General features: G+C 45.5%; 2 protein-coding genes across 3 annotated transcripts; one reads left to right on the top strand and one right to left on the bottom strand.

Moving 5' to 3' along the window:
- Positions 1–9,985: 9,985 nt before the first annotated feature.
- On the bottom strand, positions 9,986–67,016 carry LOC119384039 (serine/threonine-protein kinase RIO3). 2 transcript variants are annotated; one of them, XM_037652329.2, is made up of 10 exons: positions 66,891–67,016; positions 66,483–66,758; positions 46,746–46,915; positions 38,125–38,365; positions 34,972–35,125; positions 29,658–29,785; positions 16,799–16,981; positions 13,281–13,611; positions 12,133–12,237; positions 9,986–10,264 (listed from the first exon to the last, which is right to left on the bottom strand). In XM_037652329.2, the coding sequence occupies exons 2-10, from the start codon at positions 66,677–66,679 to the stop codon at positions 10,088–10,090; spliced, it is 1,686 nt and encodes a 561-aa protein (XP_037508257.1). In that variant the 5' UTR covers positions 66,680–66,758; positions 66,891–67,016; the 3' UTR covers positions 9,986–10,087. The 2 variants fall into 2 exon arrangements, with proteins under 2 accessions (XP_037508257.1, XP_037508258.1); XM_037652330.2 differs by having other exon boundaries at positions 66,902–66,996.
- A 210-nt stretch (positions 67,017–67,226) lies between these two features.
- LOC119384038 (transmembrane protein 18) lies at positions 67,227–104,288 on the top strand. Its single transcript, XM_037652328.1, has 4 exons — positions 67,227–67,464; positions 75,270–75,387; positions 94,556–94,704; positions 100,403–104,288. Exons 1-4 carry the CDS (start codon positions 67,387–67,389, stop codon positions 100,523–100,525), a joined length of 468 nt encoding a protein of 155 aa, XP_037508256.1. The 5' UTR covers positions 67,227–67,386; the 3' UTR covers positions 100,526–104,288.
- The last annotated feature ends 16,822 nt before the right edge of the window (positions 104,289–121,110 follow it).

The following is a 121,110-nucleotide window of genomic DNA, read 5'->3' as shown; positions in this document are numbered from 1 at the left end:
TATTTGGTACAGTGAAGTCTCCCTTAATTTAATTTATTGCGGGGAACGAACGGCCTTTAATTCAAATAACCATCACCCAAACTACCGTCAATTAATATATCATAGAAGTCATGCCTCAAACGTATCGCTGCACACATGCATTCACTGACAAACTGAGTGAGTGGCTACTTGTATCAGCCTGAGTGTAACAGCCGTCCTTTTCTGCAGCCTTTTCTAAACCTCAATAACACTTCATTTGGCCTAGTCAATTGGTACATATTCCTGAGGTAAAAGTAGCCTGTCCCAGAGGGACAGCTAAATCTGTCCCACGTTAATGCTACACTATTGTCCATTCCATTTTCACAGCTGGACACTAACACTATCGTGTATACACTCTTCTGTGAAACTAAAGTGCCATATCGGTCTTTACCAAGTCATCATCACCACCGTCTTCACGAACACGACCCGAACGTGCACGTTGAAATACCGCCAACCATGAAAAGGTGCAGTACAAGCTTATACTACACAGATTACGACTAGTTGTGGCATTCACTCGCCGTTACCTACACCTTCGGCTGAGCAGACAGTCCGAATTGCGAGGTATGAGGCACTCCTGAGACCACTGAACACCTCTTGTTTGTCTGCCCATGATATACCATGCAAAGAAAATCGATGGCCAATTTCTTGTTGAAATCTGTCAAGCAACAAGCATCGGAAAAAGTTCTGTTAGGACCTCCACCTCGTCATCAACACAATATTCTGAAGGCTCTGAACAATTTTTTGTGTGAGACGGAACTAGAAAAGAGACTGTAAATAGTTTTTGAACATTCAAGGCTTTGTTTCATCACCACCTTCAGCCTCATCATCATCAACACCTTCTCTCTCTCCTCCCCTTTCCTGACGCTGAGTTCAGAAAATTGATTCAGGTCGACCTCTCAGCTTTCCTGTCATAACAAATCTCTCTCTCTGTCCCCAATTTTAATATACAGTTGGCACGGTTTTTCGAATGTGCTAGCTAGCTGTGAAGTGTGGTGGAAAACAGCATGAAAGGAAAGGACTGGGAAGAGCATAGCACAAGGGCAGACTAGAAACTGGTGGTTCATTGGAATAAGCACGCAAAAAAAAAGTCAAAAATAGGGAAAAGGTAGCCAGCGTTACAAGAGCATAAGGCATAACTGAGGAAACTTTTTGGCACAGAGTGAACGAGGACACACAACACAAAGGCCAAGGTAAACCTCGCTAGCATCAAGCGATCAGGACAAGAATAAAGCACCTTTATCCCTCCGCAGTGTGTCTTTTTACCATATCTTTATTCCTCTCCAGAAACGATTATTGAACACTCTTCAACACTAACAAGCATCAAGAACTGAAAACAGTCACAGCAAAGCAATGCTTGTTGATTTTTCTTCTATTTTGTCTCAACATATCCACTTTTTCTTGTTTCACACTCCATGCACAGTAGTGAATAAAAAGGCATCATAATGTTTGTTTGTGTTGAAAATTCATTGCTGATATTTTTAAGTTATTTTTTATACTAATGTCAGGCAGTGTGTGGAATGCTTGAGCCAATCAGAGAGAGACTGGCGCCGTTTTGTTCACCGACTGTGCCATAGAGGTCGACTTTCCAATTTGTTCATTTCAACGTTTCCCCAAATTCAAGTTTGTGTATGAGCGAATGTTCATACACATTTTTGAACAAAAATGATAAAAGCCGCAACAGTGAGCCAAGCCTTTTGCATGGATGCTCTGCAGTTACCACTAAAATTTATCTCGCCAGCATGCACATCTGTACATAACTGCTTATGTATAGCATACAATATATACTTATTGTAACGCACTTTGCAAACACGCAAGTTATGTGCGTTATAACATGCGAGAATTAAAAGAATCAACTTTTATTTTTAGCCACAGATAATGAAGGATGAAAAAGCACAGGTGGAACTACTTGTAGCTTTAATTAAAGTGTAGAAATTATAAGGTAGAAATTATAAGGTATAAGAGAAATGAAAATGCATAAACAAATAACTTGCTGCTGGTGGAAACCGAACTTGCAATCTCCGAATTACATGGCGGCTCATTTACCAGTCAGTATTCAAGGCTAGACCTGGAAAGATTCAGCGGTGTCTTTCCAAACAGTTGTGGTCAGAGGACCGAAAGTGCAAACAACTGTATCGTTTTATTCGCTACCGTACGTAGCGCCTTTTGGCAGCATAAAAATCTTAAAATTGGCCTTTTATAAATTCACAGGGACGTTATTGTTGCAATTCGAACCCCTAGATTGACAGCCTAAAGGTAAAGAACAATTTAGGCAGCTTTGTTAATAATTAACAGAGTACTGTTAGGTCAACATTCTTTCTTTATCCAAGAATGACCTGCATCGCCCTCGGGCGTTACAGCAGGGTGGGGTTACAACACAGATACAAATATTTCTTCATTTTGACAACATACTTGCTCTTCTCACAGCTTGTTCTATTCCACTACACACTTAGGAAAAAAGGAATATTTTAATCATTTTAATCGTTTATCTCAGGTGGCCAGAGAAAATGAGATGCTTGGACCGTGTCCTCAAGACAATCTAGATGAGCGAAGAAACCTTCATTAAACAAGCTCTGGCAAATGATATGTTCACACATGGAGGCTCTCAAAAATCGACATTGATGTAAAGAGTGCCATGATGTCAACATCAGCACCCCTCGCCTTTCCTCATGTTGCCATCATTGCCATGGCCAATGCCACATGAGTCTTGTAGCTTTCAACTTGAAATATTCACTTTCTTTTTCTTGATGGCAAGTTTAATTAATGCTGATACAGCACTGATCACTTGCCATTGTGAAACCTGCTGTGCTGGAGCAGAGACAAATGATGAAATTATGATGTACACTTAGGGCAGCACCGCCATCAGGACCATTACTGAAGAAAAGATGGCGAAGGTGAACCACAAAGGTCGAACAAATGGGGACCATGATGAAATGCAGAGCAGTGTTGTCAGTTAAGCTTCCAGAGGGCCTTCAAAGATGAAATATCTGTTTGCACGCAGCTTGTTTAAGGAAAATACTTCACTCAGATCACTTCAAGGAGTGGCTCCTCATGCTCCTCATTTGCTACGGCCACTAATATGAATAATAAAAAGTTCATGTTACTGATAATTTGCTTAACTTAGTGGAATAGAGCACACTTAGACGAGGTGGAGTAAGCAGGACAACGCAAGCACTTAATTCGTACCTGTCTAAGTGTGTGCTATTCCACTTATGCTATGTACCAACAAGCCCAAGCTTCTATTCTTGATTAACTACTTACAAAGCTGTGAAAATGACTCTTTATTTAGAGGCTGCCAGTCTGTACGTTTGAATGACAACAAAGAGAGAGAGAGAGAAAGAAAAGACAGGGAGGTTAACCAGAGGAGGCCTCCAGTTTGCTACCCTGCACGTGGGAAGGGGATGTAAAAGAATGAAAAAGAAGAAAAAGAGTTTGTGACGACAGCAGGCGACAAAAACAAAGTCATAACCGTAGTCCAAGTACTACACAGTGACATTTTCTGCCAACAGTCACAGTTTGTCATTCGGCCCTGTTGCTTGAAGAAACCACAACAACGCCCTCAGAGCGGCTCGTGTTGAAGACCGGGTAGGCCGGGGCCCTAGGATTTTGTTCTCCGTGAGAGGGCGGTTGTCCAGCTGGCCTAGTGCGGCTGACAGGGCCGCTCTTTCTCGCAGAGAAGGCACGCGACTGTTTCGCTGCACCCGCAGACTTCACACTGACGGGCTCTCAGCCATTCCAATAATAAACGAATAGGCATTTGAGAAGGCCACTCCAAGCCATGGACAGACCAGCAGGGTAGAGTCGCGTCGTGATAGGCTGGACAGGATATGTAGTTCAAGATCAGGGTCCAAGGTATGCAGCCATGCACTTGTAAATGTCACTGACTTCCACAAGTCCAACGTTAGACGACGGGCTAGCACACTGAAGTTATTTTGAGCCGTCCGATCTTGAAAAGAATATGGCGATACTGCTGACACCTCGTGAGCGGATCAGGCAGCTGCGTCCGCTTGGTCATTTCCCTGAATGCCAGTGACTAGGCAGCCACTGGAATATTACTTTGTGCCCTTTTTCCATTGCTTAATGTGGACAAGCCTGATTTCCGCTACAAGCTGCTCATGTGAGCCATGACGCAAAGTGCAGGGTAGACTTTGGAGGGCTGCTTTGCTATCGCAGAGGATAGACCACGAATTAGGTGTCTGCTCCATGACAAACTGAAGAGCAGCACGGAAGGCTACTAGTTCAGCAGCTGTATTTGAGGTTGCATGAAACATTTTGAGCTGTATTGTGATAGATCTTGCCGGAATTATTACGGTGGCGGTTGAGCTTGTAGTCATACCTGAACCACCAGTGTAAATATGGGTGCAAGCATTGTACACCTCATGTAAATACATAGTGCAGCCTGTTTAAGGGCAACGATGACATTCCTCTTTTCTTCGTAACTCCAGGTATCTTAAGGCGTACTTCGGGTCGATGTAGGCACCATAAAGGCGAGCACAGTCTTGCTGCAGGCGTATAGTTCGAGGGCAAAGAAGTACTATGGGCAGCAATAATGTGGCTGAATGTTGCATGCAGCCTTTTTGCAGGTAAAGATGCAAAGGTAGCTGGGCAAGGTGTCAAATATGCGCCCTGAGGGTATCAGTTGTTACGTACGTTGACATAGGATGGTCTCCTACAATGACAGTTGTTGCTGCTGTAGATGTACATTTCGGAAGACCGAGGCTTGTCCTTAGAGCTTGAGCGTGCAGGCCCTGGAGTGCATGCAAATTTGTTTTGCAGGCATTTCCCATCACAGGAAGACTGTATCTCACAAAAACGAGAAATGAGGCATTGCAGAGCTGCAGCATAGACCGTACCCCATGACTTTCCACCCAGAAACTTGAGAAGGTGCGCTATGGTAGCCAGCCATCTAAGTGCAAAACGGGTGGCGTCCATGATAAATCGCGGTCAATGATTACGCCTAAAAAGCGATGTTGACCCGACGAATGGAAAGCATAAAAATTAGGATCCCAGCAGGAATCGAACCCAAGCATTCTGCGTGGCAATCAGGTATTCTACCACAGAGCCATGCCAGGTCTATAAACTGGTTTGGAATAACACCCTATGCAGGCATAACGTTGGCACAATGTCAATTGTGGTTGTGTTGCTGGCTATCTGATTTTACAAGAAAGCAATAAACATTACGACCTATTATTATTAATATTATTATTATTATCTAAAATTCGGCAGATCCCACGTACCATGGAAATCGATGTAATGCAAAGAATGCGGCGGGAAGGTGTAATTTTTGACATTGAGCGAGATGTTACGAAATGTCGATGGGAAAATGGTATACGCATACACATGTTGAAGAGTTGCACACGTGTAATAACGATCAATGGGCAAGCAGTTGATCACGACCGGAATGACAACAAAAACAACACTGATTTATAAAGCTAATACTATTAAAAGCTTGCTGCAAATTAAAAAAAGAAGACACACTGAGTACGTATCTGCATGTATGAACCCACACACATATGTATGCTTTAGGACTGCATAAATATTCAATGTTTTCCAATATTTGTACCAGTATTATAATATCCAATATCCACTTCTGGTCGAATTTTACTATTCTAACTCATCGAAGGTTCGAAATGAACACATATTTGCCCCATGTGCAACATGCCTAAGGTTGCTTCATAGCAGAACAGGACCACTATGCAGAGAAACCACATTTACAGGAGGAATTCGCACTGCCGTAAAGCCATGCTTATTACCTGCACCCTGATTTAAACTTTTTAAAAGCATTAACTACGGCAAACAATAAGCTGTTATGTATTTTACCATGTATAGCTTGCAAACCCAACTACAATAGACTGGAAAAAAATGTGTGCATACAATCCATGCAAATAGCTGTACACAGTGGGCCGCCACGGTGGCACTGTGGTCACGGCGCTTGGCTGCAGACCCGAAAGACGCGAGCTCAACTGCAGCCGCGGAGGTCGCATTACGATGGAGGCGAAAAGCTAGAGACCCGTGTACTGTGCTATTTCAGTGCACATTAAAAAGCCCCCAAACAACCCCTGAATATAAAAAGAACAAGCGCATGGTTCTCTCCTGGCGTATCCCGTCTTATCGGCACAATTTGTGACGCCAGCAGTCCCTTCACGTGATGTCATGAGGATATACGGCTCTCGATTGGTCCATATACAAGGGATATCAATTGTTAATTATCTCCAACCCTGCTTTGCCATACACTTGCACGCCTATTCTGCTCTGTCCCACTGATATCACTGCACAAATGGAGGTAACATTGCACAGCCGATAAGTGCGAAATTCTGAGGGGCTATTTTGTAGGCTAATAGGCCTACAAAATCGGCCTAAATGATAGGCTGACAGGCTCAACGTTTAGTGCTGACATTTACCACATTTCATAAAGAAATAAGAGCCGAGGAGGAGATAGTGCCTGTAGGAAGAGAGAATCCACTCGCTCGTCTTTGAACTCCGAGTGGTTTAAGGGCCCTTTAAAGAGCCCCAGGTGGTCATAATTATACGTAGTCCTCCAGTACGGTGTCATGCATAGCCCGAGATGCTTAGGGATGCCAAACCAGCCACCCAACTCTACTGGCTTGATTTTTTTAACATATCCATGCATATTATCCTTAACACTGGAGAGGATCAACTGTGTAAAAACGCCAGGGAAGAAACATGAGACAGTCGCAGTCTCGTGTGGAAATTATATTGGTCAAGCCAGACGCCGTTTGAATAATCGATTAATGGACCACGGAGCTCTGTTGAAATGGTCACCATCTTCTAATCTGTGCGTTCATTGTACAGAATATACGTGTCACCCCTCTGCTAAATGAAACTAAAGCATTGTCAAGGTCCAGAGATAAGACCGCACGATAAATTGTTAAGCTTTATTTATTCATAAGTATGGCTCCGTGTGTGGCAGGGCCGTCTGTGACATTGCATAAACAAGAAATTGATTATTTAACTGCCAATCTGCAATCCGAACCAGGTGTGTCTGTGCCCATCTCATGTTGCTTCCTCATCCCTGTGTTTATGCACTGCCGACCGTCACAGTGAACCACCAACTTGCCAGCACTCCGTTCTTCTTTAAAACGGCCACTTTGAACATAGCTTCATCGAACTAGATCGTACTCCATACTCTTGCTTCTGCTGGCAAAATGACTTCTTCGTTCCCAAGTTACACAACCACTGTGAACAGATTGGCACTTATGAAACAGTAAGTGGACACTTTGATGGTAGACATGCAGTGAAGAAGCACAGGCCTAACCTGATGGGCACATGGCAGATTGTGTGCCACTTATTGGTGATTGAGTACAAGATCAAGCACGCGAACTAGGCCGAGGATCGTGAGAGTGACCAGCAGGCCTACCAATTTTGTCTGCGTGCTTACAGGTGGGGCAAATTGTTGCATAGTGTTTTCAAGGATCAGGCTGAAAAAATTAAGAAGATAACGGAGACAGAAGATAGAGGAAACTGAAAGGGCTTGTGTGTTGATGGAAACCATGGCAGAACACAGCATAAACTGCTTCAAGTCAATGTTTAACTTTCTGAATTGCGACAACACACAATGGGTGGACACAAAATGCTCGTGCAACCACAACCATCAAGAAATTTAAATTTGTAGCCTTCACCACAACAGTCAGAAGAGCCTGTAAATTGACTGCATGTACTGCTGCAGTTGTAAAAAACATTCAAACTTGCATTTTCGCACAAAAGCACAAGAATAACCATACTTTGAAAGGAAAGAGACTCCAGTGATAAGCTTCTCTTTTAGACAATAATTTTTTTTAGCTTTGTCAACACTTGGCTCTAGTGGCCAGATTTCATGCAATTTCACAATTCGAACTATTCGCTTCAGAATTACTCTATACTAATTACTACTAGTTTCAACTTTGCTTTGAGCATAGGTCGGCAAAAAATTTGGAGCTCACTCAGACTCACTCAATAAATATATTTTGTGCTTAGGGCTCGCTATGACTCACTAAAATTTTTCTCAACCGGACTCATCGGACTCGGACTCACGGCCCGATCTTTGAGCGAGTCTCAGCAAGTCGACTCATGAGTGTGTTACTGTACAATTAGCTTTTTCAATCATGCTGTCGATGCTATTTAATGCCAATATCTCACATAAGTGGTGCTCTATGTGATATCTTTTATCTCGTACCTTCAAATAAGAGGTATCAGTGGTAATCCAGTAAGAACATTTCTATGAAAATTGCGATTCGCATGAGACATTTCATCAAGAACTTCCTGTGAAAGAGCTTGTGAGAGGAAGTCAAAGCCCCCCTCCCCCCTCCGTAACTCACGCCTCTGATCAATAAATACAGATGAAACTCGATTCAATGAAGTGATGACGACGCTCTAATTATTTCGTTAAATTGGCTATTTTGTGAAATTGAGAAAAAGAATTTTCAGTCCTTCGAAATTTTAAATTGTAACGTAGTGACATGCAAAAGCTACCACGCCATTGTTTTCGCCAGTACCCACGCCTGTGTGTCTGAAAAGTCCACGAGGGCTGCTCAGACACAGGAGACATAGGACATAGGAGACATATTATTGTAGCAAAACAGCTACTTGGGCAAGTGGTGCAGGTTCTCTCGCCTATAAAAACAGAATAACAAATCAGAATTGGGAAAGTCGCTCAGTTTTTATAGGCGAGAGAACCTGCACCACACGACCAACTTGTAAGCTTTATATGTGTTGCCTCTTCAATAAACTTCCAGCTGCGGGTGTGCGCCTGTGTGGTCGGTCTCCTCTTTATGTCGCTGTTTAGTATTGCGCCTCCCCTTCTTTACTCTTAAGAGGAGACACCATGTCCAAGCGATGCAGGCCAGGTAGACGGTAATGCAAAGCTCTGACAAGCTACCACTATGGAATGACACAGAGAACGAATGCAGTGATTGTGTGAACAGGCCGAGTGAGAAAGACGCGAGGAGGTGATCTGTTGCCTAAACCGTGAAATACCCAAATCGACCAGCGCCGCCTCTAACACCAGCTGGTATATAAGAGCGCTACTGACTTCCGAGGCCGCTATTCTGCGCATGGGTGCGGCGTGCAGCCTCATCAAAGCGAAGCTAGGACCGTGACTAGGGCACCTAGATGTTTCAGCGTGAGAACATGTATCAGCCAAATTAGAAGGAAGTCACTCACCACTTTTTCACTTAGTTCATTCAGAAAAAACTTCCGAAGTTTGGTGGCGAAATTAGTTCGCTAATTCGGGTTGATGACAACACTGATCCCTATGGGTATTTGCAGGGAATGGAGATTTCTCTGTTAAATTGGGACCTTGGTAAAATCGTGTTTCATTAGATCGAGTTTTAACTGTATTGAGGTAATGTACGAATGCTAGTGCATAAAAATATGTGTGAGTAGACATGAGTATAAACGTGAGCCCGCACATTGCTGGTAGTAATGCTGAAGACAAGCACCGACGGGACCACAGGTAGGCAAGAAATGTGGAGCTCACTCAGACTCAGACTCACTAAGATTTTTCTCAACCAAACTCGCTTGGACTCGGAATTCGGAAAATATTACTCATCCACACTCATTCAGACTCAGACTCATGGCCCTATCCGAGTCTTCCGTAGAGTATCAAATAAATTGCTTATGGCTGATACAGCAAGTCAACCTCAGAGAAATCTCATGAATGGCGGGATATTTCCTGCTATACACAAAGGGTGGATGAGCCCACGAGAGAGACTGGCTGGTGGTGGCCTCACCGCTGATGGCCGACAGGCCTTTACCGACTGGAAACTGCGTCGGAGACACCGACAGGGCATCAGGTGAATCGGTGATGCCCATTGCATCCTGTCTATATGTATAAATAACCTTAAACTGGAGTCACGTTCCATCATTGTTCAAAAACACTCCATGGGCAAGCTCTCAGTACTACAGAACTCGTGATACCAAGAGCATGAAACGTCATGCCCTAATTTAACTCAAACAATGCGGCTCTCAAATGTCACTAGAGTCTACTTTTATTTACACTTTTGTTTGTCACAACTGACATAGTAGTAGTAAAAATCTTCTAAGAAAGAACCGAAGGCCACAGGAGGCTTGGCTGTCAGTCAGACTGTGCCGCTTGACTGACTTGTTCTCTGGCTGCTTCTGGATTGGCAGCAGACTCGTTCCCTATCCTCAATTTCTTCTCCATCGACTTCTCAAAAAGCGTCTCGAAGAGATCTGCTTTCCGCTGATTTTCCTTTGTCAGCAGCTCCTTGTCCTTCTCGTAATTCTGAATCTGCAATCACGAAATGAAAAGTACATCTTTTATTCCGTGTAAAAATAACATGGAAACACTATGGCATAATACTATACTTAACAAACCAAGCAAAGAACACATGTCATCTTTCTTTATAAACTAAAGCTTATTGGTGGGCAAATGTGATTCGTAACAAACATAGTTGGGATTCTTAAAATGTTTGCAAACAACAGGGATTCGTAACAAACACAGTGCAGCATGACTTGAGAGGGAGAGGAAAGATGACACACACACACAGCAATAAATTTCAACATAAAGGTTTTATTTTCGCAAGCACTTGATACACAGGGTGTCCAGGCTAACTAGGGCCAATCTATTACGCAACAATGCAACAAGATATGGACAACGAAATGTTGTTAGCGATTGCCTCACTCATACTGGTAAGCTTTTTTATTGTCACTGTATGGTTAATTAGCACTAATTCTCTAAATCATTATTTACAAGCAAAATTACAGAAATTTGGATGTCTACATCTGCATTGCATGCGAAAACATTGCGATTAACATGAACGCTTGGGGCAAGTTGGTACTTCCTTGCACAATAAAAATTTAGGGCAGCAAAAAAAAAAAAAAAAAACCATATGGAAGGAGGAGGTAACAGAGACGAGCGGAAGTCGGCACTTGTTGCCTCCCTTCGTTCCTTAGTCCATATCCATTAGTGTGCCCCCCTTTTTTCCATCGAGATGAACCCACATCAAGTAGCCCGAACAACTGTTTTGCTTCAGCACCTTTCTTTGAATCTTGCGCCACAAATTTCAAATGCAGAAATAGTAATGAGGAATGGCGTAGCGGCCTGGAAGTTTCTCATTATGATGTTTTCAAATGCGATACAGAATGTAATGTGAAAACTTTGGCAAATAGGCATGTTATTAATTGTTTAGAGAATTAATCTTGACAAATTAACTAGCGATTGACAACAACAAAAATTTACGACTGTGTGCAAGGCAATTACTAATAAACTGCCACTGGTGCCATCGCCATATCATGCAGCACTTTGTTCTTCAATTAGCTTGGTCCGAGTCAGCTAGGACACAATGTGCGTGTGCGCGCGCGTGTGTGTGTGCAAGGAAGGGACGACAAAACTTTCTTGAAAGCAGACTTAACGTTTCCAGTTGGTGGACCAGCCTTCGTCAGAGTAATGCGAGAACATTTGATACATAGCTTTAAAAACACTTTTCAAGAACAAGTCAGTGCCATCTGCCCTGATTAGAACTGCAATGTGCATCACAAACTATCACGTGTTTCAAGAACAGAAAAGAATGCAAACACACACATACACACGTGCACATATATAGGTGAATGAAAACAAAACATGACAGTTAACACAGATAAAAATCAGAGAAACAACACCTGTCCAAGACTAAGTGCAACCTGTTTGGAAAGTTACACAGTGACAATTCTAGAGACCACTTTTTTTTTTTATTTGAGAAAGCCAACGAAGGCATTATTGTGTTAAACATTTGACTGGCATTGGGCGTGTGTCAGACGACCCACAAAGCTCAAATTACATATCTGGCAAAGGCTAATTTTAGGATTGGAACAACAAAAGTTTGGTTCCATAGAAATGTGCAGGCACTGGCAGGGACCTTCAGTCGAGGTTAAGTGAAAAATGGAACAAACCAGAGTGAAATTTGTGGAAGTATACTGCAGTCTATTAAATTGATCTCAATTCACATTACTTGATGCTCTGAAATCACCTTCTGGTCCTAACATGCATACGCGCTGTTTGATGACGCCAAACTCTCATTAACCTGAACTCATTTGTATGCACACTGGTTTAATCAAATGCGTGATAAAGTGTGACGCAAACTGGGCAAAGCAGTATGTGCCACTGTGTGCAGGCATCACCTGGGAAAGCAGTTCAGCCCCTTCACCAGGCAGGTTGAGGCCACAGACGCGCGTGAACAGATCCTTGGGGCTCAGGACGTCAGGTAGGCCTTGTCTTTGGAAGAACTGCACACCACAAACACAATGATTCAGCTTGAAAAGAAGAAAAACCATGCATGCGTGTTCAGGATGTCTAGAAAATTTGGTCTTTTATGGTAATAGTATATAGTATTTGGCATTTCCTTTGGTTTGAATTTTGGCATTTGGAACAAATGAGTGGAAACTACGATTTCTTTTTTTACCTGAGCAAGTCACACTGACGCTACTCTTAGCCAAGACAAGAAACGGACGAATAGTTTGTCCGTTTCTTGTTGGACGAAAGAGTTTTTTAACCTGCTGAGGCATTCTAGCATGACTATGTAAGAAAAGAATTATGCCACAGAGGTGATAGGGAAAACAAAATTACAGCCGCACAAAAGCTTGAACATCCTAAAGGGCTTTAATAATTAGTACTGTAACATCTGTACTACTGCCATAAGGCTGAAAAAATAAAAAAAATTAAAGTTCATTTAAGCCAATAATCTACCTTCTTCTTTGCGTCCTGTTATTTAAGGTCCTAGGTCCATGACTTTTCCTGATATATATTAAGGACTTGCCTAATAACCTTCCTTCCAACATCAGACTTTTTGTAGATGATTGCGTCATTTATCACCCAATAAACAACATATCAGATGTTCATATACTTCAGTCTGACAAAAAAATAGCACTGAATGAACGGGGACACAAGAGGAGGACACACAACACAGGTGCTAACTTCCAACATAATGTTTAATTCCACACTCGCTTACTTATATCCCCCAAGGGAAACATCACATGACATATGATGTGCAGAAAATTAATTTCTTAGAAAAGACAGTTCTTTATCACTTAGGATAAGCGACGGAGTGCTGATACACACGGAACCCAGGGATGAGACAGCCTCAACAATCTCTCTGGTAAGCTTGCGACGTATTCTTTTGATTAATGTACATGCGTTGAAGAGCGATGCGCAGGACTTAAAATGAATGGCTAGCCAAGAGAGACAAATGAAAGCACTCTGCATGTCCACTGTGGACCAAAATCTGACCACTGAGATGCCTGTGACGCAGTCGCACATGCGTGGAGCTCACCCTAGACACGTTGGTGCAGTCTCTCAGGAGGAACTCGAGGGCGTGAGGGTGCATTCGGTCCACGGCCTGGCTCACGTCGATGATCACCACCCGGCCCTGGTGCCACAGCAAGTTGTACTCGCTCAGGTCCGCATGTACCAGCTGGCAACGTTCATACAGGTCGCTGGCCAGCTGCACTGTCTGTGCGTACGCACTCTCGAGTTGCTCACCAACCAGACCTGCCTCTCGCAGCTGTGGGGCCGGCACACCGTCCACGCCCACAAAAGACATCACCAGCAGGTGCTTCTTGAGGAGCACCACCGAGGGACAGGGCAGGCCGGCACGCTCGATCCTGCATATGTGCGCTTAATTTTAAGTTGCACTAAAATCTCGTTAAGTTAATTCAATATCCAACATGACCGAAAGAATTTTTGTGGTCCAGTATTTTATAATGTCAATTCGGCAGCACAATTCAAAGCGATGGCCTGCAGCAGCCCCGTTAATTAGAAGCTTTCAGTTACTATGCAGCAATATTCAATCCTTATTTTGCTGCGAACCCAGTGAAATGATGAGGACCACGAGGAAATGCCCTTAGCAATGTTGATTGATAGCTGAAGTGCCACAGCCACTTGATGCTAATACAAAAACCAATCCAGTGGATGTCTTGCAATTAATGAAATGCATGCATGCAGAGAAGAGATGATCGACTGCAATACACTGGTCATAAGTTGCATGCAGGCAGCATTCCATGTTCACATGCTCTTGTATCCCCTCCACCTACTCCTTGCTGCAAGTATCCTCACAGCATCAGCCATCTGTACCCTGTAATGGACCGTTCGCCCATGCTTCCTACACACCCGCCTAGTATGTGCCGTGGTCTTGTCTATCCCATTATTCAGTATCCCATCGTTCACCAATTAAAGGCAGTGCATTACTGCAAAGAATTTCTCTGCCTGGATCCCATTTTCGTGTGTGTTATTTTTAATATGTTACCAGCTCCAATGACTTAGGTATGACTAGGTCTTAGAATTCCGACTAGTGGCCAACTTGATGGAGACACCATTGTCAATCAATAATTGTGAATTGGGAAAGGGTTGTGTAAATGTCCACATAATAGGGGGCCCAGAATGATGGCTTCACCCGAAAAAAAGTGATGTTATTTCACAAATTGACAAGAAAACTTAATGTCATGCTTTACACCATTACACATGCATATAACTTATACAGTCTGCCTTTTGACCATTGTCACTGCCTATTTGCAAAAGTAAGGTGAACATCGCCAAATCTTTTTCCCCTAGCAACAGAAAAACCAACATCACATTCTGGAGTGCTTTGGGTGAGCAGCGCATTGATCTAGGAGCAGGAGGACGTTTCTGTTCTGTCCTGTGGGGCAAGCATGTCAAACTCGAGGAACATTGCCAATGTCGTCCAGGTGCTCTCGTTACTTTTGCAAGTGCAAGACACAAACGACCTCCTTAAAGCAGTAAGGACTCTGACAGCTGATCACGGTTAGCTTCATCTTCCCCGAGCTGTCGGAATTGCAGCAGAATAAAACTGTTACCCATTGTTCACTACAAGACTGCCACTGACAACAACCTCCAACTGTCGCTAATTAGAAAGCTAATTATTAAATTTTAATTCACCGGCTAACTAACTAGCATGTCCTAGACACTTCCTAACGTCCATGACAGCTAACGATTTCCTTTTGAAGAGGTTTCCTTGTTTTTTTTTTTTTTTTTTGAGGAGCCTATTTTTATCAATTTTTGAAAACGGTCACCTAAATACCCTGTATAACAACCGACATGATTGTTCTTTACGTGCTGGTGAATTCTTTAAGGGCCAGTAAACAGGCTCCAACTTTTTTTTTTACACCCCCCAAACAGGCTCGTTAATTCGTACACTGGACCATGGCGATCACATTTTGCGAATACAGTAGAACCCCGCTGATACGTTTTTGAAGGGACCGTAGGATCTAAACGTAAGAGACGGGAAACGTAAGAGCCGAAAAACAGGAAAAACGGCAAAATATTTAGTGGTACAGAATTTTATTTCAATTCTTACGAGCAGCACGAAAATTGGCGCGCTCAGCCGCGATCTAGTCGATGGATAGAAACGTGGAGCTTAGGACGGCCTCATCCACAGAAATGTTATCAACGTATGTGATTTTTTTAACACCAACAGCTGTAGGCATGAAAGAACTAAGCACACGCAATCACGACCGGCGCGGCGAGTCCGACCGCGAACCGCACGCATGACCATGCGAGCTCCAACCAGCTCGAACTCCTCCCGTTCTCCGACAAATAACGATGATGATGAGTCTACGCCAACGCGATGGCAGAAGTGAATGCCAATCTCGAAGGCCTTGCTTTCGCAAGCAATTACGTCATACACGCCATGTTTGTGCAGTACAAATCTCAAAGGCTATGCTTTTGTCAATAGTAAATGCAAATCTCGAAGGCCTTGCTTTCGCGAGCAGTTACGTCATAGACGCCATCTTTGCAATTTGAATCTCGAAGGCCATGCTTTTGTTTGCATCAATTGAAAGATTCTGTTGCTTGCGCCTCTCATGCGCCTAATATTACGGTCAAACGAGGCCAAGCTGCGTGAAAATGCACCACGGCCGCTCTCTTTGGTAGTCACTCGGTCGGCTCCGAGCGCATTTCGCGACGTATCATACGGGAATGGTCCGACAGTTACGACGTAACAGCGGGGTTCCCAATACATTGCATCCTATGGGAGTTATGCCGGGACCGGCGGAAAACGACGTAACAGCCGGGAAAACGCAGCAGTGAGGAACGTAACAGCGGGGTTCTACTGTATTACAGGGCTGTGGAGTGCAGATCTTCCATTTCGAAAAACAATTTCCACGCTCCTTCCCTACATTTGTCCAATCCTCCTTGTACATGCAGTGATGAAATTTCATACCACTGAGCTTGTCAATTGGTCCTTTGTACTACGAAACGGCGCCTTGGCCGTGCAGCAATGCAGTTTCGGCCATGCGGTCCGCATTGTCATGCCGCTTTGTAGAGCCCGAGGTTACCCATCAGGCAGCACAGTGCAGCGTCCCAGAATGAAAGCCTCCGAGATGAAGAGGCGTCTCGCTACTTTACCGCTAGGGGGGAAGGGTGCATGCCTCGCCAGTGCCTCGTACTCCTCGCACTACGCTTCATCTCCGCGCCACTATGACGTGTGCGCACATGGGGGAAACCTTGCTAGGTCGTTGGCTGCGCACCGATGATGTAGTCACTGACGTCGTGGCGACAAAGGGCTTCGCCTGCCCCTCTCCGCTCAAGAGAAGGGTGGGAAGGACGAGCGAGAAACCGAAACCAGCCAACGCGAACCCTTTCTATACCATGTAACTTCCTTAATGCAGCACTTATTCGCAAGGCTCTTGTGGCAGCATGTTCACATTGTACAAGTGCGCAGTTATTTCTCCATTAGAAATTTTGGACCGCGAGGTTGTTTACTGGCCCTTTAAGACTGTTCTGCGTCTGGTGCAAAATGTGAGGCCACACTGTTCTACTAATAGGGGCACTTACTTCCTCAGGTTGTGCATCTCCTTTTCTGCCCAGAGGTGGATGACTTTCCGTGGGTTTAGCTTGTTGAAGCGTTCTCGAAAACGGAAGTCCTCGCGGATGTACTGTTCCCGGTTCTTGAACTCGTTCAGCGTAGTCTTGAACACCTTCACTGCACACTCCGCGGGCACCGCAAACTCCTCACTCCTGCAGAAACACAATCAGTCCTCTTGCTTTATTATTAACGCAATGCTCGAAGGAATGCCGATGTGAAAGGGCAAATATATGGCAACATAATTTCTTCTGAATTGAGCTTCAATTAAATAGGAGAGGATGCAGCATAGTAAGCGAAAGTTGAAATACCGCACTGACTATAACCACACAGTTCTTTTCAGGCACAGATGTTCCGCATGAAATTGGGACATCAAAGGCGCAGGGCCCTAATCTGATTAAGCCTCCAAACGGCTCTTTGTCCGTGCCCCCAAACACCCTTGCGATGTAAGTAAAGATTTTGATTTGATACACTGCATGTGTGCAATACTGTTAGGAGACGTTTGTGCATGAACATGCCATTAGTACCTTGCAGTGCAAACATGACAAGCGATAAGCATAGCCACTTGAGCTGTTGGTTAGTACTGCTGGTTCTATGGATTGCTAAATAGACTCTCCAGTAATTTTTATGTGTAGTTGATCGCCATTAAACTTTTCTATTTGTTCATGTAGGTAACGCTGTGGCTGCTATCTCAATTGCAGTGATCAAAAGACAACAACAACAACAACAACGACAACAACAACAATAATAATAATAATAATAATAATAATAATAATAATAATAATAATAATAATAATAATAATAATAATAAGTTTATTTGCCATCTTTGTGAGATACAGATGGGGGGATTGTAGAAAAAAAGCTGTCCCCAGAGAGCTTGACTAGCCTACAACCCTTTGTATTTGGCAGTGAGGCAATATTACACAAAAACACACATATATACCCATACACTTTTACATAATTATACAAACACAAAGCCATACACACGCACATATATACAGGGGCATACTAGTGCTTTAACATATTTCAACTCACACTTTCATCTTAAAAGGCAATGAAATCATAGATGTCTAAACATTGCAACATGAATCTATGCAGAAACCGCATACATCCTTTTAAGTTCTTTGACGGAAGCCGTAAAAAGATCAAACTGTATTGATTTATAGCTGTTTAATAGTGTAGGTATTGCGTATTGAAGCATTTGTTTCCCGTAGTTTGAACGCGGTGTTCAAACTACAATACTATCTGGGGTTTCACGTCCCAAAACCATGATATGATCATGAGAGATGTCGTAGGGGAGGGCTCTGGAAATTTTGATCATCCGGTGTTCTTTAACGCGCACTGACGTCGCACAGTAAACGGGCTTCTAGCATTTCGCCTGCATCGAAACGCGACTGCCGCGGCTGGGATCGAACTCACAGCCCTCAGGTCACCAGCCGAGCATCATAACCACTACACCACTGCGGCAGACATCAAAAGACAACATGTACCACTTCATTTTAAAAAGGCCAAACGGCTTGAGTGCTTCGCTTTTAGAAGCTGCATTCTCGGTAAATTTCTTGAGGTTATGATTGTGAGATAATACGGCAACACCTGTGCAAGAGAATTCCAGCAGCAATCATCTTTACAAGTTGCCCCACAATACCATCTGAATCCACCAGCCAAATGTGATGCCCCCAAACATGAACTAGCCAGACAAGTCCAGCAAGTGAGTGAGTAATCAACTGGTATGCAAGCAATAACCTGAAGTTGCGGCGTTTAAAACATGAAATTCGACAGATCCCACATATCGTGGGAATTGACGTAATGCGAAGCATGCGATGGGAAGGTGACTGGGGCGTAATTTTTTACATTGAGCGAAACATTACGCAATGACGCTAAAGATAGCCGTAAATGGTATACATATGTTGAAGAGTCACACATGTGTTATATAACCAGCTGTTAACAGTTGCGTAACGATGCCAACACCAACATAGGTATTATTAACACCAGATGCGGTAAGCCAATTTCTAGTGCTTGTACTTGTCCGTTATGATGGAGAACGCACGCACATTCCAAGAAACCGTGTGCATGTGTGGAAGGGGTTCTTGCAGTTCTCACATAGATGGCGGCGAGCGCAAGGTCTTTGTTATTGTGGCTGATGTGCGCAACGCAGACCTGACCGATTCCACTGCTTGTCTGTGTGTGTTTGGTGTCTGGCAGCCAGCGAAGTGGGATGCGGCCTGCGTTGAAGTTGCGCATCACTGTGTTCTTATATGTTCCCACGCCGCTGCACCTGCAAGGAAGCCGCTTGCTGTGGACGACCTATTGGAATCTCCCATGATTTTCAGTGGGCTCATCACTCCATGTTTCAGAAAGTGCTAACACGGCAATTTCTGTGAGCAGAGAGTCTTTTTCGAGGTCATGCACGTGCGCGTGCACAGACTGTACCTTGAGAGTGGCAAGCGTGAGGTGATTGTTGTGGTTGTGGCACCGAATGAAGGTGCTAGCTAGGCCAAGACAATGTCTAGAGGCCTGTTTGCTAGCCGGGTCATGTCGTGAACAGACTCTGTTGATAGAGCCGTATTGTTGAGGTATAGGCCACTGAGGCTGGCAGCACTGGAAAGTGCTAAGTAAACCAACTTCAGTGGATGGTGCTTGTAGTATACAAAGACTACCTGGGCGTATGTGGCCCTTTGTCACTTATCTATAGTTATGGCGTTTGCTTGCGCAAGGGGAAACTGCGCCCTCTTACACAAGATATTTTTCTGGTGTATGTCGTGGTTGCGGTGGTTCGCAGTCCCACGGGCACTCACTTCAATTCTGTTGAGGCTGAGAGGTAGTGATGTGCTTCGTCCTGGCAGGGACGACAATGCCTACCGTGGATGTTGGAAATTCAAGCCACAGTCGAAAGAGGTTGCTGTGTTCATCACGCTCAATGTACCAAAAGGGACCAAAGTTTTCATTACGAGGCTGTCGCTTACGGTGATGTTGACCGTGATCATGTACGGCTTGCCATGCTCTGGTAAACTGAGGCCGGCAGGCTAACCATGTCACTTGCGTTTATGTGGGCCACCTTGGTCAGGGAATCCCTGTGTACCTGCTTGTTCTTATAGCCAGTTATGTTATCTCATGCAGGATGACGTAACACGTCCGCACCGTCGAAGCAACGTGCGTCATAGCGGTCAACATCCGCATTGCTGTAGTAATAATATCTGGGGTTTAATGTCCCAAAGCCATGATATGATTATGAGGGACCCTGTAGTGGATGGCTGTGGAAATTTCGACCACCTGGGGTTCTTTAACGTGCACCTAAATCTAAGTACACGGGCCTCAAACATTTTCACCTCCACTGAAAATGCAGCCGCCACGGGCATTGCTGTAGTATAGCCGTATGCCGTCAGGGCACTTAGCGGCAGCTTTTTCGTGTGTCATAAAGTGGCTCTTGATCAATCTGACGTCATCCTGGGTCAGCATGAGGCCATTGCCCAGCCTGATATGAAATGAAGAGAACACTGTGTCGTTTTAGCGGACCATGTGGATGAGTGGATGGCGGTCGAGCGTCTTCCAGGTGTGTTCTGTCTTCAGCTCCCTCACTTGCCTTGCGTTTCAATGTGTATGTTCGCCGTTAATGTGTTGACTGAGACTGTGAATCGCCTGTGACACATACCCACATAACATGAACTGTGGTATGCGGGTATGTGCCACACGTGACTAAGGGAAAGGATTTCATGACATACGCGACAGGCGCTTTGCGTTATTCAAGCCATGACCAGTGAATCGTGTTCGTCACACACTGATCCCCTGCTATGCCAATTTTTGTATATTACAAGTTATGAAGATGACCAGGAGAGCACCCAGACATAGGCGGCTAGGTAGATAGATAGATACGTAGATAAAAACGGCCAAAGTGCCTGAGGTTCGCTAAGAAATGCTTCGCATTTAATAGCTTAAGTTCTGTCACAGTAAACACAACCAGCTTTAGTTAGCCCATGGTATTGTGATGTGCTACAAGTGATGCAACTATTGCCCACAGTGGCTGCCTGTAGCTTCCACAGTTAAAGCCCCTTGATCTTGAAAGTAGCAACACTCTCCTCCGCGCGCGCGTTTTCCTCCTCAATTCTCCTCGGATGTCTCCCCTCCCCTGGCCGGTGCGGTGCGCACGGCACGCTGAACCCTCCACTGACTTGCCGCAGCCGCATTATAATCACTGTGCGCGCTTGTTTAATCGGCCCCTTGAAGCATTAAATGAGAATCTGCCCCTGTCGTGACGAAAGTGGGCTTCTGACAGAACATAAGGGACAAATATAATTTTTTAAGAGGCTTCGAAACGATTCCAAAAAAAAATTAGTATACTAACTGGCGGCAGAGCGGTTTAGTTCTCCGTCGCTGCTTCGGCTGTCCGTAACGCGGAGGTGTATTAAGCGCATATAATGTAAGCAGTATAAAGTATAGTCGAGAATTTCGTTCCTAATTGTTGTCTTGATGAGCTCAAAGAAGGTAGCCAAGAAAGAATGTGGTGGTTTACATAAATTAAATTACTCGAAATGAGTGGGCCGGAAGCCTTTTTGTGCCAATGCCGCTGTCGGACACGTACGCATGCACATATATACACGCGCGCATACACACACGATACAGGCACGCGCGCATACACACACGATACAGGCACACACGCATACACACGTGATACACACACACACGCGCACACATGCGATAGACACGCACGCACATAGACACACACGCACGTACACACGCAATACAGACACGCACATAAATACACACACATACATACGCAATAGACACTAACGCACATATACACATGCGCACGCATGCGATGCAGACACGCACGAACGTATACACATGTGCACAGACACGATACACACACGCACATATATACTCACGCACGTACACATGCGATACAGACACGCACATACATACACACAAACACATGCACACGCGACACAGACACGAACACACACACATACACACACGCGCTAAAGACACGCACGCGCATATGCACACGATACACACACGCACACACACACGTACATACATACACACGCTATACATGCACGCACATATACACACACGCGGGTGCAGTGGCGATAGACACGCACGCACATACACACGCGCGAATATATGCACGTGCACACGCAGGCACAAATATACGTGCACACACGCATATACACAGGCGCCAATACAGACATGCACAAACACACGTAGGCGCATACATGACCACATACATACGTGCGCGCACGCACACACAGGTGCAAAGACACATACACAAATGCACGCACACGATGGCACACACACACAAACGTACGCAGACGCAGCGCACACATGCACTCAAACACACACGGAAACACGTGCATGCACGCACATACACATGCAAGCGCACACATGCAAAGCCGCATGCACCCGCACACATGCCTGGAGGGTTCACGCCTGGAGGGTTCATGGCGTGCGCGAGCAACTAAGAGCGCGCGAAGTTTGCTTGCGCACTCTTTTCGTGACGTCAGGGTCAGCTCGGAGGTATCGCGCGTCGCAGCCACTGAGCGTTGCGGATGCGCCGGCTCCGCGAAAGAGAGGGTAAAAAAAGAGGAGGTTGACGGCGCGGCGAGGTTGTAGTGGCATGGATAAAACAGCGCTGCTACTTTCCAAAATCAAGGGGCTTTATCCACAGTGCATTTATTTGTCAAACACCCTCCCTTCAGGGCAGGCCTAGTGCAAATGACATGGTGTGACTAGTGAAGTTTGGCTTTCACAGTTGATCATCACGTGAATCTTTACTTTTTCCAGAAAAACTGGACCCTTATACTGACTAAATATAGCCTGAACTTTATACAGTTGGACCTCACATAGCCTCGTTAGCCTCGACCTCGTTAATTCAAATTCCAAGAGGATAGAACATGTGCTTGAATGAACCGTAGTTTGGACAAGCGGAGGTCCCTTTGAACAGGGATACAGCGCACAAGGCAGTAGAACCCCTATACGTAGCACCTGTTACATTCCCAAGGAAGGGTAACGGGCTCACTGGCATGTAACACATGTCGCTGTCAAGGTCTCCCTTGGGTGCAAGCGTTGCTCACAGACACTACATTGGTCTCGATGGTCGTGACACACGGTGCACAGCTTTGTAAGCACCCTTTGTTCCTTTGCGTCTCCCCTCTAGTGCTGCTGTCCACCAGGCGTCGCGACAGTTGAGATCTATGCAGTGTCTGTGACCACGGGTAAGATCAGCGGCTTCGCCTCTCTCGTTGCCGTGCAGTGGGCCCACTCTTCTAGTTCACTGTATTCCGGGTGCTATGTTTCCCCGGCAGCTACCTTGTTTTCAGCCAGTTACTGTGTAGTTCTCATTGGATCCAATGCAATGGGAATATTTCTGTCACGTCATAACTTTTCCAGTATGATACATCCCAAACTAGCACTCTGAGCTGGCCCAAGTGGCCATGGAGAACGGCCATGTTGACTTTTCATGCAGCTTGACCTGGTTTGACAATGAGATTAGCTGCACAATGTCACCCATGACGTGTTTTCGATTCCTGTCATCAAAAGGATGGACCCCTAGGTGTGATCTGCAAAACGGCAGCTATGACACCACACCATTAGCAAAAGTAAGGCCTCAGAGATTGGCTTTGGTTGGCGCCATCGTGTTGGCGTGGACTGAGTACATGCTTTGGGTGGTCTTGTCGTGCCCTTTTTTTTTATTTTCATCGTGGTGGTCGTGCAAGCGTGCTGCGTGTGCTTAGTTCTTTCATGCCTGCAATTGTTGGTGCCAATGGAATTGCATACAAAGATTACATTTCTGTGGATGATGCCACTCTCGCCTCTGTTATTTTATCTGTCGACCATATCTGCCAATGTATGCAGCAACGACCAAGTTTAGGAGGAGCGGGCCTGTTCGCGCCCATGGGAGAAGGAAAGGCACCGTGTCCCTGGAAGTGTGTGAGACGTCATGTAGCAGCACGTGAAGCATGGCCACCTGATTTTCACCAGCTGGTTCAACCATGGCGCCTTCCAGTGTACAGTACGGTCCACTGTTAAAGGGAACACTCGAATGAGCAACTTTAATTTTGTTGGCCACCTAATGGCTATTGGATGCGCAAATACTGTTCGTGCATGTTACTGGTCTATCATAAGGGTTCGGAACTGCCAACCACCAGTAGTGTTATGCAGATCTAAGCCGCTATGCTTTTGCGGGAGAGGGAAATCCGGACGTACCCGAAACGCAAGCGTTCCCTTTAACAATGGACCCGTCTGTACATGGATTGAGCACACGGTTACGGATTTGCGAAGTTGCGGCAGTCAGTGACACACTGAAATTTGTCATTCGGCTCGCACAAAATGTAGTCTGCGCACGGGCAATCTCATTCAAATTAGCCATGGCATATGTTTCAGGTTTAAACTAAGGAGAATTTTTCAAGATTCAAATACATGTCACTTTGCCAAGACCAACATGCGAGCTCGAATCAACGAGGCTCAAGTGTAATAAAGAATGACACGACACTGATGGGAATCTACATCCAAAAAAGAAAGGCATGTTTGGCAGTTTTGGTACTGGGCATTACCTTTTAAATATGTAAGCATTTGAAAAACAAAAAAAAAACAAATGAGACATGTAGATTTATCGATAGTGCAGAAAAGTCAAGGACAGAGGAAGGAAGTTACACGTGAGAGGTGCTGACTTCAAATTAACATTAATTCAGAAGCACACATGTAATGCAGTAGGACCTCATTGATACGTTCTCGCTTGGTAAGATTTCCCGGCTCCTACACTCGCAATCGCGTAAATAAATAAATAAAAAAATACAACTATGTGTAATACGTTCCGGTTAATACGTTCCCAGAAAATACGATTTGGCAGCAACGTTCAGTAAATAAATAAAAACAACCAATACAACTATGTGTAATACGTTCCGGTTAATACGTTCCCAGAAAATACGATTTGGCAGCAACGTTCAGCACCGAGGGAAACTGCAGTCGTATGATAAGTTTTGTAGCCAGAAACTCATTCAGGCATGCAAAAAGGGCTCTCTCATATACTTGTGAAGAGTGAAGTGGCAGACAGCCTCCACGCGGCGATGGCGGCTTCTCCGCAGTGCCTTTGCCCCCTGTGCGCTTTCTCTGAATTGCTCGATCGTCCCCACTGCGTCTTCTCTAAATTGCTCGATCCTCCTCACATTGTCTTCTCCAAATTGCTCCATCCTCCCCTCCATGTCTTCTCCGAATGGATCGATCCTCCCCTCCATGTCTTCTCCGAATTGCTCGATAGTCCCTTCGGTGTCTTCTCCGAATTGCTCGATCGTCCCCTCGGTGTTTTCTCCGAATTGCTCGATCGTCCCCTCGGTGTTTTCTCCGAATTGCTCGATCGTCCCCTCCGTGTCTTCTCCAAATTGCTCGATCGTGCCCTCCGTGTCTTCTCCGAATTGCTCAATCGTCCCCTCCGTGTCTTTTTCGAATTGCTCGATCGTCCCCTCCGTGTCTGCTCCAAATTGCTTGATACTCCCCTCCGTGTCTTCTCCGAATTGCCCACTCATCCCCTCCGTGTCTTTGAATTGCTTTATCGTCCCCTCCGTGTCTTCTCCGAATTGCTTGATCGTCCCCTCCGTGTCTCCTCCGAATTGCTCGATCCTCCCCTCCGTGCCTTCTCCGAATTGCTCGATCGTCCCCTCCATGCCTTCATCGAATTGCTCGATCGTCCCCTCCATGCCTTCATCGAATTGCTCGATCGTCCCCTCCGTGTCTTCTTCGAATTGCTCGATCGTCCCCTCCGTGTCTTCTCCGAATTGCTCTATACTGCTCTCCGTGTCTTTTCCAAATTGCCCACTCGTCCCCTCCGTGTCTTCGAATTGCTTTATCGTCCCCTCCATGTCTTCGTCGAATTGCTCGATCGTCCCCTCCGTGTCTTCTCCGAATTGCTCTATACTCCTCTCCGTGTCTTCTCCGAATTCCCCACTCGTCCCCTCATTGTCTTCTCCAAATTGCTCCATCCTCCCCTCCATGTCTTCTCCAAATGGATCGATCCTCCCCTCCATGTCTTCTCCGAATTGCTCGATAGTCCCCTCGGTGTCTTCTCCGAATTGCTCGATCGTCCCCTCGGTGTTTTCTCCGAATCGCTCAATCGTTTCCTCGGTGTTTTCTCCGAATTGCTTGATCGTCCCCTCCATCTCTCCTCCGAATTGCTCAATCCTCCCCTCCGTGCCTTCTCCGAATTGCTCGATCGTCCCCTCCATGCCTCCTTCGAATTGCTCGATCGTCCCCTCCGTGTCTTCTTCGAATTGCTCGATCGTCCCCTCCGTGTCTTCTCCGAATTGCTCTATACTCCTCTCCGTGTCTTCTCCGAATTGCCCACTCGTCCCCTCCGTGTCTTCGAATTGCTTTATCGTCCCCTCCGTGTCTTCGTCGAATTGCTCGATCGTCCCCTGCGTGTCTTCTCCGAATTGCTCTATACTAATCTCCGTGTCTTCTCCAATTCCCCACTCGTCCCCTCATTGTCTTCTCCAAATTGCTCCATCCTCCCCTCCATGTCTTCTCCGAATGGATCGATCCTCCCCTCCATGTCTTCTCCGAATTGCTCGATAGTCCCTTCGGTGACTTCTCCGAATTGCTCGATCGTCCCCTCGGTGTTTTCTCCGAATTGCTCGATCGTCCCCTCGGTGTTTTCTCCGAATTGCTTGATCGTCCCCCTCCGTGTCTCCTCCGAATTGCTCGATCCTCCCCTCCGTGCCTTCTCCGAATTGCTCTATACTCCTCTCCGTGTCTTCTCCGAATCGCCCACTCGTCCCCTCCGTGTCTTCGAATTGCTTTATCGTCCCCTCCGTGTCTTCGTCGAATTGCTCGATCGTCCCCTCCGTGTCTTCTCCGAATTGCTCTATACTCCTCTCCGTGTCTTCTCCGAATTCCCCACTCGTCCCCTCATTGTCTTCTCCAAATTGCTCCATCCTCCCCTCCATGTCTTCTCCGAATGGATCGATCCTCCCCTCCATGTCTTCTCCGAATTGCTCGATAGTCCCTTCGGTGTCTTCTCCGAATTGCTCGATCGTCCCCTCGGTGTTTTCTCCGAATCGCTCGATCGTTTCCTCGGTGTTTTCTCCGAATTGCTCGATCGTCCCCTCCGTGTCTTCTCCAAATAGCTCGATCGTGCCCTCCGTGTCTTCTCCGAATTGCTCAATCGTCCCCTCCGTGTCTTCTTCGAATTGCTCGATCGTCCCCTCCGTGTCTGCTCCGAATTGCTTGATACTCCCCTCCGCGTCTTCTCTGAATTGCTCGATCGTCCCCTCCATGTCTTCTCCAAATTGCCCACTCGTCCCCTCCGTGTCTTTGAATTGCTTGATCGTCCCCTCCGTGTCTCCTCCGAATTGCTCGATCCTTCCCTCCATGCCTTCTTCGAATTGCTCGATCGTCCCCTCCGTGTCTTCTTCGAATTGCTCGATCGTCCCCTCCGTGTCTTCTCCGAATTGCTCTATACTCCTCTCCGTGTCTTCTCCGAATTGCCCACTCGTCCCCTCCGTGTCTTCGAATTGCTTTATCGTCCCCTCCGTGTCTTCATCGAATTGCTCGATCGTCCACTCCGTGTCTTCTCCGAATGGATCGATCCTCCCCTCCGTGTCTTCTCCGAATTGCCCACTCGTCCCCTCTGTGTCTTCGAATTGCTTTATCGTCCCCTCCGTGTCTTCTCCGAACTGCTCGATACTCCCTTCCGTGTCTTCTCCGAATGGCTCGATCCTCCCCTCCGTGCTTTCTCCGAATTGCTCGATACTCCCCTCCGTGCCTTCTCCGAATTGCTCGATCGTCCCCTCCGCGTCTTCTCTGAATTGCTCGATCGTCCCCTTCATGTCTTCTCCAAATTGCCCACTCGTCCCCTCCGTGTCTTCGAATTGCTTGATCGTCCCCTCCGTGTCATCTCCGAATCGCTCGATCCTCCCCTTCGTGTGTTCTCCGAATTGCTCGATACTCCCCTCCGTGTCTTTTCCGAATTGCTCGATCCTCCCCTCCGTGCCCTTCTCCGAATCGCTCGATCGTCCCCTCCATGTCTTCTCTGAATTGCTCGATCGTCCCCTCCGTGTCTTCTCCAAATTGCCCACTCGTCCCCTCCGTGTCTTCAAATTGCTTGATCGTCCCCTCCGTGTCTGCCCCGAAATGCTCGATACTCCCCTCCGTGTCTTCTCTGAATTGATCGATCGTCCCCTCCGTGCCTTCTCCGAATTGCTCGATACTCCCCTCCGTGCCTTCTCCGAATTGCTCGATCGTCCCCTCCGCGTCTTCTCTGAATTGCTCGATCGTCCCCTCCATGTCTTCTCCAAATTGCCCACTCGTCCCCTCCGTGTCTTGGAATTGCTTGATCGTCCCCTCCGTGTCATCTCCGAATCGCTCGATCCTCCCCTCCGTGTCTTCTCCGAATTGCTTGATACTCCCCTCCGTGTCTTTTCCGAATTGCTCGATCCTCCCCTCCGTGCCCTTCTCCGAATCGCTCGATCGTCCCCTCCATGTCTTCTCTGAATTGCTCGATCGTCCCCTCCGTGTCTTCTCCGAATTGCCCACTCGTCCCCTCCGTGTCTTCAAATTGCTCGATCGTCCCCTCCGTGTCTGCCCCGAATTGCTCGATACTCCCCTCCGTGTCTTCTCCGAATTGATCGATCGTCCCCTTGGTGTCTTCTCCGAATTGCTCGATACTCCCCTCCGTGCCTTCTCCGAATTGCTCGATCGTCCCCTCCGCGTCTTCTCTGAATTGCTCGATCGTCCCCTCCATGTCTTCTCTAAATTGCCCACTCGTACCCTCCGAGTCTTCGAATTGCTTGATCGTCCCCTCCATGTCTTCTCCGAATTGCTCTATCATCCCCTCGGTGTCTTCTCCAAATTGCTCGATCCTCCCCTCCGTGTCCCCCCTTCTCCGAATTGCTTGATCGTCCCCTCCAGACGCAGAGTTGAGCCTGTTAAGCCTTTAGCGAGGCGGCAGTTTCCTTCACAGACATGGTGATTCACAAACGCACGTGATCGTATCCACAATTTTTATGCTCAAGAATATCACTTCCGCTCTTCGGCAAACCTAGTCCCATATTTCCAAGCGGCAATGCAGAAAGAACTGACGCTCATGCGGCGCTAAGTTTCGTCTGCTGACACGGCGGTAGCATTTCTTTACGTTTACGCTGGTTGTCCCAGGGTTCGATTTTGCAATATTTGGGTTGTCTTGGGATTTCAACACACGTGACCACAATGTTATTTCCGGTCAGGACTGGAACTAGCTGGCTGACCTCTGGTTGCCAGCGAGATGACAGGAGTTCGAAAATCGAAGAGTCCCTCCACGTTTTTTGAGAAATAAATGTATGTTGCCCTTGCACCTCAATAGGGGCTTGTCAGGCTGTTTTTACTGGATTTGGATTGTACGTTTTGCCGAGTCCTACGTTTATTTTCCACGTTTTTCGGAAATGTATCAACAAGGTTCTATGTATATAGTACTCTTCCAGTCCCAGTTATCTCGCAGATTAGTTATTTAAATTTTATAGATTAGTTGTTTATTGAAGATGATGAGTGTTGTATGATTTCTAACCCTTGAAATAACTAATCTGAGTGATAGCTTGGAGTGAAACAGTGTATATAACATATGTGCTTCTCAATAAATGTTGGTTCAAAGTCTGCGTCTGTCGCTCCTTCTGTCCTTGTCTTTTTTGCTCTATTCAACGAGTACACGCGCAGCTTTACCAACCCACCCAACTCGACGCTCTTGCAAGTAATGAGAGAGGAAATAATGGCTTGCGACTTGTTGCTACCATTGCTAACTTGCAATTCTTAGCACATACTTTAAGTACTGCTGCAGGGTCAGAACAGTGTTGCAGAAGGTAAGGTAAAACTTACTTTCCACCAGCAGCGTAGAAGACACAGGACTCCTTGCCTGTGCTGATGCAGCCGTTCATCTCATTGAGAATCTCCCTGTTGAGCAGCTTGTAGAGCACCAGTCGCGTGTTTGGATCCAGCGATTGCTCCTGCATTACAGACACACACACCAGCTTTACAGCTCTACTACAGCACAGCCAACTAGCAACTTAGCACAGAAGAGGCAAGCGCTGGCACGCCACAGGGCCCCTTTGCTGTACAGACGGAGTCTTGATTAGACCAGTGTACCCGCTTTTTAGTTGTTCTAGATGGCTCTCTACAGGCTGAAGAGTGAAAACAGGAATGATCTGTGGAGCTCTGCACAAAACAAATTTGAGCCTGTTGGTTGGTCTCTGACACCCACACAAATTGTGCAAAGCTTGTCTTGTCCCTCAATAGCCAAGTGTGGACCAGTGTATGGTGGTTGCAGTGACTTGCAAACTGCATCTGTCCAAAGAAAAACGCGAGTGGCGGTTTGTACGCCCCTCAAGAAAGGCTTGTGTGTTGACTTGTGCTGTGGTGCAACAGCACAAATTGCCTTAAAACAGTCTTGTAAGCGTTTTAGGTAGAATGGAGTATCCAGCTTGTTTCCCTGGGAAGTCCGTTGGCAGACGAACTCAGCAGGCAGTTGTACTGAAGTGCCATAAACTAACTGTGCTGCAGCACACTGAAGGTCTTTAAAGGCACTTCATATACCTACAGTGTTCGATGTCATCATGAGCAATCAGTACCGGTTTCAATTTCCTGTGAAAACACTTCATCATGCCATTTGCTTGTGGATGGTAAGCTATTATGGGGCATTCCTAATAGACGTGAAAGATGGTGTAAGAATGCAGATCTGAATTGTTTGCTTTGGTCAGTAACCGCTTCTTTGGAAACTTCAAACTGTGACACCTAGGTGTTAACAAAAGTGTTAGTGATGCTTGCAGATGTGATATCACTGGCTAGTGTTTCTTCTGGCCACCTGGTGAACCTGTCAGCAATTGTGAGAAGGTAGCTACAGTTAAACCTGGATGTAACGAACCTCTATTTAACGAATTCCTGGATTGAACAAATTTTTTTCATTCTCCAACTCTTCCCCATAGAAGCCCATGTATTTTTGACCTCCATGTAACGAAAGCATTGTGGCAAATGACCTGGGTGTGACGAATTTTCCATGCTCATCATTCATTATTTTGAGCAGTAGATCTGCCGAAAATTCAGATAAATAATGGGTAACTTTTGCAACTGCTAAAGAAAAGGCAAGCGGCGATCGCGAGAGGAACGCATGCGAGCACAGTGAGCCAGAGCAGTCAATCCGGTGTGTCACAATGATGATGTTGAAAGCTGCTAGCTCCCCTAACGCCGCTCTGTGGCATATCTGAGTTTTTTCCCTTTTTTTTCGCCTACGCATGGTGACACCAGGTGTTGCTGTTGTGCGTACCTGCTTTTGTTTGCTTTTTTAGGCTTGGGCATGTTTTGTTGTTGCATCGTGTGTGAGTAGACGCGATGCGAGCCTTAACACGAGCGTCAACGTAAGCAGTGTGTATTGCACGTTTCTCACAGTGATTGTTCACTTTGAAAATGAGTTCGGCGTGAAAAGGTAAAGTTTTGTCTTTTGAGGACAATCTGTCAATCCTCAATGCGGTTGCCGCTGGTGAGAAGAAGAAGGACGTTGCTGCGCGATTCAACATTCCTGCCAGCACCCTGTCGACTATCTTGAGTGCAAAAGACAGCATCCGCAGTGCAGCAGTCAGGCACAAGCTCGAAGAAAAAAACGGATGAGGCTGTCAACGTACGCCGATGTGGACAAAGCCGTGCTTACGTGGTTTTTGGACACACGTGCTCAAAACATGCCCATAAACGGCGCCATCCTACAACAAAAAGCGAAGGATTTTGCTTGCATCCTGGGCCATGACGACTTCGAGGCTAGCAACAGCTGGCTGCAAGGATTTAAAAGCCGAATGGAGTCGTCAGGAAGATCATTAGCGGTGAGTCGGCCTCTGCCGACAGCGATGCTTGTGCATCGTGGGTGGCCGAGGAGCTGCCTGGTGTTCTGAGCCGCTACGAGGCAGCTGACATTCATAACACAGATGAAACGGCTCTGTTTTATCAGATGCTGCCTAATTGCACGCTGGCGCTTAAAGGAGAAGACTGCCACAGAGCCAAGCAAAGCAAACTCTGCGTGACGGTTTTGCTGTGCGCCAACAGCGATGGCAGTGACAAACAGGTCCCGTTGGTTGCTTCAAGGAAACGAAGTGAATTCCGGTAAAGTATGTGGCCAATTCAAAGGCGTGGATGTCACGGGCGATCTTTTCCGATTGGTTGAAAGACCTCAATGAAGACATCAAGCGACAAGGCCGCAAAATCTGTTTGCTCCTGGACAATTGCTCTGTGCACAACGCTTACGGCCTTCAGCTCTCAAACATAGAGTTGATATATTTTCCTCCCAATTGCACATCCCTGATACAGCCACTGGACAAAGGAATAATGAACAGCTTCAAGTGCTGCTAACGCTGTCGTGTGATAGAAAAGATTCTTCTGGACATCCGTTTTGAACGGCAATCAAAGATCAACATCTACCAAGCCGTTGAGATGATTGCCACGTCGTGGCAAGAAGTTGCAGCTCAGACAGTTTCAAATTGCTTCGCCAAGGCCCAAATAAAGGTCACTGAAGCTGGAATCTGCAATGATGAAGAGCAGCCTGCGAATCCAGCGGATGAAACTGAATTGTGGGATGCGCTATGCGCGAATGGGGAGTGCCCGAAGGCGTCGAACTTGGCGTATTTTTGTTTGCTAACAATGGCGCTGCATGCACTGAAGAGATGTCAGATGCGGCGCTTGTTGAAATGGTGCAAGATCGCGGTCACGACTGTTTGCCGCGCCTACCACAAAGGAAGTGATGAATGCGTTGGACGTCTTGCGTCGTGCCGTCGGCATGCAGGATGATGAAGCTGCATTTCCTGAATTAACTTCCTTGGAGGGCCGCTTGATGTCATCATATATGAAGAAAACACAAGCCAAAATCACGCAGTTTTTTTTCTTCTGAATAAATGTGAGAGGTGAGGTCTTTTGAAGTGATGTCAGTCTCGTTTTGGCCGTACATGTACGGTGAAAACCCTCAAAGGGTTAAAGCATCAGAGATGACGTGGTGAGAAATGAAGGGTAGCTCCCACACGTTTTCCATGGCAATCTGCGTGTTGACACTGTAACTTCTAGAGTTAAACAAGACACAGGGGTGAGACGGCTGAAATCGATTTGGGAGCAGTTTTGGGAGCAGCAAAATTTCAATTTAGGAGCAGGAGAACCTTGTTTGGGAGCAGTTAGCGGCATTTATTATGTCGTTTTTGGAGCTTGAAAAAACAAATTTGTAGTAACTTGGAGGAATAAGCACATATTTTAATCGGCTTAGAATACACATAACATTCAAAGAGCCTTTGGAGAAAGCTTTTTTTAACAGATTATTGCCAGGTATGAACTACACTACCTTTTTACAAACCACGCAATTTATATAACCTTGGTAACAACATATGAAATAGATAAAAAAAAGTTTTTCCAAGTAGGTTCACTTTACATTTGAAAATAAGAAAAGAAAAAACATCACACTTCTCAAATAATAAAAAAAGTCACAGTTTCACCGCAAGGGCGAAGCAATGAATGCGATAGCAACAACTTGTAGTGTTACACGAAGTAAGGCTGGCAGCTAACTGTTTTGTATCCGATCTCGCGTAACTATAAAACGATGGTGTAAGAAAATACGGCCGCTCCAGGGAGCCATGTTCTCCGCATAGTCACTTTGCTTTGAGAGCGCAGCACGTACCCGCCCCGCTGTGATGGCTTTAGAGATAGCGCGCGCGACCGCGCAAAGTTCAAAGTTGCTCCTCGTCCTCGCGCGACACTCCCCCCCCCCTCGCGTCTTCGTGTCTTTTAAGGCTTGTTAAAAACGGGCGGGGCGTTTCCTGTCTGCTTCGACGGCAAGCCTTCCGAGCGGGGTGATGTTATCGCATGCAGCCTCCGAGCGACGGCAATGGGCCGGCTCGTTTGCTTCGGCCGCGTACGTCGCCTCTGCTCGCGTGCTTTTACCTGATGTAGAACATACAATTCGCGGGGGGATCTTATCAATTTGGACTTCATACCGGAAGGACATGACGGCGACGGCAAGAACCCCTCGAGACTGTCCATATAATTGCTATCGCAATAAAAACTGATTGCACAAGAATTGTATAGTCACATAGCAGTACGTCTTTGAACGGTCAACGAATGATTCCGACTAGCACGCGATTGCGGCGACGCCTTCGCGCGTAACATCAGGAAAGAACAAAAGCGGTATGGCTAGGTATGGCCACCGACGAACGCGCCAGTATGACCACCCCCATAGGCGTGCGCACGAAGGGGGGGGGGGGGCAAAGTCGATACCGCCCATACTTTGACTTAATCGGAAGAAGGGGCGCTGTGATTAATATTTGCCCTCCCTGAAGGGCGAACCCTCGGGAAGCTTTCGAATAGCGTACGCAAAGCTTTGCGTTGGCTTTTCGCACAACTGCGCATGCGTCGTACGCTAACCGCTTGCGGGCTCCCGTTTAAGTGACGGAAATAGCGGGCCGCAAACGCTAACGCTAACTTAACGTACGCTATTCGAAAACTGCCTAAAATAAAGCGCCTTCAGCTATCTGCTCGGCTGCGCGGGTGGCGTAGCGCCAAGTGTACCGCACGCTTTTAATAGGTGATAACAAAAGCGCGCTGCGCCACCGTTCGCTGCCACCTCGTGAGGGACCGCCTTCAAAAATGCGTCGCGAGCGCCGAGAAACCTTACCCCTCGGACACTACGTCGTTACCGCTCGGACACTACACATATTTACAACCGCTCAGAGGAGATTACCACAGCACTATGGAAGCCTCTATTACAAAGGCGCGTAGAAGGACACGCTTGGGCGCGTTAACGTGTTCTGCGAACGTATACCTGGCGCTGCTTCTAAAGTTACGTTTTCCCACGCTGAAAGTGACGCGGGCTTGAAAATTCTTGATTGTGGGGCCGTTTCGGCGCAGTTCGGCGCAATTTTTGCAATTTTTATGCTTTTGGAGCAGCTTGGCGCAGGAAAACGGAATCGTATCAAAAATGCGCAATATGCGCAGCTGTCTCACCCCTGAAGACAACACAATCTGTAGCTGCAAGGAAGGGGCACTGGCCACACCATTACTTTAGTGACAGCAGCTACAGTTACCGGCTCTAATAAAGGTACCATCATTCTTGAATAATGTTACAAGTGTGTGTGACATCTTCTGTTCCAAGCCACAGGGTAACAAAACCAGAGCTCACCGCAGTGGCCTTCTCTCGCTTGTCGTGTAGCCGGGCGGCCCGGCGCCCTTCCTGGGCCGAGTGCACCTTGAGGGAATTGTACACGTGATTGGACAGCCGCATGTCAAAGCCACCACCGTCCCCCGTCGAGATGCCAGGGGGCAGCTCCATCACCCTGCACAAGATTCCGCACCACTCAGCAGAGGCGGAAACACCTCTGAGGTGTGGAACTGCTTGTGAACAAAGCTGAGAGCTGGGCCAGGCACCAACTCATGGCATAACTGTTGCCACTTCTTGCATAGTGTTGCAGAATTGATGTAAACCAATTTGCTTTACATTAACACTGTGACAGAATGTGTTGCTGGTGCAGTGTTGCCTAGTGCATTTGAGTTGCACACAATCGGCACAAAGCGGTTTTTTAGCATCTGCAGTGCCATAGCTTCTGTAGGCTCCCATGTCCAGCAAGCGATCACTTTTGGCAATATTTTTGCGGTATTGTCGCCCAATGTGTTGGCATCATTGAGCAATAATCAGCAAGCAATCGAGCTCTAAAAGAGACACAGATCTTGAAGGCCTTACTTTTGCTAACTGCATGCACTAAAATAAATTTTTAAAGCACATAATGGCTACCATTTTTAAATTACAAATACAGATCTAGGAGGCCATGCTTTTGCTTGGGGAAGCATGGCCTCCTCATCATTATGTGGAAAAGAAAGAGCATATTCTGATGACAAAAATTCAGGGGTGCAGTCCATAGAATTCCCTACAATAATGCTTAGATCTGGCACCACTGTCTGTGTGAATTTCTCTAAGAGGCGTTGTGCCAACAAAGGAATGATGGTATGTACCGTATTTTCTCAAATATAACCCGCAAAAAAAAAAAAGAAAAATGTGCTTATCCTTTTGCAGTCCGTTGTCGGCCCCTGCCCGACAGCACAACACGGCCGCAGCGGCCCATGGTCGGGCACTGCTCGATAAGTTCTTTTGCGGTTGATTCATGTGCGCGTTTTCTTACTACGTTATGTGCAATCTGTAAAAAAATAAGTCAACTTCTTTTTTGAGTCTTTTACTTTTGGACCAGAATGTATGGAAGGTGGAAAAGGGTTTCAAGACTACCAAGGGTTAAAACGTTGGGGACGCGAGTTATACCTATGTGGGAGTTACAGGCATGTTTTTTTGTTCTTTTTGTAAAGTTAGAGTTAGGGGAGCAATGTGCAGCCCAGGGGCGGGTTATATGCAAGAAAAATACGGTATATGTATGCGAGGCTTGTGTTGGCTGGTGTTGAGCGAAGCTCAAGCTAAAAATTGCATATGGCTGCACAAATAAAGCTTCTCTAAAAGAAAACCTTCATAAACGGTTCTCATTCATGCACATCATGCTCTAGGATAAAATTTCACTCACCTGTACAGCATAACCAAACAGCGAGAGAAAGAAACGGACAACAAACTGTCGCCGAGTGAACGCTGACCTTGTCTTCCAACTTTAGCAGCTGCTTGCTACTTTTTACGTTTCATAAAAGTGTGCATCGAAGCAAATGTTCTCAAAGTAAAATAACGCTTGTTTCTTTGTGATAAGAAAGAACTAGATTACTAAGTGCTGCTTCAGTACGAAATTATAACCATCCTGACACAAGTAACGTTTAAGGCCAGACATGTCTCCCAGGTGTCCGGGCTCTCTGTGAATGATGCCAATCCGAATCCGACACATCCCAGCATTCCCATGCATACAACAGCGTCACAGCACCAGTTTTCCCTCTAGGTAACTGTATGAAACCGTATTGTGCAATCATTACATACGTGTTCGAATATCCACACACTCCTACTATAAACAGTGGCACCTCGATTATACATCCCCCAGTTGTGCAACAACCCGCATTTTACGACGAATCGGTTTGGCCCCCGCAAAACTCCCATAGAAATAATGTGTTCAAAACCTCGGTTATACGCCGCAATTTTACGCCGATCCCACATTATATGACAACTCTCTGGTACCGTCGGACTCTTGGTACCATTGGTTTTCTTTCGAGTAGCTGTTATTTCATTGAACTGCTGTTAGTCCCAGCGTGTGTGCCATCAAAACTTCTCTTCTTATGTACGTGCCTTTAAAAGCTGGGTTCGTCAATTTTTTAAAAAGAATTAGCTATTTTACTTGAATTTAATGCCGAGCAAATATTCGCGGGTGCAAAATACAAACTTACATGCACCTAGGTTAACGATTAGAAAAAAGTAGACTGAGACAGGTACGGTATGTACTCTTAGAATAGAAAATTTATTCATTTGCTTTTGTAATCCGGTTTTCCTTGCTTTAAGATGGCTGGTGGATATTCTTTGATCGCGTGCGTACCCAGGGAGGTTACCTAGACAAGCTCTATTCACACGGAGTAGCTTCCGCTAGTCAGCAAGCTCATCTTTGAGAACTAGATATTTTCACGCTCTCGGTCTGAGGAAACATTTCCTGGTCGACATACAGCTGAAGGTCTTCCTTTGTTTGCTGTACTCGGTCACAGGCCTCGAGCACACAAAAAGGACGTGTCATAGTGATCTTCACCACGCAAAATAACTTTCCCTTGACTTGAGCGTTCATAATAACAGCGGCACATCACCAATTAGACTTCACAAGGGAACAAGAACAACGTGCACAGTTCAGTCATGCACGAAAGCGCCCTATGCGAACTCGCAAGAAAATATTCTCTGTTGCCATTAGGTGATGGCGATAACACTGTATCAGGCTCTATTGACGGGAGGATGTTACCAACGCGATTTCAGTTTCTTCAATATCATTTTTTTGCGCAGGCAATTTTCGGACTCGATTTATCGCGAAGATGCACATTGGATTCCATTTTTTGAAAGTTGAGGATAAAGATTAGCTCACACCTCCTTCAATTAAGTGCTTAACTGTCATTTAAAAAAATAAATGAATCTACCTTCCTCGGAGAAGTGCAGAGTTGTGCCGTGGGCTTATTCAGGCAGTCTGTGCCCTTTTTACTGGCAAGGCCGAGTGTTACTGCCTATGTTCTTAGTCTTTCAGTTGTACGACTGTTTTGCGTGGTCCCCTCAAAGTTGTATAATTGGGGTTCCACTGTACTCTAGACTCATGTGCAAGTAAGAGGCAAAGCATACTCAAATGAGCAAATAATCCAGGACAGCTCATTCCCTGTTTATAGCAGCACTAACCGGCACGCATTTCGGCGTCCACAGACAGTGGCATCGTGCTTGGTGGTGAAGCCTCCGCCAGGCTGACGGGCCACACCGGAGCGGCCAATTGCCTGTGCAGTACGTTGGTCTCGCTCAAACGAGTCCCAGTGTCGGGCACCCCCGAATCCCAAGCCACCGTCGAGCCCATCCTCGTCTTCATCCTCGGAGTCCGACAGCACTGGCTCCCGTGCTCGTCGGTAGTTGTCAAATGAAACACTCACTGCGCAAAGGATCCAGTCATCAGTCAGCTGCAGCCACAAAAAGATGGCTGACGCTATTGTCAAGTGGCTATTTCAGAAGTGATGCACCCACAATTTCAATGCAGGCACTTGTAAGCATGTACGAGAAAAGTGCACATCAAGACATAGCTTTGCAACAAAAATGAAAAACTGCAAAATGAACAGAGGAAGATAATTATCTATACAATTACTACAAATGTACCTCCCACCCTAATAAAAGGCAATGAAGTCGCTTACATCGGGAGATGAAAACAGAGCTTTAGCAGCTTTGAATGATAAATAATGCGAGTGGCCTTCAGTCAAAATGTTTAAAATGACAGCTAGGATCAGTTCGTAGAAACATGACAACAAAGACTTCAGAAAAAGTACGCTCCCTCCTTTCTAAGTCTTTGTTCTTTTTTGCACATGTCCAGTGGGTATCACGTGTCGTTCTTTTGCAGCAACATCATACTTGGTTTGGGTTCACACTCCAGTCACCCCTAACCAAAAGGTTTCAAATATAGTTGTAGGCCTGAAGTGCAAAGATTTTGCATAGCCTGCCCTAAACGAGATTGTGCAGACACTTTATGTCAATGTCTCTTCTGCCTTTTCAACAATAATTTTCTGAAGGCTGAAATCTTAAATTCGTAACAGGGCTAGATTATCGGCATTCATTATTAAAACTGATCAGGCACAACAAAAGATGGTACAACTGTCACGTGGTCATGACATTGGTGAAGGCAGAGTCGGCATGTTTAAGACTAAACTTTTTATTTGGGCGAACTTGTGCCAGGAAAATGAAAAGACAAGGTCAGTGGTATTACTGAGGACTTGTGATTTGGAGAAATTTTGTTTTCATTTTCGAGCACTTTGGAGCAGCAAGAATTTCCATTTGGAGCACTTTGGAGCAGGTAATTTTGCATCTGGGAGCACTCTAGAGCAGCTAATTTCACACGTTGGAGCACACTGGAGAAGCAAGTTGCATTTAAGTTCAAGCACATCAGTAATTATTATGGGGCTCTTATGAAGAGCTAGAAATAATTCGATTCATCGCAAATCTCATGGAGAAATTTCAGGAACACTCCCTATTTCACTCGATATTGCAAAGATAAGGGCATCATGCAGTTGAGTGTTCTGGAATAAACTCTGCAGCTCTTATTTTTGACACTAGCAAATAAACAGAATACTGGAGAAATAAAATTGTACTTTATGAAATCAGACTCTAAATACATCTGTGGTTATCAGCAGACTTGGTAGACAAACGCCACGAAGCCTCAAGGCTAAAGAGTCCCACTGTCCCTAATACGTTCCACTAAGACGACTCCAAGGCGAGAGCCAGGTTCTTTTTCTTCTCGATAGATTGTACTGCTGGGTGCAACATGATGTCACTTAGCTAGCCTCAAAAAGCCAACCTCCTCCGACACTCCCTTCCCTCTTTCTGAATCCTCTTTGTGCTGTAGCAAGAGCATTCTCGCAGTGCTTCCAGTTTGTGCATGCGGCAGGGTGCCTGGGAGATGGAGATCGGCTTCAAGTCGAGCTTCCGCAAAAGTGTCCGAAAATGTGTTCAACGGGGGACTACATGATTTAACAAACTTCATTTTCATTTTACAGCGAAGCTGTTTATGGCTAGGACATTCGCTTTGCACGTCCAAAACCCCCTGGTGCCCTCTAGGGTGCAGTGCAAAAAAAAAAAAAAAAGAACCCCTCTTAGGGTCCCTTATGCATCTGCCTAAGATGACTCAAAGGCGAAAGCCATCTCTTTTTTTTTCTCACGCGATAATTTGATCCTCCCCTGCTCCCTCCCCCCCTCCGAAAGCTTTCTGCACCTATGTGGGTTGCACCGCCTACATGATCAACGCACCAATCACGGAGGCAGTGCAAAGCGACAATGTCATGTGATGACGTCATCACGTGACGTCACGGTGTATGACTTCATGATGACGTCACAAGTTATGGCAATGCAAAGATAAAGTGAGGCGGTCGTCTCTGTTGCACGGAAGGTGTATGCGATAACATCACCCCGCGTGCAACGCCTGCCGTCGATTGCTCATCAAACAGAGAAGAAACATCCCGCCTGTCTTTCGTAAGGAGTAGGCAGGGACGCCAGGGGAGGCGGGGGGCTGCGATGCTCGAAGGGCGCAGTCGCTGGCGCGCACGCTATCTCGAGGCATCAGGAGACAGCTCGTAAACTTGCTGTGCTCTCGGCGCTTTCTTCATGTTAAGAGAACTGACAGCACGAAAAAATGCTTTGGTCCCTAGAGCGGCCATGTTCCCTTAAACCAGCGTTTTGTTGAGTTACACGAGATCGGATCCAAGAGTTAGCTGCTAGCCTTACTTCATATAACAATTCAATTTTTTGGTATCGCATTCACTGCTTCGCAAACTGCGATTTTTTTTTAACCATCGGCTATTGACCCTGGAAAGCGAAGGGCGGACGAGTAACACGGCGTAGCCACTGTGTGTGCTACACCGTGTTGCAAGAGTTCCCAGATCTGTTGCAAGCATTCCCAGATTTCATTCCATGATATCCCGAAACATAACACGTGTAGTTATTACTGAACAAACACTGCTTTAATTACGTGCTGTGCCACGCTTGAGGCAAGCTAGCAGCAGCATTTCTGGAACAGACGTTGTCTGCCGATGAATCAACACCACTCTTTCTCGCTACCGATAGGCCTAGACGCCACGAGCCTCTGCAGAGAACACGTTTTGCCGTCGAGCCAGCTTGCACAACAGAAGCTGCGTCAGCACGGTACATGGCATTGTGGCTTACTCGGTTAGCACGCGTGAACGCTGTTTATTCAGCGGAATAAATCTTGCTCCGTGGTTGTAACTTTGGCAGCCCCATATCAAGCTGCATGCACATATTTTCACGTGCTGGCAGTGCGATTGCCGTTGATGGACGCCCCCAAGCCCGAGCCTCTGGCACAGTTTGGCACAATTTCCGTCGATATTATCAGGATGGCGCAGTAAATCCAATTTGGCGCACTTTGGCACAGTTGGCGAAGGAGTGGAATCACTGCAAGGTACAAGCAATTCACGCTGCACACTGATAGTGGCGTACAGAGCGTTGGCCATCGGTAACCTTATCTGCAGTAAGGTGCGTCTGTATTTATACATGCAGCATCGAACATTCGAGCCCTATTGCCGGTGGCCGCGTTAGTTCTAGAATGAAACTCAACTGTTCACGCTTGCATGCTCAAGCCTATCAGAAGATTCTGAAATAATTTGGAAGGTGCGATGAAGAACTCCCCCTTGGTAGTGGTTAAAAGAGCTGTGGTTGATTTCAAAGCGCATGTATATTTTGCTTGCTGTGTTGTGACTTTCTCCCCACCTTTCTTTCTCTCACTGTAACTTTCCCTCATCTATTCTATTGGTCTGCAGGGGTCCTTGAAAATTCATCGCTGGTTGAGAAACACTGCAATAGACAGTCTTTCCATTAGTAGGGTTATTTAAATTTGTGTTCTGAACGGCTGCCTATCGCTTTAAGTTTTGAAAATGTAACAAGTGCACCAGTAGGAATCTTTGACAGGATGCCATTCTTACGTCCATTGCACTTTATGAGGTTCAGTATTTGAGGAGAAGAATCTGCCAGGCCAACGCGGCGTGCGAGGGTGGCCCGACAGCGTCACGGAAAAAATGCGGTTTTCGCTGCAGCCCAACAAATGACGCTTCCAGCGTGTTGCAATCGTTTACATGTTCTTCTATAGATGAGACACAAGAAAGTCGCGATGGTGTCTTGTATATTGTAAAATTTCCCAGATTTCCGTCCGTAACATCAATGATAAAAGGTTACAGACAATTTATGTGCATTTATTAATAGGTACTGTCCCATTTATAAGCAGTACAGCCCTTGAAATGAGCAACTTGAAGTGGTCCTTGAGCAGACGATGTCTGCCGCATCCACAAGTCCCTTGCTCGCATGTTGTGCGCATGCGTGAGTAGGTGGCCTTGGGAGGGCAAGCTTTCACGATCTGCACCCTTTCTGTCCCTCTTTGGCACTCTAGCAGGCTTTGTGTAGTGCTGGCTGTGCTGGCTTCTTGCTCTGTGCACACTTTTCACACCTCAACAAAGGCGAGAGCTTTCCAGGCTTTCTATCAATGCTTCTGTAAGATGGGGCGCAAATGTGTTGAGCAGAACTGCAACAGTGGCTACGCATCTTGCAAGGAGAAGGTTCAAAGGTTTCCACCTTCGAAGTTTCGAGTGACCCAGTGAGGTTCGAAGTGTAGGCCCGCGCAATACCAAGAAAAGATAGAGAGCTCACGACTCCAGACTACGTTTGCAGGAAGCACTTATCGGAGAGTGACATAGAGAAACGGTGGTATTATGGTGAGCTCAAGAGCTGACCCATAGGATGCAGAAATAGGCCATTCAAGGCATTTCGTTATTTAGCAGCGTCCCATTTATTGTCATGTGGTAGTGACGTTGACGAAGGCAGCAGCAGATGTGTTTGAGACTAAACTTTTTATTTGGGCGAACCTGTGCCTAGAAAATGAAAGGACAAAATACAAGCGATTCCGGCTGTACATTGAGAGCGGTGAACAGAGCGTCGGCCATCGATAATCTGATCTGCGGTGAGGCGTGTCGGAATTTATACATGCGGCATCGAACATTTGAGCCTTATCGCTGGTGGCCACATTAGTTCCAGAATGAACTCAACTGTTCGCATTTGCGCACTCAAGCCTACCAGAGAATTCTGAAATAATCTGGAAGGTTCCCAGACATTCGGGCACGGTTTGCGCAAGACGGTGATTATACGTGTAACGGATCAGCTACATAAAAATAGCAAAAGAAGCGCGCGTGGCAGTATCGTCAAACACCTGAAGTGATACTATCGCAGGAACTAGCGCTTCCCTTCAGTGGCCATTTATACAAGGCACGAAGAGAAAGCAGTAATAAGAACAACTTAAATATGAACTGATGGCACGTAGAAGTCCCACCATTCATTCGAACAAATGATACCTAAGCTACTGAGTTCATGCTATAAAAAAATAATAGTTTTGTGTGCTACAAAATAATTCACGCAGGTAATTTTCCTGTATGTGAGGCCTTTATTCTGGTTATGTCACCAAATTTGGAGCCGGCGAGGAGACCCAAGATTCACAGCCATTTGTGCGTAACGTGCAAGAGGTGTATCGGTACCAAATGGCCTTCAATTGACGAGCTTTATCAGAGAGCACGACGAGCGCTTTTTTCCTTCTCCGCTAGCGGACTCTCACAACAGAGCGTCGTGCAAGTCAATGCCGTGCCCGATTCCGTGACTATTGGGACGCCCCAGCCAGTGCTGTTTTGCCTCCTCAAGAATTCTTGCTCCGTGGATTCAGCTGTCCCACAAGAGACAAATTTGATGGTTGGAGATCATGTCATGAGACATGCAGGTGAGAGATGGGGCAAGTGTTCCGATGCTAGCGCTACCCGACAGCAGCGATAACCTGGATGTGGAAGCTTAACAATGTCACCCATGCGTTGACAATAGCTTTGGATGGCCTTCCTATCCAACAAGGCATGGCCACTACAAACAGAGAAACATTTCGATGGCAGAAGAGCTCGGGCATGGCAAAGCTACGAGATGGCTTCGTACCAACGTGTCCACCATTCATGGGTGGCATGCACCAGCGGGCACCTGATCTCTTGACGAAGGTGATCGTGCTGCTCAAAAAGTGCACTTCATTGGCTGTGATGCCTCATAAACAACAATACTGTTTTTCTGCCGTAAGGCCTCGTGTTACATTCCAGTTTTATTTTTATCTCGTGAACAGACTGAACAGTCACCCCTTGTCTTAGAATTGCAGTTGCGTTAAAGCCGAGTAAACACAGCAGTCCACGATTTTTGTTATTGGGCATTATTTTTATAATTTCCTTCTGCAGTCAAAAGCGTGCTGCAAGTGTGCAATGCTAAGCACAGCTAGGAACCCTATAGCAAAAGGCATCAAGGCTAGGAAACGCATGTCATGAACCTAAATCTTGGAGATGCTAAAGAAAAAAAAAAATGAGAAGCCATTCCACTCTGTGAAGGTGGATGAGAAGCGAAGCTGTTTATCACACAACACATAGATAACACAGAATGCCTCCGGACAACTTTTTCATTTTTAGTGGAACAGTGGTGTGCAGTCTGTTTTGTCCAATTTCTGTTATATATAGCCTGCGCTAGAGTTTTTGCACACACACAGACACAGCCTAGCCACAGCCTTCACAGTAGAAATTTTCCTCTTACATTGGGAAAAACAAGCAATAGTGATCCACTAAACCACAGTGACTGTCTCATTCTTCAGGCTAACAAGGGACTGCAAAATTGAAAAATCAGCTCCGAGTGCCTGCAAGTATACTTACCGTATTTACCCGCATTATTTGCACCCTTGCATAATTTACGCACCCCTAATATTTAGACAGCTTCACTAAAAAAAAAAAAATATTTACTCGCATATTCGCGCCCCGTCCAAGCCAGCTCGCCGGCTCGAACGGGGACAGAGAAACTGTGGATGGCCGCGCCCTCGCGCCCCTCGCCGAGCAGGCGAGCGCAGTCATACACAAGACAGGCTGCAAGTGCAAAGTCCCTTCTTCCGATTACTTCGTTCTATTCTCTGGAAACCCCGGAACAGCGGTCCCTAGAATATTGTATTCTAGTAGTATATTTGCCATGAGGATATTATATTCTCACAGCGTTCTCCCACCGTGAGAATGCACGCACGCGACGCGGCATGAACTATTTTCTGCATCGGAGGCGTGCGAGGGCCAATCGCACCAACTTTTCCTCTCGCTGCCCCTCCGTATCTGCGTCCATGCCATGTCAGCGCTGCAAGGCAGCCTCGATTGATTTCGGAAGTTTAGGTTTTGCCATCACCCAGTCGCGTTTTCACTGTTCTGTTGCACTGGGCTACAATAAATATTCAGCGAAATTCAAGCTGTTGAACATATTGGGTGGATTCAGCGCGATACGAGGACAGAGATGAAGAAGGGACCCGAACATCAGTGCTGGTGTTCGTGTCCCTTCTTCATCTCTGTCCTCGTATCCAGCTGAACCCACCCAATATGTTCAACAGAATCTAACTCGCCCAAATGTCAGTTCTTCTAAAATTCAAGCTCACTGTTGTAGAGTTTGTCGAAGAAAATGGGAACTGTGCCGCTGCCAAGCGCTTCAGTGTGAATGAGAGTCACGTTCGGTACTGGATAAAGCAGATTTCACTTTTTATTACTCGACCAGGAAGAAGAGCGTTCCGAGGACCGAAGCATGGGAAGTTTCCTGCTGTTGAAGAACACCTTTTCAAATATGAGCGAGAGCTTAGGTCCACCGGTATCGGCGTGCCGTGGGACCTCGTTTCTCCCAGCATTGTCGAGAAAAGCTTCAAGATGACGGGGCTGTTGAGCGCCTTCGATGAAACCAAGGACGATGCACTTTGGGAGTGCAGTGACAGTGGCCGCGGTGTTGGATTCACAGTTCGACTTCTTAACCAGTGATTCTGACTAGACCGTGCATGACCGGATCTGGCTGGTTAAAGTACGTGCCAATTCTGTTAAATAAACAAGTACCCTTCGTTTGCGCTGTAATTTATTTTCTTTTTTAGTGTATTATATCGCGCGCTTTAGGACTATAGATTGCACATTATTTCGAATGTGTTCGCGAAATCTACACGTAATTTGCACCCCCCCACCTCTACGGAGCTCCAAATTCGCAGAAAAAAAGTGTGCGAATTATGCGAGTAAATACGGTATTAGGCGTCTCAATGTTCATACTGTGACAGGATATGGCAGCTGCATGCGTGTAGCATGAAGGAGCACATGTATACTACTCGTATGTCCAGAGACAGTGGCCTCCTTCCTATCTTTATATGCTACACCACAATACATTGCATATGCTTGACCACGTAGCCCCTCTGCACTGTGGCAAAGCTGACTTTTGCGAACTGCTACAGCTGCACAATAATTAAGATAGTAACATCTTTAGATAATGGCATCTTTTACCTTCTAGTGGAGAAAGTGAAAATCAGGCAGTTTTAGAACCGAAAATTTAAGATGCACTTACAGATTAGCCCCATAATGCACCCACAATCCGCCATAGCTGTGCGTTGCGAAGCCTGATAATTAGGTGCCACAAAGGCATCCGAATTATCAGGCATATCCAAAAAATTGTGCAACAGAAAAATCAGCTGCTGACTTCATGCACTCTCAAAAAATGCATTCTCTTACATGAAATTCTAAAGTTAATAAAACAGTAGTTTCACACGACGAGTTATTTATACCTGGCTTCCTTGTTTTTGTAACACCTTGTATTTTTTTATGCTATAACTGAAGCAGGACACTATTATAATGGTTCACCCCAAGCCTAGTATGCATTGGTGCCTAGAAAACTACTAGGCATGATGCAACTCTGGTCCCCTAGCTTACCTTTGCTCTTGCCATTGAATTTTCTTTCTTCAACACCCAGCACGGTGTCATGCTCACGGTCGTACTCGGCTTGCAACAAGAGCGCCAGAGCATGGTCGTCACTGCAGTCCTCAGGCGATGCAAAGACCTCCGCTGCTGCCACTGCTTCGTAAGGCACTGCAGGGTGGTCCCTACAAGAACAGGTATGCAATTGCCAGGAGGAAAAAGCCCCACAAACAGCTGGTGCACACCGTACAAGATTCGCAAGGGCACCTTTCAGTACACATCGAATTTGGAATACATGTTGTAATAAGTGGGAAGAAGGAGCTCATATGAGAGGCCCTGGAACTGTGGAGGCCTTGTGGTTTGCACAGTGTTCTCTCAATGTCAGTATGTCATTACATAGAGACTGTGCTTTTTTCATTCTGAAAAGTGAACCTGCTGTGTTTGCTATTCTATTCTTCAGTCTGTGTTTCTGTGTTGGGCTCTTTTCCAAGATGAAACCATACCAATTATCTGCATTTTCTGCTTCCATGGCTTCTTCCATGGTTTGTCACGTTTTTCAGCAGGCACATTATTCAAGTGACTGGAATGGCGCTCTCCACAAATGCTAGTCACTGAATCGTTGATGCTCTCTCATTTTGTTCCTCTTGAGAATTATTGCATGAAATCCACATTCTGTAAAGTTTACAATGCTAATTGAAAACTCTTAGTCCACAGAAAAGCTCTATGCTTGTAAGTGACATTTTTACAATTCTGAAGATGCAGAAAATGTGGTGTGACTAAAACTTCAATTCAAAATAAATGCCTAGCTATGCCCCCGAAGTGTTGCGTCACAATACATACGTTGGAGACACTTATGCCACACAAGCTCAACACACCCGATGTTAAGTAGCTTGTGAGTGCAATAAAAAGTCTTCTTTACAGAGAAGTCAATCAAAGTACTCAACAGATGGAATGCAGAGTTGAGGATACTGCACAGCCATCGAGGACTGAGCACACCGGAATGTTTTAGCACACCCTAGGCAGGGCACACAAGGTCTGCTCGACCAAGTGAACCACTTCATGAGGTGCTGCCCCATTTGTTTCAGACGTTCAACAATCTTTTTTTATTTATTGATACTGCAGGCCAATATGCTGGCCCATGCAGAAGGGGCAATACAATGACAAAAGAAAAAGAAAATATAAACATTACAAGAAAATGGCATCCGCTAGGCCACCCCGTTCATTTAAAAAGGTGCAGAGCTATAGTCGGATACAACTTTAGAAGTCCGTGGCATTTCCTTTTCAAAGGTGGATGCACACATGCCTGCACCAATGGGTGAGCCCACCTTCGCAGAACGTTGCCGAGTGCCTGAGCGGGACTATTTCTTTAAAGGCCAACTCCGGCGATTTTTGGAGGTCTATGGATCTCAATGAAATTCGCTGGGTATGTTCCTTTGAAAGTTTCCATCATTTATGCCAAATTACAGGCTTGAGACACGCGCAGATTGTTTGCAAATGAATTTTAAAGATTGTCTGCAAACACCCTCCCAGTTTCCCACAATTATTGGCAACATTGTGTCTGTGACGTCAATATTGTTAAGGCGACGGAAGTGACACAGCCGAGGGCACCGCTAACTGTCAGTATCAGACGCGGCACTGTCAGTCTCAGACATTACAGCTAATGCGCGGCGTGCTCACCTCTCCACTGCGCGCCTGCTCGTCCCGGCTGTCACAGTTTTCATACTCCGCGCCGGCGTGACCGGCATGCCTTGCACGACTTCTGGTTCGTAACAAATACTACGTCATACATAGACAGTACAGTCGGTTGGATTTCGGTTTCGGTATTGCGCCTTTTTGCTTATTAAAAATTATTTTCGAATTTGCTGAGCATTTCTGCTATCCCCATGCCACACAAGCTCAACACACCCGATGTTAAGTAGCTTGTGAGTGCAATAAAAAGTCTTCTTTACAGAGAAGTAAGTGACATTTTTACAGAGAAGTGACTTTTATGTTCCTGAGACAAGATTGTCTCAGGAACATAAAAGCACGATTACCCTGATATGGTGAAAAAATCGCCGGAGTTGGCCTTTAATCAAGGAGGCTGCCGCGCTTTGGTGATCTGGGTGGGGCCTCTCCAGACCTCTTAAGTTGTATCTGACTACAGTTCAGTAATTTCCTGCACCCTCTCTGCTGACGGTGAAGGCGCGGTGAAAATGTGTGGGCACGAAGCAGCAAATGGTGCAGCAAATTCAGCACTTCTTGGACCACATTTATGTGAGTGCTGTGCCTATGCAACGTAGAATGCGTTTACAGGTCAGCAACTGACCTATGTGCACTTTTCGACCATTCAAATTTGTGTGGACGGAGCACATTAAGCGCAACGTGCGCTTCTTTTTCTATTTTCGTGTGACCGGCTTTTCACACGTGTAACCACTAGGAGTGTGCGAATATCTGAAACTTCGAATACAGTGGATTCTTGTTGATACGTTTTTCACGGGAACTGAAAAATAAAACGTATTATGCGAAAATTGTAATAAACAAAGACGTTAAAAAAGGGAGGAAAACATACATACTCTGTCGGCAACGCACATTTATTGAGCAACATTGAAGTAGCTGGACAATTTGCGCTGCACTTTGTTCTTTTCGCGGCGGCCTCAGCGGCTCTGCAACATGCAGATCATGGCTTGCTGGAATGCGGTTTGAGCTAGTATAACGAAGAATAAACCCAGGATTTCTCGAGATATCGATCAAGATCCACTTTCACGGTCGTACGATCCAATCATGGGCAAAAATGTGATTGTATTAAAAGTAGAGGTGTGCGAATATTCGAAATTTCGAATATTTTTCGAATAGTGTTTGCTATTCGATTCGATTCGCACTGAAATTTTACTATTCGAACTATTCGAACTTCCCAAAGACAAATGCAGTCAACGTCCGGTTGAAAGTGACCCCTTCAGATTTTCAATATGCTTCACCTCATTACACTCTCCTATTGCGGCAAAGCTGCCTTTAAAGGTCCGTTACGGTCGAACTTAGCCAAGAGACAAAGTCCGGTTGGAAGTGGTCCCTAGATTTTCAAAGTGCTTCACCTCATCACACCCCCGTATTGCGGCAAAGCTGCCTTTCAAGTTCCGTTACGGTCGAACTTGGGCAAGAGTCAACGTCTGATTGGAAGTGGTCCCTAGATTTTCAATATGCTTCACCTACTCACACTCCCGTATTGCGGCAAAGCTGCCTTTCAAGGTCCGTTACGGTCGAACTTGGCCAAGAGACGGTCAACGTCCGTTTGGAAGTGGTCCCTAGATTTTCAATATGCTTCACCTCATCACACCCCGGTATTGCGGCAAAGCTGCCTTTGAAGCGCTGCTATGGTCGCAAATGTACTAACTCAAAAAAAAAAACGCTGGTTCCAACATGGAGATGAAAGATGTGGCAGAGTTGGGGGCTCAATTAATGCTGTTTTGGACCTGAAATTTGGGCAGGAAGTCTGAAAAATCGGACGCCGAAGCTTTTTAGCATCCAAAATTTCAGATGTTCTTATATAGAGACGTCTACGAGGCAGATTTGGAACTCCGGACTTGAAGGGAGCACACCCCTGTCCGCCACATCAGTTGGGCTTCCACAGAAGTTGAAAGAGGAGGAGAGGCTGAGGAAATGGCATTTCTGCCTATCACGTGTAAAGTGTTGTCGGCAACACTTTGGTTGCACCAAATCATGTACATAAATACAATTCGGCCTCTACATTGCCTCATTCTTGATAAAAAAGACAACTATGAAATATGACCCCACCAGCGCTTCATCAACATCGCGAAAAGAAACACTTTCATGTTGCTATCTCACAAGAACATACTTAAGGATTCTCTGCAACTTTTTCTGTAATTTCACTTCGAATTATTCGAAAAATGTTTGAGAAATATTCGAAAATTATTCGAAATTATTCGATTCGATTCGCACTCAATCTTTATTATTCGAATTCGCTTCGCACCCAAAATTTTGCTATTCGCACAGCTCTAATTAAAAGCATGAAAATGCATTATTTCCAAGGGATGTTGGCCAGGAATAAAAAGAAAAACCTTATAGGCTGAAAAATGTATTATGCAGAATCGTATCAAGAAGATTCCACAGTATTCTATTTGAATAGTTTGGTATTCCCTTCAATTCAGCACACACTTTCACTGTTCAAAATATTTGAACAACCCAAATTTACAAAACATGCTTAAAATGTGTTTTTAGAGTACATAAGTGACATTAAAAATGTTTTTTCAGAAGAGCTTGTGAATAATTTTGCGGAAATGACAAGAAAAGCTTTTCTCTCTTCTTTTTTTTTGTTATTTCTTCCATAGCAGCCTTGCTGAGCTCTTCCCCCGCTGCCATGGCCAGAAAGCACATTTCTCCATCTTCAAACCTTCTACTTTGGCTAGGCCTGCGCGACCGAAACAAACATGCACGAAGCAAAAGCTTGAAAGGTCGTCCCAAAGTATCCGGTTGACTGCGTCCACGACGTCGCTACAGCGTATTTCCAGATTGGTACGGTGCCTTCATTCTTGGAGCCTTACCAGTAATTTTTCAAGCACACCAACAATTAATTTGGGAGCCAGCTTACTGAGCTTGTTCTTTTTTTGTGTGGTTTTTTTCATTCATGCCTCTCATTTCCCAAGAAATCGGGACAGAAGGTCTATGGTTGTCGCATGTCAGTCACGGGGTATTCAGGTGTGCTGAATATAGGGATTGATTTTTGTTTTAAACATTTCTGCAATTCACAATTTTCGAAAAACTGCTTGCATGTTAATGTAATGACAAGCTTTTCACACTTTTTTTTTCTAGTGCACAGTGGGGAAGAAAACAATAATGCAATAGTGCAATAATGCAATGTACAAGAGAGGCCTATGGAATGCAGTAGACTAAACGTCTGGTGAAATATGACTGAATACTCTAAGTGCCGTCACCAAAAAACTGTAACAAGTGATCTGAAATCTGCCAAGGAATCACACAACTGTGCTGAATTTCATAAAATTTGAAGCACAAGTAAACAAATCAGTTTTGTTTGCCACATACACCCTTTGTGCACCTTTGAGAATGCTGGACCAGGGTTCCAAGGTAGCTGACAAAGCGTGGTAATGTATACGAGGCGTAGCACTTGGAGTGCCGAACTTATACTGAAGGAAACCAATGAAACAAATAGGCAGGTATGGCAAAATGAAAAAGAAATGCCTAAAAATAAGGAAACCCAGCATTATTCTGGGTTAACCTATGATGAAGTACCCGCACCGAACATCACGCTAAACAGTTCTCCCAATTGAGATGGCATGCTTAGAGGATTAAACTAGAACTGATTTCCAGAACTGATTTGCAATAAGATTAAACTATGTATGATGAGCGAACATTTTTGTTGTCTAGAGGAATTATGACATCCTTCCTTCGTGACAACATTATATAAGTGCAGACATAGGTCGGCGAACTCACTCATGAGTCGACTCACTCAGACTCACTCAGACTCATATCAAGACGTGAGTCTGAGTCTGAGTGAGTCTGGGTGAGTAAAGTTTTTGTGCATGTGAGTCCGAGTGAGTTCGGTTGGGAAAAATTTTGGTGAGTCTGAGTCCGGGTGAGTCCGGTTGAGGAAAATTTTGGTGAGTGTGAGTCCGAGTGAGCCCCAAGGGTAAAATATATTGCATGAGTGAGTCTGAGTGAGCTCCACATTTTTTGCCTACCTATGGTCTTATCTACTCAAGTTCAGCATCACTATCAGCCTTATGTCGGCACACGTTTATACTCACGTATACTCCCACATAATCCAACGCGCTACCGTTCATACGTCAGCTCAATATTTATTGATCAGAGGCATGAGTTGAGGAGGGAGAAGGGGAGGAGGTGCCTTGACCTCCCCCCGCAATCTTTTTCACTAGAAGTTACTAATCAAAATATCACGTGTGAGTCATCTCTCTCAATAAAAAGGTCCTTATTGAACTGCAAACTCGGATAACTCGTCTTTGAAGGTACGAGATCAAAATGCGCTAAGTAGCGCACCGATTATGCGAGATATTGGCGTTAAAGAGAATTGACATTACAGTCAAACCTTGTTAATACGTACCCGCTTTAAATGTACTAACGGTTAAAATGTAGTTGCGACGAATCCCCGACCGAGTCTCATAGAGTTTAATGCATTCGCTGACCGCTTAAGCCGTAGTGGTTCGTCCTATGCCTACCGGTTAGTGCGTACCTGCGCGTACCGTGATAACTTTTTCTGCAATAAATGTCTACAGCGCCGCTGAACTTGCCGACGCCAAAATGTGCCGCAAAATGTCTTCTATATTTTCTAGAATCGCAGAGATCGGTCGATCAATGATTCCAACTTCCGCGCGATTGCGGCGACGCCTTTGCGGATAAGCATCGGGAAAGAAAGGCGTGATTGTGCCCGCCGACGATTGCTCCATGTATGACTTATCGCCGGCAACCTTATCACCTTCAGCTATCTGCTCGGGCACGCGTGTGGCGTATAGCGCTACTTTAAGTCTACTGCATGATTTTGATGGGCGACAACGTGAGCGCGCTGGGCCGCCGGTCGATCACTGTTGCCTCGTTTGCGGGATGGCGTTGAAGTGCGCGCCGCTTTGTAGAAACGAAATCAGCTTACTGTTGCTGAGTTGAGCGTCGCGGGCGCCGGGAAACCTCGCTGCATTGACAATTTCACGCCAAGTGTGCGTACGGTACAGTTCTGTAGCGCTGTTGTAACCATACTGCACGCCAGTAGCGCACCCAGGAATTCTCTCAGGGGGGGGTTGAAATTCTGAGAAGCCTACAGGAGTGTGGGATGGGGGGGGGGGTGCGGGCACATTGCATAATACGCCATTTCGTTGCTTAGGCTGGAGGATTGCAACGACAAAGAAAATATGAGATACCAAATAGTAATAACAATACTACTACTACTGCTAATAATAATAATAATAATAATAATAATAATAATATCAAATGTGATGATGATGATGATGATGATGATCTTTCAGCATTTTACAGCAAGATCTTGAAAAACTTGAGAGGGCCAAGAAACTGTTCAATGAAGCAGAGCACGGAGAAAATAAATGGCAAATTGAATAAACCAACGCGTAATATAGTTCCAACAAAGATGCCTGGCAAATACTTATTTTTGCTAGTTTTTCAGCTCCAGGTAGTGATAAGGGTGCTGACGTGCCGGCCTGCTGGCGGTCGCGCATTGCTGTTAAAAAAATTATTACTATGTTAGCGCAAACAAATGGGACGCAAGAAAGGCACACGAGGACACCCAGCGCCGTGTGCCTTTCTTGTGTCCCATTTATTGTGTCTTGTGCCTGATTACCACAGTAATCAGGAAATGTCATACAACAAGCCCCATTGGCAACTTAGCAGTTAAAGAACTCTGCAACTGAGAATTTTGTGCAGAATGTGAGCAGAACATCCTATATTATACTTCCTTCAGGCCTCGCCAAACTACAAATCTGGAAGTACATCGTAAATATTTACTATAAGCTTTGTGACATTGATTGTAAACATTATATACGTACAGCTCAATGCAGCACACGTACAGTACAATTCTCAGCTCACGGATAAACTGCACTATAGCCACGCTTACCGATTTGCCATGTCATTCGGGTGCACAGGTTCGGCGACTGAAGTATCCTCAGTGATAAGTGACTGATCGATTGACGCATCTGAAGGCGATAAGTGCTGAGTCATCGCTTCCTTTTTGGCCGCAATCGGGCATTCCGGTGCTGTCGCTGCATCTCTTGAATCTGAACACGGAATCTTTTTCGGGAAGTAGTTGAGGATCGTGTTCGACTGGCGCTTCAGCTAAATCCCTGTGATGTGGTAGCTCATTCGACGCAGATTCGCGCAGCAGACACAGAAGCAAGTACTAGCGAGCGAACTGAACGTGTGCATGGGGGCACATCAAACTTCGTAGCTTCCGTCCGATGTAGAACATACAAAAAAGAAGTGGTGAAAAGAGAGAGAACGAGAGTTGTCTGAAAAAAAGAGAAAGAAAACGTGGCACCCCAATATAACTCTCGCACTTTCCAAAGCCCTTTTTTCTTGTCACGTGTCCTTGAAAACAATTACTCATTCTGCCCCGTCGTCTTACTCCTCCCTTCTTCGCAACGTATGGATTTTCGCATAGCATTCGTGCTTGCTTGGTGTCCCTGCGTGCGCGCGGGGCGGTACTGCGGCATGGCTGTCGACGCACACACTAGTTGCGCCAAGGCTTGCTCATAAATGCAGGAACCACAGTGTATGTGCTTAAACGAATATCGCCATGTGCTCGAGCTGTACGGCCTCCCGGGTTTGCTGTCGCTTTGACGAACGAGCCGCGTACGAGGTCGCCTTTCTTCTCGCCGCTCCAATACAGCTCGTCCGTCCTCTGTCAACAAAGTTAAAAAAAAAAGTGCGCGGCCACCCCGCTGGCGACACCATTTGCCTGTAGAAAACGCAAGCCCCGAAAAAAACAAAAAACACTATTTTCGAAGCGCCGCCGACGCCCTCTTATCTTTGGAACTTTGAGTGAACATTTTTCCCTACTTTTCGGAATACATACGGTTCCTTCTTGAGCGGTTGAGGGAGGGATGAACAGGGCTTCTTTTCTTGTTTGGTGGGTATGAAAGGGTGAGGTAGGCGGCGGCAGTGCTCTTCGGTCAAAGAACAGAGGAGTGCGAGGGATTGACCGGTGGGAATGAGTTGAAGAGTAAAAAAGTGGTGGGGAGCACCTTTGCCGTGTGGATGCGTCGAGGTGCACTGTTAGATGAGAGACAGGGAAAGGGGGATACTTGGAGTGCCGGACTGTGAGGCTGTACGCGTACATCTTTTTTTCCTTTTCTTTTTCTTGCGCTTTGCTCGGGGAAAAGCGAAGTCCTGCCAGCATTCATTTCCGGTAATTGGCTTCAGCTGCGATGGATTGGGGACGTCTTTTCCGTCTCTCTCAGTTCCGCTGATGCAGCTCGCGTCGCAGCCAGTACAATCAGTTCAGAAGACTGAGGCGCGAAATACATTTCTTGAAAAAGGGAGAAGCAGAAGAGAAGACAGAGAACTGCACCATGCACCAACTAGCACCATGCACCAACTAGCCCAGAAGCATGTCCTTTTGCAGTACAATCAGTTTTGTTGAAGATGGCTTGGGTACGCTCTTCCGGTGGCCGGTTTTTGGGAGAAGGCATAGAACGCGCTATTGTGTTCGTAATGCTGCAAACATTTTCACGAACCGCCGGTCCCCATCGTCGGCTATGGGCCACGCGCTCGGAGGAGTGGGGTGTCAACAAGACCGTTTTTTTTTTCTTCTTTTTTCGGCAGCCTAGTACGCCGGCGGCTTTTCGAACATGTGGTTTCGCTTTGAAGTCGCGCGCGCCACCGTCAGCGGTTTCGAACTGGCTTCGGTCAGGTCTTTATCCCTCCCGTTTCGGACTGCACGTGTGTATGGCACAAAGGCGGCAAAGCGCAAGAGCCGACGGGCCATTCGCGTTCTTACTGTCACGTTACTCAGCCGGCCGCGGAAACTGGCGATGGTTTTGCTGGCGCCACGGATAGCGGAGATATGTATTTCTGTCGTGATGTTGATTGGGAGACACCTGTTACTGGATTTCTCAGCTTGCGTCATTGTGTTTTTGGAAGCGAAATGCTTCCTGAATAAAAGATTTTGGGTAGCCGTTCCTGGCGCGTTTCCTGAATATATCGCGTTTTTCTTGTTTTTCTTTCTAAAGTTGTGTGCTGCAGTGCGTTCCGGCTCTTCTTTACTACTGATGTATTGCGGATTTTTGTGGGGTTCTAAAGTGAACTGAAAATATCGACTTGTGTAGGTGTGCTTGCACAGTTTCATTTGCAAGTTACAAGGGCATCTAAAAACGACAGGGAGTCTTCTGTTTCAAGGGTGAACTGAATACTCGTTGGATAAATTTAGATGAGAGAATAATTGTGACTTATGACCTCTTGACGCTCGAATGACAGTCGTTGAGACGTATCTGTGAAAGATTTTTGACTGCGGCTGCAATGAATTAAGAGCTTGTTCCTCGATGTGTTTCATTGTTATATTTGCTATGGCGACAGACATGGGCACAGGGTTCCAAATAGTGAAACGTTTATGAGAAAGTTTGCATATTTAGCAAAATTAATGCATTGTGATAAGGCAGAAAAAGAAGATTCGCACCATATGTCTCTGGAAGGGCCCAAGTGCTTCAAATGCTTTTCTCCTTTTTTTTTTCGTTTTGGAGGATCGATAGTTACCTTGGTTCGGTTCTGCCAATTAGAATTACGTTAGAGCTCGTCTGCACGTAAAAAGTGGCGCTAATTGGTAACACCGTGAATATAAAGGGCATTTTAGCGGTGACACGTGGCTATATACTTTAGAGCTTGCCGTTGAATGAGTGCCTTCATTTTCATTTTGTGTTTTGTCACGGCCGCTAGATGAAAAAGCTTCATCCAGAGGGCGTGGTTTTGTAGAGCCCATCTATATGATGAAAAAAGAATGTTTGTCGGGAAGGAGAGCGTACATTATTGACTATTTAAAGGAAAACAAAGGTGCTCCGTGACGGACACAATTCGTGTTCACTATAATATCAAGGATTTAAGAAAAAGTAACGAGAATGCCACCGGCATCGCAACAGGAAATGTTCATCACGCTTAAGCGAGTTTCGTTTCCATGGCGAGTAAGGCATTGAATGTACATGAAAGCGCTTGTTATTTCTATAAAATGAGTTTTATGACGTAGAATTTGAAAGAAGTTGCACATTCAAGACAAAACCAGCATATATTCATTGCGCAATTTCGTCGTCGCGCCATTAGTGCCAATAAATCAAGCCATGTGACACCGACAATTTAATGGTATTTAGGCACTTGATATCTTAATCTCTAATTACATTAGAAGCGTCCCAGTGAACCAGGTATAATTTGCATGTGCGCAGGTAAGTGCATTAGATTTGCCCGTGTGAACCGGATAATAACGTTACAAACGGTAAACAACACTGCGAACTCTTGTTCTGGACAAACATGTATGTAGCACTGCGTACACAGCTGGATGAGCTGCTATACGTAATATTTTTCATGTCACATGCACTGTGCACCGACGTCTGTGGTCAAGTCACGCGGCGCATTGTCATTGTACACAGCCCCTTTTAGACTTCCCCCGAGAATCAAACAAATAAAAAAAACAATAGCTTGTTTTGAAGATTCCGAAATATCTCCTTGCTCTATATTGCAATAATCAGAGGGGGCAAGAAAAGAAGAGGGGTCAAACTGACGACCCGTGAAAGCATCTTTTCTTTCGTCCAAAGCCGCTTCACTGGAAGTGAACGCAGAGCCACAGAGCACGCGGTTTGCGCTCTTTCAATTTAGGAGTAGATGGGTGAATACCACGTATTTCTGGAGTAAATGAGAGAAAATCGACCTCAGACCACCTCTTGAATTGAAATAACAACGTCTGAAAGGCCCGTGAACGTGTACGCTGGATTCTCGGCGACAATGACCGTGAAGCAGTTAGGGGGGGGGGGGTCAGGTCGGCCTCAGGGGGGGGGTTACAACCCCCAAAACCCCCCCGTCGGTGCGCCACTGAACGCTTCTGTTAGACGGCCGCCTAAACACGCCTCCGTCCGCTACCAGGAGCGCAAGGGCATGTGGAGATGCGGTGTGCACATCGCTTGCAGAAACCTCGTCGTCGCTGCGATAACCCAACTAGCTAATCGCCGCATCTGTGCGCGGTCTGGAGCGGAGTGGGTGCGAAGAACATTCACACGGCAAGCGCGCGCGTACGGTACAGCAAGCGGCCCCGCACCGCAGCGACAGCGTGAGCCGAGTAGGCGTCGCGCTGCACGCAACTAGCCACGGACGATGGGCATCACGCGGCCGTACCGTGTTTCAATGAAACGCGTCAGTTTTCGCTTAGTGGCAGATCGTGATGCAGACGCGTACACATGTATTGCGGAGAGCCGATACTGCCCGCTCTGTCGCTATGTCAGCCGCTGCATATCGCGGACTCTGCAATAGTTTCGAAATGTGCCTTGGCATCTCCACCGCGCGCTAGAGGACGGTCGTGCGAGATAGCCAGAATCTTTTCTGCACAAAAATAAAGAAAAGGCGTTGTTGTGGGTACTTGTGCTGTGGTACTGTGTTTATTTCTATGTTGGCGGTGATGGTGCACGTCAGGAGATGCAAATTTGCACTTGCTGGTTAATGCGTACTACCGTTTAGTACGTAGTTATGCCGCGATCCCGTGAGGTACATATTAACGAGGTTTCACTGTATGGTCGAAAAAGGCTAATTATAGGCTAGCGGACTCATGAGTCGACTCACTCACTCAGACTCAGATCGAGCTGTGAGTCTGAGTCTGAGTGAGTCCGGGTGAAATATATTTTGGTGAGTCTGAGTCCGAGTGAGTCCTGTTGAGAAAAATTATAGTGAGTCCGAGTCCGAGTGAGTCCGGATGAGGAAAAGTATGGCGAGTTTGAGTCTGAGTGAGCCCTAAGGGTAAGATGTGTTTCGTGAGTGAGTCTGAGTGAGCTCCACATTTTTTGCCGACCTATGAGTGCAGATGTGGTACTGTCAAGCAATAATGCTGTACAGCGCACCAGTTTTCTGTATGTGGTTTTCTGTACAACAAACTTGCTTTTTCATTTCTGCTTGGTGATTTTTTTTTTTTTTTGCAGCCATCACTATAGTAGCATTATTCGTATTCGAAAATATTAGAAAAATATTCGATTCAATCAGAACTAGGAAATAGCTGGGAACTTCCCGATTGTTTCAGACTCTTAAGATACGATTGCACACACAGCGCAAGTTCAATTTATTTTGGAACCGACGCGGGCGCCAACGATAATGCTGGAATCTTTGATCCTGTATCTATAAGGACCGATGAGTTGCACCAATGATCAGATTATAGACGACCGACGACTGTGCTGCCTTTATCGTATCGCAAGTGTTATTTGCTTGTACAGCGAGTGTTACTTCATTTTCACAGCATAAGTTTGCCCAATAAAGAGCTTCGTCTTCATCATTTGAACTGCTGTCTTCTTTAATGTCATAACCATGTGACGATGTCACCTGCACCATGTCGACACCTTACCATTGGTTTTTAGCGTCACGTTGCGGCTGCACCCTGGACTCAAGCAGCACCACTTTTTAACTTCCCGTGCACCCTTCAACCAGTTCAGGGCGTTGCAGGCGAATTGAACGCAACTGTTCAGAGGTGCACTATACTTGATCTCAGTAGTACCTTGCAGCACTGTGGAAGCTGCAAGACTTGTTAGCCAATAGGAATAATGAATGCCCCTCAAGACGTGTTCATGCGCGTCGCGTCGTCTGCTCGGAATCTCTTTGGCGACGGCTCACCTGCTTTGTCAGCCGCCACGCAAAAATCTTTTCAGGAACGCCATCTCGCCATTTCTTTATATGATTTCATTGTTTCTTGTAACCCCTGTACCAGTGGGTTACAAGCAGTATTGGGCAGTAACTAGTTACTAGTAACACATTATCGGTAACTAGTTACTTTTTTCAGTAACTTGTAACTATAAACTAGTTACTTCTAACTTAGAGGAACTTTTAACTGCACCACTGTTATTTTTTACACAGTAACTGTAATGGGAAATACCGCTACAGTTACTTTCCCATACTCTCCAGACCTTTCACCGGTCCAAGTTTAGGAGAGGAGGTCTCTAAGACGATCACCTTGCCTACAGAAGACTGAGGTCAGCGGTCAGTCTTTAACGCAACTTCAAGTTTACTTGTAAACTACATGTAAATAAATCATGTTGCAACTGAACAGCTTGCTAAGTTCACGTCTGTGTTTTTCTTTTTTTTCGACGTATATAACCTTTCTGTCACTTGAGGTTCTAGTTCTGGTTTTGGTGTACTGGTACAGCACTAGAACGCCAAGTTTATAGTCTCCTTCGTTCGAGGCTCCGAGCTAATGGTGTTTGACAGGTGGCTAGAAAGCAGCAGAGCGCGAAACGGTTCAGAGCTAGAAATACTGTGAACTGGCGAAGCGAATTTTTTAAACCACTTTGGAACTGATTGCCTCCGTTGTAAGACAACAATTATTAACAAAATGACATCGAGCTGGTGAAGTCCCCCAAGATCAAGAAGACCTTTTTTATCCAACGAAATTCGGAAATTCCGTCCAGCGCGCCAGCTGAACGTCTGTTCAGTAAAGCATGCAACGTATTCTTCATCAAGAGAGGGAAGCTCTCAGATGCCAACTTTGAGAAACAACAAATTTCAAGGTGTAATGAGTTTTGCAAATAAATTCCCTTTTAACAAAGGTGCATGACCAAAAAACATTGCGAAGCTTGAACTAAGTCACGCGAGGCTTGCAACAGCGAAGCTGGACGATTCTGAAGTCTAATTTGTTTGCTTCTAGGTTGTTGCTAGGCTTTAGCTATAGGTGATGCTAGGTTGTTTCTAGGTTGCTTCTCAGCACAGAGAGGTTCGAGTTAAACCACACACAGTCATAGACACTACGCGGATCTCCAAGCTGAAGAGACAGAAACTCGCGCTGAAACCGAGCGTTCGCACATCCCCTAGATCTACGGGCACGTCGTCGTTAGCGTAGGGCTTCCATCGCTTCGTGGCCTTCTCGCAGCCGCCGCTGCCTTACACGTTCCCTAGTATTCTCTCGTTGGTATGTACCGCCGAAGCACTCCGTACAGATGCTTCAGCGAAGCTGAAGCGTGCAGTCACCGTGTTCATCACTGGGTTAATCCCGACGGTTAATTTAAGATTTTCTCAATTATTGGTTACGTTTGTCTAGAAATCCTAATTGGTGTTTTCTGCTCATCTGTTTCCTTCTTCATTTTTAGTGGACCAGCGGTGAGTAGTGGGATTTGCCAAATTTCAGTGGCACATACCCGTTCATGGTGATGATGGCTTTTTGCACAAATTTGTACACACCAATGTTTTTATGGCCGGCTTAAACAGCTTCGCCGTTAAATATTGGTGCTACAAAATGAGGCTTACCCAATGAATGCTTGTGTTGGGCCCACATTTTAGGTTTGCTTCGTCTAGGGTTTTACCATGAGGAATTCTGGCTACCCGCATGCCTTTGTACGTTTTTATGAAATAAATGCTATCATTTGGTTTGTGATCGATTACTTACTTTATACAGTAACGGAAAAGTAACAACGTTACTTTGTCACAGTAACTGTAACAGGTTACTTTTGGAAACTTTGTAACTGTAACTGCCCCGCCACGGTGGTCTAGTGGTTACGGCACTCGACTGCTGACCCGAAGGTCGCGGAATCAAATCCCGGCCGCGGCGGCTGCATTTTCAGTGGAGGCGAAAATGCTTGAGGCCCATGTACTTAGATTTAGGCGCACGTTAAAGAACCCCAGGTGGTCAAAATTTCCGGAGCCCTCCACTACGGCGTCTCTCATAATCATATGGTAGTTTTGGGACGTTAAACCCCAGATATTATTATTATTGTAACTGTAACAGTTACTTTTTTTGGCTTAGGGTATTGTAACTGTAACACTGTTACTTTTTACTGGTAACATGCCCATGACTGGTTACAAGAAACCCACTTGTACAGGGAGCGTTTGTTGGCGTTTATGAGGAATGCAGTTCTTCTACAACAGCGTTCGTACTGGAACTTTCACAGAGTTTTTTTTTTAACTGCATCAAACACATGTAATGCTACTAACCTCGCTTCTATCGAAAAATAGCGGTTCTTTGACCTATTGCGCTCTGGAGATTCAATCGATGCACTTTCAGCAGCCATCACGTACCATTCTTGAGCGGAACAGCAAATTATTGGTGCAGTAAACAATTATAGCAGTGATGCTACCGAGGACTTCTGATCTGGAGCAATTTTTGGAGCAGCAATATTTTCATTTTGGAGCATTTTGGAGAAGCAAGAAATTCCATTATGGAGCACTTTGGAGAAGGTAATTATGCATCCGGCAGCATCCTGGAGTAGGTAATTTTGTTCTTATTTTGTTCCAGCCTTGAAGAAGACAAGTCCACTTGTCGAAACGTCGGCTCGAGCACCCACCACATACGGGTTTTCATCAGACAAGAAGTGACAGATATTTCAGCGGCAAGCGTGTAGTAATATTATTACTAAACACTGCCCTAATTACATGCCATGCGCTGCTTGAAATGAGCTAGGAGTAGCGTTTCTAGAAAAGACGACGTCAACCAATGAATCGCCGCCACATTTGATCGTCACCGATTGGCCTAGAAGTCGCGAGGCTCTGCTGAGAGCACGTTTTGCTGTCGAGCCGACTTGCGTAACAGAAGCTGCATCGGCACTGTGGATGGACGCACGTGCAAGCCCTGTTTCGTTTGTGGAATAATTTTTGGTCCGCGGTTGTAAATTTGGTGGCCTCAAGATCTTGCTTCAAATATTTTGACGCACCGGCAGAGCAATTGCGGTGATAGACACAGCCAAGCCCGAGGCTCTGGCACAGTTTGGCGCAATTTAAGTTGATTTTATCAGGATGGCGCAGTAAATCCAATTTTGCGCACTCTGGCGCATTTGGCGCAGGAGTGGAATCACTAAATTGTAGGCGTTCAGGGCGTTTCACACCATCAATGCATCACCGGCACTAATGTTGTAGTGCCATCTGTTCAGTTGACATTAAACCGCTTTTACGGTTCGGCACCACTACAGCAGTCCCAGCAGCATCAAAACAATCAATTGATCTAAATAACAGCGACAAAAGATACCTCATGACAGATTATACCACTTAGTTTTTGCTGTCTGGGTAGAGAGCCAGTAAAAAAGCATGAATTCGGATGGAAGCGGACGGTCTGGGCTGTATGGGGGCTGCCATGTTACTGTAGGTCATCACGGTTAAAGTGGCTATTAAGGTTACCAGCTGGTAATCACCACAATAATTCAGAAAATGCGAAGTACATGAGCGGAGGGCCTAACGTACCACATATCGCTGTAACACGTCATGCAAAAAACACAGTTATAATCCTTGTATCTCGTTAATAACGAAACAGTTACAACCGGAACTATATTACAAGGGGTGTTCAAATGAAAAGGTACGAAACGTCGTAACAACATGACCGCTTACATAGATGCCTATGTCGCTATGGGAGAATGTAGCGAGACATCTAGGGATGCGATTGGAGTCTGTGCCGTGGATTGGAGCATGCGGGGGAGCCCGCATGCGCAGTAGAGAGCAGAGGCTCTTATAAAGAGCGCCGTCCTATTGACGCGGCAGTGCGTGTGAGGACAGGATGGCATTCCCATTGCAAAATTCAGCGATTGAGGAGCACGGGGGCATTAAACGATTTCTGACAGCGGAAGGAAAACCGGCCACCATTCATCGCCTGGGATTTCCATGTGTGTGGTCCCCTGAATAAACACCTGAAAGGGGAGTGCTTCAACTAGGACGACGAACTCAAGGACGCTGTGAGGGACTGGGTCTCGCCACCGGCCACAGGAATTCTGGGAACAAGGAATTTTTCGGCTCGTTCAACAATTGGATCATGTGATCAGGCACATAGTGTATACTTTGAATAAATTCTTCATTTATACTGACAGTGTCGTTTCGTACCTTTTCATTTGAACAGCCCTTGCAGATGCTGTGCAAGGGTACTGCCTGTGTACTCCTTGTAGCTTCGGCAGTGCTGCAAGGTAGTTGTGAGATGGAGTATGGAAGAGAAACTCAAGCGAGCTGGTGCTAATTCGGAATTTTCAAAATGACGAGGATCCTTTTTCCCCTGTCCTCGTTTTTTTAGCACTTTACAAGGTGACTGCCTCAACAACGTCACTGCTTCAAGGACTAAAGCAATTAACAGCAGCCGTTCCGAGCCTTCCCTTCATCCAACTGTCACGAATGAGCGTTCAAAATGAAGCAAATACGCAAAGTAATGCCAAGTTAAAGAAAAAAAAAGAATACCCCATTTACTGCCTATCTGCTAAATACGGTCGCAGCCAAAATGTTGGAGACCACGGGAGCCTGTGGCAAACAGCACCGCGGCGCCTTCTGACGGCTGCTTGCGAAGCTCGAGAATGCACACTGTACGCGCGCCCTCTTCTACCTGCCAGCCTGCACGTTCACTGGCTTCAGGTGTGCACGCACCGGAATGGCGGAGAAAGCGCAAAGTGCCACTACTGCACTCGCCGCAGAAGCACCGAACGATGACATCGCAATGAAAATACACAACTTGTACTTGCAATGCTCGCTGTGTGCCGCTCTCTACGCCTTGTTCCCAGACACTCCACAGCGTGGGAAACATGCTTTTGCATCAGTTTTTCTCAATTAAAGTTTTTCTCTGATAAGATTACCCAGCAGCTTTAATTCGCAGAACTCATGCATGCTGCAATTTCTTGTAGTGCTTGGTGCAACAATCCTGCGCCCACTTACATGCGCTATGAAAGAAGAGAACGGCAGCATGGGCTAGTTGGCGATTTACAATAGACATATTTGCACAGCGTTACGTGAACCAGGACGTATGTTGCGAACAAGGACGTGTGTTGCGTCCTTTCATACGTCCTCGTTCACGTAGCGCTGTGCAAATATGTCGATGAAAGAAGGAACTTGGCATCCACCGGTTTGTAGCACAAGGCTGTAAGGAAATACACATGAATTTCAAGAAAACAAGATCTTGGAATCCGACTAACTTCACCGACCCCGACCTAGAACGAAGTTTTCGTCAAATAGAAAACTGTTCTTTGAGGCTCGGTGGTTCTGCGGCGACTACAGAAGTGGCACCTTGCGCTTTCTCTGGCGTTCCAGTGTGCACGCACTTGAAGCCAGAGAACGAGCAGGCTGGCAGGTAAAAAAGGATGCGCGTGCGTAGTGCGAAATCTTGAGCTTCGCAAGCAGCCATCAGAAGGCACCGTAGTGCTGTTTGTCACGATGCGCCTGATGCAGCCACACTGCTGGGCACGGTGAATCTTTATGTACACTGCAACGGCATCCGCACCAGATGGTCGAATGACTGCAGCACCTCAGCAGGCAACATGGCTTCTACGCAAGCCCTGTGCAGGAGGACACTGAGTGTAAGTGGTCCAAAGCAACTAAGACCCAGGTACAACTGACCAAGGCTCACACTTGGCGGCGAGACATGGAGGAGAAGAATTGAAGATCTACAGCGAATACAAACAAGAGATCCGCGTCGAACCTCTCTTCGACAATAGTGTAGCCAGCAGCCTCCTCTTACAAGCACGAGCCCAGAACTCTGGCATCACATTGATGACAGCGTGGGTGATGCAATGTGCCGGACAATCGAACACTTGGTCGCAAACTGCGAGGGCCTCACAACAGCGCCTACAGATGGCACCACCTTACAGCAGGCGCTTGGCTTCTCGCCCAACGACGCTCCTGATGGTGGCGGAGTGGCTACGACCAAGAAGCGACTCAGTGAGTGGTGGACAAAGGTGCGCGCACATTGACACGTCGAAGCTCTCCTCGTTGAACATGTAGTACATAGAGGGTGGTGGTCAGTTAGTGTATGTGTAGCCACTTCTGTGTACGTTTTATTATTTGTTTTCTTTTTTTGCTTTAAGTCCTTAAGGCCAGGGCATCGGTTGATGCCCGCCCGTTAGGGTGACCTAACCTAACTTAACCTAACCACGCGCTCCCGTGGTCTCCAAAATTTTGACCAAGACTGTACGTAAACGTCACCTCTCACGTCAAGAGAAGCGTGCTGGTGCTGCCGTCCATCACGCGCTATGGTGAAAACACAACCCATACTGTTGTTGCGGGTGGGAAGCGGTCCATAGAAGACTTTTACAGCGCTATGTCACACGCGAACGGTGGATGGCCAAAGGATCACTGAGCAGAAACTACGATTCCGAAAGTATTACCCACCCCTGCGCTGAGGTGACCAACTCTTCGTTCTCCAAGGCACGGGCGAGCTGTTCGCTCATGACGTCCGCGAGAGAGACGTTCTCTTGCGGTCTCGAAGACGCATTGCCCCACGGACAGGTGCGTCTACCAGCGTCCAATGGTCCCGTCGGGGGAGTAGTCGGAGGAGCCACGGGAACGAGCACCTCTGCGCCCTCCATTGCCTCGTCGCCGATGTTGCTATGATTTGGCTCGCTGTCCTTTATCGAGTGACGGCTTCGAATGACGATGTTTTATTCCCTGAAACCACGAAACAAACAAACGAACAGTATAGCTCGCCTGAGGATGACACGCGACGGCGACACCGAGTTCGTCTACTTTGGCGTCACTCAGGCCGTCTCAGAATATGCTGCTACGGGAAAGAGGACTTACTCGCTACTAACTTTTAGTTGGCACTGATGGTCAGTTTAGTTTACAGCGTGAATTTAATTACTTTCGGTACAGGTCACACTCTTACGGCAAGCCTCCTCGAGGAAGGAGGCTTACTTTTCGAGTACAGTGTTCTATTTTCGAGCCTTCTTGGCCCTCTAGCGTAAGAACATTAAAAATAGACCTAACAATGTTCTATTGCAGTAAAAATTGTATTTTTAAAAAATATTAATTTACCAAAAACCGCGACTACTTAGACAAAGGCTGCAAGCTAGAACTTAATTTTTTTTTCGCGTGTTGTTAGCGCTCTTAATGCAGCGACGGCCGCTTCTTGGTATCTCCTCGTGCGGCGGTGAGTGAGAGAAGGGTGAAAGTTACGACGAGTGGTTTCGCCGTCGGTGTGGTTATTCTGCGGGGGTTGTTGTTGCTGTTGCGGTGTTGGAAGCTGCAATCTGTGTGCGTGTGACATGTGATAAACCATTTGCCAAGCAACACCTGCATGGCCCGTGTAGAAAGGTTCTCAGACACGATGGTCTCTCCCGGCGACACCCTCAACATCGGCAGTGTTCTTTTCCAAGTGAGTGCCGCGCTGTGGTACTTTTCGAGTCACTTTTTGCAATCTATAGATTGCCGCTGGTGCAGAATTTGTAGCGACAGTTGTCGCCGTGCGTGCTCCCGCGTTCGTCGTCGCCCTCCGTTTGGCGATAGGCCGAAGCTCGTGCGCTGCCTCTTGAAACGTACTACGGGGCGTTGAAGATGCGCCTCGCTCATCCGAGCGTGGAGAGACAAACAGCCTCGCGAGGAAAGGATTCACCGAGACGGAAAGCGATACCGTGTTTTCCTAATGACCGGCATGCGCCTGCATTTAGACACTTCCCGCATCGCCGAAGGCCGTGTTGGCCTTCGAAACCCGGAGGGTGACTTCACCGCAAGGCGATTTCGTTTTGGAGATCAGCGTTCTACCGCACTTGTTTTGGCTGCAGTGTAGGCCGACGTGCTGCTTGCTTTGAGGTTGTGTCACGCGGGCAGCTTGTGTACGATGATCGCGCTGCGGTGCCGTCATCAGAACCAAAGCCGAACCCGTGGCGTCGTCGCCGCGCTGCGGTGCCGTCATCAGAACCAAAGCTGAACCCGTGGCGGCGTCGAGTGTCGCTTTGGCGTCCGCCACCTTATCTGCGAACGGCACGTTTCGTGGATGTTGCCAAAGAAGTCTGAGCGGGGGGTGCTTGAACCGTACGATAAGGGAAGACGACGCGTTTTTCGAATCATGATTAGCGTGGCAGCATCTTGCGCACTGTTTCTATAGATGGCTTGCACCGACGTCACGGAAATCTCGTATGATGGAGCATCAGCATGTGGAGACGCGACGCTAGCGATGCCACATTAATGCTATCAAAACATCACATGTAGGTTATTTCATTACGCACGCGCAGAGACGCTCCTGCCACGTCGTTTTCACATTGTCGCAATTTGTCATCAAAACCACCATCGTAGAGTACCAGTACATTCAGAAGCGGCGTCAATGACGTCACGTGCAAGCCATCTATTACCACGAACTATAGGGGGTGCGCCGTGCGATTCAAGATCGATAATGATCAGATATTGCTGCGGTGTGAAAGGTTATATTTCAGCTCCGTTACCTTGCATCAACGATGCTTTGCGAAATCCTGTGCATGCTACAGAAAACTGCATGAACTAGAATTGGCGTACGGACTGAACGGCACTACGAGGTAGTACGTACTGAGCCTGGCTGACGGATTTGCCGCAGTAGTAGGCCGCCAGCGACTAGCGCCATCGCTGCTGCACATGTTTTAACGTACATGGTGGTGGTTTGCAAACATATTACGCCGTCGTCATTACTTGTGCAGTCAGGAACTTCAACGAAACACAAGCATTTAACTTCCCATTCAGTAACGCTTGTGTCGCAGCCATGCTGAGACTCCAGCCGTGTGCACTTCACTCATATGTTGCAGGTTCGATCAGCACGACCAAAACATGAATATCAAAAAGAATGCACACGTATGCTTTTCGCAACGTCGAATTCTTCGACAATATATCGGACAACAATGCCGTTCGAAAGGTACCGGTGAAGTACAGGAGAAGTTAGCCGAGAGGCGTGGGTTGTGGCCATGACTGAACGTTTCATCGCACTAACCATTTCGCTTCACTGGTCGAGCTCGAGCGTGTTGGTGGCATGTGGTGCTCCATAATATCCACAATAATTGCGCTACATGCAATGCACAAGAACAGCTATGCTTTTATTTTGATCTCGCTCAAGGATATTATACATTTAATACAATCAAAGTGACTACGAGCGTGAAAGAACATTAAAGGGGATGTGAAGCGCAACTCTCTCCTCGTGAGTTAGCAGCTTATCATTCTTCGCTGTCACTCGGTGCTTTGACAGCCTTCTACGTCCAGTAAAAAATCCTCGTCGTCAAGATGGTTTCTTTCAACATCACTGCTGAAAGCAATCTGAAGAATTTCCTCCGCCGAACGACTTCGACCACTCCCTGTCACCATGTTTACAATTAGAGAGACGTCTGCGGGCGGAGAACATTTTGCTCTTAAACCTGTCAACAACCAAATAGCAAATCGCTTGCAGTGTGCTGCCACCTATCAACAAACATACAAAAACAAGCAGTGCAGCGCTGGCTGTGAAACCAACACAACGCTGGTGAAGGACAGCGTTGAGAGTGTTTGCTCCACAAAAGGTGTGGAGCAGACACATCAAATGACTGAAACGTCGCTCGCATGATTCATAACAGCGCTTTCCTGACAAGAGGATAGAGGCCCTATTTTAATGTATCGCCAACTTTAGATGAGCACAATGTGAGCCCACACGACCTCCCATGTACAATGTTATGAGATTCATGCACTACAATAAACACTGACGAATGCTATATGCAAGTAAAACAGGGTGAGTTTAAACTGAAAATGTTAGACAGTAACATTTAACTAACCTACATGGCTAGAGAAAACCTCGCGAAGCTGATATGTGTACACTGTGGGCTATCATAGAAAGCGCGAGTTACCATGTATTTTCACGAAAACTTGGCGTCTCGCAAGGACGAATCAAATTTCTCGTGTCATGGAGGGCCCAGTTTGTTCACTGATGCAGGGAACATGCAAAGTTGTAGTGTCCCTTTCTTGCCAAAGCATTAACGCTGAGGCTAGCACGGCTGAACAAGGGAACGACTGCATAGTGCTGCCATTTTGTCGTCTACTAACCCTCCTCGAGAGGATGCTCCTGAATTCCGCTTGACGGAGCGACAGTCTATGGGCATTGACAACTCGTGGGCTGCTGTTTCAAATCGGACATGCAGCGCCATTGCGGTGGCTGCTGGCAAAATGTCCCTGTTCCCTCCGCGCTTGGTTGCAGCAGGCTGGCAATGGCCTCTAGCAGCGCAAGCGTGTGTCGCTTGCGCTGCTGTGTCGAAAGCGTGTGTCAAAAAAAGTCGCTTCTGTCTGCTCTTGCGAGTTTACATGTCATAACAGCCACAAGAACATAGCCGGAAAAACTGCCGAAGGCACAATTTTATCATATTTCATGGAAGTCGTACAAGGCTCATTGGCGAAAACGTTGGAACGCAGCCATTTGGTGCTCCCGATAAGTAAACGTGTCCTGTCTTCGCACGGTTTCTTTTGCTTTCTATCCAACTCACTGACGTAACCAGGGGGATTCAAACCCCTTCCCTCCGAATTTTTAAAATTTTGCATGTTATGCATATACACACACATACAAATTCAAGAACGAACGTACATAAAGTATGGTTGAACCCCCCACCCCCTGAAAAAAAAAAAATTTGTGGCTATGCTACAGCTCCAGGTAATATTGACACATTGTTGGTTTCCTTGTTCCTTTTATTATTATTAGCCCAAACGGAGATTTGTGGCAACCATTGCAATGCAAAACAGTCCTCTGCAGTGCCCACTGTGTCGGCTGTGCACGACTGTCACGCTGAGGGGCCTCAGGATCGGCTTTATGTTCGGAAGACCTAGTTGTACATATTCAAAAATATGATTATATTTGACATACTAACAGCGCTAGAAAACTAAGATACGGGCACTTCATGCGGTCTCTATCTTTTTATCGTTGCTAATATGTCATTTCAACTGTCCCAGCTTTCTGGGCATATCGATGCGCGAGGCTGCCGATAAAAAATATTTTCTATCGTATGCCAAGAAAAAAGTTTACTTGCTCCTGAACGCACGTCGTACTCCAAGCTCTTTATTTGTGCGACGCATTTTCCTAATATTTCCGACGGACCGACTGCACTGTGCAGTTCTTATCTCACGCAGTAAACGTGATTAGCGGCATACAAGTCGCCATGCCGAAGCAAACAACTTCGTTTGAAATATTCCTGAAAGTTTGCTATTCGTCTGTAGCCGAAAAAAAGCAAGAGGGGCTTGTTTTGCGTTGACATTTTCACGCATCCACGTTCACCGCACAAAACTGTGAGCTACGCGCTGGGAAGGGAGCAGGGACAAAATGAGCGAAGTGGCCGCATTGGTGCTGTGCACTAGGAGAGCGGTGGCGCCATCAACTGAGCGCACGAGGCCTACAGCGCCAGCTGCACAGGGTGTGTGTGTGATGTACCGGAGCCTTCTTTTTTTTGTTCTGTTAAAAAAAAATCTAGTTTGCCTACACGGTGCATGGTTTACTTGCACGTCAGTTTCAGATTCGGGAAAAGATAGAGCCGTGGGTCTATTGATCACACGGCCTCAACTGATTTTGCGCGTAAGCCAACTATTTTGAGCTTATATATGCATATATATTTTGCTGCACCATCGAAAGTCATTTGGAATACGTTGTTCCGGTATCTACATGATATTAGGCAGTCTTAGAATAGCGTATGCTAAGGTAGCGTTAGTGCTTGCGGCCCGCTATTCCAGTCTCTAACGAAAGCCCGCAAGCGGTTAGCGTACAATGCATATGCAGTTGTGTGAAAAGTTAACGCAAAGCTTTGCGTACACTATTCTAAAACTCCCTAATGCTGTGCGAGCGTACCGTTGTCGATTTACGAAAGGGTTTACTAGAGTTGGGCAGGTTGGCTTAATCCTTGCACTGTGAATTAAGAACGTAATGACAACATATGCATGATTGATAATTAAGTATGATTGACCAGAGGACAGAGATGTGAATTCAAGGGTCTAAATAATCCTGAGGCCGATGCTTTAATCTCAATTTCTCTGCCAATTAACCGTCCCATTTTTTATCATCTGCACTTTCTTCAAATGAAGTTGAGGGACTTTCAGTACATTATGGAATGTCTTTTCAAAAAAATATTTGGCGAAGCTTGCACTGTGTCGCGCAAGGCTTGAAGCAGTTAAACTAGACAATTCTGAAGTCTGATCTGGCTGCTTCTAGGTTGTTGCTAGCCTTTAGCTAGGTTATTCGTGACACGGATGTCCTAACTCCAGAACCGAGCGCTGGCACCTCTCATAGATCTACGGGCACGTCGTCGTTGTCATAGGGCTTCCATCGCTTCGGGCTCTTCTCGCAGCCGCCATTGTTCCCTAGTATGGCAGCTTTGCACTAGTCGTGCCAAGTATTTGTATCTTTTCATGTCTTTATTCCCATTGTTTCTTCCTCTCTCTTAGGGAACCAGAGGTGAGTATCCTCCTCCTCACGCTCACTACCCTTTCCCACCCCCTTGCTAAGGCTAAGCACGGTAGCAAACCACCCACTCACACAAAGAGTGAGTGGGTGGTTTGCTACCGTGCCTGGATAGCCGAGCGGTTGGGACACTTGCCTTTGGATTGAGGGTTCGAATCCCATCTCGTGAAGAATTTTTTTCTTTCTCTTTCATCGTATCTTTCTTTCTGTCTCTCTCTTTGGTCTCTCTCTCTCTCCCTCTCTTTCTGTACTCGTTCTCAGGGTTATTACAGGCCACGCCGTAGCGGTGAGTAGTGGGATCTGCCCAAATTCTGTGGCGCATACCCGTTCACGATGATGATAGTTTTCCGATAGGCCGCACATTACAGCTAGCTTAAAGTGCTTCGCTGTTCTTTTAAAAACTATTTTACATTAGGAATTTCTTTTACCTGGGTAAGTGCTATGCACCTTCTTGTAAGGAGTGAATAAAAGGCACTTGCAGAAACACTTTGCATTATGAGTCTCACTTAGATTTGAGCACAGATTACATAGCTTTCATTGGTTGCTAGCTTTTCCTCTGGTTTATTTGCTATTAAATGTTCCCAAAATGATGTGTTGTTGGGCATCTCTTATTTTATGGTGCACCGGTGATGGTAGACTGACACAAAATTTACTTTTAGGCTTTAGCTCCAAAACGTCATACGTAGCTTGAGAAACAGTATGATGCAACAGCAAACACTCACAAGCACTCCAAATTATTTTAAAATGTTGCAAAAGCTGTGTATTGTAGTATTTAAAAAAATTGGCTGTTGTTTACATGTCATTTTCGTTGTTTTGGTTAGTGTACCTATTCATTTTATTGATCAGTGCGAAATCTACTTCATTCACTATGTGTTCTTCCATTTTCACTTGCAAGTTTTCTGGTTGCTCTGCTGTATTGCATCGATGTGACAGTCCTTTAAAGGCTTGTCCACATTTACCCGAGAATGTCTCTGTGCCCTTACATGCCACAAGCAAATGAAGAGTGAACTTGGATCAAAACACAGCGTGCTTTTCTAAGTACAATGGCCATTAAGCCTCACATTTTCTGTGAGGTGGCTCTTGCATGCCCTGATAAAGCAGATCTGTGTTTTTTGTCGGGTTGCAACAAATAATCAAAAGCAAAAGAAACCTTAAAAGAGGCTTTGAAGATGATAGAATAAAAGCTGGAAGCCATTCTACTCAAGTCCTTTCAACACTTAAAGGAGTAGTGACACAAAAATTCGGACACAATTTAAATGTTGCATCGCGTTAATGGGTGCATATAGGTGCCATCTATACAATATCAGCCGCAAATATAGCCTAAAAAGTGGTTTAATTGAGTGTTGAAGTTCGTGAAAGTGCCGAATCGGAAATAGAAGCAAAAAGCGATGATGTCATCGAGCGGGGCTATTTTGTAAACAACGAACGTCACGAGTTCTGGAGGGTTACTGGAGGCGTGTACGAGATGGACAACGCTGGTGGCAACACCTGGTGATGCATAGCCTAACCAGAGACCTACAATGTAACATTGCAGCGACTTACCCACTTACTGACTCTGTGGAAAGCATTAGAAGTGAGATAATTAGCAACTCACAGTATTCTCATTGGTTTATTTTGTGACGAGAACAGCAACGCGACGGACAAAACAAAAAAAAAGTATATTGTATTTGGACAAAGTGCCACAAAGTGTCGCTACCGGCTCCGCGGCTGCTGCTACTGCTGCAGCCGTCAACAGCTCCGGTAACCAGGTATCCAGGAAAAAGTTTTCTAATCTGTGTTGACCGAAAGTGCTCTTAAGAAACCCTGGTTTACTTCCTAGTATAAGCTGTTTCGCATTAATAAGTCACCCACAGTTATCAGAGACAACGTGACTTGGCTTGTTTACCACAACACTCGGTCTCACAGACTAGCTTCTCAGTGTTCGTAAAAGGAACAAATAAGCTATTGTTAAAGAATTTTTGTTAACGTTTTGTCTTGCCTCCCTGTTGTTCTCGACGTGCTCCTTGAGTGAGTGGGTGACAGCAAGCAAATGAAAACATCTCTCAATCGATCACAAGCGGCTGTAGTTTCCACAGTGCTACATGGAAAATAGGAGTGTGTTGCTGGGAGGTTTCCGCTCCTCTTGGTGTGCAACCGTTGTGACCGGAAATTGAACCCACATTCTTGAATTCATCAACTGAATGCTGCATCTGTTGTGCTACAGTGATGGACCACGTTTATCAGTAAAAGCTTCACTTGTGCTAGTCATCAAAATTGAGGATGTCCCAAGTTGCTAATGCAGGAATTTCAGTGAACTGAGTCACCACCTTTCTTTCAGTCCTGTGGGTCCCAACACACACTGTGCAATCCACGAGAACATGCGATGTGTGCACACCATGTTGCACAACCTCATTTTCTTACCTTCAGGTGTAGCGAGAATTTACGCAAGCACCACGATCCTTGGCATGAAAGACCTAGGTTTCTGTTTAGATGGCAGTTGATTGCTGTATGGAGGTGTGTTGGGCCCTGTTTACTTTAGATCATTTAATGCCATCTGTCTGTGCTTGAATGCACTCATGGAAATTGTCGTCTTTAACATTTAACCTTGTGAGACATGGAATTGTACTACAAGTTAAGTGCAAGCAATTTCCACAGTCACTTTGGTTGAACAATGTAAATTAATTTGTGAAGCTGGTCTATGCCATTGGTAGCGAGAAAAATGAAGTTGCTCAAGTGGGTGCATGCTAGGACAAGGCCTGTGTTTAAAGTGTGCACAAATGCAGGTGGACTGGACAGAACCATGGCTGATGGGCCTCGTCACCTTCCACATTGTGACGCTCAGCCTGACGCTGCTCACTCGAGACCGGGGCAATGTGCAGGCAGGCTTGTTTGTGATGGCATGTGAGTGGGCTGCTCTTTTGCATGCATGCTTTCGCTGCAGTTACAGTGCTCTCTGTTGAAGGTGGAGTGTTGCACCAGTATTGGTGCAGTGGATAAGTAACCTTATTGTTTGCCTTATTGAAACCTCGACTGGAATTTCATTTTCCCATTGAGATGATAATTTGTGGAAGCCTTTCAGTTGTAATTTATACACTCAGTGGCAAGTGTGCCATGCGTGAACGGTGCAATATTTATCTCGGCACGTGACCTACTTGCGTGATGTCGTAGATAGATAGTACAGCAAACTGCACACTGAAAAAAAGTGACATATTGCAGATGTGCCATTTTATCACTGAGTTGGGGTAATTGTGTCCATATTTTTGTAACATCGCAGTGTAACATTAGGTCTAAGTGACATACATTCAGAGTGATGCTATAGCTCACGCAGAATGACCTACACTCTGAATTTCACTATAGAAGGTTGTCGCTTGCCCAGTGTGAGACCATGATCTGGTCTGAAAATGAAAAAGAAAAATTGAAGGGGGGGGCTTGATTCAGGTAGACCAGGAAGTGCCAGAGATAGTGCAGTAAGCTAACTTTGGTCATGAAACATTAACTATTGTGCAGGCGTTGAATGAAAGAAAATGTTGAAACCCCAACAGAAATGCTTTGTCAAAAAGCATTTTGGAATCCAATTGATTGATTTTTTCTAGACCCAGTCTTTTGTGGCGCAACAGAAAGCTCCTCCTGCGTAGTTGTGAAACCTGCAACAGTTGATTCCAAAGCACAGGGATATTTTGAAAGCACAATTTTTCAATCTGAGCTGCCTCTAAAAAAGTTAGTTCGTCCTCTGACAACACTGAGAAGGTATAGCGATGCCAATAGCCCTCCTTGCAAACTTTCATTACGCTCAACGTTCTGCTTTGTGGTTAAATGCCTTTGACATTTTGACATTTTCAACTGTTTTTGAAAATAAAGAGCAGTTAGAATAAGTTTTCTGAACGATCGTCATCAGATGAAGTTCCTTTACCGCCTCACGAGCCAAGCTCTCCTGGTACTTCTCCTATTCGTCGGCAGGTGCCACTGGGCACTCGGCTAACAACTGTCACGCTACTGCTCATGAGCATGGGATCATACGTCAAGCGAAGGCAGCGCCACTGTTCTGCTCACTACAAACAAAGGCATATCTGCACATTTTAAGTTATAAAACATTATATTAAAGAAAAGGTGTACTGCATTTCAACACTAATGCAGAGACCTTTAACTGTGTGCACCAATAAAAGGTCACGTGATCGGACACTTCTGGCTCTTAGCTTTTCTGCTGCGTGGGCTTCCAAAAGTCATTTTTCGAGGCTTTCGTTAAGAAATAAAAGTACAAATCCATGGCTAATGGGAAAAACGGGGCTCATTTCAGGCAATCTCAATTTGTGTTCTCAGCGGCTGTCTATGATCTTTTAACCAAGCCCTTTGGTTGACATTTCTCCTGACCAGATGCAATGTCATGAAAGTGTCTGTTTATTGTATGCACGCATCTGGTGCGTAGCAATGTGTGACAAGAGGCGATTAACACATCGTTGTGTTCTTGGTGGCTTCCACTAAGATTGATTTGCAATATCGTTATAGGTTGCAGTCCATGGCTAAAATACCGTAGGTGTTTGGCTGAAGAACAATATTCTTTAATTTAAAAAAATTAGATCACGCACTGTTTTACTTCAAAAGAGGACGACTAAAGAAAATTTTTGCAGCACTGTCGAATGCTGAGCCTGTTGAATGTTGGAGCACTAAATATTTACAAGACCTTTGCTCTGCCTCGTGCTTGCGTTCTCTGTAGTTGCTTTTCATGACATTTGGCAACCTCAGAGCTACTGGTATAGAGCACACACATGGCTAGTGTAGTTAGTGTTGCTAGGCATGTCGTACACATCCTAGCAAAGGATTTTGCCTTGATTGGCAAGTATTTTAGCTCGGCTGTGTGGTTGGGCATGTGCGTTTGTTGCCCAGGTAATCTTTGCAGGATGCTTGGGGTAGCAGACAATGGGCTGTTAACACGGAGCCAGCTTCCTCGTTTTTGAGGAGAGCTGCTGTACGTCCCATTGTGCTGTCATTACCGTTTCTGCTTTTGTCACCATTGCTAGCTTGCTGGAGAGGCAACACTCTTTGGCTGCACATTACTCCAATGACGACTGGGGCTGGGCGTAAAGCTGCCCAATTGAAAGTTTTCCTCGGATGTCCCTAGCATAAGGTCTGCACTTTTATCTGCACACACAAGCCTGTTATTTTTCTTCTAAGGCTTCAAGCACAAAGCCTCCAATTGGGAAAAACCTGGAATTTCCAGAGAATATGACACATCTGTCAAATTAGCCTTTTTTTTAATTGAATCAAAGAAATCGTTTATAGTGAAGCTAGTGTTATGACAGAAAGGAAAAAGTTTTCGGCCAAACTAATGCAATTTGCAAATTTGTTGACTTGGTGTCAGCTCGGCCAAGTGGCAGCAATATTGCAAAAGTGATTCTGTCATCTTTAATAGTGTACGCAAACTTATTTTAGTAATGTCGAAAAGTGCAGGCTGTTGGTAAGAATTACATTACTCTTATCAGGCTTGTTGTGCACGCACCTTGAAGAGGAAACAGTGCCAGACAGTCTGAGGTCGTGAATCATACGAGCTGCGAAACTCCCCAGAGGCCCCATGCATCAAAATCCGGACACACCATTGGCCAAAATCACGGGGGTCTGCCGATTGTCGCGTCATCTGTTGAATAAAAAATAAACTAATAAACACTCGTGACTACGTCAGCACTGCGTGCGGCGTTTATCAGCTTGCGGGGGGGGGGGGGGGGGGGGGGGGCGTGGTGCTTTAGTGTTTTGTATCACTGCTCCCAGATGGCGCGACAATCTGCTGGCCCCCGCGGAATCGGCCACGGGCATGTCCGGGTTTCAGAACTCAGTTTTACAACTGGTATGATTGAAGAACTCTGCCAAAAAATTTAGTGAAAGAAATACACTAGATCTATCCTGGCAGACGATAGGACAACTATGCAAGGAACAAGGTACACATAAGCTACAGGGTAAATGGTTGGCATGAGCCTGCAAAATCTCGTAGTAGAGTGACCAGTGGACCAGACGAAAGGTTGCTAGAGTGTGAGATGACAAGAAAGGATGTGAGGAAGTAGAGCAAGCCTTGGTGTGTGACACTGAAGCAAAGATTGTGCTTGACGGTACATCCAAGCTACAGTGCGCTATGCAGCAACGGTCGTCCAGCCGGGCAAACAGCTTGTGCCTAGGCCACAGTGTGAAGGCTCATTCACACCACCTGCAGCTGTCACTGGTTGCACGACCAAGTCAGCTTCAAAGTGACTGGTCGTGGTTGAAAAGTGACCGCTTTGGCTCAGGTTGCGTTTGCAAACCTCTGAACCTTTCAGATGAGCAAGAACAGGACTTGAGCGTATTGTACGAGAAAGTGACAGTGTGAGCAGATGTGCATTCGGTGTCGCAGTGTGTACAGTTGCACCAGCAGGTGTAAAGTCGGCAATTGCAAATGGTCGTGTGACCGATGCTAGTCACAAGTGTGAATGAGCCTTTAGGTGCGAATGTGGCTATCTAGGCCACAATTGCTGCTAGAATGAAGAGCTGATCTCTGGCGCTTGTGACAGGGCAGTGCACAGTAGGTGAGGCTGTACTGCGAGCTGCAGTACTCGCGCTGTGGAGTACCTCGGCCACAGGCAAGAGGCAGATCCGTACGTGGGCACATTCCTTGGAGCCTCGATTGACATCTGACACTTCGGCCTGCTGTCTTCTGTTTGTCCCCACCACTAAGCATATTGCCGTGTGCTCATCACATGCAGCCCAATTGTCGTTCAGCACATCTCCAGGGTAACAGAGCCATCACTAACTGTATGAAATCACACACACTTGTGGTCAAACTGGGAAGAGCCTCTTCATTGTAATTGGCATTCTCCTTTTCTTTCACTTGTCACAGCTGTCATACTAAGTTTGTTATAAGCCATGAACTTTCTCTGATTCCTGAACTTTCAGTTTCACAGACTATCTTCTCAAAACTTCATAACCTGGAGAAATAGGACAAATTGAATAAGTCCATGTAATAGGCACACTGTCAAAGGCTCTTCAACAGTCTGTCAAATTTAGAGTGTGCCAATCCTGAGGTTCTGTTTTAAGCAGAACTCTGCATATTCTGGGTTTTTTAGCGTAACGAGAAACCAAATTGGACGCAGTGAGCTTTACACACAGCAGACAGCAGACCATGACAGAATGTGCACTGCCCTTCTTTGACAACCTTCGTATGGTCAGCTCAAAAACTTAGACAAGCATTTATAGACTGGCACACCACTTATGTTACGCTTTTTGTCTCATGACAGTTGAGACTGATTAGGAGAGTAAATTGTTTGTGAAAGCCAGACTTACTCGAACTGACGTTAATAATGTACAGGGTTCATAGCAACATTGAGGAAAAAAATTTAAGGGGAGATGTGGGTCGAAGACACTTTTTTTTTTAATATTCATTCTAGAGCAATGAAACTTGAGCTGATTATAGAACTTTCTATGCTGATTTCAAATATGTAATTTGCAAGTTGCATACTTTTAGTTCTGCAACATGACAAAGTGAAAAACTTAAGCCTCTTGCCCCCCCCCCCCTCTTTTCAGACCTAAACTTCAATAATTTTTTACAATTGATAGTTCATAACGTTTCAAATAATGTGTGATGCAAATAACTAATTAGGAAGTCCATACAAAATATTTACTAGATGTGAAAAATTTTAACGTGGGAAGTTCATATTTCTCCTACCTAGTAAAAGTTTACATAACTTTTTTTTTATTATATAATAAGAATATTGAAACTTAAACAAGATAATTGCATTTCTCATACTTTGGAAAAAATTTGGGAAAAATTTCATGCAGATCTGAGCACCAGAAGTACCCGAAAAAGGAGGGGCACATTGACAAAAATGGCAAAATTTGTGTCTTGAGAAAAACGGGTTTTAAAGTCAAAATTGCATGTTTATTTATCAAAGATGTCATTGAATGCGACGAAATTTGTACACAAGAAAGAACAATCCTCCTTGTAGTGGCCACTGCCATTAAAATGCGTCAGCACCATAGGTTTGGCCCTCACGGCTCTTTCGAGCTGACTCCTCGACAAGAGATTTTTTCTTCAGCGCACGCCGACAAGCCCTTGCTTCTCCTGTTAGTTTTTGAGACATTTTTTTCTGGCGTGTGCTGTCCCGTGATGTGCCAAGAGCAACCAGATCATGAGGCGGGAGCACGCCAAGCTGCTCGACGAGACACGGATCCTGCAAGTAGGCTTCACAGCACACACAGGCGCGCAGCGGCCAATGGCGGCTCCCGATCCGTACCACGTGATTTAAAGCCAGTCGCGGCGCTCGAAAAAGGCGGCAAAAGCGTGCTTCTCCTTATTATTTCTTGCGCTGCAGCAGCGCGGGAAACCGTCGTTATTTGAAGAGTGAGGCTCGGCTCTTCGCCTCATGCGGTCGACAATGGCGAGCGGCGGCGCATTATCAGCGGCAAGGTGCTCGAAGATGACACACATTCGGCCTTTTGACAGCCACCTTGTGCTCTGTAGGTGCAATTTTAAAGCATTTCCAGTTGTGTCTCGACATAGATTTTTGTTTTTTCAGAACAGTAGAGGTACTAATCTTAACAAAACAGGTGAAAACAAAAAGTCGATAATTTTTTAGAAAACTCACGTTTTTCGACCCGCATCTCCCCTTAAGGGTTTTTAATTACTTTCAAGCACCTAACGAAGAATTTTCAAGGACCTGAAACAACACTTGTTGAGATAGTAGAAAAAGGAAACACCAGCTTTTACAGCCTGAAGCACATCCTTCATTGCACACGAGCCAAAACAGGCACTTTTTCACAATTAATAGCTAACTAAAGGAATTCTCACAGTTCCTTTTTCACTCATATTTTGTCATATTTTGTTTACACTGTTTTCCACAGGTGTCAGTATTCTTCTGCTAGTCTGCTTAAACTAAACTGATTCACCTCACACTATGGATGTATTGCGTGAGTGCGTGTGCATGCGACAGACACACAAAATGTGCATTGCCAGCCTTAGAATTTTTTAACCTTATATGAATATATAGATGACATTATCACTGCTAATATAACACAAGAAGGCAGGAAAAAACAACATGACAACACGGGCAGCACTTCCAACTTACTTAGTGTCATTTTAGGGGCAATTGTGTCACATACCAAGTACCAACTAGGCGATGAACACGTTCACCTGATGAGCGTATATGCACACACACTGACACAATTGCAAAGGGGTCGGGCACCCTTCCCTCTCCGCTGCCACAAGATAAAATCCTCATTAACCCTCTGATCAAAAGTAGGCTCGTGCGAACATAACTTTCTAGGCTCAAAGTGAATGGCAATTAGTGTCGAATAATTTTTAAGTGAATTAAAAGAGTAGCGAGATTTGAATTGTAGTAGGATGCAATTTATATTTGGAAAAATAATTGAAGTTTTAAAATTTCTCATACTTAGGCAACATAAGATGTTAATAAAAAGAATGACTGAAGTGCAGAAGTGTGGCTTCGTGCTGGGACGGATTTCCCCTGACGAGGTGGTTTCTCGGCACAGCAGTCCTGTGTTGCAGTGAAACCGTCATTAAGGAGGGTTGCATGTGGTAGAATATGTCTATTCGTTCTTTTTAAATACTTTCAAATATTAAATTAATGTCACAGCGAATTGGAACCGTGTAGTATGAGCTCGATTATTCGCACAGAACTATCCAAAATGCAACTGCTAAAAATTGGCTCAACAAAAGTGTATTGACAAAATTGAAGGACATTTAAAGACCTACAAAAATTTAAGGATTTTCAAGGCCTTGAAAATGCTGTTTGAAAATTCCAGGGTTTTCAGGATTTCAAGGACCGCTACGAACCCTGATGTACGAGGGTGATTCAAAAAGTAAAGGCCGTTTGCTAATATTTAAATATTTACACATCAGAATAAATATTTATGTGCACAGCTTCATCTGTTAATTCACCGTGAAGGTACTGAAGTTATTGCTCTGGCCCAGTAGTCGCCTGCTTGACGGGGAATGGAGATGAAAATGTCATCGAGAATCGTTGCTCCCGCCTGTTGTGAAGTGCAACGTCTAATTCAATTTTTGAATGCAAAAGGATCATGAGCTTCTCAGGTTCATGGGGAGTTGTGCCTAGTTTATACAGTGACGAGTGAAGGAAAGGTCGGAAAATGGTGTTGAGACTTCGCAAATGACTGTGCTAAGTGCACAATGACTAGTGGAGTGGCAGGCCTGCGTCAAGACCAATGAAACTGTTCAACAAGGACCGCAAATTGCGCTTAGATCGACGACTAACAGTTAGTGGTCTATTGGATAAACTTCATTTTGTTGGCCGCACTACAACTTACACGATTGTAACTGAAAATCTCGGATTTCACAAAGTACCGACCAACTCAAGGAGCAAAGAATTCCCCGGCGGCGAACTTCCATGCAGAGGGACTAAAGAAACGGGTGCAGCTGTACGAAAAGTGCTTAGCAGTTCACGGTGATTATGTAGAAAAGTGAAGTAGTACTGCACTAAACTTTTACTAACAAATATTTATTTTTTGGGGACGAAACGGCCCTTACTTTTTGAGTTACCCTTGTAGTTGCGTAAAGACTGTCATGCAAACAAGTGTGTTTCTTGTAGTTTGAGTTATTGCTTATTGAAACTACGCAGTGAGGCTACTAGGTGCAGTACCCACTGCAGTGGTCTAGTGGTTATGGTGCTCGACTGCCGACACGAAGGTCGCAGGATCGAATGCCAGCCGCTGCGGCTGCATTTTGATGGAGGCAATATGCTAGAGGCCCGTATGCTTAGATTTGGGTGCACGTTAAAGAACCCCAAGGTGGTCAAATTTTCGGAACCCTCCACTATGGCGTCTCTTACAATCGTATCATGGTTTTGGGACACAAAACCCCAGCAGATATTATTACTATGTGCGGAGATGCAGGTTTCATGGTGGCACAATGTAGTAATGCCAGTGTGCTCAAATTTATATAAACAATATTCAACAGAGCTAGCCCGTTCAAAGCTGACACTGTCCTTGTCTATGTCGTGGTTGAAACATTCTTGTCTGTCCTCTCTCTGTCCCTCGTTTTTAGTTACACTGCTGAAACGAATGTTGGTTCAGATTTAATTGCACGTGAAATATCCTGAGCTGATCAAAATCTGTTTGGAGTCACCTGCTAAGGTGTGATCTCCTAATAATATAGTAGTTATGGCACATAAAACCCCTGAATGTAATTTTTTTTAATTATGCAGGTCGATAAATCCTGTAGGCCCCGGCGAAACTTTTTATTTTTGTATATTTTTTTTCTGTTTTTTTATGTAGGAAAGGCACACAAAGAGGTTCAGTTTGGGTATTCTTCTTCTCAAAGCAAACCATGTGTTTTTGAGTGCTATACAATCTGTCAGCCTGGCTCTATGTTTGCTGCAATCTGTGATGTCAAAGGATGTGCCTTGTGGAACTAAAAATGATATCATTCAACATCGTTCTCTTGTATGCTGTCTCTTGGACAAGTTATTGATACATGTGACCTAAGCCTGTATCCTGTGCTGTGCCAGAAACTTTCCTGGTGTTGGATGCTAGTGCATTTGGTGCTAGTCATATGAAATCTTGCAAAAACGATGCGTGTCCAAAAATGATTGCCCGAAATGTGACCTTTATTCGCAATGTTCTAAAAGTATTGGCTGCCTGTGTTGCTTGACTTAGTGCTGTAGACTTACTGTGTAAGTCTGTGTCAGCTACAGCGCATGCAGTAAGATCACAAGGGCATGTGAAAGCGTCAGTCACGGTTACAAAAACATTAAATGCAAGGGTAGCTCATTGGAGCCATGATAGCAGTCTCCATGAATGCTCCTCTCGATTTGGCGCAGCTGACAAGTAGTGTTTATTTGTGAACTTTGTTAATCTGGAATTATTTATTTTGGACCTTTGGACTCAGTGTGTGTGGCTTTTCATTCGGCTCTTGAGTTCTGCTTGTTTTCTTGGCACAAGCACGGCTAAAGTCTTTGTACGCATTGTGCCAACAGATAGGTTATCATTGTTTGTGTTGTGGAAACACAACATATCAGTCTGTCAGAATGGGCCTACCTCTGTAATCATGCTGTCTCATTTTCTGGATTACTCTTGGCTGACTGGTAGAGTAAACACTCGCCAATGCTAAGGAGTGTCTGATATTTCTTCAAACATTTCAAGCAAACACGTGCATCGTGTGCAGAATGCCGTCACGATCAACGATGCCACACGTGGCAGCGCTACAAGCCACGGGCATGCCACAAATTTTAAGAAACGTTTTTCTCCTCTTCGGGCCCTTCCCATCTGCCTAGTGACATGTGGGACGTCAGCGTATTGAATCTGTGATGCGGTATGCAGGCGAAGCTGCAATTGGTCGAACAAGAACCTACGATTTCCGGTTAGTCTACAAGCAGCTGCTCGCGCCCCTTGCTGTTCTTCGTCGTGTTGCCCACGTGTGCGCGCTTGGCAATCGGCAACTGCGCCCCGTAACACAACTGCCAAATCGCTAGCGTATCAGCACAGTCACGCCTCGCGGTATGATAAGCTGTGCAGACTGAATGCGATGGCTTTCACGCATCACTGCTTGGCTGCAAAAGCGCAGACTGGAAAAACGAAAAGACTCGACACGTGTCACCGTACGGGTTCATCATGTTGGCGATCCTTTGAAGGCATGTGCGCAACACAGGGTCCATACCGGCACAATTTATACGAGCACGGGCTGGCACGACAACAACAAGCGACAACAACAACGGTTAGCCGCGAAGCATGGAGTTCGTGGAGTCGCAGCAACCAGAAGTGCCCGCTGTTTCGAAGAGCGCGTCAGCGATGACGGTATGTCATGTGAGATTGGGAGGGGCACTCGGAGAGGAGGGCAAGCGACTTTGGGAGAGGAGACCAGCAGACGAGTGGAGGGTAGCGAAGGAAAGAGTGAAACGAGCGATCGCAGCGTTTTGATCATCAAACGCATGTAACTCCGCTATTACACCACTGTTTCGAAAAATTCTCATAACTACGTGTTCGTTGTAGACTCGTGCACAACTCTCAGACCACAACTAAATTTCGACCTCTAAGTGGTTTAGGGGCCCTTTAAAGGGACACTAAAGAGAAACAATGAATTGGTTTACATTGATAAAGTGTGCTTGGAGAACTCTTGTGTAGTTTATTTCACCTCCATAGGTTTATTATTAGAGGAGAAAACCAAGTTCAAAGTTTCATTTTTAAATTTCGCGTTGAACTTTGTAATTCGTGACGTAAAAGACTTCAAAGAGCATTTAACGTATTTTGGCGCCACTGGCTCGACGAAATTTCCACAAACTCGTTATGTCAAGACTCTGGCCCCCTCAGAGGACAATGTACTTCGATTTAACCGATTAGGAACTACGTAGGCCCAAGCAGGCGCCGTCAAAAATATGTGACGTCACAGCAAATGGTGCGGGAATTCCAAGGTGGCGTTGCCACCTGTATTTTCTTTTTGCGCGTTTTCTCGCTTATCATGCGTCTTCGCGCAGAAAGCGGGGTGTTTTTGGTATCGTGCAAGACTACTTTATACTAATGCGAGAAAAATCGTTTTGCTCTTTAGTGTCCCTTTAAGGGGATGGGGGGGCAGAGGTTCGTGAAAGAAGTTTATTTATTATCCTATCTTAATGAAAGTCGGCATGCATGTGCATCATATAATAAAGACTTCAAATCTGCAAACAAATTTCAAATATCTCATTTAGGAAGGAAGTAAGGACAAATTTCCGCATTGTAATTATGTAATTTCTTACGGGTTGTTATGGTAATTATAATATAAAAAGTTACTTTTCAGAACTACGTGGTTCTTCTAAAAGGTCCACCTTTCAGGCTAAAGCAAATTAGGTTACAAAACAGCCATTTCTTTGATTAGACATAATTTTCAAACTTGGAAGGTAAGAATTAACTTCCAGTAATTACCTGCTACTTATCAAATAATTTCAATTGCATCAATGTTAAAGAAAAAAAAAAGTTTTAGCCTGTAGGTCAGGTGTTGCTGCAAAGAATGATACCAAGTTTGTTTAAATATGTTCACAGAAACTTCCTCAAAGCTTCAGTAAGGCAGATTCACTTCACAAAAATAACAAAGCTGAGACAATCAAGGTTTAAAAACATTTGTAATTTAATCTAATGAGCCTGTAAGAAAAAGAAAGACTATTTTGCCATAGCATAATATTTTTCCTGAGCATAATTTGGACTATAAATACTTTGAAATTGTGATTTCCAAAAATTGAGATTTTTTGCAATTTTTTGCTATTTTAAGACCTTCATCCCCCCTTCATGGCTCTTTATTAAGCTGCAGCTGTCTTCAAGGGGCAAGCAATTAGTGTGCAGTGACTCTTCACCCAATTAAACAAATAAAAGTTGAAAGGCGACAAGGGGGAATGTTCTTCATTAAGCACTTAAGAGAGCGTGAATAGACCTTTTTCAAGCAATCCCAGAGTGCCCCGCGGGCGCGCGGAGCACTATGGGAAAAGTGTGTACGGCGAGTAAGCCGGCTGTTCGCTCGCCTGCTGCTCGTTGGCACCGTGATATCGGTGGGACCACAAAACGAAAAGAACACGTCGCTGCTTCTTGACTATTCTTACGCTGCAAAATACCGCACACATCCGCACGCATCTGCATGTATCTATACGCATGAAATGCGAAAGGACTAACACAGTGCAGTGTCTGTATCACCGAGCGGATATGCATCGGATGTAGCAGTTGAGCAGCATGTGTATTATCGCATGCCGATATCATCATGATGTATTAAATATGAGCTGGAACACCGAATTCATTCTAAAAGACAGGGCGTGCAAACACGGACACAAGGAAGAAGTAAAGACACCACGGACGCCGACTAACAACTGCAAAGGCGCACAACGGCGGAAAAAGAAACAAACGAACGAAAACTTATCTGCGCATGCCCGTGCAATAGGCAAACCTATCAATCCGGCACGCGTGGGGTTGATAGGTTTCCAGTAGACATGACATGACATGAAGGTCTACATGACAGATAACTGTTAAAGCATTTGATTTCTTCTTCTCCACCAAATAAACTCACACATGCGCTATCACTGCTATCGATATGCCATGCCTCAATCATTGAATGTGTTTCTTCATTCCTGTGCCGGTACAAAACTGCGCATTCATCGAACTTCGACGTGCACTTACATTCTCGGCAATGTAAAGAAAGATTAGGAGGTGAGATACTATTTCGCGCAATCTTTAAATATTAGAGCCTGACCTTGTGCTCGTCAACAGGGTCGATGGGCGTTGATTTCAAGTGGATCCACGATGCACGAATTGTAATGACCGCTCACGGAATTCGTCTAGGAAACCCAGTTGTATCTCTTTAATTTATGCCATAGGGCATGCTGGCTCCAAAAAAATATATAATAATGACGCTTCGAAACCGCTCAGGTGGTCCGACAGTGGCACGCGGGAACACTAGACAGATGGAAATAGTAAAGAGGCCACCGTAGTTAAGCACAAAAGTTCACGACTGATTTACGCAGTAATATGTTACACCTTGTTGCATTCACTTGATCTGACAAGTGCTGGCACGGTGTAAGCGGAAAGCTAAAGCGTGAGACCCGCGCGATCGGTGCGGCGACTGCTGTGGCGTACGCACTTTTCCCATGAGCGCATGCACGCCCATTGGTGGCGCTTGTGTGCTTGAAAAAGGTCTATTCTCCTTGGTGAAGTAGCACATTTGGACAAAAATATGTTCGCACAAACATGAAAGATGGGGACGTACGAGGTGTGTTCAAAAAGAAGCCGAACTTTTGCTCATTAGGGCTTATTGTACAACTTTCTAAGTACTGTCCTTGTCAAGGTGGTCCCCTCTACTCGCCATACACCATTCTCATTGTTTCTTCAATTTTTCTAAAGCCTTCTGGAACACATTTTCTGGAATGGCATAAAGGTACCTCATTGCGGCGTCCTGAGTCTCCACTATGGATTAGTGCGACATCCTTTCTACGTTGTTTTATGTTCGGATCTTGCTGGGGCAAGATCCCTAGAATGCAGTGAATGGGGAACAGTGGGAGTGTGATGTTCTGCTAAATAGCTACGCACAAGGAGTGATACGTGAGCCAGCACATTACCACAATTGCAACATACAAGTCCGGTTTTCACACAATCCAGGTGTAACGACAGTAGGGTTCATCACGTGTGCGTGTGCATAGCTAATGGAATGAACGACAAAAGAAGACGCACGAGTGAGCTTGAAACAGTATTTATCAAGACAAAGGACAAACGATCATGAAATATAAGCGTGCACGGAGCTAAACACACTTAAACTACACCCAAGGTCCTAAAGGCAGAATGTCCAACTTATGGGAAAAACAAGGTCTCACGAGTTCGTAGACTATGACGTCTTCCGGAGGCGGCATATCGTTGCGTGCTGCAACGACCCTTATCGCAGGTGAGCCAAGGCACTCGGGTGGCACACGTCCCACGTGCAGCCTTGGCGTGAAGACAAGGCCTCTGCTGGGCCTCGAACAGAGCACGGCTTTACGCCGTCCCAGGTGGTGGCGGAGATCAGGAACCGGTTGTCCCTGTCCCGCACGCCAACACAGCACGCACCTCGGCTGCAGGGCCTCACCAGAAACAGGCAGGAGGAGCTCCACGAACAGCACACTGGTCCGGCGTATCCTTCGACCTGTCTCGTTCCTCTGTGCATTCCACACGCGCTTCTATTCCTTCTCTATCTGCTCCGCTTTTCCTGTTATCTTCTCATGCCGCTGCCGTGCGTGCCATCTGCCCCTCACTCGTCTTCCTTGTCTTCATAGTGACATCCACACAGAAGTCCTCAAAGTTCACAAACACATGAATTCTGCTAACAAATTTCGTCCATTCACTACACCAGGTCTCATACTGCCCATGGCATCTCTCAAATGCAGTAAAATTTTCCAGTAGACTTCCCTGTTTACTGTCTGACCTTGAGGTACAATGGACGATGCCTTTACATTAAAAAGAAAAAAACACAACTGCCATCACCATGGTGTTTGACCAACTTATTTATGCTCATTTTAAACAAGGGGACCCTTTGCCAGCCCACTGTGATGACAAAGGGTCCCCTTGTTTACACATGGACAATCAGAAGGGAAAAGTACAAGGGCACTAACTTTTTCATTTTGCGGGAGACATGTCACTGGTAAATTTGTGATTGTTGTGCTTGACCAACGTTACTAGATTGGCTTGACATCGGGGCACGCTTTTGGCAGTCGCTTTAACGCGGTGGCGTGATGCTTAACAATAGCGGTTAATTAGTATGATAGTAGGTCTCCGAGTATGAAAGCAACTAAATACAAAATATCGGTTATAGAGAACCACTGTATGCCACGCTAAAGCACGAATTGCAAATAAGTGCTAATTGCGCAAAATAGATTATCGTTCAGCTGCTCAGAAGGCGCCGCTGCCCCTGCGTGCAGCTTGTGACAGCAGGCATGCTTTAAATGCACTCAATGTAGGCGCATTACAATATCCTTGTAAGTGTGGCGTCTGCGTGTGTAACTTTTATATGCTATGGGAGCGCCAGCCGCGAGTACGCCGACGGTAGAAGAGAATGATGGACACGGGCACGCTCGCGGCTCGCGCTCAGTGGCCGTTGACAGTGAGTCGCGGCCGAGTCTTCAGATGATAAAGACGTGTTGCTCAGTGTCTTGTCCTCGTCTTTGAGGGGTTCTGCGCGGCGGCTGGCCCAGACCCCTGCAATGCAAACGCAGGCGGTCTTAGAACAGCTTAGAACACGCTGCTGCCACTGGATGTGTGCAGTTTGAGGCAGCAATTACTAGAATTGCCCCACAGCATGCGCCCATGGGATGCACATACTTTCGGCCAGCTGAAGATACCTTTGTCACGCTGGTATGCACAAATTTCGGGCGAGCGAAGCATTGTCAATATATGGAGAAGCACTCAAGAGAACACACGTTTATCATTTTTATAACGGCACGACACAACGAACGGAAGAATTCGGAGCCGAAGCTGTTGACTTCGGCCTGCATGATGCCCCACAAATTATGTAGTGGTCTTACGTAAGCGTAAACATAGGCTGATGGTTGTGCTTTGAAGATGACTGGAAGCAAAAGTACTCTCAGTGAGCTGACAGTGGAATTCAGGTTGTATTATTTCGACCTTACCGCTGAATCCACCTTCGAGATATTTTTGATGTGACTTGTATCATCCAAAGGTTAAATGATAGTGTGCAGTCTCTGTCAAAAGAATAAGAATAAAAGAAAAGCTATAATCCAACCCTCATGGTTCACGAGGGGCCGCTCTCCGGCCTGTTAATTAAGAACCTGCTTGCAACTCAATCTGTGCACGCACTGATCAAGTCAGCATGAGATCCGTGGCGTTAGAACTCAACGTCACACACAAGTTTTGTAAGATTTGAGGCCAGTTATGACATTTAGTTATGACATTTAAAACTTATCGAAACAAGCGAGGCACAACAGGCTGCTGTACCGAAAAGGCAGTGTGGCCAAATTTAGGTTACGCTCGAAGGTGGGTGGGCGCGCTGAGTTCAGCAGACAGTTGGCCTCTGCTGGAACTGAGTCGTCTTTTTGAAAACTCGCTACAAAGTTTTTTCGTATTTCAGCCTGTTTATTTAACTACAGCAACTATTATACACTCCGTCAACAGGAACAAGTGCATCTGATCCAAACAACGCTCTTGATTTATGTCAGCTATTGGCCAATAAGGATGCTATGTCTCTTGCGACGCGGAGAAGCAGATCCGTAATGTCAACTGACAAGCGCTCCGCCCACCGACAAGAGTGAGAACCGGCCTCTGTTTGAAAAGAGGGCGCCTGAGAAAACAACAACTTCGTGCTCCACTTGTAGCCTTTACGCGGCGCGCACGACTGCAATATTTGGCTGAGCATTTCATAGCCGTGTCAGCTTTCCGCAGGATGTGTTTTTTCAACAAGCCCAAGGGGTGCTTCTGACCCCTTGGGCTTGTTGGACGTAGGTCTTAAAAAATGTTTTTTAAAAGTTGGGTGAATGGTATGAAATTTAATACTTCAGTTTTTTTCTGCAGATTTGAAATCTCTTGGTAGATTTTTAATAGCTGCATTAGAACAAAAGATATGCATTTTCTAACACATATTTAAGCATGTTTCTTACGGGGATTTTTGGCAACTTTGCTTTGTCAAACACAAAAACAAAGTATGTGGCAAGACTGCCAGGAAGCTGGTCTAGCCGGTGATGCTGTTTATCTTCTTAATGTTATTCACCAAATTATAATTCTCAATGATCAGAAAATAGTATGCAGGAAAAAAAATGTCACTCATATTTGTGTCTATTTTATTTTGCATTCAAAGTTTGTTTAACATCATCGCCTAGACCAGCTCTCTGGCAGTCTTGCCACATACTTTGTTTTTGTGTTTGACAAAGCAAAGTTGCCAAAAATGCCCGTAAGAAATATGCTTTTAGAAATTGCACTTCTTTTGTTCTAATGCAGCTGCCAAAAATTAATTATAGATTTGGAATCTGTAGAAAAGAACAAGTTTGTTCAATTTCACTCAGTTTGCCTAACTAATAAAAAGAAATCTAGTGGGGTTTGTGACGGAATTCCCTACGGGCTATTTCAGCAGCATTTCCCCCCTGTTCAATGATAGAAAACACTGCATTTGAAAGCAGTCATGCAATTCAAGGTCTCACTACGGGGCAAGAATAGGAGAGCAGTTCTGTTACTTGTCTTGTCCGTGTTGTGAGACAGACAAGAAGGGAGATTGATTGATATGTAGTTCTTAATTGAAGTGTATTAATTTGGAGGGAACCGAACCAACCTTTGCATTAAGTATGTGTTGTCCTGGCTATTCATGACCCTTGAAAAGTGCCAGCCACATGGGCTGTGGGGGACGTTCTTTTCAACACCCAGTGGTGTCCACGCATAGCACGCAAACTCTTCGTAGCAGGTGGCTGACCAACAAACCTTCGTATGCTACCTAAGGGCACCAGACCTGCTGGGGGCCATGGGAAGGGGAATCGATCGAGGGGCTCGTTTTTGTTACACACAGAGTTGCATCTACTGAATCTAGCTAGCCCCAGTAGCAGCCCTGGTTTCATACCCTGCATGCTTGCTATAATAAAGCTGTTGTTGACGCTGCCTGTCATCTTGTTCCAGTGGCATATCCCCGCACACAATTAGAAGTGCACAGGCAGTAGCTGCCGTTTATGCTATTTCAAAGGTGTATTTTTTGCTCCAGTTTAACTTTGTTGGTACAATGTTTCGAGCAGTATCTGAACAGTAACCTGCATACCTGCCAGGTTTTGCGATTTCCCCATAATGTTTACATACTTGAGTTCACTGTGATTTTACAACCATTTTGTCAAGAATGGATAAGAATAAGCTTTGCAAAACTTTCTATCTAGGGCAATTTTTTTTACTTTATCCTTGAAAGTGGGAGCCTTGCGGTTGTGAAGGGATACCTGCCAGAGCAATTTAAGGAAGCAAAATTGACAACATAAATGTCACTGAAACTGTTGCTTTTATCTTGGCAACACTGTGTTGGTCGCCCCCCTCTGCTGCCTCGGGTGTGCTGCTGTTCGTGCGCTGTGTTTTCCTCTTCACTTCTCGGCCCTGCCGGTGTTGTCTCAGTGGGCTTCAAGAACATTTGCTGGCAGGCTAGTTCGTGATGCATAGTTGGTGATGCAGCACTCTGTCCAGTGTCTTCCTTGTGTTTTGTTTCGTTTGTGCAGTTTTTACCTATGAACTATGTCTCAGTGGAACATTTTTTTTAAATGTCCAGATCATAAGTTATCCGATTACGATGCTAGTTCTGCTGGGTAAAAACACATACAGAAGAGAAGAAATCTTTAGCTTTGATATTTTGGTACGACATCACTAATGTCAGAGACTTGGAAACAGAGATCGGCTTGTATGTTTACAGCATTGAGGGCACCTGAAAGCCCCGAGGTTGTTTGTGACCTTCTTTGTGTGCCCGATTTCCTAATGTGGTCGGCACAGTAATGATCTGATGCTGTCACTGTAGAGGCTGTGCTTGATGGCACACACTCATTTGTTGCCGACTGGTTCTTTGGCTTGCAAAGAAAAATCACACAATAGTTCATGTAGCAAGATTGTCAACAGCCATTGTAGGACAAAGGTGTCTCCCAGTGATCAACTACCCTTGTTTTGCAACAGCCAGCCTACAGATTTCCTAACTCTGTGGCACCACCTAACCTTCCGCTACCCTTTTCTGTCACTGTAGTTGAGCCTTAGCTGTGTGCTCTGTGCATTACGCTTGAACAGAATATCAACAAGGAACATTCACTTTTTTTGGCATAATTTCTTTGTATTCATCTTGTGCTGCAATGTTTGTGCTGTTTGGCTTTGTATCTATATTTATTTTAACGCATATACTTTCATGTTAGATGTACAAATATCAGAAGGATAAAATTGCTGTCCACTCATTCGTAGCATGAAGCTTCAAAGCGAATCCGTACAGATTTCTAAAAAAACAACAACAAAAAAAACTAGTTGACGAAATATTTTTCATTGTCCAGGATTTTTCTTCAACTTGGAAGCTTTCTTTCTGTGACATCCATAAGAATTCTCTTTGCTACAAACAAATGGATGACAGTTTTTTTCATTACATCAACTATCCCACACTTTTCTGACTTGCACAGATTTGACATGTCCAAATATTGTGCTCTGCTAACACCACTTTAGACACTGCATTGTGGTGATGCAAGTAAAGCATAAGTTAGGAATTGAATAATCTATAGTGTAAGTTTTCTGCAAGTCTCTTGACACTGAACCGATTGGGTATCATAGCAGCACGTGCCACTGCTCATTTTACAGGGGCACTGTGACACAGACTTAAGCATGTATTGTTGGTTCACTTTTGGCATGGCATGGCTTGAAGGACCAACTGCATATACGTTGATCCTTTGTGCAGATGTGTACGTGGGTTGGATGCTGCAGTATCGCTTCACCACCAAATTTCCCGGTGGTTGTGCTCTTGTTTTCTGGGAGAGCCCTGTTACAAAACAGATTACCTCTTAGACAACAAGTGATTGGACACAACTTGCCTATGATCGATGTCGAACAGAACTTGAGTGTTGAAGAAAATGCCATGTCATGATCTAATGCCACCAAGCTTTGTGTGCAGTGCTGCTGGTGTACTTCTCGGAGGCGCTCAACGAGCTAGCTGCACGGCATTGGCAGGCCTTCTCCAGCCAACAGTACTTTGACAGCCAGGGCATGTTCATCTCGCTCGTGTTCTCCACGCCCTTGCTGCTCAACTGCATCATCATGGTGGTGAGAACCTTTCTTCACCTACAGTTTGGCTCATCATGGCCACCTTGAAGCTTTTCTTTTCTTTGATGGCTGGTCGGGATGGTCACATTTAGCTAGAGGCAAAATGTAAAGATGCTTTCATACCTACATTGCAGTGCATGTTAGTGTACCCAGGTAGCCCTGGCATCCGCCTTGTCAAAATTAATCCTCAATTCCCCACTGTAGGCAGATCTCATAATTGCATATCATGGTTCTGGCATGTAAAAATTGCAAAGTGCAATTTCTAAACACATATTTGCTAGCTGTTGAAGAAAAGCACGGGCAGTTTTGTTTAACACAGCACCAGTTGTGTGCAGTTTTCCTTTTCAGTAAATTAACTATAACAACTTTCGCAGAACCTGAGTGATAGAAAAAAATCTGCCCCACCTTCTAATTGTAACTCACCATTATGCAGTTACTGCACCTGTTACTCTAATTACTATGGATCCCTGTTAGATTTAATGGCAGCAGGAAGTGTGATATTCATCATATTTGGTCTTTGTCTTTTAAATGTAAATTATGTTTCCATGTCACAAAGTAATGAAAGTTGCCGCATTTATTCTCGACCTATGTCTAATTTCATTACATGTGTTATGGCAAACTAAAAATTTAGGCGGACAAGTTTTAGTTAAATATAATATAGGCCTTCAGGCTTCTGCAAAAATATGAGTGTCGATCATGAACGAAGAGGCAACAAGTTTACAGCTGTAGTAACTCTTCAACAAGAAGTATTGGAACTCTGATGCTGCATACAATACTGAAATGAAAGCAGGCAAAATTCATAATGTCTTATGAGAATTTAGGCGAAGCTGCTTGCTTGGTTATGACAAGTCTTTCAAAGCTCCTGTCTGTGAAGTAGATGCATTTTCTACACTAACACTGCCACTTTTATGTGTTTTAGGTCTTTCTTTCAGTATATGTTTGTGTCCATCATTTGTGATCTCTGTGTACCCTCATTTCGACCTCTCAGCGGCTGCTAATTGACAGGCAGTATTGGTGCAACTAAAACTTCCTACCAATTCAGCCAATCAGGGAGGGCTTGTGGTGAACTGGGGAAAAAAAAAACAAGAAATAGAGTTACAGATAAACCTCAATATAACGAAGTCAGTAAGATCGCCAATTTACCTTTGTTATATCGAAACATTGTTAAATTGAAATTCGACCTTTTAAGCAGAGTACAGTCGTCAAAGGCTTCTTTTTGCACAGGAAGTGTAGTACTGTAAAAAAACTAACTCCAATAATGAGAAAAAAGTTTGGTGAATGCAGCAGCCACGACTTGATGCCGCGCCGGCAAAGTCCTCTTCACAGCAGCCGTACGCCATGCGTAAAGCCCAAAGCAATGCAGGTCCAGTATACTGTAGGGAAATATGTGGCTATGCTATCGTGCCTATTCTGTTGCCACGGCTTGTGATGAAAACCACAAGTGATGCCCAGAGGTGCGACACCGATGGTATCCGGCTTGAACGGAACCACTGTCTCTGCCCTTGCACCAATAAATGCGCAGCATCGAAAGCCGTCGCACGCCACAAAACCAAAAGAGCTGTGGTCTCAGAGTGCATGAAAGCAACCTGAATTATGGCACCTCTGTTTATGATGGCCTCATTTTTTGTTCTGCAACATTGCGCGCGCTTGTGTCCGAAGAATTGAGCAAGACATAGTATGGCATCGTGAATTTGAGTCACCATTATGCATTGGCTCAACAACAGTCTTTTAATTCAGCTTTATCACTGAATATCCACATAATTATATAGAGCTTGTAGTGATGTGGCTGGTAAGAGAAAGTAGCTAAAATAAAAAGTCGGCTGCTTCAGGCATGTGCTTTACCGAGAATACTTTCATTTGTGGTAAAGGCACCTGTTATAGTTCCAATTGCTTTTGCTGGGAAGTTACTTTGTGCCTCACAGTGTCCAGAATAGCTTCTTGCCTAGTTTAGGAAAATGGAAAGGGAGGAACTCGGTGGTATCCCAAAATAACCTTTTTTTTTACTGATTGAGATCTCGACAAGGCAGCAAGGCACGACAAGGATAACAGAAGTACTAAATCGGGTGCTGACACATGGCATCGAATGTAGAACTATGCTCTGTCACACGGTGCACGATTTAAAAAATGCGTTCGCAGAAACAACGTCCAAGTCGGTCATATGGCCACCAGCACCAGCAGAAGTTTCAATTTATTGCCTGGTCAGCAGTGAAACTTCATTATACTAAAATCGTGGATAAACACACTTTGTTATATTGAGCTGTCAATGGTGTTCTATGGACATGAACTTATAAAATCTTTAATATTTCTTTATATCGAGAATTTCATTATATTGAGGTTTAACTGTACATTGTACTGGCCCATCTTTGTTCATTTATGGTATACTGCATGCCCTTTAACTTGTATGAGAAGTTGCCCCGCCAAGGTGCTGCTGACCAAGTCTCAATGAGGGTGGCAATGGGGTCGTGTTGATATTGCATAACACTTGATGGTAGCGCAGGTTAAGAACAAGGACAAAAGAAAGGCTCACTCGGCGCAACACAGTGCTGCGTTGTGTCGAGTGTGCCTTCCTTTGTCCTTGTTCTTAGCCTGAGCTATCATCAAGTATTACCCAATCTCAATCTTTGTTTTACATTGGTGTGTGTATCGGCATGTACACTTCAAACCTACACGGACTGTGCATGCATGTGTGTACATTTATTCTGCATCTGGATGTTAATGGCATCTTAGTCAAAATTCAGAATAAAAAATGGATATGGGCAGGGCACATAATAAGAAGGCAAGATGGTCGTTAGAGGGCACACCAAGAGCTACACAATGGGAGGGATGACAGAGGGACAAACGTCAGCATGACCACTTTCTCTTCTTTTAATGCAATGGCTCACTTTTGTTGTCATCATGAACGTCCCTGTGTCACTACTGTGTAATTCTCGCACATTACAGTGTACAGCATAGTTAATATACTGATTCTAGAGGAAAAGCTGGGCCGCGAGACCGCTAACCACAAGAACGCTGACATCTTGGAACACTGTGATTGTTGCCATCACATTACTTTAAAGATGCGCCAAAATTAGCATTCTACAACACTCACAATACTCGCCATATCAATTCTAAAGAAACATTTGCACAATTAAAAACGTGCGGATATTGTTTCGTGGTTATCTTGAATACTTTCACGAAAGAATACAATAGCTATTTATGCAATTTACTGTGCGCGGAAAGGCACGTTTGCAGGCTGGTTTACTAGATGGCGCCACCATATCAACGTCAACACTCGAGAGTACACGAGAGAGTGCTCGCAGTCGATTGCGCCGGTTTGCGCGTCGTGTTAAAGGGGTACTGACACGAATATTTTCAGTTTCAAATGCAAGGTCAAGCCCTCAAGAGCCTAAAAAAGGTAGTGATAAGCGCGAGTGCACCCTGAAAAAGTAATTACAGTATGTTTTTAAAAGCTAGTTTCCGTTCCTACTGTACCCTGACGTCACAACACGGCATGAGCATCTCGTCACGTGCTCGCACAATATTATAGTGACGTTTCCACGGCCGCTCCGCATCATGGCTCTGTTGGTGACGCACAAGCGGCCATTTTGGAAGTTTTGATGACGCACAAGCGGCCATCTTGGAAGTTTTGGTACCTAACTTCATCACAACTAGCCAGACTGCTGCGTGAAGTCACCAGAATTTGTACTGTAGCCTGACGTCAAGCTAGTGTCGATGTCAGTAGGTGCGCCTTGGAAAAATTGTCTTTAATATCACATTAAAATATCTTATCAGCATTTTCTGAGCTTCACACTTGCTCAGAGCCGTCTCTGCATACAGGAGATTTGTATGGCAGAGTAAACTCGCCTTCAAAAAAAGGTGTCTGTACCCCTTTGAAGCCCCTGAAACTTAGTTCACGTCATGTATATCGTAGTTGTCATATTCTCCCGTCGTGTGCATTTTCTGTGGCCACGTACCAACAACTCGACTTCATGTGACAGCCTTTTTGAAAACTTCAGTGCAAACCAGCACGGATGGCAAAGAAGACATGAAACAAGCACTGAAAGTTATGTACCAACTTAGCGCAACTTAAGTTTTTTTTAGTTTTTTTTAACGGCGGATAAAACTTCGTGTGTCGTGTAACTTTAGTTTTGATCGAAGCTTTCTGGTGACGGCTTCTCACTCACATTCTGCATGCTGCAATTGACATTGTTCTGCTTTATGGCTCTCTGCGCTGAAGTACGGCAGCAATGAACTGAAAAAGAACTGTGGATACGGGTATCTCGTCATTGCAAGTTGAAGCACCGCGCGACCACGGCCTACGTTCTTCACTTTGAGCTGCGAATCCGTCGAGTGACCCTTGTGCCAGCGAACGGAGAAACTCTATTCGTTATGCATTATTGGTAGGGCGTGCTTACTAAAAACCATGCACGAACAGGTGGAAATTTTAACTGTTATCAACCGGGCCAGCTGCACAGACACTGCTACACAGTAACACACAGCTTCATGCATCAAAACACAGCAGATGTACCCTGACATAGCGCCAACAGCGCATAGCTGGCTTAGGTTGGTATATTAAAACTGACTACTACTACCTTCAATAGCGAGCATCTCAGGATCTGGCAACATTCGTTTTGTTCCATCATGGCAGAACCCATGCGGTTATAGGTTTCAATGCATGGGCCCTATGGGGAGCTTTTCCTCTAGAGTCAGTATATCCCCTTCAGGCGCAACGTCCACATATGTGGACGCAACTTTTGTCAAGTTTTTTGGACTAGCCGGAAAGAAAGGGCAAGATACATTGCGCATAGCATCAATTGAACCTTTTGCATGGTCAACGTGCCTTGACTTAACCTCAATGTGCTAAGTATGACCATAACCGATCACTTTGGTGAAGGCACTACGATGTTAGACGGGTTGTTCGACGTGCTGCATTCCAGGACCAACGTCATAAGTATTATTTTTCTCCGCACGAAATGAACGCAACCAAAAACAAATTGCGCATGCATTTTAAACCAACAATTTCCTTATTCTTGTATAAAAATGGAACATGCCTGACTGCTGAGTAATTAAATATTCAATTATCCTCTAATTAGAATTAATTAGCAAAACTCACAAACAACAGCATATTACTTAATTTTCTTTCTTGGAATGTAATATTGAGTGCCTTAGAATTACGTTGTGCAAATTTGAGACATTTGCAGACAGTGCATCATAATTCGCGCCTGAAGGGGATATTAACTCTGTGGTGTGCGGCACCGGCACGTGGTGGCCCCCATAGCGGTTGCGGTAACTGTGAAACACAAGGATTATCAAATTGACCAATAGCTGTGTCCCCTGCTTTCGTTGACGGAGTCAAGCTAGTCGATGACGTAATTTGCCAAGCGAAGAGTGCCTTCGCTTGGCAAATTTCCTGCTGCGTGCAGTGCTGTAATATTTGGCTCACATGTTTGCAGGAGCTGCGACTACTGATAGGCAGCATTTTCCAACCATGTTGAAAAAGGGTTGCAGGGCCCCTATAAGGGTAACACAGGGGATTCCAACAGAGGGCAAGCAAACCAGGGGGACAAAGTTAAGTGGGCAGATATGATTATGAAGCTTTTTTGAGAGTAATGTGGCCGCAGCTATCACAGGACCAGGTTAATTGGAGAAATATGGGGGAGGCCTTTGCCCTGCCATGGGCATAGTCAGGCTGATGATGATGCATATTCCAACTACGCAGGGTCAGTGGATGTGGACATCTGGAACGCTCATGATTAGAATCAAGCAAGCACAGCTCCGGGAAGAGATTCGTCGGCAGCGGTCGGCAAACTCTAGTCATTCCAAGGGGAGCAAGGACGACTGAGTGCAGTCTACACTGCTGGCCTCGTGGTGCTCAGAAAATGGGCTGGTTGCCCGAACTATTTCACAGCTGCACCGTCTTGCACCCACTTTCAGCCTGTCATGTTGAGCGTCTGCAGTGTGCTGCCTCATACAAGCACACGTGCTGTGCAGAAAGTGTGACTCTCGTTGGGACGGTGTTCACCGTTGCTGGCTACTGGATTCGAGCTGCGATTCATGCTGGCATGCCCTGTCAAGCGCAATTCAGTTTCTATATTATTGTGAATCAGATTTTGTTGGTTGGGTTTGTTATTGTGGGACTTTGCTTTTCTTGCGTTTCATTCCCTGAAATCTCATGTGATATAGTACTTGAAAGAATTGAAGCTTCCTCTATCTTTTATCTATTCTGCCATGGATGCTAAGCATAGCAGTGATGTGAACAAGCAGCTCTCCTCGTCTGTTGGAATTCTTGCCATCTGCATAGCAGAACCTAGTTTAGCCACAAATCTCTGTGACAGGCTGATCCAATAAGCAGCCTTTGCTTGCATTGAACACTGTTACATTACTATTAATATAATGAACGTGAAAGACATTATTCTGTTGTTTTCATTGGTTTCCAGCAAGGCTCAAGAGAGCCCTTTCATTCTATTGCTGTCCTATTTAGCACTTAAACCACTTCTGGCATGTGTTGTGGAAATGGGACTGCATAACCTCAACTAATCTGAAACCTTCCTTGTTGGCCCATTGCTGTGTAGTGATAACTCTAGGAACCTACTTGATTGAAAAATGATATTGGAAGGTGTGCCAGCCCGTGAGTACGTTAAGGGTACCTGAACGATTTTTTTTTTTTTTTTTGCTTTGTTGAATGTACATTCCATGGCCAGAACATAGCGATACTGCTGAAAAATATTTTGTGTAGAGCTCATGAATAGAATTGGAATTCATCTCCCTCAGAAAGCTTTTCCTTGCGACCTGCTGTTGTAAATCTCATTTGTAGTCACTCTCCCCTGTCATCACCTGACAGCATCTTATAGTTCCCAGCCATTAAATAATTGTCTTTATGATGCTGGCTTTATGTATAACTGTACAGAATTTCTGTGCGCTTGATTGTTTGAACATCACTTGTAAAATCTGTTTAATCGAATGAAACTGTCTCAAAATAAGCGAAAACACCATTTCAAATTACGTTGAGGATCGTCGACTTCAGGGTGAAGACATGTCATCTGCTCAATCTTACCTCTACATGAACAAAACAAGAGTAGCACTTTTTCATGTTGTATGTTCACATAGAATCGAAATGGTTTTTCTTTCCAGTTCATTGTGCACATGCACTTCTGTTGAGCTTTCCACTTTTGTCATAAGGGGAGGCATAAGTGCAATGTCAGAGATTCACTCATTTACTTCGAGTGAGGTTGGTGGGAGCCATATCCAAACATAGCTGGAATTGCTGGGCCTTGTTTCTTGCATTGTTTTAATTTTGTGTCAGCATGCTGCTGCTAGAAGTAAAACCTGGATGGCATGGTGCACTGATTAGGCGGCCACTGAGAAGCACGGCTTAGTTGATGACAAGGGCTAAAGATCTCCCTTGCGGGTTCTTTTGTTGAATTCTTTCTAGAGTATTTTCTGAGAGGGTCACCATGTTGGTTGGGTCGCCTTGCTGAAAGTGTTGTAACAGCATAGAGGATGAATATGACACGAGTGCTGAACTGCAACTACCATTCATTTGAACATATCTGTAACACACTTTAATTACCGAACAGCACTGATATGCTGATAACATCTGTTGTTGGAGGCACTAAGAGAACGAGTTATCCTCGAGCGAGACACATGATGATGCACCTGAAGGATGTGGATTTCTTCTTTGCTACATACTGGCAATCTTGCACACTCTGTTCTGGCTTTTTATCTTTGTGCTGCTAGAACCAATGGTATTTGAAGACCTCTTTATGGGGATGACAAAAATGGTGCCACTTTATACAGTGAAACGCACAGTGCGAAACTACGACGGGGACACAGGAAGGAAACACACACAGCACTGACTTTCAACCTTTCACTATGCTACACCAACATGCCCAAATTCGCTCTATTGCACTTTATACACTCTGTCATATTTTTTTTTCCACTTGCTTGACACGGTACTTTAATTTTTCTTGTGACCCATATAAAGGAAAAATGGTTTTAAAACCTCACTTCCTGTCTCATGCACAACCCTCGTGCAAAACGAAAATCTGGAATTAGTGAAGCTGTGCACGTTTATGGTGAGTCCTGCTATCAGCAGCGTGTTAGGCTAACCTTTTGATTTGATCTTGCTGCGCCCTGCAATGTACGACGTTGGTTGTGTGAAAATCCCAGCTACTCTTTGCTTTGAATTTGCACATTGTGTTCTGGGTGCTGCTGAATATGGAGGATGCAGAAACAACCCTGGAGTGAATCACGCCCGAATGATGCGTATCAGGAAAGTGTGCAAGACAGTGCTGTGATATGTGACGTGCAGGCTACGAATGAGGGTGCTTAGACTGCGTGTGTGACAAAGGGTGCTTGGCGGCTTCACTTGTTCTGTCCGGCAGTTATCCGGTCGCTTCATGTTCTGCCTTGCTCTGGGGAGAGAGCTCAGCTACCAACCAACACGCTGAGCCTTGTGCTGCTGCATCAGCTGGCAGTGTTGCTGTTACTTGACGTGAAATCATTGGTCCATCATTTGGGATTGGCTATAACCTGCAACAAGTTATTGTAAGTTCATTAAAAATTTTGTGTGACCGACTTTAGCAGCAGAGCAGACATCGTAAACAAGCACCTGTGTGATTAGTTGTAGCACTGTTGAAAATACGGGAAACGTGCAAAATTAGGCGCTCATCCATGTTGAAAGGAGAATGTTTATTGAATACTTTATGCGAGACATAGTGGTCTGAAACTCACTGTTGTCATTTTACTAAAATTTAAGATTTGTTACTCATTCTACTGAAATTTAGTAAGATTTCCCAAGAGTGCTAGAAATGAAAAGAAAACACATCATGAGGACTGTTAAAAATATCGATCTACTGACAGCTTGTTTCTCACTGAAGTGGCCAGAATGTGCCAGACCTAGTAAAATGAGCCAAAGCCTGGTTTGCTGCAAAGCACCAGGTGAAGGTGTTATCATCGGCTACCATCAAAAATGTTGTGTCGGGGGGGAGGGGGGGGGTGGTCTTGGAGCAAGTAAGTGTGCAGAATTTGAGATTAAGTATGTTTCAGATGGTAAGACAAGGTCTAATTGTCTCACATGCTGCTCTGATATGTTGTTGCATGTGTAATCATTGCAGCTAGTGAAGGAGTGCAGTAGTGCTAGAAGCATAGTAGTGCATATTCTCCACATTAAAGGCACATTTTGCAGCTGTGCCTTTTCTAGCAGAGCTACATTTGTGCTCACAATCTCTGCTGCAGTCAACACAGTGTTGTTCCATCCAGCTTGCCCAGTTGGTGCAACCCTCAGTTGAGAGCTGTAGCATTATTTCCTCAACATATTCCATTCCAACTACCTGTTATTAGTTGATACTTTCTCCGATGGACTATCTATGCCATGTGTTCAGGGCAGAAATAAGTGATGCGGTGTGTTTAGATGAATTTGTATTGTCTTTACTGCCTAGCCTCTTTACTCCTATCTTTGGCCAGTCTTGTAGCTGTGATATATCGTGTATATGTAGAGTAGCTTGCACATGCTTCCTCCCTTGTGAAGCACTGAAGCAGCACACTTTTTTTTTGTTGTAGAGTGTGGGTCTTGCCCCAAATATAAATGTATATTTTTTGTGGTATTGTGTGTCTCTTTCATTTAGTAGAAAACACTTCTGCATCACATACGCTTTTAAAGGGACTGACCATCGATTTTTCGCGACCCAGTTTTTTACGGTGCCATAAAAACCTTCCCCTCGGTAGTGGTTCAAGCTGCAGCGGTTAATTCCAAAAGAGAGAGTATATTTTTTAAGCAAAAGTCTTCCATCTGAGAAGCTACTAAAGAAGTTAGTCCCTCCTCCAGCTATGCTGAGAAGCAGTAGTGATGCCGATAGCCCTCCTCGCAAACTGCTCATTACGTGCAACGTTCTGCTTTCACAAGAGTGTGGTTAACCACCTTCATTTTGACATTTCCAGATATAAAAAGCAGGCAGAATAAGTTTTCTGAGCGCTCGTCCTCACGTGAAGTCCCTTTACCACCTCATAAGCCAGGCGCTCCTCGTACTTCTCCATCTCGTCGGCAGGTGCCGCTAGTCCCTCTGCTAACAACTTGCAAGCTGCCGCTCATGAGCATCGGGTCATGCATCAAGCGAAGGCTGCGCCACTGTTCTGCCCAGTACAAACGAAGGTGTACCTGTACATTTTAAGTTTGAAAAGATTCTAATAAAAAAGTCTACTGCATTTCAACACTTATATAGAGACAGTTAACTGCGTACACCAGTAAAAGGTCATGTGATGGGGATCACGCGCACCTTCCCTTTTTTGCGGCGTGGGGCGCAAAGTCGCCCCGCCACGGTGGTCTGGTGGTTATGGCGCTTAACTGCTGACCCGAAGGTTGCGGGATCGAATCCCGGCCGCGGTGGCTGCATTTTCAATGGCGGCGAAAATGTTCGAGGCTCGTGTACTTAGATTTAGGTGCACGTTAAAGAACCCCAGGTGGTCAAAGTTTCCAGAGCCCTCCACTACGGCGTCTCTCATAATCATATTGTGGTTTTGGGACATAAACCCCAGATATTATTATTCATTCATGGAGCCCTCTACTACGGCGTGCCTCATAATCATATCGCGGTTTTGGCATGTAAAACCCCAGATATATGATTAACAAAAGAGACAAATAAACTGCGCAGTGGATCTGCTGCACAGAATGCAAGAATTGGAAACGCTCAATAATGCAATTGGGCATGCAAAAAAAGAATAGCTGCAGATACAGAAAAAGAAACTGCAGATGCAAAAAAAGGGGAAAACGGACAGATACTGCGCGTATACAAAGTTTTATGGCATACCCAATACAAATGCGGCCACAGATTGTGATTTAACAAAACTTGAAATTCGGCGAGATGGTACGTGCATAGCTGATAGGAAAATTTTGTGTGCAAAAACAAGACAAGTGCCTGTCCTGTCTCTCTCATTCTGGTGAATTGTCTTGTTTTCGCGCACAATATTTTCCATCACCACAGATTGCGAGAAAGAAATGTCAGCGATAATAACGGTAAAGAAGATTTCATTTCATTTTAGCAAGATATTTGCACCATATTGCCCCTTGGCCCTTTATCCTGTGTATGTATGATGTCATTTATAATAAACAAGTACAGTCGCGCTCAATATGAATTGTGGCAACACGGGAGCGCCTCTCGGAATGCTCTGCGAGTGCATTGTCATTGTGTGGTCCTTGGCGACGTCGTTCTTGTGCTGCTTCAAACGCCTGCAGAAATTTCCGCTTTCGCCACTGTACACCAATTCGCAGTCAGCGCATGGGATCTTGTAGACCACACCAGGAAAAATGTTGCCGAGGAAGAGGATCCTTCACATTTAGCAAGTCACCCTTAAAGGGGCACCGACATAAAATTTCAAGCTCGAGATGTGTCCTTCATTCGATTGTTCGGTATGCATAAGTATTTTTGACTAAGTTTGAATGGCGTCCGTCACCTGGAAGTTACTTTATTTCGAGGGCAAAGAGCGTACGAAAGCTCAAATGGGCTTTCATCATCCTGCGACATCGACACTACGGTGACGTGTTCGGTGTGGCGCATAATACCTTGCTGAGTGACGATGTACTAGCAGCGATGACGTCGACAATTCGAGTGTTTTTATCGTGGCTCTGGAAACGCTCTCACTCCTTCATGCATGATCCGCTTTGAATGGTGTCATGAAATTACAAGACGCAAACCGCCAAGAAAAGACAGGCGAAAGGAAAGCGTGATTCGACGTGTGGTCAGCATGTCGGGGAATTGTGTTAGAAGCGCGGAAAAAGCGGAATGAGTGTGTCGTTTCATTACACATGAGGTACACGCCGACAAACACGCAGGTAGCGTTAATAGTGAATTTTAGTTCGTCCGTAGACTTCGATGCACTAGCGTAATACCGGGTTACTGCAGCCGTAATTGTGAAAGGCCGGATAGGTGAGGCCATCTGGCGGCGCAAAGAACTTTGCAAGCACAGAATTGATATTGTAGAAACCTAACGCATTCTATTTCTCCGCTGTTTCGTGCATTCTCTATACCGATATTCCATAGACCCCATTGCGTATACCGGAATGCCATGCACGCTAAAATTGAGACACACCAGCGAGCATGGCCCAAGCGTGCGTCCCCGGGCACCTCCTCATTGCTGCTTGGAACGGCGTCCATTTTTGAATCGCTGTTTTGCAAAGGGCGTCAAAGCGAAAATGATTCGCGACGTCGCGAATCGCGGCGATTCCGAGTTCCAGAATGTCGTCTTCAACACTAGTCGTCATTTTTGACAGCGATGCTGGTGACAAGGCATGACTGAACGTGTGCGCCTAGCAGACGAAATGTTAGCTGAGCAGCTGAGCCTCACGTCACTCCTTTCTACAAGTGGTACAGGGTGCGTACAGGTCCTTGAAATCCTTGAAAACCCTTGAATTTGAAAAATCCGTTTTCAAGGCCATTGAAAGTCCTGGAATTTTTTCCGGTCCTTGAAAGTCCTTGAATTTCCTGAGCAATGCGACCTCCGTAATGGGGTAGATTGGCTCCGACCTGACAAACTCCCCTTTTCGGAAACAGTAATTCAGCGCGAGTGCACATCTCTACTGAAAGCGTTCCGTATGCCAGTACCATAATTCCATGTTTCGTACGGAATCCACATGTTTTCCGTATATTTTCCATATGGGCTTTCCAAGCAATGCAGGTTAGTCATTATTAACACCATTAAACATACATTTATTTATCTTTATATGAGTGAAATAATGCTACAGGGAGTATGCACTGAAACTGAGCCGCAATGTGGCGCTGCGGTGCCCCGAGCTGGGCGCCATTTTTGCGGTTCTCGTGCAGCAGCCGACCCATGCTTGCTACTGTGTTTGCTGTGTGTACGCGCTAGGTGTTGTGTGGTGTTTCCTTGCCTTCCGTGTAATCGCGTTTCATTAACGATAGTACGGCGTTGGAACTGTCCCCTACCACTGCGTGTTGCACGGATCTAGTCATTTGCCTGGCAAGCGATCGCCGTGTTGCTGCAGTGAAAAGATGCTGCTCAGCGACTACGCCAAGTCGCTGTCTGATCCCGAGCGCAGGAGATACCACATCGAAGTCGCAAAATGCGGTAGCGACGACCCCTTCGCGCTTTCTGATGACCAGTTCACGAACGATGTTGGTTGCTATCCCAGCGTAGACCGTGCGGATATCAACGATTATCTTGTTCACGGGACAAGTTTCGTGACGCGGGAGCAGCTTAAGAGCTACAAATCCTTGGAGGCTCACAATTATGTCACAAGCGGCCTCGTGGAGCCACCAAGGGTGAAAACTCTTCGTGATGGCAACATCGTCGTTGTTTCAAAGGTAGGCTGTTGCTCGCGCTTCTTTTAGCGTGCGTTGTGGACTTGTAGCCGAGATTGAAGTTCGGCGCACAGTCGGGATTGGCCTCATCCATCGAATAAGCTGGTCTTCCTGAAATGGAACGTACACAGCCTGCAGTGCTGTACGTAAATTATAACGCCGAGGAGACGCATTTTATGCTGCTGCCGCGCTCACCTGTGATGAAATGCGCCCCGCAAACGCGGTAGTGCGTCGCCGATTCGTCCAGGTCTTCGCGACGAATTCTGCTCAGCCATAGAGCTCTCCGCTTTGACGACAGCTCCGTTGTCTTCGCACACTGTCCTGATATAACTTTCGGCACGACATAGAACCCTACCCGTTGAAAGTTCTCGTCGTTGGGGCTGTTTTTGTGCGGTTGGAGCAACCGTAAACAGCGCAGTTCACCATAGCCGATTGACGCAGCTCGACGCGCAACAACGTCCTGCGGCTTGGGCACTTTTACAAGTCCATGCAACACGCAGTGGTAGGGGACAGTTCCAACGCCGTACTATCGTTAATGAAACACGCGAGTACACGGAAGTCAAGGAAACACCACACAACACCTAGCGCGTACACACAGCAAACACAGTAGCAAGCGTGGGTCGGCTGCTGCACAAGAACCGCAAAAATGGCGCCCAGCTCGGGGCACCGCAGCGCCACATTGCGGCTCAGTTTCAGTGCATAACTTGAAGATTATACTGCAAAAACCTCGACCTCTTTTACATTGTAAGCGTCCATTGCATGTCGTGATCTTGAGAAGTTATCAGGACTAGGCATTTTTGTTGTTCTTGTGATACGCATTTATTTATTGTAAGCACAATAAAATTTTTCATTTTGGAAATTTTCCAGTACAAAAATTGTAACTTCGTATGCCGCTTTGAGTCCTTGAAAAACTTGTGAGAGATCCTGGAAAGTCCTTGAAAGTCCTTGAATTTTTCCTTTGGAAACCTGTACGAACCCTGGGTCAGCTGGGGCGCGGTCTGAAGGTGGCGCTGCCGGCGCTAAAAAATGGAGGGCTTGCCGGCCATTTTGTATCGTGCTAGATACCGGGGATCTAAATCGATAAAACAGATAAACAGATTCGTCCCTCAGTGGCATTCTGGGGCGCGAATCGCTACTAGGGGGTCAATAACTACTCGTGGATGCAAAAATCTTGACATGCGTAAATTTGATGTCAGTGCTCCTTTAAGCTTGCTTGCTCGCACATGCGCGATCTCCACACCACGTGTTCTAAACACGCGATCTAGGGCTTCGCTTACACCTTGAATGTACGCGTAATCGCTGCGCGCTGGTGTGTTGACGCTGTATGATCATTGGCTTCACTGTTTTGCTGCTGGTTATGCATGATGAACTCAGTTGTCTTTTTAATAAAATGTTTAGGATATCCATTCCTGATACACATTTGAATGCTGTAGCTCAGTGATACATTTACGTTACGGCAAGGGTATTTACTTATGCAATGTACATGAAAAGTGTCTGTATATGTCCATAGATTGGTGTGTACTAAGAAGCACAGCACTGAATCACTCAACACTCGCAAGCTAGGGATGCCACCTGCTCGGTTTTAGACAAGCCCGGCCGGTTTTTTAGGCAGTGGTAGAGTGACCTAGAATAGGGGGAGTGTCCAAAGCGCCACGCGAATACATGGGAGGAGCGAGGGCCTTTTGCGGTGAACTTCCGCGCCGCGGCGCTGCCGTGCCGGAGCCTTACAAAGGCAAGGGAGAAAAGGATAACATTCGCTCGTATAGACCGCTAACAATTACATCGGTGCTATACAGGTTGGCGATGCAGGCAGTAAAATTAAAAATAGAAGCGTGGGTAGAACAAAATGATATTTTGGGAGAACTTCAGAATGGATTTCGAATCGACAGGCGGTTAGACGATAATCTGTTTGTTCTTACCCAGTGTATAGAAATATCTAAAATAGAAAACAGGCCCTTATACGTAGCTTATCTAGATATCACCGGGGCGTATGACAACGTTAATCAGGAAATTTTGTGGGATATATTGAAGGAAGTGGGCATAGGTGACGACTGTGTACAGCTTTTGAGGGAAATATACCGAGGAAATACAGTTTGTATAGAATGGGAAGGAATAAGTAGCAAGGACAGCGTTGAAATTAGCAAGGGGCTGAGACAGGGATGCCCTTTGTCCCCGCTGTTATTCATGCTGTACATGGCGAGGATGGAAAAAGCGCTAGAAGGTAGCAACATTGGATTTAATTTGTCACACAAACAGGTCGGAGCGATGGTTGAGCAGAAGCTTCCAGGTCTATTTTATGCTGATGATATTGTCTTATTTGCGGACAGTCAAGATGATATACAGCGACTGGCAGATATATGCGGAAGGGAGTGTGAGGCTCTAGGACTAGGATTTAGTGCAACAAAATGTGGATTGATGGTATTCAATGATCACGTAGACCATACGGTATTATTACAGGGCCAAAAAATACCGAGGGTAAGCGAGTACAAGTACCTCGGAGTATGGGTAAATGAGGGGGATAGATATATGGAGGTACAAGAGAAAGCATCGGTAGCAAAGGGAAAGAGGAATGCTGCAATTATGAAGCACAGAGCTTTATGGGGATACAATAGGTACGAGGTGCTTCGAGGGCTGTGGAAGGGTGTGATGGTTCCGGGGCTTACATTTGGGAACTCAGTGGTGTGCATGAAGTCAGAGGTGCAATCAGGAATGGATGTAAATCAAAGGACGGTGGGCCGCCTCGCGTTGGGCGCTCACGGGAAGACGACAAATGAGGCTGTAAAGGGTGATATGGGATGGACAGGCTTTGAAGTGAGGGAAGCGCAGAGCAAAATGAGATTCGAAGAGAGGCTGAGGAAAATGAAGGAGAGTAGATGGGCAGAGAAGGTTTTCAGGTATTTGTATAGAAAAAGCGTTGACACGCAGTGGAGAAAAAGAACTAGGAGGCTCACCAGTAAATATACGGCTGGCAGTGCGGGCGATATGGCAACAAGGAGCATTAAGCGGAAGGTCAGAGAGGCGGAGAGGACTTATTGGATGACAGCGATGGAAAAGAAGCCGGCTCTGAGTAACTACCGAAAAGGAAAAAACGAAATAAGGAGGGAAAGGTTTTATGATAATTCAAGGGGAAGCGCTTTACTGTTTGAAGCAAGGTCGGGCTGCCTTAGAACGCGTAGTTATAAAGCGAGATTTAGTAACGAAGAAGAACAATGTACATGCTGCGGGGGAACTAAGGAAACGATGGAACATGTACTGATTGAATGTGGCGATATTCACCCAGGTATACGTGTGGGCACGAGTCTACATGAAGCCTTGGGTTTTAGGGACAACAATGGAAAGCTGAACACGTCCGCGATAGAAATAAGTAAGAGACGGTTAGAGTATTGGTGGCAGAAAAATAGAGATAAAGAACAAAAATAAATAATGGGGGAAAAATAAGGTCATTCTGCCTTAAGAGGCAGAGAGATGGACCGTGAATTTATATTTTTTGGTATAATAACATAGATTTAATCAATGTAGATAAGGTATTAGGCCAACATGAAACAAGGAAGCTTTTTTTTTGTTTGTTTTTTCGAGCCTGGTGGCAGACATGTCACCGCCCCGTTTTAAAGGGGACGCTCATAGCATCCATCCATCCATCCTGCTACATGTAATACGAAATAGTGAGCTGCTACATGTAATCACGAAAGAAATGGAAATAGAGAAGAAAACTATTTGTTGGAAAGGAAAGAAAAAGCCAAAAAGTTGGTGGAACAAAGAAATCCGGGAAGCGATCGAGATGCGACGTCAGGCATCACGGGAGCACAGACAGGCAAAAAAGGAGAAGCGGCCACAGGACGAAGTTAACCAAATATGGGAAATATATTTAGAGCAAAAATCCATTGTGCAGAAATTAGTCGAGGCAAAAATTAAAGGTGAAAGTGAACGCTGGATGACAGAGATTCGCGAAAAGAAGAAGGCCGCGCCTAGGATATTTTGGAGCCACCTAAAAGCGCTGGGTAGGAAGTCTGTCACAATGCAACAACATATGGTAGATGAAGGAGGAAATAAATTCGAAGGATATGAAGCGCTAGGTTACATTCGAAAGATAACAGCCGATTCGTTTAAAAAGGTCCCCCAGGGGATTCCCCCGGTGAGTAAAAGTACGCAAAGGAGAGCAACCGACGAAGATGTAGTACTAGAGAATTTCAATTGGAAGAAGGCCGAAGGAAAAATTCCTAAGCGCACTACTCCGGGCTTAGATGGGGTTCCCGTCAGTCTCATTAACGAACTCGGACATAACACTAAAGAAGCACTGCTGAAAGCCGTAGAAAAGTGCTAGCAGGAGAGGGAAATACCAGACAGTTGGCGAAAAAGTAGAATGAACTTAATCTATAAAGGCAAGGGAGAAAAAGATAACATTCGCTCGTATAGACCCCTAACAATTACATCGGTGCTATACAGGTTGGCGATGCAGGCAGTAAAATTAAAAATAGAAGCGTGGGTAGAACAAAATGATATTTTGGGAGAACTTCAGAATGGATTTCGAATCGACAGGCGGTTAGACGACAATCTGTTTGTTCTTACCCAGTGTATAGAAATATCTAAAATAGAAAACAGGCCCTTATACGTAGCTTATCTAGATATCACCGGGGCGTATGACAACGTTAATCAGGAAATTTTGTGGGATATATTGAAGGAAGTGGGCATAGGTGACGACTGTGTACAGCTTTTGAGAGAAATATACCGAGAAAATACAGTTTGTATAGAATGGGAAGGAATACCCAGGTGAAAATGTGCAACTGGGAATCCAACTGGTTTCAACTGGTATTAACTGGGATCAAATGGTCCCAGTTGCAGTCCAACTGGCCCCAGTTGGAAACCAATGGGTCCCAGTTGATTCCAGTTGCAACTGGTTCCAGTTAGCAGCTGGTCCCAGTTACAACTCAACTGGTTCCAGTTGATTCCAGTTGCAACTGGTTCCAGTTAGCAGCTGTCCCAGTTACAACTCAACTGGTCCCAGTTGATTCCAGTTGCAACTGGTTCCAGTTAGCAGCTGTCCCAGTTACAACTCAACTGGCCACCAATGGGAACCATGACCAGTTGAATTGGAAGCAGCTGGTTCCAGTTGGAAACTCTAACTAGTTATATTGGAAGCAAGTGGTCCCAATTGTGCGCTGCCTAAGGGGGTGTTTTACCGAAAATAATGAAAATATGTGTTTTTCTCGAATAGTCAGGCCTTCACCAAGTGCCCCCCCCCCCCCAAAAAAAAAGAAAAAAGATTCCTGGCTACGGGCCTGATATCCAGGCTCCAAATAAACAGTGATTCCGCTTCATTAACCGCGGTTGAGCAGAGCACTCGATCGGCTTCTCATGTACTGAAACGAAGATCATGATCGAGCGAGGGTGACGAGACACACGTGGCGCAACGAAAGTGTTTTTCAGCGCCGCTTTACCGTTCGGAAATACTTACCGTCGTGGTTGGCACGTAGCTTTTCTAATCATGCCACTTTGATAATCTAATCACGTTAACGTACGCTGTCAGCAACTCGCGCGGCTATAATGTTATAGAAAAACTGCGTGTCGACCACGACAGTACAGTGTCTCCGTACCTGCCCTGCGGTAAACAGGCACTGGTAAAGCACGCTAAAGAAAAATGTGCAAACGCACGATGCTTGCGAATGAATCGACAACACAGCAGCGCCTAAATAGCGAAGGTGTTGTTAAACACCATAGAATAATAACATAGAAACTGCCATGAGACCACAACTGGCATAGAAACAGCCGATTGACCAAAAAAGTGAACCGGTGCGCGACGTGGCGCCAGACATGCTGCGTGGTAATTGTTATGAACTTTTTTTTTTCACGTTCCTTGCTTCTACAGAATGTCCTAACCTTAAAAAGAAGCTTTGAATAATATTTAAATTTTACAGCAATTTATGCTAAGCAAGACAAGTAGCGCTATAAAAATACAGGCGAAAATAATGTGGTGCAAACCAGGTGCAAACGTCGTGCGTCCGGCGCGCCATCCGCGCTCGCCCGATACGAAGACAAGCCGAGCTTGCGGCCAAGCCAGCCAAGCTAAGCCAAATAGTTAACTCGGCGCACGCTTTGTGTAATCTCGACACGTAAGCCTGCTTACAAGGTGTTTGCTTTAGTGTATTTCCGCGACGAGAACGTGAAGGCTATGTTCAACGTGCACCATAAGAACTCAGCCACAAATGTCTTGGATTATGACTCTACAAAGTGGCACCAGGAATAATGCCAAGACGAGCAACAAGCTTACGTCAAGGCCCATGTGCTCCGATTGTTCGGTGAGTTGAGTGCATGGTGTTTACTCTTATTTAGTCTTTGTTTGATATTGCCCTTATTTTTTGTATTAAAAACGTGGGACGAAGCAGAAAGATCGGGAAAACAAGTCCCTCGTCCTCCGTCTCTGGTATCTGATGACAGCGAGACCAGCGACGCTTCAGTTCAGACGCTTTAATGGAGGTTGAATTATTGCACACATATATCGTTGCAGTTTGTTGTTGTGTTTGACTCTATGCACAAAGAAACATAAGCGTAGATCAGGGCTGAAGGAACGGTGCCCTGCTCGTGAGTGTAGTTGAAGTCTCGCAAACCCTTTGTGTACTTTATGCTCAGCGTGTGTGTTGAGCCAAAAACGCGTTTATCGCCTCTTAATAAAACGCTCTAGTCGATGCGGTGTGTGCGTTGGCGTGCGCACCAATCGGCTTATCAAACTTGTTCAACATATCATCATAAGAACGATATAATTCGTTACAAAATGTGCGTAACATATGTTCATTGGTGCGGTTTATTAATGCTGTTGGCTTAATTGCATAAGCATGTAACGTGCAGCACGTGTTTTAGCCAACTCATTGCAGCCTGACTGCTGTGTTGGGCTTGCAACGATATGGAAACTAGGCTGCCTTGACTACAGTCTGTTATATCTTTCTGACTGCCTCATCGTGAATCTACCATAGCTTAATTTAATTACTTCATGCCATCTTTAAGTTGACATTTAGTGGCATGCTCTATGCATAATAGTCACCACCATCCCGAAAAAGATAACCATACAGAATGTAAGTGATTACTGAAATAGTTTGCAGTAATTCAGTGTTAACCACACAATGTATAAGCTTGGGCGAGTTTGCAGTTCATGCTTGGATGAATCTCAAAGAACACAGGACGCAAGCATGTAGACAGGATAAGGCACCACTCATTTTTTTTCTTTTGCCCTCTCTTCTAATTTCCTTCCTCGATTGCCGCAAAATTTTGCAGATATGCTGTGTTCTTTTACGCAATAAGCCATAGTTGGGTGTGTAATATTTCACTCAGCCTTTCGCAACATTGTGAACATGTGCGGTGAATCACAGGTCTAGATAATTTTTCACTGTACCCCCAACTTTGTACGCATTGCTATCAAAGTGAAAGTTCAATAAAGAAGTGTTACAGTCTTTCTGATATCATGGCTCTGTTTATTTTCAGAATTTTGGAGGCATTTCCTCGAGTGCCGCTGCAGCTGCCCAGAAGAAAGTGACACAAGACATAGTTGTCTTGGCAGAATGGTCGCCGACATCATGAAGGGCCAGCATAAGCATTTGTAGTTTTGATTATGAAAATATATTTGAACGTATGCCTCATTCATCCACTGTGATTATCATTGCATGGGCACTGCTATATTGCAGGCCTTCTGCATGACGACGGGACACCCATGAAACACTTACTCAAGGCTAATTCTAATAGGGCAAAAAAGGACAATAGGACAAGCGGGCAAAAAACAATGACAAGCTGGGACCAGCTGCAGTGGGGAAACAACTGGGACCAGCTGCAGTGGGGAAACAACTGGGACCAGCTGCAGTGGGGAAGCAACTGGGACCAGTTGCAGTGGGGACCCAACTGGGATCAGCTGGGACCAGTTGCAGTGGGGACCCAACTGGTCCCCGCTGGGAATTGTTCCATAAACCATTTGAACTGGGACCAGTTGGAACCAGTTGCATTCCCAGTTGCAAATTTTCACCTGGGTAAGTAGCAAGGACAGCGTTGAAATTAGCAAGGGACTGAGACAGCGATGCCCTTTGTCCCCGCTGTTATTCATGCTGTACATGGCGAGGATGGAAAAAGCGCTAGAAGGTAGCAACATTGGATTTAATTTGTCACACAAACAGGTCGGAGCGATGGTTGAGCAGAAGCTTCCAGGTCTATTTTATGCTGATGATATTGTCTTATTTGCGGACAGTCAAGATGATATACAGCGACTGGCAGATATATGCGGAAGGGAGTGTGAGGCTCTAGGACTAGGATTTAGTGCAACAAAATGTGGATTGATGATATTCAATGATCACGGAGACCATACGGTCTTAATACAGGGCCAAAAAATACCGAGGGTAAGCGAGTACAACCCATGTAACACAAAAGAAGCTATTTCCCGTCTAAAAGACGTCTTGAACGGCTATCAAAAAGGGCTAATAGACGTCTTGGTCAAGACATTCCCGTAGCCGTAGACGTCTATCCGACGTCTGATAGCTGTGCTAATGTCCCGCTAGTTGACGTCTTTAGAAGACGTTTTGAAAAGACCAAGATAAGACGTTTTATAGACGTTCTTTTCTTTTCGCCGTTTTCGAAATTTTGGACTTTCGAAATATAAAATAAACTAATATACCTGTCTTTGCAGATGTTTGGTCGGCAGCCTGACGGCTACAGGAAGATAAAGATTGAAGGGACCGAAAGAGCTCCCGCGAGAGCACTTTCCTGTTTTTCTCACACTTCCTATGTCATTCGTCGAGCAAGTGACCAATCAAGCAAGATCACTAACATACGTACATACCTGTTCACCCACGCGTGTCCCCACTGTTGCATATATAAGTTTTCGACGCTGAGTTTACTCGCGTTTATTGCGGACCGAATCAAGTTGTTGCGGTCGCTCATATATGCCGCGTGAATTATTGGCTACTTCAGCACACCATACATATCCAATTTTCATGTAAAAGACATCGGTTTATAATAAATTTGAACACGTACGCAGGGGATCAACACGTATACTGTACTACATAAATGACGTTTAGCGGATGGCGCGCAAATAAATAATCGCGCTTCTCAGCAACAATAAATTATCCCATGATGTTGTCAAATCGGCTTTATTAATGAATAAAGCACAACCAAATGTGGCGCAAAACACGTCGGAAGGTGACCGCACAAGGTGAAGCTGAGTGGCACGGCAGCGACGTAAATAAAATTCCGCATGAATACACTCCAAGTCTCGTCAAAGAAACTGCACTGGCTTCCGCATTAGCTGGCGTGGTCTCAGGCCCAATATCTTGCACAAACATCAGTGAAGAAAAGCTGCATACAGAGAAAGCAAGTAAGCTACGCAGGATTTACAACAAATAACAGATCAAGTCACTCTAAAGAAACATTTCCAATTACAGATATGATAAAATGCTGTCACGTATTAAGAAACGACAATCAATCATAACCGCACCTACAGGCGAGGCGCCTACGGTAGAATCTTTGCACTTTGTCAGCGACATGCTTGCCTAAACTATGTCGGCCTATCACTAGCGTGCGTGCGTGGAGCCACGAGCTGTAACGCGCAAAACATAATTACTCAAAATAGGGCGAGTCGCACCGGCAAGTATAGTTTCGCGTTCGACCACGCGGTTCAACCTAGCAAAGAACTGTTTACAGTTTAATCACAATGCTAAAACCTTTCAGTAAAAACGACGAAAGGTCAGGTGCACTTACCGAAAAAAGCACTCTATCCGAACGTGCACACGTTCTTAGCTGTTTGTCTGGCTGCAACAAAGGTGGTGAGCAGAACAATCGCTTCTTGAAACGAACGTACCGTCGCAAAAAGCACAGTAAAGCTTGTTTCACCAAACACTGATGGAAAATATGTGACAGACAGTATGATCACCGTTACTTGATGCCAAACAGCCCGTAATCCGTTCATCCGTTCACAAACAAAAGCTGACAACGCTACACAAAACGCAAATCACCGCCGGCCGTCGCCCAGCTCTGCTGCCGATCGAGCCGCCGCGAACTGGCGGCTGGCGCGAACTAGTGGAGGAAGAGGGGAAAGGGGGAGGAAGGAACAAGTATTCTGAAACAAGCCTCACCCTTCACTTGACCGAGCTGAGCACAGCGTCACCATTCAACAGAAAAGACACAACGGTTCTCACAAAATAAGCCCGCCTATTGCTCAATATTTAGTGAACATTCCTGCCAATAGGTGTGTCTGCCATCGATATTGAGTCAAGGTGGAGCGCCGAGTGAAAAGATGTTCTTGAATGCAGGGGTAAACATGCGCGCTTCGACAACACCCGCTGCGAACCTCCGACTGCGTAGCATCAGTATCATGCTTGCCTGGCTTGCCTGCGTTTGCTTCTGTTGTCGTTCGCTGTTGCGCGAGCGTTGCGCGGCCTTAAGGCTGTTTCACATGCCGCGATTGCAGCGATGAAAATCGCTCGGTTCGCTCTATTCGCTCTGTTCGCAACCGCCGCTAATGGCGGTTTCGTTTCACATGGACTGCGAATGGTCTGCGATTTTCGCTCTGCGACTGGCGCGGCGCGCAAAGTTGCTTGCTGCCGTTGTTTGTGGCAGACACTGCATAAATTTCTAATGTAATGCAACAATCTGTGCGTTATGACATTCTTAACTTTTCATCACTGGTAGCGAAGAGCACGCCTGTCTTGTCATTTAAAAACACTTTCCAATCTAAATTCACTTGAGAATACGCAACAACGGCCTCAACCAAAACATACTCGTTGGCGCAATTTCGACGGCTCGGCCAGGTCGGCGCAGTTTCGACGGGTCTCGACTGAAAAATCGCTCCGCCGCTGCGAACAGAGCGAAAAATTTCCAACATATTGGTCGCTCGCCGCTGACCGCTGCGGCGAGAGCGATCGGCCGTTTTTTTTCGCTGCGAGCGAATTCGCAGCCTGAAAATCGCTCTGTTTCGTGTCATGTGAAACGAGCTTTAGCCGCCTTGGCTTGAAAAGAATATACTTACCAAACTGCTGATAGAAACGCGCCTTGCGGAGCGAAACCAATTATTTTGAGGGCTTTGTTTTCTGCGTCTCTTCTTTCACTAAAAGCGACAGTCACCGCTCTTTAGACATGCCGTTTTGGCGTCTTTGCGCTCGTGGACAAAACATTTGAAGAATCATTTAGATAGTCGTTGCGCGCGCACTTCCCCCACCCACGAAACACGAAACCTCTATAAAACGTTTTATAGAGGTTTTAAACGTTTTAAAGACGTTTTATAGAGGTTTTGTGTTTCATGGGCAGAATGTCTAAAAATGTCTCAAAGACGTTGTGGACTTCTTTGGCAGAATACACTCTGGCTATATCGTAGCAGTTGAAAACGGTAATAAACAGTACGCAGGCATATTTGAGAGGCAAGTGCTTTATTTTGCAAAAATGTCTATTCTTGATCTTCTCGTAAACCAAGACGTCTATAGCCGTCCGTAGCCGTTTCGAGACGTCTTTTAGAGGTTTTGTGTTACATGGGAAGTACCTCGGAGTATGGGTAAATGAGGGGGATAGATATAGGCTCCGTGGAGACGTAACTCCGCTCGGCGTCCCTATAGCGGCAAGAAGCGCAGATTTGGCGGGATGCTCTGACGCGCTCGCAATGGGGTGAAGTCGAGGAACTATGCTTTTTACGATGACTACACTTTTCGTGCTTCTCGCGCTTGGCTAGTGACCAGTGGTGCGATCTTGTACGCGTTACAAAATAACCACGGAGGCGTGGCATTACATCCAGCCGCACGTGACCGCACATGCCGCACGCGAATGGCCCATTTGAACCGCGACAGACGTCACGGCTCTGCATTGACCAATCGCGTGCGGTCACGTGCGGCTGGTTGCCATGCCACGCCTCCGTGTTTATTTTGTAACGCGTACAAGATCGCACCACGGAGCGACGGTGCGTCCGCGTTATCAACGCGATCAGTCAGCCGCAGGTGGTGGACGATAAGAATAATATAGCATACAACATCGCTCCACGCTCCCGCTGTGACAGCGCGAGGTATTTTCGCGGGCAGTTCGTTTTGTGCCGGTTCCGCTGTTCGTAGGAATGCCGAACTCCAGGAATAATTGCTGCGTTGTTGGGTGCAATACAGGAATTCTCTGGGCACGCGTTTTTACCGGCTTCCATTTAGAGAATATGAACGGAATCGGCGTGAACGGTGGATCGCACTCGTTCGACGACAAAAGTGAGTTTTGTAAATAGATGTTTTTTTTTTTCTGGGGTTGCATTTGCCCGTGATTGTTGATCTGCCGAGCAACATCTCTTCCACGACGCCGTGAACGTGACCCGCTTCGAGGAGTTCCCTGCCCTTCTTCAGATTAGCTCCTCGGAAGAAACTATCTATATCACGTAGCTCTCTGAATCCAAACGTAATAATAATTCGCTTTGCAGTGCCATGGCAGCAAAACACGAGCCGCGACGACGAACTCGGCTGCACTGAATAAGTCAGCGCAGCGAATGCAGTGCCATGGCCGTTCGATGGAAAGCGTTTATTATTTTTTTTTTTTTCATTCAGCGGCCGTGACAGTGCAATTGCTGGTATTGCCGGTTTCAAGCTGCCGCTGAGTTCGCTGCCGTGTTAGCTTGAGGGTGATAAGCTGTGATTGTTTAGTGAGTGAGACGGCCCGCGTTACACGTGCGCAGTTTCGCTCAGCGGGCTCGTCACCTCCGTTGTCTTTCCCCAGTTAATGCATTTTATGTTGCCGCGTTCGCCTGAGGATACACGAGGTCTGGCGAAAAGAAGCACATGCGCTAACGCTACGTTCTCTGACTGCTGATAACAATTTGACGTCTTTTGGAAGCAAACGGGAAAGAGAACGCTTCAAGCGACGCACCAAAACACGGCGCAGTGGCTTGCCGCCGCCTGTGTCGTCTGCCTCCCCCCCCCCCCCCCCCCCCATCCCGCCAAATCTGCTGCCGTGGCCGCTTTGGCGCTGGAGGCAGCGTGCGACTGTGGCGGCTCCTAACGTATGCACGGTGCCCATATGGAGGTACAAGAGAAAGCATCGGTAGCAAAGGGAAAGAGGAATGCTGCAATTATGAAGCACAGAGCTTTATGGGGATACAATAGGTACGAGGTGCTTCGAGGGCTGTGGAAGG

The sequence above is a fragment of the Rhipicephalus sanguineus genome, chromosome 2, assembly GCF_013339695.2.
Source record: "Rhipicephalus sanguineus isolate Rsan-2018 chromosome 2, BIME_Rsan_1.4, whole genome shotgun sequence".
NCBI lineage: Eukaryota > Metazoa > Arthropoda > Arachnida > Ixodida > Ixodidae > Rhipicephalus > Rhipicephalus sanguineus.
Note: the sequence above shows the minus strand (reverse complement) of the source record. Positions and strands in the feature narration are given on the sequence as shown.

What these genes read in the sequence shown, in the direction of transcription:
- LOC119384039 (XM_037652329.2), bottom strand. Translation starts at nt 66,679, where the DNA reads ATGGAGGGCGCAGAGGTGCTCGTTCCCGTGGCTCCTCCGACTACTCCC. An exon ending in AGCGAGAGAAGGCCACTGCG is followed by an intron (nt 29,786 to 34,971) that starts GTGAGCTCTGGT and finishes TCTGTAATGCAG; the next exon opens with GAGCAATCGCTGGATCCAAA. An exon ending in TTCTACGCTGCTGGTGGAAA is followed by an intron (nt 16,982 to 29,657) that starts GTAAGTTTTACC and finishes GTGTTTCTGCAG; the next exon opens with GAGTGAGGAGTTTGCGGTGC.
- LOC119384038 (XM_037652328.1), top strand. Translation starts at nt 67,387, where the DNA reads ATGGCCCGTGTAGAAAGGTTCTCAGACACGATGGTCTCTCCCGGCGAC. An exon ending in AGGCTTGTTTGTGATGGCAT is followed by an intron (nt 75,388 to 94,555) that starts GTGAGTGGGCTG and finishes CTTTGTGTGCAG; the next exon opens with TGCTGCTGGTGTACTTCTCG. An exon ending in TCAACTGCATCATCATGGTG is followed by an intron (nt 94,705 to 100,402) that starts GTGAGAACCTTT and finishes CCAACTACGCAG; the next exon opens with GGTCAGTGGATGTGGACATC.